General features: G+C 44.6%; 4 protein-coding genes across 5 annotated transcripts in view; 2 read left to right on the top strand and 2 right to left on the bottom strand.

Annotated features, from left to right (window-relative positions):
- LOC310759015 (uncharacterized protein) overlaps positions 1–11442 on the top strand; it is a gene marked incomplete at both ends in the record, with an annotated part of 17112 nt that extends 5670 nt beyond the window's left edge. Inside the window, 5 exons of the mRNA XM_083605775.1 lie at positions 7290–7658; positions 7760–7932; positions 8844–9203; positions 9321–9476; positions 11302–11442. Coding sequence (XP_083461901.1) covers positions 7290–7658; positions 7760–7932; positions 8844–9203; positions 9321–9476; positions 11302–11442 — 1199 coding nt within the window. The remainder of the gene's footprint in view (positions 1–7289; positions 7659–7759; positions 7933–8843; positions 9204–9320; positions 9477–11301) is intronic.
- A 22801-nt stretch (positions 11443–34243) lies between these two features.
- LOC310759210 (uncharacterized protein) lies at positions 34244–36491 on the top strand (the record flags this gene model as incomplete). The annotated part of the gene is made up of 5 exons (XM_083606147.1): positions 34244–34343; positions 34445–34617; positions 35528–35692; positions 35888–36121; positions 36471–36491. Exons 1-5 carry the CDS (start codon positions 34259–34261, stop codon positions 36489–36491), a joined length of 678 nt encoding a protein of 225 aa, XP_083462273.1. The 5' UTR covers positions 34244–34258.
- A 5108-nt stretch (positions 36492–41599) lies between these two features.
- Positions 41600–71418, bottom strand: LIN9 (lin-9 DREAM MuvB core complex component). Of its 2 annotated transcripts, none has more exons than XM_083604524.1 (15): positions 67510–71418; positions 57804–57836; positions 57417–57511; positions 56939–57043; positions 55532–55665; positions 54560–54685; positions 52671–52828; positions 49541–49674; positions 49201–49320; positions 48940–49041; positions 48580–48660; positions 46598–46723; positions 43762–43944; positions 43265–43362; positions 41600–42908 (listed from the first exon to the last, which is right to left on the bottom strand). In XM_083604524.1, the coding sequence occupies exons 1-15, from the start codon at positions 68021–68023 to the stop codon at positions 42803–42805; spliced, it is 2115 nt and encodes a 704-aa protein (XP_083460650.1). In that variant the 5' UTR covers positions 68024–71418; the 3' UTR covers positions 41600–42802. The 2 variants fall into 2 exon arrangements, with proteins under 2 accessions (XP_083460650.1, XP_083460651.1); XM_083604525.1 differs by lacking the exon at positions 67510–71418 and adding an exon at positions 63408–63426.
- Position 71419: 1 nt separating this feature from the next.
- Positions 71420–109800, bottom strand: PARP1 (poly(ADP-ribose) polymerase 1). The gene is made up of 23 exons (XM_083604472.1): positions 109349–109800; positions 100463–100625; positions 99900–100015; positions 98646–98860; positions 94017–94113; positions 92746–92862; positions 89708–89884; positions 88251–88392; positions 87320–87460; positions 85866–86108; positions 85579–85647; positions 85069–85201; positions 83906–84101; positions 82785–82913; positions 82331–82414; positions 81397–81519; positions 80214–80342; positions 79515–79613; positions 77952–78104; positions 75541–75668; positions 75149–75210; positions 73488–73602; positions 71420–71991 (listed from the first exon to the last, which is right to left on the bottom strand). Exons 1-23 carry the CDS (start codon positions 109466–109468, stop codon positions 71910–71912), a joined length of 3033 nt encoding a protein of 1010 aa, XP_083460598.1. The 5' UTR covers positions 109469–109800; the 3' UTR covers positions 71420–71909.
- Between the last annotated feature and the right edge of the window lie 689 nt (positions 109801–110489).

The raw sequence follows: 110489 nt of genomic DNA, 5'->3' as shown, positions 1-110489 counted from the left end.
CCTGATAAGGCTGATTCAAACTTCCCTCCTGGAGCCGGATTGGACCGCTCCTAGGAGCCAATCAAGTTACTGCATTCTAGAATCCTACCTGCCTATTGTTCTGGGATCCAAGCTCATCACATAACACTAGAGCAGGAGAAGTCAATCACTCTCTTTCCATACCAACCCAACAAACAGCTAACTCCTGTCGACTCCAACTTTTGGTCAAAAGCCACAGTGTTCTTGGGGAAAACACGCAGGTTGCATTCCAATAGTAGACCCTTTGCAACTAGTAAAGCTAAATCATCCACCCCCATTCATTTCAATGCGTTTTCCCCAAGAAAGACAGACATCATCGTATCACAGTTTGACTGGGCTGGAGATTAGAGGAATTAGAAGAAACAAAAAGCAGAACAATTCAGCAAACAGAATGTTAACGGCAACTATAGCATTTCCATTGCAGAGCACGGGGAGAAAAAACCAACACTTACTGCGGATCCTCGCGATGTACCGTACTCAGCAACCTAGACGCCCCAGCAGCAGCCTCTCCACAAACCGAGGACCGGTTGAGTCTGCAGCTTTCCTCCCCGGAGGCTATAAAGGGCTGAACCGGATTGGCCCCAATTAGGTCCAGCTGAACCGGGTTAACCCAAATTGGATCCCGGTGTGTCCGGGAGAGGCTCCCTCCCGCAGCAGACAGAAAGGGGACGCCGATAAAGTGGCAGGTGACCCCTGCGAGAGCTCCAAGTACTAGGATTGGGGCTGGGGGCGCTTTAAGTGGATGTTGTGCATACAATTCATGAAAAAGGGCCTTGCCTCCTCCCTGCAGGCTTTGCACCCAGGTGTGTCTTTTGGGCAGCCCAAAGGGGTTTATTGAAGGTGTGTCCCACGGAAGCGCGCCTAGCATCCTAGTCTCCACAGGTGAGCTTCTCAAGCTACCTAAACAGAGAAGCAAAGCCTGTTGAACTTCCTGGAATTAACTGCTGACTAATCAGGCTTAGGGTCGTAGTCGAAAGTGCACCCCCAAGGTTTCTCTATCTCACCCAGGCCATGCCTCTCTCTTCCCCATTACAGTCTGCAAAATGGCACTGGACTACTTGGCAGGGTTGTTGTGAAGGCAGGAAGGTCCATGACTGCAACTTCTTCTACAGGCGTCTTCTATATACCTGTCCAGTTTGGGTCAATTATTTCTGTCATGGGAGCCAACTCCTAAGGGTCAAGAGGTTTTGGCTGCCCAGAAAGAAATATTTGAGGGGGCCGGTCCCACTAAAATTGATAGGCATTGCTATTCAAATAGTGTGTGTGCACCATGTCATGTCATCGATTATGCGGGGCGGGGCTTACCTGGGTCCCCCAATATTTTATTCAAGTTGGCACCACTGATTGCAGTGCTCTATTCAGACTAGTGGGGGAGCACCAGGGATGTCAAACTGAATAAAATATTGGGGGACCCAGGTAAGCCCCGCGCCGCATAATCGATCACATGACACAGTACACGCACCCCATTTGAATGACAATGCCCATCAAACTTGGGGGGGCAGCCCCCTCAAATATTTTATTGTGGAGACCTGCAAGGTAGGGTTGGCTGAAAGAGCAGGAATGGGTGAAGACCAGGCTATGAGGTTCATAATTCTATCCAGTTCTTCTTTATCAAACCACTAAGGCTGCAATATGATACTACCCCACTAATCGCTACCCCACACTGTCTCAGGGGGACTGACTCCGCCCTGAGACAGTGTGGGGTAGCGATTAGCGTGCTGGACTAGGAACTGGGTTCAAATTGCTCCAAGCCGTGAAGCCCTCTGGGTGAACCAGGGCCAGTCACTGCGTCTCAGCCTAACCTACCTTGCAAGGTTGTTGCATGGATAAAATAGGAGGCCATGTACATACAGCACCTTGAAGTCCCGGGAGGAAAAGGAAATAAACTCAGGAGGACATTCTGAGGGTGACAGCATTGTGCTAGGAAAGATGGCTGCTGCCCGTTCATTTACCAAAAACATTTCTATTTTGGAAACGCTTTGTAGCATTTTCCCAGGAGGGTCGGGAGCGATAGAGAGAAATTGGGGTGTGGGGTGTGTGTGCGTGTGTGGGTGTCCTTCGCCCCTCCCTTAAGCAGGGAGTCTCAACGACCCTGTAAGTTCGGGTTGGCTGGAAGAGCAGGAATGGTCCCAGATCAGCCAGTGAAGTTGATGGTTCTTCTCAGTTCCATGTTTTCAAACTACTAAGACGCATGCCTAGCTGGAGCGCCACTGCACTGGGCTGGAAAAGGTGGCTGCCACAGGGTCAATGTCAATAAGCAGTGTGCAGAATTTCCCCCTTTTACCAACGAATTACCCACGGAAATGAGACAGGCGCCTGGGTCCTGCCTTGATGTTTCAGGAATCTTTCCCTGCGATGTGGCCCAGTCATTTATGGAATATTAAAGGCATAGCCAGAGAAAAGGTGTTTGTTACCCAATAAAATCTTTTGATAACTCTTTTTTAAAAAGGAGAAACCCATTCTCTCTAAAATGCAGCTTATAAATGTGTTAACTAATAATAATTTAGAATAGTAACCGCCGTTTCTGTTTCTTTAAACCGGATCACTCTAGAAGTTGCATCCCAATTCTGGATCTCGCTGTGCCTGAAATCCATTTTGTCCCAAATGCCAGACATTTCAGGTTCACACTGCTGTCCTTCTGACATTTTCCTCACTTGGGGACCCAAATTCCCTCACCTGAAAGGAAAGCCTCCCCAAAAGGCTTCATTCATCCCTATTTAAAGCGTCCCCTTTTAACCTCAGGGAAAACGACCCCCAGGAACCAGGAGACAAGCACACGAGTCAAGGTTGCAGCGCCACCCAAGGCGCGCTTACCTGAGAGTAAGTCGCATAGAACTCAAGCGGACTTACTTCGGAGTAACAGTGCTGAGGTTTGCGCCGTCCCTTCGTAGGAAGGGTGGAAGGTTACTCAAGACCGATGCCAGACTATTTTACCCCCTAGGCAAAGTTATCTACTTGCACCCTTCCCCCCCCCAAAAAAATTAGAAATTCAATTCTCAGAAACAGTGGTCTTGCAGAAAAAATGTAAAGCACAAAACTTGAAACTGCTAAATGTATTTTAAATTGCAATAATGAATAATACGACAATCTTTGATCATGATTATATTTGATTTTTCAAATATAAAAGAGCACGTATTAGCGCACGAATAATTTCAAATAATCGAGTGAGTTGTGATGTTAAAAATTAAGTCTCTTAAATCTTTCACTACCAAGCATAGCAAAATCTCTTTGCGTGTTTTCTTTTCCTTTGCAAATGTGGTCAAGGATTCCTTCAAGACAACCAACCACACCCCAAGCCACCCCCAACCTCTCTCACCACCAAGGAAATACAACAAGCAAATAGTAAGAGAACCCACACAAGTTACGCTGACACAAAACCCCACATACAGTAAGCAGAAGAATAGAAGCATAGCCACCCGACCCCTCTTTTTTATTCTCTACTTAACATAACACTGTATGCAACAGTAATGTCTCACAACAAATGAAACTGATATGTAGAAAACACAACTTGAAAAAGAGACAACGCACTATTTTTGCAAACAAATTCTTTAATTTTTAATTTAAAAAAATTCCTTCAAGTTCATGTGCTCAGGCATTTTCCATTAATAGAGTTGCCCAGCCAATCAGCCTCTCTTGTAACATTGCTGAGCGTATGTAAGTTTTTACAAGTTTGAGCTTTGAGTAACTGCGCTCACCACTTGCCAATTGAAAGTGTAAGAAGTACTCCTTGTAGCAGCATAGACTTTCGAAGCCTTCGAGCTATTTATATAAAATAAAAGTAAAACATTGTCAGAAATATATAAGATCTAAGAAAAGCCAATCTATATAAAACTGTGCTCCTCAAAGGTCTGTGTGTTCCCCTTTGAGGGCTCTCGCCCTAGGCGGCTCCCTCTCCGCCATGAATATGAACTTGGCTTGGGCGAGTCTATCCGGAGAGATTTCAGCCAGCTCTACATCAAAGGGGCCAATGAATATTTGGAGCACGTGAGAAGGGGGTTTACTCCTGTTATCTCTTCATTGAGGAAGACTGCACTAATCAAATCAGAATGGCCGGCAACCCGTTGCCAAGCCTCAGTAGCTGATGGCTCATTAGTACTTGAATAACTCCTCACTGAAACACATATCACCTTCCAAATTTGCATGGCTATGGAACTGATGGCGATGGTCTTATCTAGATCCGTGATGGGATAAGGGATGCCAAATGCAATAGATAAGAGCAAATTCTTTTTCTGGGCTAGGTAGAGAACTTCTAAGAGAAACGTGATTCTTCAAAACCATCTTGAACACGCTCGCCTTGCAGTTTCAGCGAGGTCTACTTGGGATATTCTTCCAATTAACTCTGGTTTTAAAACGGCAGTTTGCATTGCAAATGGCTGCAAACCTCCGAACAATATCCACACCCAAACACCCCACCAATGGGAGTTCTCTCCTGGATGACAGGCAGAAATTCAAAAGGGCAGTTCTCTCTCCTACTCCATTCCACTCTTGATTTTTTTAAGTTAATATTTATTAATCAAAAAATTAAAACAAAAAAAAACCTATGCAACCTTCAGCCAATATCGAAGGGAGCTGGGGGAAGAACACACGCTATAGTTCCTGTATATCGGAGGCCGATTAGAATATAGATTATAGACCTCATGTAAATCTCTTTGCGGTAAAAGATGAGACGCTTAAGTTTGTGCAGTAAACGTTTGCTCCAGCATACTAAGGAAACAACCCAATTTATATCCCATTAATAAGCGATTGTTTTGTTTTAAATTAGCAGCAACAGAAACTTATATATTTAAGTTATAATGTTCTGTACGATAAGTTAGGGTTGCCATCTTTCAAAAGGTTGCTGAGCTGCTGCTGCTTCTTTTTTTTTAAAGAAACCCTTTTAGAATAGTGATTTTAAGCTTTTTGAGTTATTTCCGCTGCTTTTTCCATCGCGTTGCCCTACAGCCGATTCCGCAATATTCCCCACCCCCGACGCCATTTTTACACCTGAAAACCAGGACTGAACAAGACAAAGCTTTATTACAACTGATAACTAACGAAACTACCATTCACATTTTTAAAAACCTGCAAGAAATGTGTTATTGGTTAATGAACTTCCCTGGGTGGAAACAAAATAAAAAATAAAAAAATTCCTTCCAGCAGCACCTTAGAGACCAACCAAGATTGTTATTGGTATGATCTTTCGTGTGTATGCACACTTCTTCAGACACGAAAGCTCATACCAATAGGAAACTTAGTTGGTCTCTAAGGTGCTACTGGAAGGAATTTTTTTATTTTTATTTTGTTTCGGCTACAGCAGACCAACACGGCTACCTACCTGTAACTAGTTCCCTGGGTGGGTTAGAAGACTTTCCCCAAACAACATTATGTGGTTTGTGCCATCCTTGAACTTTCACTGGCCTTCTCAATAAACACACCTCAATATGCATTTCGAGGGCATTTTTGGTCCAATGTGGGTTTTTTGTTTCCAAGAGGAAAATGGTAAATTGTACTGTACCTTGTTGAAATTTGGGAATACAGTATAGACGGACTTCTGTAGCAATGCCTTAGAAGGATTACACTGAAGGTCCACTTATATGTACCGCACAATGTTGTTGTGAGGATAAAACGGCAGAAAGAAGAACCATTTTCAGTTCATTTGGGGGGGGGTGGGAATATAATGCAAATGTGGGAGTACTGGCAGAATGTTTGCTTCAAAAGTCATTCTCGCCCTGCCCTGCCTTATTTTACCCTCAGTTGCTGCCTTGGTCTTTACTGGAGCAGGAAAACTTTCAAAACTTTTGAGCTGCTACTGCTGCTCAAACCTTCACCAAAGCAATTAAACTGTGTGTGAATAAAGTACAACAGTAGTTGACCCAACCTGGACAGGTATAAAAAACACCTTCCTGCCCCCGCAACGAAGACCCATCGAGGCCAACAACATCCTCTTCTCACTGGGGCCAGTCAGGGGCCCATAGAGAGCTAGAAACTACGTGCTCTCCACACCGGCGACTCCCAGCAAACTGAGTCAAAGGCACGGCGTCTTTTACACAGAATGTAGACCCCCCCCCTATTTAAACCTTAGCTCAACCTTCCCCCCCTTCCAATCCCTAGGGAAGAGGTGGCGAAGCTGGAGCCCTGAAGATGTGGCTCGTCCCGATGGGAATTCTAGTCCACCCACACCTGGAGAGCCCCCCTCTCTGCATCCCTGCCATGGGCTGCCCCGCCACCCCCTAGAAAGAGTGATCCGGGCTCCTGGGGTTGTTCTCTGCTGCCTACCCCCCTCCCATCTTCCAGGTCGGGATTCCGGGGACGCATCAAGTGAAAGGCTAAGGTGCGGATTCCCCGGTTTTTTTGGGGGGGGGAATAAACAACTCCCCATTCAACAGTTTCTGCTTGGTTTCATGAACCTCGCTTAGCATTCCGTTGCAATCCAGATGGCGCTTTTGTCGGCACAATCGCTAGGCAGCACCTTGTTTGCAGCTACCTCCTGGCAAATAGAAGGGGAAGAAATGGAGGCAGTGAGAGATTTTACTTTCTTGGGCTCCATGATCACTTCAGATGGTGACAGCAGCCACGAAATTAAAAGACGCCTGCTTCTTGGGAGAAAAGCAATGACAAACCTACACAGCATCTTAAAAAGCAGAGACATCACCTTGCCAACAAAGGTCCGTATAGTAAAAGCTATGGTTTTCCCAGTAGTGATGTATGGAAGTGAGAGCTGGACCATAAAGAAGGCTGATTGCCGAAGAATTGATGCTTTTGAATTATGGTGCTGGAGGAGACTCTTGAGAGTCCCATGGACTGCAAGAAGATCAAACCTATCCATTCTGAAGGAAATCAGCCCTGAGTGCTCACTGGAAGGACAGATCCTGAAGCTGAGGCTCCAATACTTTGGCCACATCATGAGAAGAGAAGACTCCTTGGAAAAGACCCTGATGTTGGGAAAGATGGAGGGCACAAGGAGAAGGGACGACAGAGGACGAGATGGTTGGACAGTGTTCTCGAAGCTACCAGCATGAGTTTGACCAAACTGCGGGAGGCAGTGGAAGACAGGAGTGCCTGTGCTCTCGTCCAGGGGGTCACGAAGAGTCGGACACGACTAAACGACTTCTTGACTTTCCTGCTTGGCAGGGGGTTGGACTAGATGGCCCTTGTGGTCTCTTCCAACTCTGATTCTATGATTCTTTGACTAAACAACAACAGCCTAGCTTTTCTGTCCGTGCGATATACAGGGATGTGGGCGCGTGATCCTTGCTATTTATTACATTTCTCTATTGCTATCTTTGATGCAGATCAGGCCAGCTCGACCAACAGCGATTCCAAAACACTGTATACACAAGATACACTCAAAAATAAGGAGAAAAACTTGGAAAAAAAGATCTCCCCGAGGTCCTTAGGGGGGCGGGGCTCTCCTTCCGCTCCAGGGGGCACCTTGGCTCCGCCCCTCTCCCCAGGGAGGAGGACCAATGGCCGAGCTGGGAGATCCCGCCGACCCCCTTTCGGCGGCCTAGAAAAGGACCGCCCGCAAGTCCTGCGCCCACATTTCACCGGCACCACCCGAGGAGAGCGGCAGGAGATGGCTTTCCGCGCCTTTCAGAACGCCCTTCCCATCGCTTCGCAGCAGCCACCTGCTCCTCTTCCTTCCTCTTCCTCCGGCTCCAGTAAGTATCTCACCTTCGAGGCGAAGAGCGGCGTCAGATGGGGGGGGGTGCAGCTTAGGGAAAGCGCAGCCTGCTTACCGCCCCGCTTTTCTCCTCTGCAGAGATCAGGACGACGCGCCGCGGTCTTCGCTCGTCGGACCGGAGGCCGAGGTTTGAGTTTTCAGACTTCCAGCTGGACGTTCTGGAAACCACCTTCAAGGAGCGACCGAAGCCTGGGCACTACAAGAGGATGTTGCTGGCTTGCCTCACTGAGATCCCCGAGGATCGCATCCGGGTGAGTTGCGGGGGGAGAGGTGGTCCGGGAGGGAGGACCCGATTCTGCTGGGAAGAAAGGCGAGAGGGGAGGACGTCGGGTAGGGATCGGGGGCACAGGAGGAGAATCGACCGGGAGCTCCCTTCCAGCTCTGCCTCTTGCAGCTCCTCGAGCCTGGGCGCCTCTCTAGGGACGCCCGTCCCCTGTGCTCGACGGGCAAGGGAAGCTCCCCCGGGGACCTTCCTTGGCCAAGGCCAGCAGGGCTGGGGAGCTTCCAGGGGGGCGCTGCTTCTCCCTCCCAGGGCGGCTGCTCCTCTCCTCCGGCCTCGCCTTCTCACTTCCCTCGTGGCGCTCGCTCTGCTTCCGCGATCGGCCCCCACCCAGGCCTGGTGTCGCCGACGGGGCCTTCTGGGAGCCCCGTGTGTCCTTCCCGCTCCCTCCCGGCTGGGTCTCGGGGGTCGCGTCCTCTTCCGGGCTGGGGACCAGCGTCCTCCTTCGGGGGAATGAATGAGGGCCCCCTCGGCATTTTGTTCGAGGGGAGGGAAACCGCCCAGGAGAAACAAATATGGCGGGAGGGAGGCCTCTTCCTCTCCTCTAAGGACGTGGAGATGAGGCAGGGAAGGCTGCAGGGCCCTTTTCTGTGAGGCCCGAGGAGACCCCCTCACGGAGCCACCTTCGAGGTCTTTAACTCCCTTGGGTGGGGGGCTGATGAATTTCATGGGGAATTGGGCCAGTTTAGGAGGGAACATAGGGGAAAGGATAAAAGGCCCAGGGATATTATTGTGATTGAATTCAGTGTGTGGGACTTGAGACTGGATCCCCCATGATCTGGCCCGTTCTGGTGGGAATCCCGAGTCCAATAACATGAAGAGGTGGGGGTGGGGGTTTCTTGAGAACACCTGTGCTCATGTTCCTCCTCTTATCCCTCACAGCTCTGGTTCCAGAACCGGCGGGCAAAGGCGCGGAGGGCAAATTGTGAAAATTGTCCTCCAGAAGATGTGTCCTCCAGGGCCAGCTTTACACCTGCTGCTCAGGTTCCAAATGTCGGCCTGCCAGTGCCTTCCATTCCTCAAAGCTGCAGCCTGCCACTGCACCAGGTCCAGCTTCCAAGCTTTGGCCTGCAGCCACCACACCAGGTCCAGCCTCCAAGCTTTGGCCTGCAGCCACCGCACCAGGTCCAGCCTCCAAGCTTTGGCCTGCAGCCACCGCACCAGGTCCAGGTTCCAAGCTTTGGCCTGCAGCCACCGCACCAGGTCCAGCCTCCAAGCTTTGGCCTGCAGCCACTTCACCAGGTCCAGCCTCCAAGCTTTGGCCTGCAGCCAGCGCACCAGGTCCAGCCTCCAAGCTTTGGCCTGCAGCCACTTCACCAGGTCCAGCCTCCAAGCTTTGGCCTGCAGCCACATCACCAGGTCCAGCCTCCAAGCTTTGGCCTGCAGCCACCGCACCAGGTCCAGCCTCCAAGCTTTGGCCTGCAGCCACCGCACCAGGTCCAGCCTCCAAGCTTTGGCCTGCAGCCAGCGCACCAGGTCCAGCCTCCAAGCTTTGGCCTGCAGCCACATCACCAGGTCCAGCCTCCAAGCTTTGGCCTGCAGCCACCGCACCAGGTCCAGCCTCCAAGCTTTGGCCTGCAGCCACCGCACCAGGTCCAGCCTCCAAGCTTTGGCCTGCAGCCAGCGCACCAGGTCCAGCCTCCAAGCTTTGGCCTGCAGCCACTTCACCAGGTCCAGCCTCCAAGCTTTGGCCTGCAGCCACCTCACCAGGTCCAAGCATGGAATCAGCACCCCCAAATGTTGGATCAAAATAAATTTTGTCATTTTTAGCCTAACAGAAGACTCTGTAATGTGTTTGTTGCGTGAGAGGGGGAGCAATGTCAGAAGTGGTCAGTGCAGTCAGAAGTCTTGTGGGTGTCCTTGGGGCAGTTATTTGCTCTCCTCTCCACTTTAAACCATGCAGGTGTGGGAATGTTGCGGATAGGAAGGATGTATTGATTAAATATCCTTCCTCTCTCATGCTAGTGAATTATATGGCAGAGCTCATTCCTCTTTACACAACAGGGGGCTAGTTGCAGATTCATTTGAATCTCTTTAGTCAAACAATCCAATCCGTGCATGCTTTAGCTTGTAATTATAGACTATACTACACTGTAGTGCAGCTTCCATCTTTGTATGGGTGGGACCGTGTGCTTCTGGCAGAGAGCCAGCAGACTGCATCAGAAGCGCTGGCATAAATGGAAGAGAGTGGCAAAAGAGAAAGATGGTTGCGTGACTGGCCCCTTTGTAGGGTTTACAAGGTCACATGCAGGGGGAGGATGCTCTAGACCTGGTGGAACAGGAAACTCTACCTTGGCTGGAGTAACATCCCCCTGTCTGTGTCCACTCTAGGGAAACAGAGTCAGGAGGAGGAGGAAGCACCTCATCTTGCAAACGAGGGCAGGTGGAATTTTTAAGAGGAGGCTCAATAATCATCCCAGGGCCTGGGTGTGGGGTCTAAGACACCTTGTTTTTATTTTGCCAACTACATTGTTTTCCTGACCTTCCTTTCAGGGGATCAAAGCGGCATACAAGTGTATAAAATAGAATCCCTGGTGGGGAAAGAGATGGGAATTTATGGCAGAAATGATAGCCTAAGGCAAATAATAGCATGGCCAGACTTGGCCCTCCAGCTGTTTTGGGACTACAACTCCCCTCATCCCTAGCTAACGGGACCAGTGGTCAGGGATGATGGGAACTGTAGTCCCAAAACAGCTGGAGGGCTAAGTTTGGCCATGCCTGGCCTAAGACAACTCAATGAGCCAATAACAAAGATTCTGAAATGTTGCTTTAAAATCTTACTTTTCCTTGCTTGCAGCAGAGAATGTGGCTGGGTTATGTATGTAGCCTGTTCTTCTGATATTGCCAACATTTTATAGAATTATTTCCACATATGGAGTCATTCACCTCATCTCAGTTGATGCTTTCAGATTTCAATATCTGCCTCTGAACACACACATCTCTACAACTGAAGGCTGGATAGTGCAGGTGCTTTTCAAAAGTTAAAAATAAATAAATCTCCATATAGCCCAAACAACAAAAATAGAACTCAAGGAGATAAACACACACGCACACACACACAAACAGAATAGAACCACGGCTGACATGGGATGTCATGGTACAGGTCAGTGTTAGTACAAACCAAATTGTGTCCTCCCAGAAAGTGAGAGCCATTCGGAGAGGGACTTCCGGTGGCGCGCGATCTTGCTGCAAGCGAGGGATTTTTCGCTCCGAGAAATCCCAGCTATTTCGGATGGAAAAGGGGGGCTACAGGGCGCAGTAGCTCCCCAGAAAGCCTCTGGAGGGTGTCCAGGGCATCAGGTTCTCGGCAGTGCCCTAAAACTGCCCGTCCGGCCGTCAGGTAGCCCCTAAAAGGGTGAAGAGTACGGCGGAACGGGACAGCGGGCTATCGGGAAGCCATTGCTACATCCGAATAGCGAAGCCCCGAGCTTGGGAAGAACAGCGCTCCGCTCTCAAAACTAAGAAATCAGGACCCAATTGAAGTAACAATTTTAAAAGGCGAAATTGAGGAAGGCTCCGGATTAATAAGGTTTTTTTTCCCCCCGAGTTCAGCTGTCATCTGGAATCACTTTTGACGCAGCAATCTTTGCGGTGCTGGAAAACGAAAGTAAGTTGCCACCAGTGGCTATTGTTTCCGTTTCCCCCGTAACTTTTAGAACAAAATAAAGAAGTTAAAAGTAACTATATGGGTTTTGGAAGAACGGAAAGAAGTAATTGGATTAATAGGGGAACAGAACGTAAAGGAGGGAGTGTTTAAAGATCTTTGATGGTACGGAGGACAATTAAAGAGTGAAGTTTCCTGCTGCACCACTTTCACTTTTAAAGATAGAAGCCGCAACGAGTGGGCATCTCCCCCCCTGTTCCTTTATTTACTAACTTTCTACCCTTTTTCAAATCGGATACAAATTTGGACATTAAAGTTTAAGCGGAATTTGGATATTTGGATTTACCAACTCCTTTTTTTCTGCTATCCTTTGTTTTTTAAATGTGGATGTAAAGCCCCTAGTGGTTGGACTGAGTTATTACAACTTGTTTTTCTGAGCTCCTTCGCAAGACAGTGGAAAATTTTCCTAAAGTGACCTTGGCTCCCTTCCTGTTCTTTGTTTTCCTCTGCGTGGACTTTTTTCTCTTCAGTTTTTTTTTTTTTTGGACTACAACAGCGGTTATCCACCATTGAGGTATTATTGTCATTTTTTCTCCTCCGTCGGACTGCAACCTCATCTGAACTCACTTTGGCTGGGATGTCTCCTGTGGATTAAAAATTTAATTGAGCTTTTTTGATTTAAATTCGGGAATATAAATATAAAGACAAAAGGAAGATCCCAATTAAGGATTAGCCCAATTGGGGGCAAGAAGACCGCTGCTATTGATGCTAGTAACAGTGGGAACTCTACCCCCCTCAAGCTATTGAGAGACTGAGTACTTGTTTTGGCACTTGTTTGGTTTCCCATTGGTTTTCAAAGTTATTTTTATTGCCAAAAGATTTTTATCATTTCCCGGAGTGTACAAATTTGTTATTGACTTGAAGTGTAATTAGTTAAAGGTTTGGGGAAATGTCACAAAAGAAAGGGGCGGATGGGGGGGTACCAGCAGACAGGAGAGCATCTAAGCAGGAATCGGATTTTAGAGCAGAAATATTGAAAATGTTTGCAGACATCAAACAAAGCCAAAAGAATTTGGAATCAAAATTGGAACAAGTAGATAACAAAATGGAACAGGTAGATAATAAAGTGGGGAAAATGGACAAAAAAATTGATGAGACAGTTAATGAATTGAAAGGACAAATAAAAGAGGTGTCTAAAAGAACACAATCAGTAGAAGAGGGGTTGAAAAAGACAAAAGCAGAGATGAGGGATGTGAAGCGGGAGGAGGAAAAGTTGAAAGTAGAGATGACGGAAATAAATAAATCCCAGGAAGAAATTAAGGATGCAATTGCGATGAATGAATTGAGACAGCGGGAAGTTAACTTGAGGTTGAGATCAGTACCAGAAACACAGAATGAAAATATTAAAGAAAGATTGATAACAGAAATTGCGCAATGGTTGGAGATGCCAGTAGAGGAAATGGGAAAAACAGTACAAAGTGCATTCAGGATGAGGGTAAGAACAACAAAAGCAAAGAAATTTCCTGGAGATTGTTTAATTACGTTCAAAGATCGAGAGATGAGAAATCTGATACTACAAAAGAACAGAGAGAAGAGATTATACATTGACGGAAGTTACATAATCATTTTTAAAGACATACCCATAAGGCTGTTGAAACGAAGAGATCCCTACAAGCCTCTAGTACAGATCCTGAAGAGAAACAAGATCGATTTCAGATGGGAATTTCCAGAAGGAATTTCATTTTTCTACAAAACTAAGAAACGCAGATTGACAAGCCCAGAAGAAATAGGGAAATTCACGAGAAGATATAAGGAACTACAAGTGGAAGAAGAAGAGGAAAAAGGAGCAGGAGGAGGAGCAGGACTCAAAGATGAGTCAGAATCGGCAGAAGAGGAAGAAGATCAAGGAAAGAGATCAGAAGAGGAGGAGGAAGAAGAAGAAGAAGAAGAAGAAGAAGGGGAAAAAGAAGACAGGTTATAACCAATTTAAATTAAATTTATTTAATTCGAACCCAACATGGCCTTAAAAATATGGAGCTGGAATATAAATGGGATGAATGAGAAAAAAAAGGGAATAAAATTGAACAATTTTTAAGAAAGAAAAATTTGGATATCATCTGTCTACAAGAAACACATGTGGCAAAGAGGCACAGGAAAATTTTGATTAACAAAAGATTAGGGAATGAATTTGTATCTTCGGACAAGGAGAAAAAGAGGGGAGTTGTGTTATATATCAAAAATAAAATTGACGCTAAACAAATTTTCAAAGACGAAGAAGGAAGAATCATAGCAGTTCAGATCAAATGGTAAGGCGAAAATCTAATAATTGTCGGGATCTATGCACCTAACGGAAATAAGACTGATTTTTACAAAGCTTTGGAAGAAAAACTATTTGAGTACATGGATCAGAAAATAATAATGGGTGACATGAATGGGGTGGTGTCATTGGAAATGGACAGACTAAGAGAAGGATTAAATAGAGAAGGGAAATTACCAAAGACTTTCTTCTCAATGACTAAGAATTGTAATTTGGTTGATATTTGGAGACTTAGACACCCATTGGAGAAGCAATTCACTTATTATTCAGAACCGAATCAGTCCATGTCAAGAATTGACCAAATATGGGTCTCAAATGAACTGACTCCAAGAATCCAGCAAGTAGAAATACAACCCAAAGTAATTTCAGATCACAATGCAATAAAAGCAGAAATTAAAGGTTTTGAAGAAAGATCTTTCAGATGGAGAATCAATGATTATTTGCTGGACGACCAGAAGATTATAGAAAAGGCACAAAAGAAGTTACTGGAATATTTTATAGACAACACTGACAAAGGCACAAAAATGAACATCGTTTGGGACGCGAGTAAAGCAGTGATGAGAGGATTCTTTATACAACAGAACTCATTGAAGAACAAACACAGAGAAAAAGGGAAAAAGGAAATTTTAAAGCAGATCATGGACAAGGAGCAAAAACTAATCAAAAAACCAAATAACGTGAAAATTAAACAAGAAATAAAGACTCTACAAACCCAATTTGCAATGATGATAAACCAAGAAGTGGAATGGAACATAAAGAGATTACGACAGAAAAACTTCGAGTTCGCTAACAAATCAGGGAAACTACTCGCATGGCAGATCAAAAAGAGAAAAGAACAGAATACGATCAACAAGATTATTGTAAATGGTGAAGAGATTCTCAATCCGAAAGAAATCAGAAAAGGATTTTTGGATTTTTACAGACAACTATATAAAAATAAAGAGAGAAACAACTTGAAGAAAATAGAAAATTTTTTAAAAGATAAAAAGGTGCAGAAGATCCCGACAGAACAAAGAGACCAGCTGAATTCCCCAATAGAAATGGAGGAGATTAAGGAGGTGATTAAAGATTTGAAGAGAGGTAAAGCCCCGGGACCAGATGGATTTACTTCAGGATATTACAAAGAAATGAAGAATGTCTTGTTATCTCCACTGAAAGAAGTTATGAATAATATTTTAAAAGCAAGAGAAATCCCAGAAACATGGAAGGAAGCATACATCACTTTGATTCCGAAACAAGACTCTGATTTGACGCAAGTTAAAAACTATAGGCCTATTTCTTTATTGAACACAGACTACAAAATTTTTGCTAAATTCGATTAGACAAAATAAATTAATTAAAGGAATATCAGTAGGTCGGAACGAATATAAAGTAAAAGCCTTTGCCGACGATCTGGTTATAACGATGGAGGAACCAGGGGAGAGTGTTAAAAAAGTATTGGAGGAGATGGAACAATTTGGGAAAGTGGCCGGTTTCAGATTAAATAAGAAAAAAACTAAAATAATGGTGAAAAACATGGAGAACAAAAAGATAGAATCATTGCAACAACAGACAGAGATAGAGGTGGTAAAGAAAGTAAAATATTTAGGAATTTGGTTGACTCCTAAAAATATTGACCTGTTCCAGAATAACTATGTTCAGATATGGAAAGGAATTAAGAAGGACCTGGAGGTGTGGGGTAGAATGAAACTGTCCTTTTGGGGCAGAATATCTACGATAAAGATGAACGTGCTCCCAAAGATGTTATTTCTATTTCAGACTATCCCAGTTATTAAGGGGGTAGGGATTTTTAGAGATTGGCAAAGAGTGATTTCAAGGTATATCTGGCAGGGCAAGAAGCCAAGAATAAAATATAAATTATTAACAGATGCTAAGGAAAGGGGAGGCTTCGCCCTGCCAGATATGAAATTATATTATGAAGCAGCTTGTCTTTGCTGGTTAAAAGAGTGGATTAAATTAGAAAACACGGAGTTATTGGATTTAGAAGGTTTTGATAACAGATTCGGGTGGCACGCATACTTATGGGCGGACAAGAAGAAAGTCCATAAAGGATTCGGGAACCACATCTTCAGGAGTTCTTTAATAGAAGTATGGGACAGGTACAAAAACCTCCTAGAACCAAGAGTCCCTCACTGGTTATCTCCGTTAGAGGTTATGAGTGTTAAGAAAATTAACATGCGAGGGAAATGGGCGACATATGGAGAATTATTAACTAAAGAAGGAGGAAAATGGAAACTAAAACCATACGAAGAGGTTAAAGATTATGTATATGATTGGTTACATTACTTTCAGGTAAATGAAATGTCTAAAAAAGATATAAGAGAAAGTGGATATGCAGAAAAAGATTCAAAGTTCCAGACAGAGATTATAGCTAATGAATATAAAATTCTGTCTAAAATGTATAAGATATTGTTAGAATGGAATACGAAAGATGAAGAGGTTAAATCAGTAATGATACAGTGGGCCAAAGATTTTGGATATAATATTCAATTTGAAGAATGGGAAAAATTATGGAAGGAAAGTTTAAAGTTTACTGCATGCATGGGGTTGAAGGAGAATGTCATGAAAATGTTTTATAGATGGTATATCACCCCGGTAAAATTGGCAAAAATGTACAAAACATGTAATAAATGCTGGAAATGTAAAGAAAAAGAGGGAACATTCTACCATATGTGGTGGGAATGTAAGAAAGTGAAAAGCTTCTGGGAAGCAATCTATAACGAACTGAAAAAGATGTTAAAATACACCTTTACTAAGAAACCAGAAGCTTTTCTGTTAGGGATTACAGGAAAAGATATAAGAAGAAAAGACTTTAGACTCTTCCAGTATGCAGTTACGGCAGCAAGAATTCTTTTGGCCCAGAAATGGAAACAAGAGGACATACCGACGATTCAAGAATGGAGAATGAAACTGACTGACTATGCGGAACTGGATAAACTGACTGGGAAAATAAGATATGTTCGAAACCAAAAGTTCATCGAAGATTGGGGAAAATTTGTTGATTATCTGAAAAATGTATGTGAGGTGCAAACAACGCTAGTGGGGTTTCAAGAAGCACTGTAAAAACTTTTAAAGAGGTATTGCTGAAAGTAAATAGAAAAAGGAGGGAAGACAAATGGCAATGCTATTAAAGAAATGCGCATTAAAGGGTAAAAATGGATGATTGTCAGGGAAGTTGAAGGAAGTCCAAAATATGAACTTTGTTAAAATTTGGTAAAATTTGGATAAATGATTTGAATATATGGAAAACTAATAAAAATCTATTTAAAAAAAAAGAAAGAAAGTGAGAGCCATTCTGCCTCCCCAGAAGACTGCAAAAATCCTGTGGAAAAGGACTTGAACCATCTGCAGCTTCAGATTACTGTGGCTGGAGATTGGAGGAACAGGGTTGCAAGTGAACATCAACCAATGGTTTAACTGCCCCTGGACTCCCTCAGCCCCTTCACAAAATATGCCGAAAGGAATTCAAACGCAGAGGATGAGCAATTTGGTGGCCCATCTTTGACAGTCTTCTACAGCTGGGTCAGTTGTAGGCAGTACTTTCGGATGATACTGCCAAGTAGTTCAATGTCTTCCATGCCTGTTGGTCCATAATAAGCTCCTTCTTTCTTTAAATGAACAGGAATTTTCTGGAGGAGTGGCTTGACCAATAATGCACATGTGCCTGAAAATAATAAATCACTCATTCTCCACAGTTCCCTAAGAACAGGACTAAAACCAGCTTAGAAAACATACAATATTTACTTTCAGATATTGACTTTATTTATAGTGGCTGTCTTTTTTTCTTTTTCTTTTTGCATTGCCTGCTGCAAGAATCCAGGCTAATGAGCTTTCAAGCCTCACTCAGGATGCTCTTTGAGCCAATCCTACACTACAGGCCTGCTGTGAAGGTAACATGTGCAGGTCAGATCCAGACACCCTATAGATGAATACAAGAATCTTACATAGGCTCACAACAAATGTAATTATTCTTTTTTTAAAATATATTTTTATTAACGATTTCATCGTTTACAAAAATATGTGCATTGTCTCTTTTTTTCAAGTATCTGTCCCCCTTTGCATACCTTTTAATAAAATATTAAGAAATAATTAAGCCGCATAATAAACCAAACCGAGCAGTCAGCAAGATTTCCAGATTCCATCTTGAAATCGTGGGAACATTTCAGTTGCAGAATTCAGAGTTGACGATCAAATCGTTAAATGGACTGGTTGTTTTTTAAAATCACCCCCCTTCCTATCCCTAGAGAAGAGGGGGCGAAGCTGGAGCCCTGAAGATGTGTGGGACTCCATTGCCTCTGACCACTGGTCATGCTGGCTGGTCCCGATGGGAATTCTAGTCCACCCACACCTGGAGAGCCCCCCTCTCTGCATCCCTGCCACGGGCTGCCCCGCCACCCCCTAGAAAGAGTGATCCGGGCTCCTGGGGTTGTTCTCTGCTGCCTACCCCCCACCCACCCATCTTCCAGGTCGGGATTCCGGGGACGCATCAAGTGAAAGGCTAAGGTGCAGATTCCCCGTTTTTTTTGGGGGGGGGAATAAACAACTCCCCATTCAACAGTTTCTGCTCGGTTTCATTAACCTCGGTTTGCACTCCGTTGCAACCCAGACGGCGCTTTTGTCAGCGCAATCGCTAGGCAGGGCCTCGTGCACAGGAGCCAGCCTAGGGGTCTTCGACGCCCCCAAAAAAATATTTGAATAGGCTACGCCCACCACCCAAGTTGATGGGCATTGTCATTCAAACGGGGTGTGCGCACACCACATCATGTGATTATGTAGGGTGGGGCTTACCTCCCCCCCTCCAATATTTTATTCAAGTTGGCACCCTTGTTGAGAGGATTAGGCAGCTAAAATAGAGATACTTAAAGAAGCCCTCCATGTACGGATGCAAGGAGGGTTTCTCAGTTGACGCTTTCAGATTTCAATATCTGCCTCTGAACACACACATCTCTACAACTGAAGAGAAGGCTGGATAGTGCAGGTGTTTCTTAGAAGTTAAAAATAAATAAATCTCCATATAACCCAAACAACAAAAATAGAACTCAAGGAGATACATACACACACACACACACACACACACACACACACACACACAGAATAGAACCACGGCTGATATGGGATGTCATGGTACAGGTCAGTGTTAGTACAAACCAAATTGTGTCCTCCCAGAAAGCGAGAGCCATTCTGCCTCCCCAGAAGACTGCAAAAATCCTGTGGAAAAGGATTTGGACCACCTGCAGCTTCAGATTACTGTGGCTGGAGACTGGAGGAACAGGGTTGCAAGTGAACCTCAACCAATGGTTTAACTGCCCCTGGACTCCCTCAGCCCCTTCACAAAATATGCCAAAAGGAATTCAAATGCGGAGGATGAGCAATTTGGTGGTCCATCTCTCCACAGTCTTCTACAGCTGGGTCAGTTGAAGGCAGTACATTAGGATGATGCAGCCGAGTACTCATTTTACAGCATTTTATCAACCTAGTTCAATGTCTTCCACATCTGCTGGTCCATAATAAGCTCCCTCTTTCTTTAAATGAACAGGAATTTTCTGGAGGAGTGGCTTGACCAATAATGCACATGTGCCTGAAAATAATAAATCACTCATTCTCCACAGTTCCCTAAGAACAGGACTAAAACCAACTTAGAAAACATACAATATTTACTTTCAGATATTGACTTTATTTATAGTGGCTGTCTTTTTTTTCTTCTTCTTTTTGCATTGCCTGCTGCAAGAATCCAGGCTAATGAGCTTTCAAGCCTCACTCAGGATGCTCTTTGAGCCAATCCTACACTACAGGCCTGCTGTGAAGGTAACATGTGCAGGTCAGATCCAGACACCCTATAGATGAATACAAGAATCTTACATAGGCTCACAACAAATGTAATTATTCTTTTTTTAAAATATATTTTTATTAACGATTTCTTTGTTTACAAAAATATGTGCATTGTCTCTTTTTTCAAGTTGTGTGTCCTACAGATCAGTTTCATTTGTTGTGAGACATTAGTGTTGCATATAGTGTTAGGTTAGGAAGAAAAGTGGGGGAAAGAGGGGGAGTGGTGAGTGGGGTGGGGTGGGGTGCCAATGCTTCTATTCTTCTTAGTGTATGTGTGGGATTTGAGTTGGCACGACTTGTGTGGGTTCTCTTACTATTCACTTGTTGTATTTCCTTGGTGAGAGGTTGAGGGTGGCCTAGGCTGTGGTTGGTTGTCTTTGGTTGGCTGTAGTGAGCTTTGGTTTTGTGTGTGTGTGTTTTTGGATCAGGTTACAGATTGATTTGTAAGCTGTTGACGGATTCTTGTCTTGTTTGGCTGTGTACAGTGGTACCTCTGGTTGCAAACGCAACCTGAAGCAACCTGCAGGATGCAACCTGAAGCAAACGTAACAAGAGGTATGACTGTATGTGATAAAGGGGAACCATACAGGGGTGAAGGCATCTTCTTCTATTTGTCCCCGTGTCCGTATAAGTTTATTGGTTAGTTTTACTAATAAGGCTGTTTCCCATACTATTTGATACCATTGGTCAAAGCTTACTCCTGACAGGCTTTTCCTGTGTTTGTCTATGACGCTTCTGATAGTAGGTGGGTTATGGGCTCTTTATGATATGAATGGGCATTATCTTGGACGATGTTTAGTGGGGCCTGTTCCAGGGTGATGTCTAATAATTGCTTAGTTTTTTTGCATATTTATTGTATGATTGGTGTCCAGAATATATGGATTTTGGGACATTCCCACCACATGTGGAGGTGCATCCTCTGCAGCATTTTTGTGAGGTTCCTGGGTGTATTAGCGCTAATTTCCATGGTGTTAGGTACCATTTGAGAGTTTCAAAGTGAGTTCTTTCCTTTTCGCTGATACGGACTTAAAGGGAGGTTTAGCCCACATTCTGGTCCAGTGGGTGGGGTTAATCTCATAGCCTATGTCATCCTCCCTTTTTTATTACATTGAGGGGGTTTGTGGGATTTTGGAGCAGTGTTTTCTATATTGCTGATACCCTCCCTTTGCCATGTTCCTTTGTTGTTAGGAGGTAGTTTTCAAAGGTTGTCAAGGGCCTAGTTGCTACCAATTTTTACTACTACTGGATTGTTTAAGAGAGCAGGTAATTATTCTGTAGAAAATACAACTGGAGAAAAAGAGACAATGCACGTACATTTGTAAACCAAGAAAATCTTTAGTAAAAATTATTAAAAACAACGAATGTTTCAACAGAGAGTGGTTAGCTTGGCAACTACTGTATATCAACGGAACAAGCCTAAACATCAGCACTTGACTTGAAGAAATTGGTGACAAAATCTGCAAAACGATGTGCCTGGAATTGAAATTTAAGAGACTTAAATGTTAACATCACAACCCACAAGATTATGCATAATGATTTGTGTGCTAAAACACTATCTTTCTCAAATACAAATGGAAATCACAAGATTGTTGCATTTTTTAATATTGCAATTTAAAATAAAATTAGTAGCTTAAAGTTTGGTGCTTTCCCTTTTTACTACAAGACACCCATTTTTGAAAACTGAAGTTAGCAATGTTTTATTCATTTAACTCTTTATCTGATTTCAATGCCTGCTAACATCCAATAGATCTCAAGGCGGCATAGAGACAGATACATAGAAGCATCACAATTAAAACCAAAATATACACAAAGTACGCTGAAAGGTGAGAGGAGGAAAAAATGAGCAGAGAAGCCTCACCTTCAGGTGGCCAGGGTGTGTGTGTGTGTGTGTGAGTGATGCAGGCTTCTTGACTGGCTCTGCTGCTTTTTTCGGAGGGGGGATACACACCAATGACTGAGCTGGGAGATCCTTTCCATGCTTATAAAAGGGCCCCTGTACCTTCTGCACCCACATTTCATGCCCACCACTCCTCCTGAGCAGAGAAGCAGGGGATGGATTTCCACACCTTTGAGAATGACCTCCACCTCTCTTCCCAGGAGACACCTGCTCCTCTTCCCCCTTCCTCCTCTCACCTTTGAGGCCAAGAGCAGCTCCAGACTGGGCAGGGGGCAACTTAGGGAAAGCGCAGCCTGCTTAACGCCCCGCTTTTCTCGTCTGCAGAGATCAGGACGACGCGCCGCGGTCTTCGCTCATTGGACCGGAGGCCGAGGTTTGCGTTCTCAGACTTCCAGCTGGACGTTCTGGAAACCACCTTCAAGGTGCGACCAAAGCCTGGTCACTATAAGAGAATGTTGCTGGCCTGCCTCACTGAGATCCCCGAGGATCGCATCCAGGACATCGGGTAGGGACTGGGGCACAGGAGGAGAATCGACCGGGAGCTCCCTTCCAGCGCTGCCTCTTGCAGCCCCTGGAGCCTAGGCGCCTTTCTTGGGACACCCGGCCCCTGTGCTCGATGGGCAAGGGAAACTGCCCTGGGGACCTTCCTTGGCCAAGGCGAGCGGGGCTGGAGAGCTTCCAGGGCGGCTGCTCCTCTCCCCCAGCCTCACCTTCCTACTTCCCTCAAGGGCAAAGAGTGCAACGAAAGCAGAGCATGCCAACGTTGCGCTTCTTGTGGGATATATATACACAGAGCACTCAAGTCCAACATTTCCTGTTTCTTTCCTGATCCATCATGTGTTGCCTTTTGGTGACCATGCTCTTAGCCAGCAGCACATGGCTCATCCTTTACAGAGGATTGAAGCCACAAGGTACAAAGTTTGAAGCTTCTTTTCTCTGCAAATGTAACTGCAACTACAAGGTAAAGCCTGACATTTGAACAATATCAACTGAAAGTAAGTAAACTTTGCCATTACTTTAAAAAAAAAAGACTGTCGTGTCATAATTTTTTAAGAGGAAACTAATGGGGAAATTTACCAGGAACAATCCAATTTGGACAAGCCAGGCTGGATTGCTCAACTTATATGATTCTAACGAATCCATCAACTTGCTTCCAGCAATATGCAAGGGAATGTGCTCTGCTACTAGCGTTTAGTGAGGAAGGATAATATTTAATCAATATATCCTCTCCCACTATCCACAACATTTCCACACATCTGGCCAGTCCTTATGGGAATCCGGAGTCCATTAACATGGGGCGGTGGGAGACTCAAGTCTGCTATCTCTGCTTTCTTGAGAATACCTGTGCTCATGCTCCTCCTCTCATTCCTAACAGCTCTGGTTCTGCAACCAGAATTATGAGAACTGCCCTCCAGAATATGTGTCTTCCAGAGCCGCCTTTGCACCTGCCTCTCACATTCAAAATGTCAGCCTACCATTGCCTCCCCTTCCTCCAAGCTGTGGCCTATCACTTCACCTGCCAAGACATATGCAGCCTCCAAGCTTCAGCCTGCCACCAACTCAACAGTTCATAGCAAGGAGCCTGTCAGCCCCTCAAATCCCAGATCAAAATAAATTTCATTATCTTTAGCCTTCTGGAGGACTAACATTTTTGTTGTGTGGGGGGTAGCAGTGTCAGAACTGGTCCATGCAATTGGGAAAAACCACCCTGGGAGAAGCAGATATGCATGGAGGTGGCAGAGGGAAGTCTGCAGGGCAGCATTTCTGTGCATGCTCCTCCAGAATGAGGAGGGGGAAATTACCTGAAGGGCCCACCTTGCGTGAGGTTTTTTCCTTGCTTGCGTTTGCTTTTGGTTGGGGGGGGGCGGTTTCCACAGGTGAATTTCAGGGCAGATTTTGTTTTTGTTTTGCATGGGGAACGGGGAAGTTTGGGAGGGAACAAAGGGAAAAGGCCAAAAGGCCCAGGGATTTTAACTGCGTCACACTCAGGAGTGTAACTTGGGACTGATTGGGCTGGATTTCCCAGCGCCTGTGAACATTGGTCACCCTGGCTGCTTCTGGTGGGAGCCAGAGCCCAAGAACAGGAGGGGTTTGGGGGCTCAAGTCCGCCAACCTGGTTTCATAAGAGCACTCCTGTGCTCACACTCCTCCTTACATCCCCGACAGCTCTGGTTCTGGACCTGCTGGGCAAAGGCACAAAGGGCGAATAATAAGAATTATTCTCTGGAAGAGGTGTCCACCTCCAGACCCTTATTTACACCCACTGCTCTGCTTCCTATTTTAGTGAGCTAAATTACCCACCCATATCTGCATACCTTGTGCATTTTCCACTTATTTGCCATCTTAATTCAACTGTAAATATTCAACTGGTACTACCAATAGATAAATTATTTCCCCCCCCCCAACTAGGCTCCAGGGGTCTATTGAACTTCACTAGGCAACAGGAGCAAGAAATGGATTCACACATCTTCCCTCCACTTCACAGGGTTCCTCTAGCTCTGACAAGTATCTAGTCCTCAAGACAGGGGGCTGGTCAAGGGAGGGAGGAAAGCCAACACTTCTCTTCTGCAGCTCAAGGGATCCCACAACAAGGGATTCTGCACTGCTGTGGATCAGGGTCATCTGACCTGAGGAAGAGGACAGCCTTCAGCCCCTTCCAGCTGGATGTTTTAGAGATGATCGTCAAGGACGTCCTCAGAGAAGAGCACCACCGAAGCACACTGTCAGCCAGCCTCAACAGCCAGACCCCAAAATTTCTAGTTAAGAATACATTACTCCTGTCTGCCATTCCTTTGACACCAGTGAAGGTAGGAATGCCTGTGTCTATCTTTCCCATGCTGGAAGAGGATGTCCACCTCTGCTTAGAGGAGAGTCCAGCACCTCCTCCATGCACCTCACAGAGTCCCCTCCAGTTCTGCTGGGCCTCAAAGCAGAGAGAGTAAGGCAACCTTGCTAACCCAGCTTGCCCCTGGCAACTCTGGGCAACTGAGAGCCACTATAGCCCATTGGACCAGAGTGACAGGAATCGGAAGTCCAGTGTCTACGTCCCACTTCAGCTGGATGTCCTGGAGGAAGTATTCAAGGAGATTCTGGCTGTCCAAGGGAGAGAAGAGATGGCTGTCCCAGCCAGACCTATTAGGGCTTTTCAGAAGCAGAGTGCCTTCTATAATCACAGGTGGTCCTGGAGAACCTCTTTCAAGGGAGGCTAGTGAGCTGGTGGAGATTCCAGAGGGTGCAGTTCTGGTGAATGGAGGTGCGATTCATTCTCCCGCTGCCTTGGGAGATGCACAAGATCTCAGTCTCCATCCTTTGGGCTTCAATTGAAGGAGTAGAGTTTTTAGAGCAGGAATGAAGCATCTGAAGAGAAGAATTTGTTGCAGAAATAAATTGGTGCTCCTTTAAATGCACATTCCAGGAGAATATGAGGTTCCATGTTCACCTAAAAGAAGCACAAGAGGAAAACAAATTATTAGGGAGGGGAATGAGATATGGCTTCCACTCACCTCAACAATGAAATGCAGGTGCCCTAGAGATGACTAATTAAGCAGTATGCAAAATGTCCAAATAATACTATGTATTGATTATAGATGCCAAAGAAGATGGGAAGTAAAGATTTGTCCATGGTTTCATAGAAGCTAGAAAAAGCTGTGAGATTCTCAATATACCTATTTCTCTGTGAACCTTCTATGTTGTACTAGACCAGCTCAAACTTACAAAAACATGTACTAAGTTGCTGGTGACTGGGAGATCAAACCACAGGTTTCTGTATTGCCTCAAGGTGTTCTGGCACTTTCGTCCACTCCCTCAGCCCTCTTTCATTCCTGGGACTCCTTCCTCCACCAACAGATCCTCAGTCCAGGGTTCATTATGCCAATATAGGGTCTAAATTTTGCCCCCAACCCCCGCCTCTTTCCTCACAGGCGTGAAACCTGGAACGCCAGACCCTCATCCTCCCCTCCTGCTCTCACACTCACTCACTGCCCTCGTTCACAGACCAGATACACACATCCCCACTTTCCCTAAAACACCCCCACGCCCTTCTCACACACTTACAACCGTCTTAATGAACCAGAATACCCCCAATGGATTCCTCACAGTCTCAGAAACAGCTCCCCATTTCTCCCCTCCCCACTCCTCTCATCCCCTTGGCATCGCCTCCTATAATCCTCTCATCCCCTTGGCATCCCCTTGGCCCATGGGGAAAAGTGGGGAATTTAAAGAGTGACGGGCTGTACACTAGATGAAATAAACTTAGTGTAGAGCCATCGGTTTCCTTGTGTTTATTTCAACTCGTAGTAAAAAACAGTCAATCATCCAGTAGGAGTCCGTCGTGCCCCTCCCAAACCCCAGGCTATATATATATTTCATTGACACCATCAGTCACGCCTGATAAGGCTGATTCAAACTTCCCTCCTGGAGCCGGATTGGACCGCTCCTAGGAGCCAATCAAGTTACTGCATTCTAGAATCCTACCTGCCTATTGTTCTGGGATCCAAGCTCATCACATAACACTAGAGCAGGAGAAGTCAATCACTCTCTTTCCATACCAACCCAACAAACAGCTAACTCCTGTCGACTCCAACTTTTGGTCAAAAGCCACAGTGTTCTTGGGGAAAACACGCAGGTTGCATTCCAATAGTAGACCCTTTGCAACTAGTAAAGCTAAATCATCCACCCCCATTCATTTCAATGCGTTTTCCCCAAGAAAGACAGACATCATCGTATCACAGTTTGACTGGGCTGGAGATTAGAGGAATTAGAAGAAACAAAAAGCAGAACAATTCAGCAAACAGAATGTTAACGGCAACTATAGCATTTCCATTGCAGAGCACGGGGAGAAAAAACCAACACTTACTGCGGATCCTCGCGATGTACCGTACTCAGCAACCTAGACGCCCCAGCAGCAGCCTCTCCACAAACCGAGGACCGGTTGAGTCTGCAGCTTTCCTCCCCGGAGGCTATAAAGGGCTGAACCGGATTGGCCCCAATTAGGTCCAGCTGAACCGGGTTAACCCAAATTGGATCCCGGTGTGTCCGGGAGAGGCTCCCTCCCGCAGCAGACAGAAAGGGGACGCCGATAAAGTGGCAGGTGACCCCTGCGAGAGCTCCAAGTACTAGGATTGGGGCTGGGGGCGCTTTAAGTGGATGTTGTGCATACAATTCATGAAAAAGGGCCTTGCCTCCTCCCTGCAGGCTTTGCACCCAGGTGTGTCTTTTGGGCAGCCCAAAGGGGTTTATTGAAGGTGTGTCCCACGGAAGCGCGCCTAGCATCCTAGTCTCCACAGGTGAGCTTCTCAAGCTACCTAAACAGAGAAGCAAAGCCTGTTGAACTTCCTGGAATTAACTGCTGACTAATCAGGCTTAGGGTCGTAGTCGAAAGTGCACCCCCAAGGTTTCTCTATCTCACCCAGGCCATGCCTCTCTCTTCCCCATTACAGTCTGCAAAATGGCACTGGACTACTTGGCAGGGTTGTTGTGAAGGCAGGAAGGTCCATGACTGCAACTTCTTCTACAGGCGTCTTCTATATACCTGTCCAGTTTGGGTCAATTATTTCTGTCATGGGAGCCAACTCCTAAGGGTCAAGAGGTTTTGGCTGCCCAGAAAGAAATATTTGAGGGGGCCGGTCCCACTAAAATTGATAGGCATTGCTATTCAAATAGTGTGTGTGCACCATGTCATGTCATCGATTATGCGGGGCGGGGCTTACCTGGGTCCCCCAATATTTTATTCAAGTTGGCACCACTGATTGCAGTGCTCTATTCAGACTAGTGGGGGAGCACCAGGGATGTCAAACTGAATAAAATATTGGGGGACCCAGGTAAGCCCCGCGCCGCATAATCGATCACATGACACAGTACACGCACCCCATTTGAATGACAATGCCCATCAAACTTGGGGGGGGCAGCCCCCTCAAATATTTTATTGTGGAGACCTGCAAGGTAGGGTTGGCTGAAAGAGCAGGAATGGGTGAAGACCAGGCTATGAGGTTCATAATTCTATCCAGTTCTTCTTTATCAAACCACTAAGGCTGCAATATGATACTTTTTTTAACCTAGGAGTCAGTCCCCCTGAGACAGTGTGGGGTAGCGATTAGCGTGCTGGACTAGGAACTGGGTTCAAATTGCCACCCCCCCCCGCCTCCAAGCCGTGAACCAGGGCCAGTCACTGCGTCTCAGCCTAACCTACCTTGCAAGGTTGTTGCATGGATAAAATAGGAGGCCATGTACATACAGCACCTTGAAGTCCCGGGAGGAAAAGGAAATAAACTCGGGAGGACATTCTGAGGGTGACAGCATTGTGCTAGGAAAGATGGCTGCTGCCCGTTTATTTACCAAAAACATTTCTATTTTGGAAACGCTTTGTCGCATTTTCCCAGGAGGGTCGGGAGCGATAGAGAGAAATTGGGGTGTGGGGTGTGTGCGCGTGTGTGGGTGTCCTTCGCCCTTCCCTTAAGCAGGGAGTCTCAACTACCCTGTAAGTTCGGGTTGGCTGGAAGAGCAGGAATGGTCCCAGATCAGCCAGTGAAGTTGATGGTTCTTCTCAGTTCCATGTTTTCAAACTACTAAGACGCATGCCTAGCAGGAGCGCCACTGCACTGTGCTGGAAAAGGTGGCTGCCACAGGGTCAATGTCAATAAGCAGTGTGCAGAATTTCCCCCTTCTATCAACGAATTACCCACGGAAATGAGACAGGCGCCTGGGTCCTGCCTTGATGTTTCAGGAATCTTTCCCTGCGATGTGGCCCAGTCATTTATGGAATATTAAAGGCATAGCCAGAGAAAAGGTGTTTGTTGAAACAATGTTATCGTATTTAGAGCGTATGCTTTTAACTTGTACGCCCCTTGGATGGCTTCACACTACAAAACAGCTAATAAATTTGTTAAGTAACAATAACTTAAAAAGAAGATTGACTAGTGGGTTGCCACAGGGTTCTGTCTTGGGCCCGGTCTTATTCAACATCTTTATCAACGACTTGGATGATGGACTCAAGGGCATCCTGATCAAATTTGCAGATGACACCAAACTGGGAGGGGTGGCTAACACCCCAGAGGACAGGATCACACTTCAAAACGACCTTGACAGATTAGAGAACTGGGCCAAAACAAACAAGATGAATTTTAACAGGGAGAAATGTAAAGTATTGCACTTGGGCAAAAAAAATGAGAGGCACAAATACAAGATGGGTGACACCTGGCTTGAGAGCACTACATGTGAAAAGGATCTAGGAGTCTTGGTTGACCACAAACTTGACATGAGCCAACAGTGTGACGCGGCAGCTAAAAAAGCCAATGCAATTCTGGGCTGCATCAATAGGAGTATAGCATCTAGATCAAGGGAAGTAATAGTGCCACTGTATTCTGCTCTGGTCAGACCTCACCTGGAGTACTGTGTCCAGTTCTGGGCACCACAGTTCAAGAAGGACACTGACAAACTGGAACGTGTCCAGAGGAGGGCAACCAAAATGGTCAAAGGCCTGGAAACGATGCCTTATGAGGAACGGCTAAGGGAGCTAGGCATGTTTAGCCTGGAGAAGAGGAGGTTAAGGGGTGATATGGTAGCCATGTTCAAATATATAAAAGGATGTCACATAGAGGAGGGAGAAAGGTTGTTTTCTGCTGCTCCAGAGAAGCGGACACGGAACAATGGATCCAAACTACAAGAAAGAAGATTCCACCTAAACATTAGGAAGAACTTCCTGACAGTAAGAGCTGTTCGACAGTGGAATTTGCTGCCAAGGAGTGTGGTGGAGTCTCCTTCTTTGGAGGTCTTTAAGCAGAGGCTTGACAACCATATGTCAGGAGTGCTCTGATGGTGTTTCCTGCGTGGCAGGGGGTTGGACTCGATGGCCCTTGTGGTCTCTTCCAACTCTATGATTCTATGAAAATAAAAACCGCTACCAATTCTCGATCTCACTTTGCTTGAAACCCATTTTCAAAACAGAGACGCAGTGTGTACTTTTGTTACCCAATAAAATCTTTTGATAACTCTTTTTTAAAAAGGAGAAACCCATTCTCTCTAAAATGCCAACATTTAAGGGCATAGCCAAATAAAAGGTTTTAGTGTTTTTACAACTTATGCTTTTTATGTTCCTTTCTCTTTTTATCTTGTTCGCCGCTGCGATGTCTTGATGCTAGGTAGCAGCTTATAAATTTGTTAACTAATAATAATTTAGAATAGTAACCGCCGTCTCTGTTTCTTTAAACCGGATCACTCTAGAAGTTGCACCCCAATCCTGGATCTCGCTGTGCCTGAAATCCATTTTGTCGCAAATGCCAAACATTTCAGGTTCACACTGCTGTCCTTCTGACATTTCCCTCACTTGGGGACCCAAATTCCCTCACCTGAAAGGAAAGCCTCCCCAAAAGGCTTCATTCATCCCTATTTAAAGCGTCGCCTTTTAACCTCAGGGAAAACGACCCCCAGGAACCAGGAGACAAGCACACGAGTCAAGGTTGCAGCGCCACCCAAGGCGCGCTTACCTGAGAGTAAGTCGCATAGAACTCAAGCGGACTTACTTCGGAGTAACAGTGCTGAGGTTTGCGCCGTCCCTTCGTAGGAAGGGTGGAAGGTTACTCAAGGCCGATGCCAGACTATTTTACCCCCTAGGCAAAGTTATCTACTTGCACCCTTCCCCCCCCCCCACAAAAAATTAGAAATTCAATTCTCAGAAACAGTGGTCTTGCAGAAAAAATGTAAAGCACAAAACTTGAAACTGCTAAATGTATTTTAAATTGCAATAATGAATAATACGACAATCTTTGATCATGATTATATTTGATTTTTCAAATATAAAAGAGCATGTATTAGCGCACGAATAATTTCAAATAATCGAGTGAGTTGTGATGTTAAAAATTAAGTCTCTTAAATCTTTCACTACCAAGCATAGCAAACTCTCTTTGCCTGTTTTCTTTTCCTTTGCAAATGTGGTCAAGGATTCCTTCAAGACAACCAACCACACCCCAAGCCACTCCCAACCTCTCTCACCACCAAGGAAATACAACAAGCAAATAGTAAGAGAACCCATACAAGTTACGCTGACACAAAACCCCACACATACAGTAAGCAGAAGAATAGAAGCATAGCCCCCTCCCCCTCTTTTTTATTCTCTACTTAACATAACACTGTATGCAACAGTAATGTCTCACAACAAATGAAACTGATATGTAGAAAACACAACTTGAAAAAGAGACAACGCACTATTTTTGCAAACAATTTTTTTAATTCTTAATTTAAAAAAAATCCTTCAAGTTCATGTGCTCAGGCATTTTCCATTAATAGAGTTGCCCAGCCAATCAGCCTCTTTTGTAACATTGCTGAGCGTATGTAAGTTTTTACAAGTTTGAGCTTTGAGTAACTGCGCTCACCACTTGCCAATTGAAAGTGTAAGAAGTACGCCTTGTGGCAGCATAGACTTTCGAAGCCTTCGAGCTATTTATATAAAATAAAAGTAAAATATTGTCAGAAATTTATAAGATTTAAGAAAAGCCTATCTATATAATACTGTGCTCCTCAAAGGTGTGTGCTCCTTTGAGGTCTTTCGCCCTAGGCGGCTCCCTCTTGGCTATGAATATGAATTTGGCTTGGGCGAGTCTATCCGGAGAGATTTCAGCCAGCTCTACATCAAAGGGGCCAATGAATATTTGGAGCACGTGAGAAGGGGGTTTACTCCTGTTATCTCTTCATTGAAGAAGACTGCACTAATCAAATCAGAATGGCCGGCAACCCGTTGCCAAGCCTCAGTAGCTGATGGCTCATTAGTACTTGAATAACTCCTCATTGAAACACATATCATCTTCCAAATTTGCATGGCTATGGAACTGATGGCGATGGTCTTATCTAGATCCCTGATGGGATAAGGGATGCCAAATGCAATAGATAAGAGCAAATTATTTTTCTGGGCTAGGTAGAGAACTTCTAAGAGAAACGTGATTCTTCAAAACCATCTTGAACACGCTCGCCTTGCAGTTTCAGCGAGGTCTACTTGGGATATTCTTCCAGTTAACTCTGGTTTTAAAACGGCAGTTTGCGTTGCAAATGGCTGCAAACCTCCGAACAATATCCACACCCAAACACCCCACCAATGGGAGTTCTCTCCTGGATGACAGGCAGAAATTCAAAAGGGCAGTTCTCTCTCCTACTCCATTCCACTCTTGATTTTTTTAAGTTAATATTTATTAACCAAAAAATTAAAACAAAAAAACACTATGCAATCTTCATCCAATATCGAGGGGAGCTGGGGGAAGAACACACGCTATAGTTCCTGTATATCGGAGGCCGATTAGAATATAGATTATAGATCCCATGTAAATCTAGTTAAGATAGGTAGCCGTGTTGGTCTGCCATAGTCAGACCATGTAAATCTGTTTGCGGTAAAAGATGAGACGCTTAAGTTTGTGCAGTAAACGTTTGCTCCAGCATACTAAGGAAACAACCCAATTTATATCCCTTTAATAAGCGATTGTTTTGTTTTAAATTAGCAGCAACAGAAACTATATATTTAAGTTATAATATTCTGTACGATAAGTTAGGGTTGCCATCTTTCAAAAGGTTGCTGAGCTGCTGCTGCTTCTTTTTTTTTTTTAAGAAACCCTTTTAGAATAGTGATTTTAAGCTTTTTGAGTTATTTCCGCTGCTTTTTCCATCGCGTTGCCCTACAGCCGATTCGGCAATATTCCCCACCCCCGACGCCATTTTTACACCTGAAAACCAGGACTGAACAAGACAAAGCTTTATTACAACTGATAACTAACGAAACTACCATTCACATTTTAAAAACCTGCAAGAAATGTGTTATTGGTTAATGAACTTCCCTGGGTGGAAACAAAATAAAAAATAAAAAAATTCCTTCCAGCAGCACCTTAGAGACCAACCAAGATTGTTATTGGTATGATCTTTCGTGTGTATGCACACTTCTTCAGACACGAAAGCTCATACCAATAGCAAACTTAGTTGGTCTCTAAGGTGCTACTGGAAGGAATTTTTTTATTTTTATTTTGTTTCGGCTACAGCAGACCAACACGGCTACCTACCTGTAACTAGTTCCCTGGGTGGGTTAGAAGACTTTCCCCAAACAACATTATGTGGTTTGTGCCATCCTTGAACTTTCACTGGCCTTCTCAATAAACACACCTCAATATGCATTTCGAGGGCATTTTATGTCCAATGTGGGTTTTTTGTTTCCAAGAGGAAAATGGTAAATTGTACTGTACCTTGTTGAAATTTGGGAATACAGTATAGACGGACTTCTGTAGCAATGTCTTAGAAGGATTACCCTGAAGGTCCACTTATATGTACCGCACAATGTTGTTGTGAGGATAAAACGGCAGAAAGAAGAACCATTTTCAGTTCATTTGGGGGGGGGGAGTGGGAATATAATGCAAATGTGGGAGTACTGGCAGAATGTTTGCTTCAAAAGTCATTCTCGCCCTGCCCTGCCTTATTTTACCCTCAGTTGCTGCCTTGGTCTTTACTGGAGCAGGAAAAACAACAACATCCTCTTCTCACTGGGGCCAGTCAGGGGCCCATAGAGAGCTAGAAACTACGCGCTCTCCACACCGGCGACTCCCAGCAAACTGAGAGTCAAAGGCACGGCGTCTTTTACACAGAATGTAGACCCCCCCTATTTAAACCTTAGCTCAACCTTCCCCCCCTTCCAATCCCTAGGGAAGAGGTGGCAAAGCTGGAGCCCCGAAGATGTGGCTGGTCCCGATGGGAATTCTAGTCCACCCACACCTGGAGAGCCCCCCTCTCTGCATCCCTGCCACGGGCTGCCCCGCCACCCCCTAGAAAGAGTGATCCGGGCTCCTGGGGTTGTTCTCTGCTGCCTACCCCCCACCCATCTTCCAGGTCGGGATTCCGGGGACGCATCAAGTGAAAGGCTAAGGTGCGGATTCCCCCTTTTTTGGGGGGGGAATAAACAACTCCCCATTCAACAGTTGTCTGTCTGGAAGGACAGATCGTGAAGCTGAGGCTCCAATACTTTGGCCACATCATGAGAAGAGAAGACTTACTGGAAAAGACCCTGATGTTGGGAAAGATGGAGGGCACAAGGAGAAGGGACGACAGAGGACGAGATGGTTGGATGGTGTTCTCGAAGCTACCAGCATGAGTTTGACCAAACTGCGGGAGGCAGTGGAAGACAGAAGTGGGATCACGAAGAGTCGGACATGACTAAACGACTTCTTGACTTTCCTGCTTGGCAGGGGGTTGGACTCGATGGCCCTTGTGGTCTCTTCCAACTCTGATTCTATGATTCTTTGACTAAACAACAACAGCCTAGCTTTTCTGTCCGTGCGATATACAGGGATGTGGGCGCGTGATCCTTGCTATTTGCTACATTTCTCTATTGCTATCTTTGATGCAGATCAGGCCAGCTCGACCAACAGCGATTCCAAAACACTGTATACACAAGATACACTCAAAAATAAGGAGGAAAACTTGGAAAAAAAGATCTCCCCGAGGTCCTTAGGGGGCGGGGGGGCTCTCCTTCCGCTCCAGGGGGCACCTTGGCTCCGCCCCTCTCCCCAGGGAGGAGGACCAATGGCCGAGCTGGGAGATCCCGCCGACCCCCTTTCGGCGGCCTAGAAAAGGACCGCCCGCAAGTCCTGCGCCCACATTTCACCGGCACCACCCGAGGAGAGCGGCAGGAGATGGCTTTCCGCGCCTTTCAGAACGCCCTTCCCATCGCTTCGCAGCAGCCACCTGCTCCTCTTCCTTCCTCTTCCTCCGGCTCCAGTAAGTATCTCACCTTCGAGGCGAAGAGCGGCGTCAGATGGGGGGGGGTGCAGCTTAGGGAAAGCGCAGCCTGCTTACCGCCCCGCTTTTCTCCTCTGCAGAGATCAGGACGACGCGCCGCGGTCTTCGCTCGTCGGACCGGAGGCCGAGGTTTGAGTTTTCAGACTTCCAGCTGGACGTTCTGGAAACCACCTTCAAGGAGCGACCGAAGCCTGGGCACTACAAGAGGATGTTGCTGGCTTGCCTCACTGAGATCCCGGAGGATCGCATCCGGGTGAGTTGCGGGGGGAGAGGTGGTCCGGGAGGGAGGACCCGATTCTGCTGGGAAGAAAGGCGAGAGGGGAGGACGTCGGGTAGGGATCGGGGGCACAGGAGGAGAATCGACCGGGAGCTCCCTTCCAGCTCTGCCTCTTGCAGCTCCTCGAGCCTGGGCGCCTCTCTAGGGACGCCCGTCCCCTGTGCTCGACGGGCAAGGGAAGCTCCCCCGGGGACCTTCCTTGGCCAAGGCCAGCAGGGCTGGGGAGCTTCCAGGGGGGCGCTGCTCCTCCCTCCCAGGGCGGCTGCTCCTCTCCTCCGGCCTCGCCTTCTCACTTCCCTCGTGGCGCTCGCTCTGCTGCCGCGATCGGCCCCCACCCAGGCCTGGTGTCGCCGACGGGGCCTTCTGGGAGCCCCGTGTGTCCTTCCCGCTCCCTCCCGGCTGGGTCTCGGGGGTCGCGTCCTCTTCCGGGCTGGGGACCAGCGTCCTCCTTCGGGGGAATGAATGAGGGCCCCCTCGGCATTTTGTTCGAGGGAGGGAAACCGCCCAGGAGAAACAAATATGGCGGGAGGGAGGCCTCTTCCTCTCCTCTAAGGACGTGGAGATGAGGCAGGGAAGGCTGCAGGGCCCTTTTCTGTGAGGCCCGAGGAGACCCCCTCACGGAGCCACCTACGAGGTCTTGAACTCCCTTGGGTGGGGGGCTGATGAATTTCATGGGGAATTGGGCCAGTTTAGGAGGGAACATAGGGGAAAGGATAAAAGGCCCAGGGATATTATTGTGATTGAATTCAGTGTGTGGGACTTGAGACTGGATCCCCCATGATCTGGCCCGTTCTGGTGGGAATCCCGAGTCCAATAACATGAAGAGGTGGGGGTGGGGGTTTCTTGAGAACACCTGTGTTCATGTTCCTCCTCTTATCCCTCACAGCTCTGGTTCCAGAACCGGCGGGCAAAGGCGCGGAGGGCAAATTGTGAAAATTGTCCTCCAGAAGATGTGTCCTCCAGGGCCGGCTTTACACCTGCTGCTCAGGTTCCAAATGTCGGCCTGCCAGTGCCTTCCATTCCTCAAAGCTGCAGCCTGCCACTGCGCCAGGTCCAGCTTCCAAGCTTTGGCCTGCAGCCACCACACCAGGTCCAGCCTCATAGCTTTGGCCTGCAGCCACCGCACCAGGTCCATCATCCAAGCTTTGGCCTGCAGCCACCGCACCAGGTCCAGCCTCCAAGCTTTGGCCTGCAGCCACTGCGCCAGGTCCAGCCTCCAAGCTTTGGCTTGCAGCCACCGCACCAGGTCCAGCCTCCAAGCTTTGGCCTGCAGCCACTTCACCAGGTCCAGCCTCCAAGCTTTGGCCTGCAGCCACTTCACCAGGTCCAGCCTCCAAGCTTTGGCCTGCAGCCACTTCACCAGGTCCAGCCTCCAAGCTTTGGCCTGCAGCCACCGCACCAGGTCCAGCCTCCAAGCTTTGGCCTGCAGCCAGTTCACCAGGTCCAGCCTCCAAGCTTTGGCCTGCAGCCACATCACCAGGTCCAGCCTCCAAGCTTTGGCCTGCAGCCAGTTCACCAGGTCCAGCCTCCAAGCTTTGGCCTGCAGCCACCGCACCAGGTCCAGCCTCCAAGCTTTGGCCTGCAGCCACCGCACCAGGTCCAGCCTCCAAGCTTTGGCCTGCAGGCACCTCACCAGGTCCAAGCATGGAATCAGCACCCCCAAATGCTGGATCAAAATAAATTTTGTCATTTTTAGCCTAACAGAAGACTCTGTAATGTGTTTGTTGCGTGAGAGGGGGAGCAATGTCAGAAGTGGTCAGTGCAGTCAGAAGTCTTGTGGGTGTCCTTGGGGCAGTTATTTGCTCTCCTCTCCACTTTAAACCATGCAGGTGTGGGAATGTTGCGGATAGGAAGGATGTATTGATTAAATATCCTTCCTCTCTCATGCTAGTGAATTATATGGCAGAGCTCATTCCTCTTTACACAACAGGGGGCTAGTTGCAGATTCATTTGAATCTCATTAGTCAAACAATCCAATCCGTGCATGCTTTAGCTTGTAATTATAGACTATACTACACTGTAGTGCAGCTTCCATCTTTGTATGGGTGGGACCGTGTGCTTCTGGCAGAGAGCCAGCAGACTGCATCAGAAGCGCTGGCATAAATGGAAGAGAGTGGCAAAAGAGAAAGATGGTTGCGTGACTGGCCCCTTTGTAGGGTTTACAAGGTCACATGCAGGGGGAGGATGCTCTAGACCTGGTGGAACAGGAAACTCTACCTTGGCTGGAGTAACATCCCCCTGTCTGTGTCCACTCTAGGGAAACAGAGTCAGGAGGAGGAGGAAGCACCTCATCTTGCAAACGAGGGCAGGTGGAATTTTTAAGAGGAGGCTCAATAATCATCCCAGGGCCTGGGTGTGGGGTCTAAGACACCTTGTTTTTATTTTGCCAACTACATTGTTTTCCTGACCTTCCTTTCAGGGGATCAAAGCGGCATACAAGTGTATAAAATAGAATCCCTGGTGGGGAAAGAGGTGGGAATTTATGGCAGAAATGATAGCCTAAGGCAAATAATAGCATGGCCAAACTTGGCCCTCCAGCTGTTTTGGGACTACAACTCCCCTCATCCCTAGCTAATGGGACCAGTGGTCAGGGATGATGGGAACTGTAGTCCCAAAACAGCTGGAGGGCCAAGTTTGGCCATGCCTGGCCTAAGGCAACTCAATGAGCCAATAACAAAGATTCTGAAATGTTGCTTTAAAATCTTACTTTTCCTTGCTTGCAGCAGAGAATGTGGCTGGGTTATGTATGTAGCCTGTTCTGATATTGGCAACATTTTATAGAATTATTTCCACATATGGAGTCATTCACCACCACCCCTGGTCTAGCTTTTGCCCCTTTTTCAACTCTCCCTTTCCCCCTCTCCATTAAGCCCCTGTATATACTCCTTGTGTGTTCTATGACAAACTGTGGTTTAGGGGTGGGTTCAGGAGAAGCTTGGGGGTTGGGGGAGAGAAACCTCTTGCTCTTCCTTTGCGCTTCCTGCCTAACACACGGGAGAAGTGCTGGCTGTCCAGCGAAAGGTGGTGGTGGCTGCTGCCCTGTGCAGGAACTTGGCCTCCACTCAGCTCCTTCCCACAATGAAGGCATTGGGCAAAGGTTAGGTCTAATATCATCTCAAAGTGCCCACAGACTTCCAGTTCCTCACTGCTGCAGTGGCGGCGGCAGCAGGGAGAGAGGTGGCGGAGATGACCTGTAGCCATTGTATCCCCTGTTGCTGTTTGTACCAATGAATGTGCATCCTTATCTTGCTAAGAAGCCATGCCTGACGCACCACCCAGTGGATCCCTAGGTCCTATTGGACAGGTGAGAGAAGAGCAGTCCAGTCATAGTCTGGTCCAGATAAATAGCCCTGAGAAGGGAACACACAGGCTGCAGCCTTGCCCTCTGCTGAAACTGTTATTCCATAGCTCTCAATGACCATGACAAAGAAACGAAGAAATAAAAATGATCAGGCAGTAAACATTATTAAAGCAAGCCCATTTTATTGACATAAAAATTACTAGCAGAATTTGCACTTTATTAAATTTCTATGCCACCCTTTATTCAAGGATCACAAAGTGGTTTAGAATACAAAAATGTATAAAATAGTAAGAAGCTGGCGTATATTGTTTGTTACTATGCTATGCATTTTTGTGTTTTCTGTTTTGTAAACTGCCCTGTGAGCCCTAGTCAAAGAGCAGTACCGCTCCCAGCTTCTCTGCTCAGTTCCTTCCCTGCCACCAGGCAAGAGGAGTGAGAAATGAATTCACACATCTTCTTAGCCCCCCTGCTCCCCCTTTGGCTACGCCCGTGAATCAAATTATGTATATTTTATGACATTAGTAAATAAATAGCAGACTCTTTCTTCGGGCCCCGTTCTTAAGATGTCCCTTCTCAGGTTCATTCCTAACACCTTGCTTTCCCAATGCTGGAGGAGTGTGGAAGGGGTTAGGCTGGGGCCGAGGTTGTCTGAAGTGGAGGCATGGGGAGGAAGGGAGAGGAGAGCCCCAAAATCGCTTGGCTGTCTATAGATCAGCCTCAAAGCGGCGCACGATAAAACAAAAAGAAGTTCAGTTAAAATCAAAACCCCAAAATCTAATCCAAAGCCAGAAGAGCAGCAAAGTGTTGACAGATCAGGCCGGGCGGTTGCCTCCTGGCTTAAGCCCCCCCCAACCCCCCCCCGGGGGAGCCAGTGACGGAGACGGGACCACGCCCACTTTGGGCGGTCCATAAAAGGGCCCCGCCGTGCCTCCGCGCCATTCATTCATTTCCACCGGCGGGAAACGGATTTGCGCATCTTCCCAGGTTCGAAGAGGGCCGCCCTCTCGCGACTTGGCGGGAGAAGGCGGCCCTCTGGTGGGATGTGCCGACGGACATCGATCTCCTAGGTCAAGGGGTCCCGAAGCCCGACCACCACCGGAGAACGCTGTTGGCGTGCCCCACCGACCCCCGGATCCAGGTGCGTGAGGAAGACTCGGGACGAGGCGAGGATGGAGGAAGACCTGGTTCTGCTGAGAATATAGCCAACTCCTCGGGTCTGAGGTCCCTTCGGCTACATGGGCGTGGCCATGGGGGGTAGGGGGCAGCTGCCCCCCAGCAAGTAAATCCATAAGAATACTTACCTATCTGAGGTTCTGCCCCCCTCAACCTGAAGCCTAACAGAAATCCTGACCACGCCCATGCTCCTCTAACATATTTAAGGGGGGGGACAGAACCGAGTTAGCTGCAACGCAATTGGTCAGTTTTATTTACTTGATTTTGGGGGCAGAGGGGCGGGGTCCCCACTTCCAGGTCTGCCTCTTGCAGTACCTTAAGCCTAGGTGGGTGTCCTGAGAGTGGGATGTCAGTCCCCTGAGCTCAATGGGCAAGTGAATCAGGGGGTGGGGAGGGGGAATCAGTTCCCCTGTCCTGGTTTCATGGCTCACAAGGGTCCTCTTTCCCATTCTCTCAAAAGGTGTGGTTCCAGAACTGCAGAGCAAATCAAGTGGAGGGGAAAGTTTTGGAAGATCCCTCCAGCAGATCCCATCACTGTGGACCCCTGGGCTGATGGCCTCCCTATGATGCAGGGTGCAAGCTGTCTCTTGTTCAAGATCCAGAGGGGTGTTAATGGAGAGCTGGATTGACTTCATGGGCTGTGATACTGCATTTTGAAATTGCCACAAGACTTTGGAAAAAAAATCTGCTGGGCAAAGAAGAGGGGCAAGGCGTGGAGGCCCAATGCCCAGAATTGCCACCCCCCCCTGCCCAATTTCCACCTGCTCCAAAGATTGCAAGCTGCAGTCACTTCACAAGATGGAGCCTGCCACTACTTCATAGGGTTCCAAGCTTTCAGAAGACACTGAGAAGTTTTTGCTGGGTAACAGGATGGCTTAACTTGCCTCCACTGCTGTGAGGGGGTGCATTGCTTGCTTAATAATTTGCTGCTGGGCCTGGTTCAAGTGTTACTTCATAGATCCCTAACCAATTGGGGACCAAGGTACTTTAATAAGGAGTATCTGATTCCTTATGTTTTGCTTCAGTCACTAAGACCCTCTGATGGGGCAAATTTGGTGGACCTAGATGCTTCAGAGGTTTAGCAGGGGTTGGGACTTCAGCGTGGCAGGTCATCCCCCTCAAGGGAGCTTTGGCATGACTTGTCCTTGCTTGCTTTTCAAAAATATTGTAAAAACTACTGTATATTCAGACAGGTCTTTCAAACTTGATGTGTTGGATATTTTTCTTGTAATACTGTGATTTTAGGCTGGTGATATTTTATATGAAAGTGTGGTTTATAAATATTTAAGATAAATAATAAAATAATTCTGTCCAGCTTGTACACTTTAAATTCTTACTACTTCTCTCTCCCTGCCCCCAAGTTATTTAGTCCTTTAGTGTTGTAAAACTGAAAAACAAAGGGGTTGTTCCAGGCTGTCACCCAGTGGCGTAGCGTGGGGGGTGTAGGGGGGGGCGGCCGCACCGGGCGCAACATCTGGGGTTAGGGCAAATCCACAGGTTAGGGGGCGCAAATTACTTGCCTTGCCCCGGGTGCTGACAACCCACGCTACGCCACTGCTGTCACCGTTAAAAGGGGATGCAGAGGCTGGCTGAGGATAATGGGAGTTGTAGTCTAAAACAAGGGCACTGGGTTAGTGAATGCTGATTTAAGCAGATCAAACCAATTCCAGTTAATAGCACCACTGGTGGTGGTTATGTTAGTTTGGTTTGCCTGGAGTTGACTTGGGAGAAAGACACACTGAAGAAATTCTATTGTGAATATGACTCAAGATTGTATACTGAGGTATCTTTGAGAAATACACACAACATAGACCTCTTGACAGCAGCAGTTATAGTAGCAAATGAAGATTAAAAGCACAAATCCTATAAAATCAAAGTGGTTATTTCACAACCAAATAAGGAGTCAGGTCCTAGGATTTCCCCAGGATTGTACAAAAATACAAATTGTTCCTCTTTGTGAGAGGAGCTGAACCTTGGAAAGAAACCACATACACATTGATCTTTTCCTGACCCCATTGTCTATGAAAAAATGAAGAGGTGTTTTACTACTGTTCTATCCACTAACATTGGCTCAGGCAACCCCCACCCCCCCAAATAACAAAATTCAATTTTGTGGTTATTTTATGCCACCAATGGTTTTGTTTCCATAATGAAAATGTTATGTGGTAACTGACTGAAATTGGGGACATTGTACTAGGTCTACTATGTGGTTGCTGCTGGGTTTTGCAATCTAGCAGCATATACATTCTATGAAATAAATATATAAATTGCAGTGAAAAATACACCAGGGAGTCTTTCACCCCCCCTCCCAAATTGGATGAAGTTCAAAGTCCATCTAAACATTCTCCACCACCTGTGCACACACCTTCCAAATCACCAGGCAAAAATGAATTTCTGAAAATATATTAACTAAACGTTTTAAAACTATTTCAGGCCTAATGCTCATGTTTCGCAATTTTAGTAAAACATTACAACTTACATAACTCAATGAGAATAAAAGATTTATGGATTTCTTAAAAGAACAGGTTTTGCTAAATATAGACTCTGCAGTTAAGTTTTGAAGCAGCACAAATACACACACAGAATACAGAAGCATTTTTAAAACTATACAAAATTTTAAATTGAAAATAATTGTTTACATTTTCTTTTTACATTAACATACAAAAGACCTCATTTTATGAGGCATGAAAGAATCAAAACATTGCTACAGCTATCTAAAAATTCAAATCTGGAAACAATTTATTACACTGAAGCTTTACAAGTCTATTCTAAATAAACAACTCAATACACCCTTTTTACAAGACTGATACTTCTGTGTACTCAGATCTTTGCTTTTTATTTTTATTTAGGCAGTTCAGGGGACTGGCTATCCAACTGCATCATGAACTCTGTTAATTGCTTGATAAACAGGTATCTAGTTTAAGTTTGTGCAACAAATCAATGGAAAAATATTACCAGTTATTTGTGTGAAATACCTTAACTAGAACACTTTGCCCATTATGGAGGGGGAAAAGCAAGTCATACCAATTTCTGGGAATTCAGCAGTCCTTTTCTACTCCTTCATTAGATTACTTTTATAAGTTATGATAAATAAAGACATTCAAACGATATTAACTGATTTACAGGGATTCCCAGTATCCACAAGTGTACAATAGCTACCTACCCAATCCCATTCCTTTGCATATCCTGCTACCACTTCGCGAGAACAGGAATACACACTGCTTTTTACCAATCACAGCACTCTTCAGAAACTAAAATCAAAAGGCAGTGAGACACAAGTACTAGGCTTTCAAGAAGAGATTGCTATGCAACCTCTGTGTCACTTCCTTCTTCAAAACAGCTCTCAATAGTTGACAGAATAGTTGCAAATAAATTTAAAAGAAAAGTATTCTTGCTTCACATTATAAGAAAACATGTCTGTATAACTTTCAGTTCAAAAACAACATACCTATGTACTTTTATAACTAAAGGTTAGCTGTTAAACAAGATACTGTATGTGCATAGCAAGTGATGAAGTCTATAGCAATGCTGGTAATTTTATGCTGGTTTCTTCAGAAGCAGTACAATGGATCTCAAAATATCCTCTTTTCCTATTTCTTCTAGCAGTTAGGATATTTGGTGAAGCTTATATAAGAAGGCTTTTTCATAACTACATTCTGTACACTTGGACAAAGGTGAACGTTTCTTTCAGTCTCTGTTGGTGTTATTTGCAGCAAAGGCATGTAGATTTCCCATCTGGCTGAGGCCACTCTGGATGTGTGCAACGTGGATTTCAACGTTATTTTGAAAACAACTAAAGAAAGAAAAAGTTTTCGTTTGTCAGCATCTCTGAAATGTTCAACATACTGAATGTATTACAGTCTTTCAGTATACACCCCCCCTCCTACGTATTCTACTGCCTCTGCCCTCAGTGAGATCTCACCGCCCCCAACATTGGGTGTGTTCAGGACTTTTTTTTTAATCTGTCCTGGCTTTGGGGATATAAATGTTTTTAAACTCTTGCTGCTGTTTTAAATTAATTTTTCTAATTATTGTTATAATGTTGTGTTACAGAAAGCTTGTATTATAAGCTCTGCCCCCCCCATTTTACAAGGCAGACGTATAAATACAAATAAGCACACCAATAAATAAAATACTACAAGATATTACCTGATGTTGGTGGAATCTATGGAATTCTTGATGTCGTTTAATGAATCTGTTAAAGACTTAAACTCAAAGGAGTTTAGATCGCCTCCTTCTGCTAGACACTAGAAGAAAAGAAATTTAAAAAATTAGAGGTTCAGGAGATAATACATGTTACAGCTGTTTACAAAATCCAAAAACTGTGGAAACTGCTCTGCCACTTTGTGCATCCTGCTTGTGTGGGGTGGGAGACTAAAGGAGGTTAGTGGACATTGATGAGGTCCTCAGAGGGTGCATAAACAGTAAGGGAGCACTACAGACTAGGTTCTGAGAAGGAAATGTAATGACAAGCCAAGTCCCTCTCTGAAAATTGCTGGGGTGGTATGTATGGGGGAAGTTAGTTATTAAGGGTAGCAGACTTCCACACTTTTCTGAGGCCACCATTACTGTTTCAGCATCGGGGACAAGGACAGGGGGAGTGAGCATATTACAGTATGCATTTTCATTCTCTCAGTACCATTTACCTTAATCTGCAGTAATATTGCTGTAAGCCTAGCAATCAAATCTGTCAGGTTTTCATTCTGAACACACGGCTGTCCTGTTGTTGATGTATTTGACTGTCTGACAATTTCCTGAGCTTCTTCTTCACATCTCCGTCTCAGATCTGTGGGATGGTCTGCAGGCTGTAGACCCTGATCTGGGGCAAGCTGGGAGATAAAATGAACATAGATCGAATTAGATTTCATCTGCCAAGAGTTCATCCAGGTTCTATATTCTAACATTATCGCTGACTTATATTCTGTTTAAAACTGAGAGGTTATGCTATCTAATGTAACAGTATCTGACTGAACAAGTTTTGCATTTGAACATTTTAAAAACACCACCACTCCATTAGGGACAGTAGCAGAAAATGGTAGTGTATAAAACTAATAGAATAGTGTCGAACGCTTCAGACTGCAGATATGGGATGCAATTTTTAATGACCCCTACACTTTAAAAATCCCTTCAAGCAGAAAACTAGCATAGAGTGGGCTGGAATAAGAGCTCTCTCCCTGATATACTAGCTTTTTATTTGTGGGAAAGCAATTACCGTATTTTTCGCTCTACAAGACGCACCAGACCACAAGACGCACCTAGTTTTTGGAGGAGGAAAACAAGAAAAAAAATATTCTGAATCTCAGAAGCCAGAACAGCAAGAGAGATCACTGTGCGGTGAAAGCAGCAATCCCTCTTGCTGTTCTGGCTTCTGGGATAGCTGCGCAGCCTGCATTCGCTCCATAAGACACACACACATTTCCCCTTACTTTTTAGGAGGGGAAAAGTGAGTCTTATGGAGCAAAAAATGCGGTAAATAGCATCCTTCACCTGCAATTTCAGTTGCTACTGTCCATTCTACCATATCAGAGACTTACTACCTCATTCTCTTGCATGTGTATATCAGTTAAGTATTTCATTCAGTTATGTAGCAAATATGTGAAGAGGCTTCTAAACAGTTGAAGGAATATCAGTCAAGGTGAACTGGAAGAGTCTCTCTCTCTCTCTCTCTCTCTCTCTCTCTCTCTCTCTCTCACTCACACACACACCACACACACACATGCAGAAATGGGAACTGCAAAAAGTAAATGTTGCAGCAAGAAATGTCCTTAGTTTCATATGACCATGCCCTCCTTTTCTATGATTCCGTGTTCTATTCCCCCAATTGACACTCAGTATTCTGTGGTTACTGAACATGCTCAATCCTCATTGGACTGTTTGTGAGTTTTGGTTTTCTCTCTCTCAAGGTTTCTACTAAAGACCTCTGCAAATGTAAGGCTTCCGCTGAGTGCGCCAATACTGCTCTCTTTCTTTGCAGTGGCCTCCTTTTGCTAGAGAAAGTAATGAAATCTTTAGAATCATATACCAACAGATATCCAGGCAGAAGTGATTCAGTTATTACCATATTAATCCCCCCTCCATTCTTTTCTCAAAAAATATTACAGATGGTGGAGAGCATAAGGTCTGTGGTATTTGAAACTCCCATTGTTCTAAGCGCATTTTGCGACAGGGAATTTCATTAGCGTGAGCAGTTTCTGAGCTCTGGGCGCAGTACTGTGCCTAATATTTCAGATTAAAACTGCCAAAGTTGAAGAGACCCTCTTAAGAATATTAGGGGGGTGGGCAGGGGGACGACTAGACCATGTGAAAATTGAACATAATATTTTAGCTGCAGTTCATTCATTTTCAGCTTTGTATTCTTGTTATAAAAGAGCGTGCCTAGACATTCCGTTGTTGCACCCATAACCAAGGTTTAAGGTCCCATTTAGCTCCTAGCTTTCATATCTCAGTTTCTAACACCGTCTACCCCAGGGGTAGTCAACCTTTTTATACCTACCGCCCACTAATGCATCTTTCTTGATGGTAAAATTTCCTTGCCGCCCAGCAGTGCTTGATGGAAGGAGGATTCAGCCTGTGCTGTAGAACCCCCTACCACCCACCTAGAATCCTGAAGCACCCACTAGTGGGTGGTAGGGAACCAGTTGACAACCCCTGGTCTACCCACTGGAGAGTGGCACTGTACGAAACAATGCCTTAATTACTAATATGAAAGAGAACAGTTCCCTATGCCTGCAAGTCATGGCAGCGTAGTGTAGTGGTCAGTGTGGGACTTAGACCTGGGAGACCAGGGTTCAAATCGCTACTCAGCCATGACACCCAGTGGGTTATCTTGGGCCAGACACTATCTCTCAGTTTAACATACCTCACAGGGTTGATGTGACAATAAAATGGAGGAGGGAAGTGTATATGTCACCTTGAGGAACTTGGAGAAAAGAGGAGATATAAATGCAATAACAACACTAGTTACCTAGATATTGATTGCATTATACTAGGTCGGTATTTGTGTAGTGAGAAGGGCACTCTGCTCTTCACTTGGCCTCGAGAGTAGGGCTTATGTTTGGTTCATATTTCTTTAGCTTCCATTCCTTTTTCAGTAGTGATATTGCGTTACTAATATGGTGCCTTAATTATTTAGCCCTGTGCAACGTAACACTAATTTTCAGTAATGAGAGATAAGTTCTGGGGTTTAAGCCTCCCTGTCTTTACTCCTAGTTGCAGATGTTGGCAGAGGACACGGTGAAATGAATTCTGCATGTGCTCAGAGACACGCTTATCCTTTTGTAGTCATGCTGCGGCAGCTTTCCAAGATTCAAAACAGGAGATATTCACAGTCTTCCCCAGAAATGCCAGGAATTGAACCAGGGACACTCTTCATGCAGAACTGAGGCTTTACAACTGAACTATATCAGTTTCTGAGGCTGCTATGGGTTCTTCCAATGGCTATAACCCTCTTTATTTGGGAAAGATAGAATAGCAGCATTTTACCTCATAACAATACTGTTGAACTTTATGTAAAACTTTGTTTAGATCCTTGTTCAGCTGTTCAAGATCTAAGACAATAGTTGCATATCTTCTCTGAAATTCAATGCCAATAGGCATTGAGTAGGATTTCTGTGCAAAGAAAAGAGAAAGAAAAGAATTAAGTGCACAAAGCAATAACTTGTTTATTTCTTGCACAATTAAAGCGAGATTTCAAAACAATTTGGTTTTGAAATAGTTTTGACATGAAGGCTTCTTAAAAATGCTTGCTGCATTACCTAGCCACCTTAAGAAAGTCTGAGAATGTATTTAAATTTCCTACAAAGATTTAATCAACAAACAAACGGAGGGTCCTTTCAAAATCAATTCCTGCAAATAATTCTGAATTTCTGATGTAGATATTTTCTGAACTGTATTACATTTTGCTTATTTTTAAAATTTTTATTACACCCTTCCCCCTATGGAAGTCCAGGGCAGCAACTGTGTGCCTATTTAACTGATGGATGCCCAAGATAGCCTGGTTTGAGTTCAGATTTAGTGCTGCTGAAATCCTACAAACAATTACCTGTCAGTTCTCAGTGGGATTTACTGTACCTTTGAGTATGCATGCATAGGGTTGTGTTGTAAGGTGTTTCAAATGGAGAAAGATTCCTACCAGGACTTGCTACAATTTTTTATTTCAACTGTGACAGCAAATATAAGGTCGCTCTATGTTTGTTGAATGCTCTTCCCCAGGGAGGCTCGCTTGGGACCTTCATGATGTTTTTTTAGGAACCAGATGAAAACATGCCCTCTTTGCTCAGGCCCTTGGCCAATTAAACAATCTATGGCTTTTTAAACTGGGGAAGGGAAAGAGTATTGCTTTTGTTTGTTATTATATTATGTATGTTTTTATCGTAAACCACCCTGTGATCCTCAGATGAAGGATGGTATAGGAATTGAATAAACAATAATAAAAGAGCCACAAAAGAACATCTTAGAAATATATAGTTCTTTCTTTATGTCAATACTTAGAAAAGCTACTACTAAGAACGAATTATTTTCAAGTACTCTCCCACTCTTAACTAGATCTGAGAGTTACCGTATTTTTCGCTCCATACGGCGCACCTGACGATAGGGTGCACCTAGTTTTCAGAGGGGGGAAATCAAGGAAAAAAATATGATCCCACCACCACCCCCCAGCTCTGGGAGCAGCGGACAGGTTGCAGGCAGCCTGTGCGCTTCTCCCAGACTTTCTCCCTGCTTTTGTGGGAGGTGGGGTAATTCCATCTCCCGCAAAAGCCCACAGGAGCCACGCACCCTTTAAGGAGCGCACGGCTCCTGCGGGCTTTTCTACGAGGAGGGAGAAGGGACTGACGCAGCCAGTCAGTCCCTTGTCCCTCCTCGGGGAAAAGTCCCCAAGAGCGGCACGCTCTTTAAAGGGTGTGCGGCTCCTGCGGGCTTTTCTAGGAGGTGGGGGAATTCCCCCACCTCCCGCAGAAGCCGCGCACTCTTTAAAGGGGCTGTGCAGCTTCTACTGGCTTTTCTAGGAGGTGGGGGAATTATACCACCTCCCGCAAAAGCCCGCAGATGCTGCGCGCTCTTTAAAGGGTGTGTGGCTCCTGTGGGCTTTTCTACAAGGTGGGAGAAGGGACTGATGCGGCGAGTCAGTCCCTTCTCCCTCCTGGGGAAAAGCCCGCAAGAGCCGCACGGAGCTTGTGTGCGGCTCTTGGGGGCTTTTCCCGCCTGCCTCCCCCCTGCGTTCGCTCCGTAGGACGCACACACATTTTCCCTTGCTTTTTAGGAGGGAAAAGTGCGTCCTATAGAGCGAAAAATACGGTAAAACCTTCAAACTGAGGCTTGGAGGCTCAGGAGGATGGGGCATGGGGCCTTCAGATCTTCCTTTGTTTGAACTTCTTTAAACAAGAAGCATACACCTTTAAAACTCCTTAAGCCCTGTGTAACCTTTACAAAACAGCTGAAACAAGTATATATATATATATATTTACCAATTTTTCTGCTTCTGTGTTCATCTCCCTTAATTGCTTGATGTGTTCCTTCTTGATCATAAGAATCTTTGATAGTCTGGTCTGCAGAAAACAGAGGAAGCATATCAGAATAAATATAAGGTCAGTGGATTGTAAAATACATTATAAAGTAAAAACTTAGCAAACTATTGTTGTGGATATAAATCAGACGACCAAGATACAAATTAAATGTACAGACAATATAATCTGGCTTTCAAAGATTTATGGAACGTCATTGCAGATGTTTGACAGCCATGTATAAAGTAATTAAACCGATTTTAACTTTTGGAGATGCTCAAAATCAGTACAGATAAAACTGAAAGAAAAGGATTTTACACTCACCACTTGGATAAGGAATTCTACTGGAAAACCACCTAATGTCTCACTATCTGAGCCTGAAAATTTGTTCTTCCAAGAAGACTGTCCTAGTAAAGGATCCCTGTCCTATGCAACAAAGAAAGTTGCCTTAAGCATTTCATTTCATTCATTCTTATGTATTAGTTAACTATAGAATTTATTGAAATGATACTTTAATTTGCTTCAGATGGTTTAAAATGCAGCAAATTACTGAATGAATAAAAAAATTCACTTTAAGATACTTACTGTAATTGGTGACTGGAGGGAAGGTGTGTAATGTAACCGAGGAGGAGTCATAAAGAATCTAGAAGGTCGCTGTTTTTGTCCAAAGGCAGCAATTGGCATGGTTTCATGAGGTTCATTACTCTTTAAGTTAGAAAGAGGAAGAAAAGTTAAGCAGCATTCATTACGATTAAGAGTAACATTTTGAAAAAGAAAATGTATTTTAGATATATTAATAAAGTGGACAAAAATACTATATGCCTTTTATCCTTGAATTGTCTTGTAAAATAAAATTATGACATTCATCTGGGAGAAAAGAATTCACATGCTTGCAGACTTTTTTAAAAAAGTAGATATTACTTACGAGAACTTCATAATCTGGGATTGTATGTGTTCCAAGCCCTGACCTCTCAAAGGTTACTCTGTAAGTAGCATTAAGAGTGTCAACAGCATCTATCTGTCCAGTGAAGAGTCCATCATGAGCACCACGTAACCGTGCTAAAATAAAAAACATCCCCCAGTCTTAATCAGAGCAAAATATTGATGCATGCCACAGAAATCAGGTGTGGCTTCCTCTGCCTTTCTAGCCTGAAGCAGTTGCATCCAGTTTCTAGCTCACATCACTCAACTCTCAACTCTGGTCTTTTGTCCTTCTAATTAACAGATAGTTGAGGGAGAAAGGCCCACCCTGTGGCACAGAGCCATTTCCTTTGTTTCCTTAATGACCCATACTTAACAGACCATTATCAGGCTGACTATTCCAACAACTGAATCTATGCTGGATCCAGGAATTAGGAGGGTGGCTCAGGCATACAGCATCTCATAACACTATCTCCTCCGAAGAACAAGACATCTGCCCCCCAAAGCTATGGGTACAGTAAGGCGATTATTTAATGATAGAATCTACTATTTAATGATGGAATCAAGAGTTCTGCCTCAACAAATTCTGTACCAGGAAAGCAGAATTCTGTGGCTAGTATACCGTATTTTTCGCACCATAGGACGCACTTTTTCCCTCCTAAAAAGCAAGGGAAAATTTGTGTGCGTCCTATGGAGCGAATGCAGGCTTTCGCTGAAGCCTGGAGACCGAGAGGGGTCGGTGAGCACCGACCCCTCTCGCTCTCCAGGCTTCAGGAAGCTATTCGCTAGCCGTGGGAGACCCAGCTCTCCCACGGCTAGCGGAGCGCTGCATTAATCCCGAAGCTTGGGGCGCGCGGAGCTCAGCTCGCCCCAAGCTTCTGGGTGCCGGCAAGGTCTCCGCTAGCTGTCTAGCGGAGACCTTGCCGGTACCCAGAAGCTTGGGGCGCGCTGAGCTCCGCACGCCCCAAGCTTCGGGATTAGCGCAGCGCTCTGCTAGCCGTGGGAGAGCCGCGCGGCTCTCCCACAGCTAGCGGAGACCTTGCCAGCACCCAGAAGCTTGGGGCGCGCTGAGCTCCGCACGCCCCAAGCTTCGGGATTAGCGCAGCGCTCTGCTAGCCGTGGGAGAGCCGCGCGGCTCTCCCACAGCTAGCGGAGACCTTGCCGGCACCCAGAAGCTTGGGGCGCGCTGAGCTCCGCACGCCCCAAGCTTCGGGATTAGCGCAGCGCTCTGCTAGCCATGGGAGAGCCGCGCGGCTCTCCCACAGCTAGCGGAGACCTTGCCAGCACCCAGAAGCTTGGGGCGCGCTGAGCTCCGCACGCCCCAAGCTTCGGGATTAGCGCAGCGCTCTGCTAGCCATGGGAGAGCCGCGCGGCTCTCCCACAGCTAGCGGAGACCTTGCCGGCACCCAGAAGCTTGGGGCGCGCTGAGCTCCGCACGCCCCAAGCTTCGGGATTAGCGCAGCGCTCTGCTAGCCGTGGGAGAGCCGCGCGGCTCTCCCACAGCTAGCGGAGACCTTGCCGGCACCCAGAAGCTTGGGGCGCGCTGAGCTCCGCACGCCCCAAGCTTCGGGATTAGCGAAGCGCTCTGCTAGCCATGGGAGAGCCGCGCGGCTCTCCCACAGCTAGCGGAGACCTTGCCGGCACCCAGAAGCTTGGGGCGCGCTGAGCTCCGCACGCCCCAAGCTTCGGGATTAGCGCAGCGCTCCGCTAGCCGTGTCTAGGCTGCGGATAGTAGCCTGCTTCCCGGAGCGTCGGGCGCCCTGAAAGCAGAGCGCCCGGCGCTTCAGGAACACATCCGCAGCCTAGGCAGCCCTGCGGGAGGTCCCGCAGGGCTGTCTAGGCTGCGGATAGCAGCCTGCTTCCCGGAGCGTCGGGTGCCCTGAAAGCAGAGCGCCCGGCGCTTCGGGAACACATCCGCAGCGTGGGGAGCCTTGCAGGAGTTCCCCACAGGGCTCCCCACGCTGCGGATAGCAGCCTGCCGCCCGGCGGGTGGGGCGCCCTGAAGCAGAGCGCCCCTCGCGCCAGGCATACATCCGCAGCATGGGGAGCCCTGCAGGAGTTCCCCGCAAGGCTCCCCATGCTGCGGATAGCAGCCTGCTGCCTGGCGGGTGGGGCCCGCTGAAGCAGAGCGCCCCGTGCGCCAGGCAGACACCAGCCAGCCCCACAAGCTCGGGGGACAGCAGGGAGGCGCAGCGCCACCATCCCGCTGTTCCTCGACCTGGTTCGGTTTCCCTGACCTGCTTTTGGGGGGGAAATAAAGGGAAATTTTTTTCCCTTTATTTCCCCCCCAAAAAACTAGGTGCGTCCTATGGGACGGAGCGTCCTATGGTGCGAAAAATACGGTAGTATTGCAAATTAAGTTTTAAATTCAAAAAAATTCTTATTTTGCACAATTTAGTCTGATTTTCTAAATGGGAAAGGAAAAGGCAGGTGTAGGACCATGACCCCTGTCCCTATCCCAGAGAATCCTTTCTGGCTTCTAAGATTTCACTAGGCATTGCTTGCCTAATGTAAAAGCCTATCTTCACATAGCTATGAAGGCTAGAAGCCTGCATTTTTCAAAATGGAAGATTAGATTATGAGGAAGCAGAATTATGTGCTTGTGAGGAATCAGAGAATACAAAGCCCTTATTATAAACATGGCAGGAAACAAACAAAACTAAAGCCCCAAATGGTGGGCATTTAAAACAAAGCTGCATTCTTATTGTTCTATAATTCTGGACAAGGCTGGGACAGCCCATTCTAAATGGCTGGTAGAAAGACTAATGGAATCAGTAAGCAGAAAACTCCCAATGATGTAATATCACCACGCTGTGTTAAAGACAATAGTGGCAGACAACAGTCATGGAAGTGACAGGGTGGGTTAAAAGGAATTATGGAAGCCAGCCCTTGATTTAAGTACATGGTCCTGTCAAAGACTAGAGAAGTTTTGCAAGAGTGTGCCGTGTATCTTATGACTACTTGGGTCATTTGAAATGCCAAACCTAGGAAGGTAATCCTGTTTACAGATGGTGCAGTACTAGCAGTGGAGATGTAAAAGCTTCACTCCTTTAAATAACTTCAAATTAAACTACATCTTCAGAATTCAACACCAATTAAAACAGCAGTGTAATTTAGAGATGGGGAAAAGGTACCTGTAACTTTTGTTCCTATAACTAGTGGCAACGGAATTTCTTCTGGAAGATCCTTAAACTGGGATATATCTGCCACCTTCCGCTGTTGCAAAAGTCTAATTTTTTGCCGTTTCTGTTTTAATGCGGACCTTTCCTCTTCAAAGAATGCAGAAGAGCATCTGCAAAACAATTGTAATTTCTTTACTCTGTGTTCATTTATTCAAACATCTTATAGCTTTATCCTTGAAAAGTATGATAGATTGGGTTGCAACCAACAGTCACACAAGAACATCCGCTTCTGCAATGGGAATTTCCTCCCTCAGCCCTCTGGCGCAGATTTCACTGATGGGGGGGGGGGTAAGTTCCAATGTGCAAGTGGAAGTCTTACACTTAACAGGACTTCGTTGGATAAAACTGACTGCTTTTATACACTTTTTACATTGAGGGGGGAAATCAGCACAACAGAAAGCAAGTGGTACACAGACTGGAAAGGTCCCCTGCAGGAGAATTTGACAACTGAAACCTGTATGTGCTGAAAATAATAGTTTATCCCTATGTCTAAACACTGACACACAGAAACGATGGCTGTCGGTAATAAATGCAGTTAGATGCAGTATGTTTATCCTTTCTTTGCAAAACTGAAGCCTGCCAAAACCAACTATGCACTGAAGAGAAAGCAGTAATAGCTAACTGACATCTGTACAGACAGAAGACAGTGGTTATGAGGATGAATGCATACAATTTGGCTATCAACAGCGCAATCTTATGCATGTTTATGTAAGTCCACTGCATTCAATGGGGATTTCTCCCAGATTATGTGTACATAAAACTGCAGTCCAAGGTATCTAGATTTGAATTCCTAAAAAAGTTTCTAACCATTAGAGCTGTAAAGTACTATGATAGTTGTCTTAGAACAACTGCAAGAAGAAAGAAGTGTGCTATAGTCATAAGAAACAGTTATCCCATGGTAATGTGTTTTGTTTTGTTTTTTTGCCTTGCCTTGCCCATGGCTAAAATTCTTTCTGAATGCCATATATGTCAAACAGACTCTGTTCCTTTGTTGCTGCTTTCTTCCTCAAGTCAGCAGGAGCTATTTGATTTGTGGGGCTATCCTTAAACAGTTTATCAACCCCAGGCTCAGCAGAATAATAACAACAATAACAACAACAACTACAACAACAACAACAACACCACATCCTAAAGAAGCTAGGGAAAATGGTCTGTACTGGTTGTCTGTTATTTATGCTTTCTTATAAAGCTTTACTGGTCTTCATTCAGTCCATTACTCATCCTGATACCTGAATCAGATGAACATAAGAGACAGAACCTATTCCGAAAATCAGAATTACCTTACTCAGTGGTTTCAGGTAGATGTTTAAAAATGGAGAGCAAGACAGAACCCTACACAACCCCATAACATAAATGTCAAGAAACCAATAAGTAGTTTTCCAGTGGTATCTTCTGGAATCAAGCTTCTAGGTATGAATGGAAACACTCTGCTCCCATTTCTCAGCCCTATGCATAAGGATGTCATGGTCCACGGCACTGAAAGCTGCCAAGGTACTTAACATGGTTGTGCTCTCCCAGTCCAGTATGGGGAGGGGTGGGGCACTTTGAGAATAGGATGCTGGACTAGAGGGGCCAGCGGCCTGGTCCAGTAGGCTCTTCTTATGTCCTTATATATGCTAAGTTGTACTCCTCAAATGCTTTGCATTCATCATCAGGCTGAAACTTGGCTACATACTCAATTACGATTATGCAACATATCCTACATTCTTAAAATTACCCATTAAGCACCAACTTTTTAAAATGAATCATCCAGGAAACCCTTTAACAAAAACCACCACCACCAACTCCCCACAAAAACTCTACAGCTAAAGAGCCTTCAGTCTTTCAAGCTAATGTTTTACCTTCGTGGCTTCCCCATTAACCGTCTGATCTTTCCCCATTCAACTCTTGTTAATTTTCTGGTTTTCAGATTGGGAAAAGATTCTTTCAGGCAAACGCAGAAATCATTATCACCTTCAAAGAGTGGCCTATTAAAAACAATTGGTATTCTGTCATTATATTTTCAAGTACATTCAGAAAATGTATTATGACATGCCAACACAATTTTACCTCCATATACCTAAGACTAGAGAATTTTGCTTCCTAAATGTTTAAATTATAGTCATTTGTCAACTTGGGCTTAATATCAATTTCTTCATTTTACAGGGAAAATGTTATAACTGAAATGTTATAACATGTTATAACTGAAAATTAAAATGTTATAACTGAAAAATATTTTGAAGCTAATGCAGTCAATTTAGAAATGAACAAGATATTTTTACAAAAAAAATACACTTTCCTATTTATTAAAACTCTGCCTTGCATAATATAGTTTACAGAACCATGAAAGTCATTATTACTCTTATGACTCCAGCAACTGTACTATTCAGAAATTAAAGTAATAAGCTTTGTAACATTAGAAATATTGCTATAAGTTGTCACCAATATATGGCAGGCAAAAATGATGATAAGAACCAGGCCAAGGTATATCTTAGCAAGAATATAGCAATTATTTTCTTATCTCTTTAAAAAACTTGCTATTGCAAAACATTTTGCAGAGAAACTGATGAGCAATATTTAATTCTTGTAACTGTATTAAAATCTGACAAAACCATTTTTGCCCCATTTTGCTTTAAAAAAACAACCACAAGTTTCACTGCACAGCTATGAAGCAGCCATATGAAAATACAAATAGCTTAATTCCAGTATATTGCTTTACAATGCTATCTCATACATGCCTACACAGAAGAAAGCACCTTTGAGGTAAATGGTACTTGCTTCCATGTCTGCATAGGATTGTAATCTAAAACTAACAAATGAAAAGTCATACATACTTATCTATATTTGAGTAGAACCACTCGTAAATGCACCATTTGTGTGCTTTAGGAAGTTTGAGTAAGTTACGTAGCCGCAAACCGATCTTCTGTGATGCCTTTTTATCTGGTGTTGGCATTGTTGCAGTAAACTTCTAGATAATAATAAAAACAACAACAACCAGAGGTTACTAATGGAAATACTAAAAGAACAGAACCACAGAATTATAGAGTGGGAAGTGACCCTGAGGATCATCTAGTCCAGCCCCTTGTAATGCAGGAATCTCAAGTAGATCATACATGACAGATGGCCACCCAACCTCTGCTTAAAAGCCTCCAAGAAACTTGGACAAGTGTTAAGGGGCAGTGCTGTGCACTTAAAACCTCCAAGGAAGGAAAGTCCACTCGAAAACTGCTCTTAACTGTCAGAAAGTTCTGCCTGATGTTTAGTTGGGATCACCTTTCTTGTAACTTGAATCTATTGGTTCAAGTCCTAGCTGAACCGTTTGTCTTAGTTTTTAGTTGCTGCTTTGTTAATAGTGATTTATAGATTGTAATTGTTTTACTGATTATTTGTTAATTATTTCATATGCTTTATGCCGTACTTGTGATGTTCTGTTAAGCTCTACTATGTTATTCTTATTTATTGTCTGTAAGCCACTTTGGGATTCATCTGAATGAAAAGCAGCATAGAAATGCAACCAATCCACGTTGCAAACTTGAGTTCATTCTGAGCTTTGGCCCACCTGACCTTCTCCTTGCAACTGTTGGCTACTCGTGAATACTCTTTTCTTCGTGATTTCTCATTTCTTCCATTTTTTACATGCCCTTCATAAATCTCAGTTCATCTGTAAGCTCCTTATGCAGCCACAATGGTTTCTTTAAGTGCAGCCCACTTATCTTTCTGGTTGGAATTATCTGCCTTTGTCCCTTCAATCTTTCACCTTTAAGAAACTCCCATCCAACTTGGACTCCCTTCTCTTTGAGTATTTCTGACCACAGAATCTCACCCAGTAGTTCCTTAAGTTTTTTTGAAATCAGGCTTCTTAAAGTTCAGAGTGGATGTTCAACTACACTCAGTTTTCATTGCCTGTGTATAATGAAACCCAACAGGACATAATCAGTTCCTCCCAGGCTTCTGGGTACTTTCACTTTTTCGATCAGTTCCTCCCTGTTGGTGAGGACCAGGTCCAATGGAGATGACCCCCTTGTTGCTTCTTCTGCTTGTCAGTGAGGCAATGGAGGAATTTGTTGCACCTTACATTCTTGGTAGAGTTTGAGTTCTAGCAGATATTGCAGTAGTTGAAGTATCCCATGACTACTATATTTCTCCTTTTTGAATGTGTTTGGATTTTTGCAATAAAGTGGAAACTGAGAAGGTTTAGTTTACCTATCAATGAATGCAACAAACTTTACAGATTAACATACCTGGGGAACCATTGCAACTCTCTGGTTTCTTTTGGGTGATCGTGTATTCATTTGCCTTTCCTCTTCCTCACAAAAGGACCGACTTCGTTTTGAACTTCTGAAGGGCTGGAGCAAAAAGAAAAATCTGACTCAATCAACTGAGAAGTTTCACAACGCGCTTTCCTGCAATACAGCAAACCCATGATAAACAAGCAGAAGATGCTTCCTTTAATATAATCTTTCTTGATCTATGTAGCACAGTTACAGACTTTTGTGGCCTCTAGTTTCCCTCACCTTTCTTATTTTACTTAGCTGAAAGCAAATTTACCTAAACAGCTGGCTTCCTTTTGTACAACTGTTACAGTACTCATGTAATGTCATATTTTATACTGCTACTCTGCGCTTACGAAACCAGGAAAAATGTTTATTCTTAAAAAATTTAATGGCCAAAGGAAAGAAAACTAGAAGACTACTAATATAGGTCAATGTTGCTCCTTACCATTTCTACAGCAGCTCCTGCATTCTTGCCTTTCCAAATGGGTGTTTTCTGCAAGGAACTGAATTTTTCATTCCATGTATTTGATAAACTTCCCTCTGTATTAAGTTATAAATCATAAATATTATTATTCCTATGTAAAATATAATGTTCTCTAAAAATCCTCTACTGTACAAATGAAAACTTAAAAGTTTACCATTCTTAACATTAAAGATATAACCACATTGTAAAAAGCCTGTTTAATTTTTTAAAATGATGTTATCTTTCTATTTTGAAAATGCAGCCGACTTCCCACTTAAGAATGAAGTGCTCTTTAGATATTCATTCACACCATGACTGAACTTTTACTTCCACAAGTACAACAAATTGAAAATAAATGGTATGTCCTACCTTTCAAACTAACCAGAGCTTTTGCTGATGAACCTGAAATAAGTAAAAAAATCCAATAAGGGAACAGTATTTCCTGACAGTGGATTCACAGTTCTTTCAACATTTATAGCTAATTTATTTTTCTTTTTTAATAGGGAAATGCTTTACAAATGTAAACAAGCTTCAGCCTGTTCAGCTATTATGGCTTCCAACCAAGGAAGTATTAATTCAGGGAATATGTACTTCTGGGAAGATCAGGATTCTCTGTGAAAACATCCTCAGCATGCTCACAAAGCATTCATCAGAGAAGTGTAGCTATGACAGCTAAGTCAAATTCAAAGTATAAAGTATAAATACCAGTTGTGTCCAACTGATATCCCTCCACTGAGGAAGGCTTTTTGATCCAGCAGAACCTACCATCAACAGAATAAGTATTAATGTGATCTTTGCTAATTCCCCCTGCAGATTCCACACCATCTCCCATACTGTACTGAAGGATCCATAGCAGATATTGAGCAGGTATGGAGTTGAAGGGGGTTGGCATTTGTCTGTCTTGGGAGACAATGGAGTGTGTGTGCCTTTGGGGGTGAAGTCAAACTGTTGGAAGGTTGCAGTGCCTGCTGTGGCTGTAGAGACTGATGCAGGATAGACATGTTTTGTTGCAGCTGGGGCAGATGAAGGCATTGGATGTGCTGCTGCAGATGCACCATGGCATTTCTTCTCTCTGTGCTCCTTGCAGCAGTCATTTGTCCTCTGGTCAGTGCTGTGGACACACAACCTGACTGGTTGTCTCCAGGTACTGTGGCTGTCTGCAAGGGATTCCCACATGGTGGGGTTAATGTTGCCAGTCTTCATGTCACATTTGCAGACATCTTTGTAAATGCCAACGGGCCTAGGTTGAAGGGAAAATCTCTGAAAATCACTCCAATTCCTCGTCTACTAATTTAAGTCCTCACTGGATCAAAGAGTTTTCTTTTGGTGGAGGAACACCAACTAGATACAGCCCAGAAGCACATTAACGCCAGGGTTATTTCACACATATAATGTCAAATTATTGTATGATGGTAAAGGAACAAGGACTGTGCTCCGTTGCCCTGGTCCCTTTGCTAATCCCCTAATTACTAACTTCCTGATATTCAGCAAACCATATTTTGTGGTTTCATCCAAGGAGCATGAATACAATCTCTTCAACTATAAAGTCAAAGTAAGTCAAAAAATGAAAACACGCAACATAGCAGTAATACACTGTTCATGCAGCTAAGTTGGTAGATGTGCTAAACTGGTAACTCTTTGTTCCATTATTTCACTTCTACAATTTCAATACGTAAGCATCAACACCAGCTATCAGCAGTAAAAATGGCCTAATAAACTATTTGCATTAGGGACCTGAAACGGTTCAAACCTTGTTTACTTTAGATTGAAATAATGAGTTTATTTATGCAGTGCGAACATTTTTTCATGGTAGAGAAGCGTATACAAAAGGAAAGTGCATTAGTATCTCCTTAACCTCCAATGTACATTCCAATTCTGTCATCATTAATCCCTCTCACCTGCTTTCTATGATATGAATTAAGACATGATCTTTATACTCACTTCTAGCTGAGTAACAAATTTCACATTGTGCTGATGAATAACTTGTAAGGGGAAATATTAGTGAAGATGTAAGGTCTTATCTTTACTAATATTTCCCCTAAAATTCATATGTTCATATGTACAGCATAGGAAGGACAACAAACAGATGAGAACTGGCAAAGCAATGTTATTCATTCTTTGATTATCACCTCAATCTCTGTTATACCTTCAGCATGTAAGAAAACTGTAAAATAATATACATTCTTTTAACGTGTTTTAATTATATATGTGACAAGGTGGTAGGCCAGGAAAACAAACACACAGCAGGGAAAAAGCTTAATAAAATTGTTACAAGTATAATATTTGTAGCAGATTTGAAAGTAAGGAGCATTAGCTGTTCAGATGTTTCGCACAGAAAAGCAAGATTTGCAGATACTATTTTATAACACCACCAAAATTGTTGAGCTTTTTGGGGGAAACCTCCCCCCCAAATAGTGGTTTTAAGCTTTGGGAGCTGCTTCCGCTGCTTTTTCCATTGCGTTGCCATACATTCGAGATTTCTCTGACATTTTGCCAATTCGGCAAAATTCGCCCGAGGCCATTTTTACACATGAAAACCAAGACGTGTCAGGAATTTTCCTGACATATGGCAAGCCTATTTACTGTGGTGAATAAAACATATTCTAAACTTAATGGGTGATAACCAATGTTAGTCTTACTTACAAGTTGGTCATTGAATGGATTTAAGTCCATTGCTTTTGATAAGTCTACTATGAGTATGACTTAGCTCAGGCATGGCCAAACTTTGCCCTCCAGCTGTTTTGGGACTACAACTCCTATCATCCCCAGCTAACAGGACCAGTGGTCAGGGATGATGGGAATTGTAGTCCCAAAACAGCTGGAGGGCAAAGTTTGGCCATGCCTGAGGATATCACCAAATGTAAAACAAAAACACGAAGTGTTACAGTCATTCTGAACTGTAGTTATGAACTATAGTTATGACAGAATCAGTCAAGGTTATTCCTTCCTAAAAGAAGGCCCTGGCAGTATATAAACATTATGTATTAGGAGACGTATGTATGAAAATGTCGTGTAAAGCAGTGATAACAATGGAGACATTCCTCACTGTCTCCTTAACTACAGTAGACATGTGAGTTGCCAGAAGAAAATGCTTTAAAAGCTTTACATCACCACAGCAGTTCTCCAAATACACACAAAAACAGAACATGGCAATATTTCTAGCAGGTAAGAACCTATTTTGATGGATAACATCATTGATTTGCTTGACTTTATGGACAAGAAGCAAGCGATACATTTACAGGATAGTAAAAGATGCACACCAGCTTTTAGGGGGGAAAATGCTATGTTGCCAAAGCGGCTGTAATTTACAAAATAAAAGCATTCATACAAACTCTCCAACAGTCCAGTGCTATGGTTGCTTGTGCAAAGCTAAAGAATAGGACCAGGTGTGTGGGACGCCAGTCCACAGAAAATTTGCAAACAGTTGTGATAAATTAGTAAACCCCAAACCTATCAGACTCTACTATAATGTAGCAGTTCAAGACAGTGTGCTCCAGTGGGACAGAAATACAGTCTTAGGTGTCCCATGAGTCAAATCTGAGTAGAAAAGATAGGCACCAGAAGCAAAAATGGCAAATATTATTAGTAGTAGTTATTACATTTATATACTGCCCTTCATCCAAGGATCACAGAACAGTTCACAACACAAAAATGCAAAATGAGAACACATAATACATAAAAACTCTAAATAACCTCCCTACCCATAGACACATTTAAAAGGCCATTAAATGTTTAATCATGCAATGGCCTGGTTATAGAGAAATGTTTTCACCTGGCACCTAAACTTATGTAAAGAAGGCACCAGGCAAGCCTCTCTGGGGAGTGAATTCCACAAATGCGAAACCACTGCAGAAAAGGCTTGTTCTTATGCTGCTATCTTCTGGTCCTTTCATGGAGAGGGCACATGGAGAAGGGCTCAGATGATGATCACAGGGTCTGGGTCGGTTCAAATGAGGAGAGGCGATCCTTGAGGTATTGTAGTCTTAAGCCATTTAAGGCTTTACAAGTCAAAACCAGCCCTTTGACATGGCCCCGGAAGCCAACTGGTAGCCAGTGCAGTTGGGCCAAGATTGGTGTAGTATGTTCAAACCGTCCTGCTTTGGTGAGCAACTTGGCCACCAAATTCTACATCAGCTGAAGTTTCCAAACCATTTTCGGAGGCAGCCCCATGTAGAATGCATTGCAGTAATCTAATTTACAGATTACCAGAGAATAGAAGACAGAAGTTAGGCTATCTTTGTCCAGATTAGGGGCACAGCTGGGCCACAGGACAAAGCTAATGGAAGGCACCCTGGGCCTTCAAGGCCACTTGAGCCTCAAGTGACAGCAAAGGATCTGGGATTACCCCCAAGCTACGTTCCTACTCTTTCAGAGAGAGTGTAACCCCATTAGGAGCAGGCAATCTCCTATCCATCCAGTCTAGGGAACTACCCACTAACAGTGCTTCAGTCTTATCTGGATTGAGTTTCACTTTGTTGGCTCTCATCCAGTCCATTACTGAGGAAATACAATAGTCCATCGCATCTACTGCCATACCTGCAGATGTAAAGGAGTAGAGCTGTGTGCAATCCGCTTATTGCTGACAATGCACTCCAAAACTCCAGATTCTCCCACTTATCGGCTTCAAGTAGATGTTAAACAGGATAGGGGATAAAATTGAATCCCGAGGAACCCCACATTGAAGGTTCCACAGGGCAGAAGAACCCTCCCCAAGCATCACCCTCTGGAAATGGCCATCCAAGTATGACCGGAACCAGTGCAAAGCATGCTATGCACCCCCAACTCTTACAGTTGTTCCAGATGGATACTATTGTTTATGGTATCAAAAGCCATTGAGAGGTCGAGGAGAATTAACAAGGACATATTTCCCCTGTTTCTCTCCCAAGAAAGGTCACCATACAGGGCGACCAAATAAGTTTCTGTGCCAAAACCAGGCCTAAACCCATATTGAAATGGATCAAGAAAATCAGTTTCCTCCAAGAGCATCTGGATCTGTGACTACCTCCTAAAGAACCTTGCCCAAGAAGGGGAGATTGGCAACTGGCCAGTAATTACTTAGATTTTTCTGAATCCAGGGAGGGCTTCTTAAGGAGTGGTCTTACCAATGGCTTCTTTCAAGCAGGCTGGGACCACCCCATCACAGTACCCTCTCTGCTAGTTTTTATTAGTCAAGAGGGGCAAGAGCTCAAGCGGCTTCCTTGACCGATCCATATATCTTGTCCACATCCTCAAGCCTTACCAACTGAAAATCATCCAACACAACAGGACTAGACAGTGCTTTGGACACCCCTTGAGAGTCATTACTATAACAGCCGGGTCAAGATCCCTGTGGATGCAAGCGATGATGACACAAAGCAAAATCTTACTGACAACATTGATTTTCCCTCTGTCCCTGTGCAATGTTGTACAGTAACGATAAAAGATCGGTTTTACTCTCACAGATTAGCCACAGGTCCCAAGACTCAGATGTTATAATGCAATACAACATCACACACCTGTATTTTCAAAGAACACAAACAGAAGAGAAAGAGAGCGAGTGAGCAGTAAGCTAGAAGCATGCTGAGCAGATAGCCCCCACACCAGTCTAGCACAGACCCAGATGAAACCAGTTAGGAAGGCAGTAACAATTAGTATGCAATACTGCAAGAACTGTACTAGAACAGCAGCCATTATTGAATCACACTACCAGATTATGATCTTAGGCTACTTTCTTGATGGTAAGTTAAGTTCCATTACACTTGAACGGGACTTATTTGCAAATAAATGTTTTTAAGAGTCAAGGTATGAAAGTGGTTGAGAAATGTTTATCTAACTACAAAAGCCTACCTATCACTTTGTGAAGCTGGTGGAGAGTGGGATGTGGAAATTTAATAGAAAGCTGTTACACCACAAATGATTGAATAAGAAGACGATCTCAGCACCCTACTCCTCCCAAGTGAGCCAATTAAGTTTAGTTTATGTAGCTTAATTTACCTATTTTGCTTCATTTTTTTGGCCTGGGCTAATGGGAATTGACATTGCGGGAGGCAGTGGAAGACAGAAGTGCCTGGCGTGCTCTGGTCCATGGGGTCATGAAGAGTCGGACACGACTAAACAACTAAACAACAACAATGAGAATTGACAGCTTTGTTCAGATGTTGATGCAGAACATCCCAACAGATGCACCTTTTGTAGAGGAAGGAACTTCTGGCTTGAATGATTATGAGTAGCACTTAGCAGTTATTATTTATGTGAATGCAGTCATCACACAAACTACTTATCAGCATGGCTGCACCAACACTACTTCCTCCAGGCGGCTGTGTCCTTCAGAATGCTCTTTGGGGGATATCTGGACTAGACCCATGTGTCCTTATGAAAAAAAAAATCAGTTTGCAGAGCAGAAACCTGCATTTTTTAAAAACAAAAGATAAAGCTTTATGTTGTTCAATTCCATACTGACAAAAGATTTGTGAAATAGGTTGACAAGCAACAGTTATTTAGATAACTGTGTTATCTTCTACTTTTTCACACCAAGGACCAACGTTAACCCAAACATGCATTTGGAAACCCAGTTCTTAATTTCCCCCATATATTTGAATGGTGGTAGTGCTGCTGTTGTGACCTAACTTAAATCAAGCTACAACCTGGTAGTGGGTCCTGGCCTACCAGTTGAAGGCCAATGATCTAAATACATGTTCATACCTTAGTAATGACACGACGTTCGGAAGGTGGTTGCATGTGCTAATGAAGATGTATCTTGAGTTTTCTGATTATTATGCTTGGAGTGGGGAGGAAATTTCTTCTATGTCAGAGTAGACAACAAGCTGTAATTGCCTTCCTCTAACATCTGGCTTGGGTGAATTTCTCAAGATATTTGGTACCGTATTTTTTGCCCCATAGGACGCACTGCCCCATAGGATGCACCTAGTTTTTTTTTTGGGGGGGGGAAATAAAGAAAAAAAAAATTATTTCCCCCCCAGGCACGGGGCTGGCACGGGGGAAGCCTGAGCTTCCCCCGACCCCAGCCCCCAGAACAGCCTGCTATCCACAAGCCTAGGGAGCCGTGCCGGTCTCCCCAGGTTTGCGGAGAGCTGCGCAAAGCCCAGGAGCGCTCTTCAGCGCGCCCCAGGCTTCGGAGTGCAGGCAGCTCTGCACGGCCCTCGGGAAAATGAAGGGGAAATGTGTGTGTGTCCTATGGGGCGAATACAGGCTTTCGCTGAAGTTTGGAGAGCGAGAGGGGTCAGTGCGCACCGACCCCTCTCACTCTCCAGGCTTCACGAAGCCCTGTGCAACCCTCTGGAGCCCGGCGCGAAGCCGCGCCAGGCTCCACAGGGTTGCGCAGAGCTGCCTGCACTCCTGGGCGGCGCACAGCTCTGTGCAACCTTTGGGAGCCCGGCGCGGCTTCGCGCCGGGCTCCAGAGGGTTGCACAGCGCTTCGTGAAGCCTGGAGAGCGAGAGGGGTAGGTGCGCACTGACCCCTCTCACTCTCCAAGCTTCAGCGAAAGCCTGTATTCGCCCCATAGGATGCACACACATTTCCCCTTCATTTTTGAAGGGGAAAAAGTGCGTCCTATAGGGTGAAGAATACGGTATATAGATGCACTGTGCAATTCCTTAGCGAGTGGTCATCTCTGACATGATGTTGATGCCTTCTGCTTGATGCACATGTTTATACTTGGGATCATGCAAGTTAATATGTAGATAGATTAGTGCTAGTGCAAATGATAGGTACCTGATTCAGTATTAAACATACAAACAAATGCCTTGCATGTTTGCATTAAAGAATTCTCATACAGGTCATTTTCATATATGCATCTCCCAGTACAAAATGCTTGTATATAAACATTGTGCATTCCCACTCATTAGTCTCATCCTATGAAAAGGAGTAAGTTTAAATGATAGCCTCAAATCATATCAGACTAGAAAATACCTTTCAAAATGACCCTTACACCTTGTCATGTGGAACCAATGGACCTACTGAGAATGACTTACATTTGATATCACCTAATACATTGAGTATGTTTTACCAATCATAGTAAACAGTAACCAAAATAACCCAACTTCCTTACTTTCAAATGTACAAATATAACTCAAAATAATTTTATTAATATTGTACAGTTTTCCCACATACTAATGATTTAGTTCTTTGTTTAATCTACTGTATAGCACATTAGACAAATACAATTCAATATTATAGCCTATATTCACAACAAACTTCAAAGTCATTGATAGTTTGTCCATAAATGCAATTTTATATAATTCACTGTTTTTCTTTAAGCTTCAACTTTTGCACCACCACACAGTTGTGAACTTGAGTGTATAGTATGTACAGTATATCGCCTTGCATTATTTCCCGCACATTTGAACAGATCTTTGGCCACCACCTGCGTAACTACTAAATGAGTCCATATGCAGTAAGATTTCATGTTTTGTATTCATTTTCTTGTTTTCATATACAAATTTTCAGTGTATGTATACATGCAAACCTGCATCAATTTCCACCAAATCAACACAGAATACTATATGGAGGTCACCCAAGTGTTCCTGTTCCTTAGAAAGAAGTTTACAGTGACATCCACAGTATGTAACACCTCCTGTTAATACTCTGGTTGATTACTTTTTTACATAAACATAATAAAAGGTCAAGTGAATCTTGACCGGTCTCAGGGTGAATTTCTGTGGCAATTCCCAATCCTTCATATAATAAATGCATCAGAGGATATGCATTATTTTTATGTTGATAATATGAGCCACCAGTCTTCTATATCCAGTGCTTACTCACTCTTTTTTTATTTGCTTATATTGGCACACCACCCTATAGTAGAACTCTTGGAGCAGTTTACCTGTGAAGTTTTGAGCTGAGAAACATTGTGCCTTCCATCTGCCAGATTCAACGAAAATGCTTCCTCATGAAGATATATACTTATTTTTGCTTCCCTGGACAACCTGAATGCCCCCTCCTCCACATACATGGAACTTCTCAATATACCATGCCACAATTTTCCATGGTGCAACATACATAGCAAGCCAACTCTAGGAAGCATATTCAACCCTGCCAAGTGACCAGCCAAAAAATCAGTGTTTTTCTAAAAAAAATGTTAGGGGTACTCTCATTTCCCTACTCATATTGAAATACTGCCCCTCAATGCGGCCAAACTTAGATTCACAAAATGTTTAGGGCTATGCGTACCCCCCAGAAAAAAGTACTGCACAAAACAATGCGCTACCACTACCTTGGTTCCAAATTCAGAGGTTGCTTAATTACTAGTTGACATACACAAGAGAGACAACAATATGGACCTCTCCTTTGTCACTTTCACTATCCTGCTGCTATGGACAAGAGGAGAGTGAAAAACAATGCTTTAATTATCCTGGTTAAGAAACTATCTTCCTAAGCAGCAGGACGTTCCGCAGTGGAAAAGGGTGAGCACCTAAACCACCCCCAAAGCATCGAAGGTTAGTGTCATGTCAAACCCCCGGGGCAGGATGCCCATGGCAGGTCAGAGACCTCCCCAACTGCGCTGTGGTGGTTGCTGTACCCTTTATTTCCACTGCCTCTCCCGGAGAGGTGCAATGTCAGTGGCAGCCACCTGCCCTGCACGCAACACTTCGCTGCCCGGCCTAGGGAAGCTTCCACGCCTCCCTTTCCACCCCGGGCACTGCCCCGGCCTGCACCAAGACTGGGGGTGCAGGGTGCGGCTCACCCCCGACAGGAGAAGTGGAGGTTATATAACAGCGGCTTCCGGCCCTGCTCTGGTGGCCTCTCCCCGCCACCGCCTCCCGAAGAGGGCAGCTCCGGGGTGCGGGCGGAGGGGAGGCCACTGGAGAGCTGCACTAGGCCGGGCACTGAGGGAGGAGGAGACTGTGGCTCCGGCCCCGCACAGCTCCCACAACAACAGCAGCAGCAGCAGCAGCAAAAGCAGCAGCAGTAGCGAGCGCCGCCGGCGGCGGCAGCCGGAGCAACCTGGGCGGCTCAGGGCCGGGAAAAGGGAGCAGGCGGAGGGTCCCGTCCCCGGGACCGCCCTTTGAGGAGCGGCGGCGGAGGAAGGGGCCGAGCGGCGGGACGGAGCGAGGGGCGCCGCGGGTCGCTACTCACTCTCGTCAGGCAGCTGATCCAACTCCGCCATCTTGAAGGAGCCGCGCCGCTTTTTCAAAGGCTGCCTGTCGCGGTGCATTGTGGGGGAGGAGACGGAGTCCTCCAGCCCGCCTGGCTGGCGGAACCGGGGCGGCAGGGGCGCGCCAAGCCGCTCAAGCAGCCCGCCCGGGCCACCGCCGAGGTGCCCGCGAAGGCAGGCGCGGCCGGGAGCGCGCTCCGCTTGGCTGCAGCGCGGCTGTCGGCTCTCTTTCGTAGCGGCTTGAGAGAACTCCCAGCGCCGGGACTGGGAAGAGCGCTGGCTTCCCTGCCGTCCCCCCCCGGGTGCAAGGGCTCCCCCTCTGACACGCGTCTTGCCGTCGTGGGCATGGTTGGGGCTGATGACGCGCAGAGCATCTCGTGCTCTGCTCTCAGGGGACAGTTGGGTGTCGTGGTGCGGGGCGTAAAAGAAACCCCCGCTCCCCTCCCCAAGCAACTTTATAGGTACTCGTCGAGGTGGTACTTTTTGTTGTTGCATTTTGGGTTTTTTGTACAGTCCTGCACAGTCTTAATTTCTGGGTACCTCATTCTAAGGAGGCTGCGGGGTTTTGTTTTCCAAAGATGGTGAGGGACTTGGAGACCACGTCTGACGAGACCGGGTATATATTTAGCTTGGAGAAGAGAGACCGTTAAGAGACGGCATGATACCCATCTTCGGGTATGTTGAAAGGCTGCCCCACAGGTGTTGGAGCACACCCTGTTTCCCCACAGCGCAAGACTTTGAACCGGTGGGTTCAAATGACAAGAAAGGAGGTTATGAATAATCCGAAGGAAGAACTTCCCGACTGTAGGAGCGATTCAGTTCAGGCTTCTCCATTGCCCCTCCAACATGGTTTTTTCCACTCCCAGAAAGAAAGAAAGACATGATAACGACAACTGCCTAGGGTAGATCTTTCTGCAATGCGTGCTGCCATTGAATGCTAGTAACATTTCTTCAGGACTTCTCCGGGGAGTCACAGGGCAGCTTCCGTTGCCAGACTCAAACTCCCATCATCCTTGGCCGTTGGACTTGCTGGCTGGGGCTGATGGGAGTTGGAGTCCAATAGCACAAGGTCCCTATCGCTCAACTAGGGCGACCATAGATTTGCAGTCTTTGTGGAATATGGGAGGGGCTGTGTAGTAAGTAACCATAGTTGAGATGTGACCAGATTTGAGCACTTTACGTTTATAAAATATGATAATTCTATTCCTTATAAAATGGATGTAATTTGTCCTTACTATGAAATTTAGTATGCAGAATCTCCTTGGGGAAACATACAAGCTGTCTGCATTTTTGAGAAATCTGATAAAGAATGCCTCAATTACAGCATTAAAAAAAAGGTATTTCTCTCCCCTCATATAGGGAGCGAGGGAGAGTTACATCAATGATTTCTGGTATTCAATTGAATGCTGGGGGTCTTGCCTATGGTGGTCTTCAAGTGGAAGCTAGAAATTGGAGCTGTAACTAAGGACGGAACAACAAAATTCTGCCTTTAATGTTGCTGTCACAGCAGTGGGGATTTTTTCATTTGATTTCCTTGAAATTTGAAATACCTCTGCACCTCTATGTAAATATCTCATGCAAATTCTGTTAGGCTACAGAGACACAGGCTAAAAGCTGCACTCAGCTGTTAAGCTCACTTTGGTGACCTTGGATCAGTCATCTGTCTAACCTACCTCACAGGGTTGTTGTGGAAATAGGTGTTACCACTCTCATTCTATTTCCATTATTTAATAATAAAAATAAAGCTGAAAGAGGGGTGAATTGAATGGCTGTGGCAAGTGTGTAAGCCTTTCCCGCTGTATCATTTCCCCTAAATTACCCCTCCTCCCCCCAGAGCTCACCTGTGACATGTAGATTTTCCTGCCTAGCCAATAGTGGCAATTGGGATGCTCATGTTGGTGTAATTTAAAAATGTGTGAAATTGCAGTAGCTGCTTAGTCTGTGTCTTTAGTTACCGGTACCCTTCCCCCATGTCCAATGTTCAGGGTTAGGACGTCAGTTGTGGTGGGCCTCTTGAAACAGCCCAAGGCCACAGGCCTCAGCCATGACTTATCAACACTCCACCAAGGCTGCATGCAGCAACCTGGTAGTGAATGGTGAAAGTGGTGGATCTCTCTCTGAACTTGGATCTCTTCAGTTTAACCTCTAAGGGCAGGTTACGGTACTTGGTAGCATAGTTTACGATGCACCAGCATCTTCTAACTTTATGTATATAGTGTGTTTGGATTGTATTGTGTCTTGAGGCAACAAAACACTTTGCACTGAATTGTGTGGGCAATGAGTTTTCTTCACCGTCAATTCTGGAAAGGCTGACAACTGGAGAAGACTCTGAAGCTTTGATGGACAACTACTCTGCTGGTCATACTGATATAGGTGTGGTATCCAAATGCTATCACCATTTGCCATCACATCAGAAATAGCCTACTAGAATGCATTCATGCCTTACACTGTACACAGACTTATCACTTGTTGAAAGTTGGCTTATTTGCAGATAGTGGTGGCTTTTCCAGTGTTTAATAATGAGAACCTAAAGCACAGGCAAGGATAAGATCACAGCTGTTCAATGTCCTCTGGCTCTCTGCTTCCGTTCTGTTGTGAAGATAAATCCAATAGTTGACCCATGTTGAGTAAAGAGGAAGATTATACAGGGTGATTCATAATGAAGTATATAGTTTCAACGCACTTTTAAAAAAAGAATGTAATGTATCTTATGTTACCTGTAACAGAATTGTAGGGGAATGTTTAATTTTTTTTTTTAGAAACAGGTACATTTTCTGCTTGGAGGTTTTCCCCTGAATCGCGATAAAAAATGCAGTTGTACAACAGTTACAGATTCCGTTCTGCTCAATTCAAGAACACACCTTCTCCACTGCAGACACAGCCATTTTGCCTGACTAGTCATGTGACACATGCACTATTGCCTATGTCACTTCCCTCAGTAGTGGAACACAAACTTTATTACTATATCTACTTCACGGTTCGCAGTTGTGGTCCATGTCGTCGCCTGTTAACTGTTTTACAGCATCTGGAAACTATACTTCAATATGAATCACCCTGCATAACGTGGGACAATAAGCCAGCGGACACAGGAACTTATCCTAATGAAAAATTTGTTCCTATGTGCACACTTTACAAGACTGCATTGGAAGAAGGGCTGGGCAAGATGAGCAATCTGCTACTCAAGTGAGGCTATTGGTCCACGGACCAGTCACTGGCTAATATGCTGAATTTGCAGGCTTATATGTTTTGGTGTCCTCCTTAGCCCTAGGAATCAAACATCTTGGAATCCAAAGACTGAACTACCATTCAGGACCGATCTAGGGTAGAAAGTCTCCCATGTATGCAATGGGTGGATATGGCAAGGCTCTGCATGAGTAGAAAGCTGCTATGGCTACTTGGTCAAATGGTTGCTCTGTGGAGGTTCTGGTTTCATGACAGCTTGGCCAAGGAGAGGAGGTGTCTTTCTGGCTGTCTGGTAAGTGAATGGTGGAAGGGGTATTGGGAGTACAGTACTGGAGTTGGGTGATGTCAATGGGTTACTTAGCTGTTGATATACATCAATTGGAAGCCACACAAAACAGCCACTTTTGCTGAAGACAAGATCACCGGGGCCTCATCAGTGCCTGGACTGACCACCTGGGAATGCCATGCAATATTAACTTCAATTCTGTTAGAAGAAAGCTGGGGGGCGGGGAGAGAATACAACTGATCAACTATTATTACTGTCATGGACTGGAGTGGCAGGCAGCATAATCACATTGGCTTTCACTTCTACAGCTGCTGTTGTGCTACTGACTGCTGCTGGTTAAGGATAGAATCGTGGCTAATTTACAGAGGCGTTAGCCCTGGTCAATCACAGGATTGCACGAAAAGTAACTGAAGCTTTAAATATTTAGTATGAAATTAGTTTTTATTTTTACTTCAAAATAAACACGTTTAACATTTATTCATAATCGAAACTAAGGAAGGTATTTTGTAAAAAAAACAAAACAAAAAAGATTTATAAACAATTCTAAGCTCCTCCTCCCTGCCTCACTTACAAAAGACAAAAATCAAAGCTGTGTTTGTGTGGCTATTTTGTTTTTGGTCTGTCGGTTAAAAGTCACAGAATGGCCTTCATACTAGAATTGGCCAAAAAGAAGGAGCTGGGGAGGAGAGAGAAAAAAACCCAAACATTTCTCATAGTACAGTACTCAGTTTCATGTGTTTTTGCACATGTACGGGGGGGGGGGGGGAGTCTTACTAAGCTGACTGACTAAACTTAGATTCAGCAAAGCCCTGCAACTTATTTCTTGCATCTCAGCAATGGGAGTAAACACTTCGATATTTCAAAAGGGTTTTGCGTTATTAAATCCTTTAACATGTCTTCCAAAATACTTGTTCACCAGAGGGATGTCTTATAGTTGAACTTCAGTTTTAGCAGGTACTTCAGATTAACCTGAGCAGTATCGTAGACAATATATCTGAAGGAAGCAATGAGTTAAGACTTTTTCTTTAAAAAATGTCTTTTGAAGGACATCAATGCAGGGTGGATGCTGAAATGTTTGCAGCGCCAGTGGGGAAAACCATTCTTACTTACCTTTGTTACTGGTTTCTTCCATGCAGCCACATTCTGGGGCGTGCGCACACACCCACACCCACACACACCCACCAACCAACCAACCAACCAACCAACCAACCACTGTTTGGATTCTTCTAAAATTTCGTAAAGGAGCCCCTGATAGGTGGCTTCTGTCCCTCCCCTTGGATACAAAGTTTTTTCATGTATGTAATTTGTCATATTGATAAGAGCACACAAAGTGGCACACGCTTAAGAATACAAAATATACAGTAAAAAAACCTTTCAACTGAAAATTAAAATAATTAGAAACCTCATTGCAGATTGCAACGACTCCCCAAAGTCTGGCAATACAGATGAGTTTTACCAGAAAAAACTTACGTGGAAACTGTAGGAGAGAAAAGGTCTAGTTGTAGGAGGGAAAAGGTCTAGTCAGCCTCCATAAAGGGGCACCATAGCCAAGGATGTTTCATTCCAGGTTGACATAAAACTGAAGGATGGAGATCAGAGAAGCATCACTCCTAAATATTTTTATGGTTTGGGTTGGGGCAGGGAGAGAAGTGTTCCCTTAAATAAGCTGGGCCAGGACATTTCCACCAGTAAAGATAAAAACAATCTAAAATGGGCCTGAATACAAACTAGCAGATATCATAGCTGCAGGAGCACTGATACTTTATGGTCCTTATTACCCAATTCCCAACTAAAATAAAGGATTCAAACCCCAGAGAGCCGTGGCTCCTCAGTGTAGACAATAGTAAATTAGAGGAACCAACTGTTGTCGGCCTACAACAGTTTTCTTTGGATCCTAAACGATGCTGGCTTTTTAACAAGGTAGCTTTTGAACTGTCACCAGGAGGAGCTCTATGTAGAGCCAATACTTGTCCATCAAGTGAAGGCTGAAGGAACAAGGCCCTTATCTCTTCCGGGAAGAGAACACCAATACATCAGTGTGCAATTGATCAAACGCCCCACTCCTGCACCCAGTAGCCCCTGACAAGCTTGGAGGGCAATCAAAGCACACCCACTGAGAACAGTTTTTAAAAAAATCTTAAGTACTAGTGGAAGGAGAGGGTGCTCCTCACTCCCGGTTTGCTTCACGACTCCTGTGGAAATCAAGGGGTTTGGGTGCCACGCTTTCCAAACTGCAGAATAAAGTTACTCACATTCAGTCTCATACTGATGTTAGGAGGTCAGTATCCCTTTCTGATGGTGGCATTCAATTGTCCGGAAGCAGCCATCAGCAGGCAGGCCAGCTCTGCTCTATGGCCGTGATTATCCCCTATCAGGGATGCTGTAGGAATGGATTTCCTGCACTGGCAGGGGGGCTAAACTAGACTCACTTTCTGGTGCCTTCCAACTCTATGATTCCACGATCCTAGAAAAATACTGTTCAAAGGATACTCGTTATACAGAAGACAGGTATTGCTAACTCCTGATGGTATTCCATTGCCTAAAGGAACTTCTACGCCATTGAGAGAGGTAGTGGCTGTGGGATCTGGTGCTGTTTTGCCCAAGCCTATATAGGAGGAAAAGCAAACAAAATTGCAGCTGACAGATGCAAATATGCATTAAGCGACTTTGAACTTACCTGAATCGTGACAAATTTTCACTCGTTTCTTTGGTGTCAAGAAATCTACCGTGGATTCTGGCGTATTAGGCGACTGGGTGTATTAGATGACCTCCCAAATTGGCAGCTGCAATTTGGAGGTTCGTCTTATAAGCCCAGTTGCCCAATACGCTGGGCAGCTCTGCGCCGGGAGAAAGCCGCCCGGCACGGAGTGGAGTCCGTCGCCCCTGCGGCTGCTTCGGAGCCACCACAGCAGCAGCGGGGGGGAGGATACCCGGCGTATAAGATGACCCCCGACTTTTTAAACCTCTTTTCTGGGGTTAAAAAGTCGTCTTATACGCCGGAATTTACAGTATTTAATATAGTACTTTGCTCAGGTGAGACTGGGAAAAGAACTACCTGTTAGATCCAGACTAAGGATGCAATCCTAATCCTGGTTACCTGGAAGTAAGTCACATTCAACTGAATATGGCTTACTTCTGAGAAGACATGGCTAGGATTGTGCTGCAAATGTTTCTGTTATTGTGAGTTTTATGCGTTTTTACTGTGGCATTCTTTATAGTTTCATTCCATTGTGATTTTGGATTGTTGCAAAGCAGCCCTGACTGCTTCATGAGCATAGCAAGGTGGGATAGGAACTTTATGTACAAGTTCCCACATAGTTCCCGCTGAAATCAATGGGACAGGTCACTTGTCCTATTGATTTGAAGTCTGGATCCAATCCTATGTTACTGCTCACAAAGATTTACAACAGGATATTATTAGATATCCAGCCAATCCAGTTCTACTAGATAGCCACTAGATCCAAGCTTTTTGTGAAATGGGTTTCTATTTGCATATACCAGAGATGGGGGATCTTCTGCATCTCAAGGCCACATTCCCTCATAAGAACTACCGTATTTTTCGCTCTATAAGACGCACCAGACCACAAGGCGCACCTAGTTTTTGGAGGAGGAAAACAAGAAAAAAAATATTCTGAATCTCAGAAGCCAGAACAGCAAGAGGGATCACTGCGCAGTGAAAGCAGCAATCCCTCTTGCTGTTCTGGCTTCTGGGATAGCTGCGCAGCCTGCATTCGCTCCATAAGACGCACACACATTTCCCCTTACTTTTTAGGAGGGAAAAAGTGAGTCTTATAGAGCAAAAAATACGGTACTTAGCGAGCTCTGTGACAGAGCAAGGGATTTCAACCCAGATCTGTCATATCCAGCTTTGAGGATGTATGTAGTGCATCATGTTGGCATTGATGTATTAGAATTTCCAATCTTATAATTTGCTATTCAGCTAAAATTGTCAGTAAATATATTTTTGGGTTTTTAAAACATATTATATTGACCTAAAATAACTACAGAAGTCACCAAACAGTTTACAGATCTTTTCCCAACACGTTTGAAGGAATTTAGTCAAAAGCCCAGGGCCAGCCTTGGCTACTATGGCAAGTTTGCTTGCAGTCTTTGAGTCCCCATTTGTAGCAGCATTTCCAACGGGGTTTTACCTTTGACACTATGTTTTCCTTTCGGCAGCTTGGTTATGTGGGATGCATTCTTCAGCTCATACCTAGCAAACAGAGAGGAGGAGGACTTAGAGCAGTACATCAAATACATTTGAAGAAAAAGCCTTTCCTTTTCAGTTTGTAACAGTGGTTCGCAGATTCAGCTGATGCACGATCTCACCACTTCAGAATGCAACCCTTTAATAAGACTTACCATGATTTAAAGCCTGCCATTTGATGAACACAGCACAAGCATTTATAGTTTGCAAATAATCAACTTGGTGAAAGGGTTTTTAAAAATCAGTCAAGTTCCAAATTTGGATTTAAGATACTTTGAAGTTAGGAGTTGCATCATCGTACATGGTGCAAAAGTACTCTAAACACACTCGACTTACATATTTCCAAGGGCAACTTCTCCCAGCAAGATTAAGCCAATCGGGTCAGTCTGAGAGGTGTGACAATAGTTGGCACTCTTGGACACCATATCAGCAAAGTAGATACCTTTCCCAAACATGTAGCCAGTCTAGAAGGAAAAGAACGGCAGAAATTTAACAGCCAGAAATCAACTCATCAGAGAAGTCTAGTGAGAAAACAGAGGAATTGAGGACAGACTGCAACTTCCTGTTTTGTGAAACCTAGTTAAAAATATATGGATATTATACCTGAAGGAGTGTCTCCACCCCCATCGTTCTGCCCGGACACTGAGGTCCAGCGCCGAGGTCTTTCTGGCGGTTCCCTCACTGCGAGAAGCAAAGTTACAGAGAACCAGGCAGAGGGCCTTCTTGGTAGTGATGCCTGCCCTGTGGAACGCCCTCCCCCCAGATGTCAAAGAAACAAGCAACTATCTGATGTTTAGAAAACATCTAAAGGCAGCCCTGTTTAATGTCTGATGTTTTAATGTATTTTTAATCTTTTATTGGATGCAGCCCAGAGTGGCTGGGGAATAAATAATATATTATTATTATTATTATTATTATTATTATTATTATTATTATTAGACATGTGAAAGCTCTACCAGGAATGGACCTGGCTTCAGCTCTGTGGACATGTAGCTCGTTCCTGGGCATCTGACAAGATTTCCCACACTGGAAGGCAGGAAATGATTTTCTTCCAGATCATCTTTGACAGCAGTTTTACCATTTTGTTTTGTTTCCTTTTGCATTCACCTGTGTGGCATTCCAACCCCACTTGCTTGATTTAGTCATTTGGGTCTCTGGTCCATGGTCTGGACTGCAAAGGGTAGCCTTTTGGTCTCTTGCAGTCCTACAATTAGGTAAACTGAGCAGAACCACTTTCTCCAACTTGGTACCCTCCAGATGCCTTGAACCACAACACCTTCTCTTCCCTGACTACTGGCTATAGTGGTTGGGACTGAGGCAGTTGTAGTCTAAAACAGTTGGAGGGTACCAGATTGGGGCAGGCTGGAGTAGAACTGTATTGCAGGTTACAATGGTGATGGGTCTCAGATCACCATTCCCAAAGGGCTGGATTTATGGGGTGAGAATGAGAACCTCATTTTAAAGGCCTTCCTCTACAATGGATGCTTTAGTGGAGATTCTTGCATTGAAGGAGTTGGAATAGATGACCCTTGGAATCCCTTCCAAATCTGCAATTCTATGATTCAATTCTGATGTATAGGGAGCTGTCTTTATATTATTCCTACTATGCTTGACACTTATTAGTTTTGCTTAAATGTTATTAGTATGTCTGCTTGACTCCCTTAGATACTTGCACTTTTTAAAGCAGCCTGCTATCTGGGATGTATTTGCTGCATTTCTTGCTTTTTTGTGCTTTTCTCATGGGCTGCTTTTATGCTCAATTGTCTACTCTGCCTTGGGTGCTTTAAGTTGAACGAAAGGATAACAACATTTTGAAAAGCTAGATATTATCATTGGCTGTAAAAGCTTTAGCTACTTTGGACCTTGAAAGGAAGGGCAGAAATGGTTTTGAAATAAAATAAAGCATACATCTTGCCAGAATTCTGAATGTAGGGGAAAAGGCAGGCTTACACAAAATTACTTGGGCAGTTTGACTAGTATGCCTCATTCTCTCTCCACTTTAGCAGACAGAGACATGCTACGTACGTAGACATATGCAGAAACATTCATATCCTGAGCTGTATTAGAGGAATACTTTCTTGAGCAATTATCTTAATGGAATGTTTCTGAAGGTTGTTTTGGCTAGCCTGAGCCACATTAATATGGTTTCCAATGGTACATCTCCAGACAAGTAGTAGATTAGATGTTTAGTCGTTCCCCCTACGTCTGATGTTCCAGTTACCAGGGCCATTGCTTACGCAGACTAAGCAGCACCAGCCGCCGTGCAAGGAGGAGTTATTGGCAGGCTTGGGGGAAACGCCAAAGTTTGCAGAAGTTCAGAATCAAAGGAAAAATATATTCAGAACCTTTAGGATGGGGAGAGGCAATGTGGTGCCCCACAGATGTTGCTGGTCTACAATTCCATGACCATGGGCCATGCTGACTGGGGCAGGTGGGTATTGCAGTTCAGCAGCATCTAGATGACATCATACTGGCTACCCCCAGTGCGGACCGCACGTGCTTAGTAGCTGACGGAATACTGACTGATTGTTGGGGAGAAAAAAGCCTTGACAATAGGTGGGAGTGGAAATCTGGGAGTATCCACTGGAGGAAGGCATTGAACAGGAACGCCCCACATGGCAACATTTTGTTGCAGGTCACACTTTCTTCTTTCTATTGTACATGGAAACCAAAATAGTTTTTTTGGGAGAGGGATTAAAAGCTCTGTTTCTACACGCAATACACTAGCAAACTAGCCTTGTACATACCACAGGAGCTTCAGGAGGAGCTATTCGGAGACCCTGCGACAAGATGCCAGCGTAGTTGGTTGTGCGAGAACCGTGCCAGAGCAACTGACGGTTGTGCAACTCCTGGAACGGCCTATAACGCTGAGCTTCTCCTTCCCGCTCAATCTTGAAAATCTTCGGAAGGGGTGGAGAGGTGTGGAGAAGAGGGAACGAACCATACATCAAGATATGTGATCACTGAAAAACCATTTCACAAGCTGCCTTATACTAAAGACCATTGGTCCACCTAGCTCAGTAATGTCTATGCTGATTGGCAGAAGCTTTTTCAGACAATGGTCTCTCCCAGCCCTACATGCAGATGCCAGGGATTGGACTTGGAACCTTGTGCATGCAAGGCTGATGTTTACCATTACAGCTACAGCTTTTCCTTGCTGCTGTGGGTTACAGTTCATGGCTAGTGAGTTTAACCATGAGCCTGATTTGGATGATACACTCAGCCAAGCCTTGAAAGGCAGCAGAAAGGACTAAGGGGGAAAACCGGCTGCCAAATTCCTGTCCAGATGCCCACATGCCCAGCTTATCACGTCATGCAGAACAGGCCACAAACCCAGCACACACATGGGCCTAGCCAGCACAAGTTATACACAAAATGTTAAATTCAGAATTCTCTGGGAAAATTAAATCTTCCAGATTGCTTGAGATATGGAAATGCTTAAGGCCACGTTTTGTTTCAGCCATCTAAGAATTAAGGTGGCTTTGAAGGTTTGAATTTCCATACTTTAGACTTGGGTTTGGGGGGAGGGGAAAAAAAAAACACTTGGCCAAAAATGAACGAGACAGTTGCATGGGCTGGGTTTTCATCTGACCTGGGCCTGGGGAATCCCAGACAGGTTATTGACCAAGAAAGAAGAATATGAAAAGAGAAGACTCAGTCCCATGGCCTATCCCATCCCCAATCCTTAACCTGCAAAAACAAAACAAAATAAAACCCACAACTGTCCTGTCTGGATTTTCTAGGTCAGCATTCTTCTCCTACAGCCACCACCCAGATGCCTATGTGAAGCCCACAAGCAAGACATGAGACCTCCTCTTGCACCCAGCAACTGGCATTCCAACTGGTATTTATTTCCCACCCTTCACCCAAAGGTCCCAGGGCATATACACATATAGTGAGCAACTCACAGAGCTTCACTCACAGAAGAAGAGTTTGGATTTGATATCCCGCTTTATCACTACCCGAAGGAGTCTCAAAGCGGCTAACATTCTCCTTTCCCTTCCTTCCTCACAACAAACACTCTGTGAGGTGAGTGAGGCTGAGAGACTGGCCCAAGGTCGCCCAGCAGCTGCATGTGGAGGAGCGGAGACATGAAACCTGTTCCCCAGATTACGAGTCTACCGCTCTTAACCACTACACCACACTGGCTCTCAGAAGAGCTTGTGTTCCTTTACTATAGGTTTTTGCATATGGAATACTATTCTACACAAAGGTTAGTTCAGAACCGGTCATTTTACTTGTTTTATTGTGTGTTAAAATGACCAATTCTGAATTTAAACAATTATTTTCGATCCCCAGTCAGAACCTACCTCCATGACTTTCAAGTCATACGCGTTGTGGGTGCTTGCATGGGTATTCTTAACATACTGCTTTAGGATCTTTGCTTCTTCCGAGTCTTTATCTACTACCTTTGAAGGAAAATAATGGGGGGAAATACTGAAAACCTGAAGCGAAAAGAATGCTAAGAACATATTAGGCCATTAAAAGTATTGCACAATTTAAATGATTTCATGTTCCTATTGAGCCGGGAGGTTTGGCCTTATTTTGAAAGGGGACAATGACAAGAAAAAATACTGGTTCAGCACCCATGGGTTAGGACATTTTCTCAGAGGTATCCTGTGGTTGATCCTGAAAGCCCAGCTGAGTGGCACCCAGGGAGTGGGAAAGACTAGACTGCAGACAAGACCACTTTTCCTAAGGCAGGAAATCCGGCTTTGATGCTCTTCCGGCTCTTCTTCATAAACCTAACTCCTTTTAAATATGGGTTTAGAAAGACACAGCCAAGGCACAGATGGAAGGCCTTTGAAGCATATTTACCCTGGGAGTAAGTTGAACCCAGGTTGAAATTGTGTCCCTTGTCTGGTATCTCCAAGCAAATAACAAAATGTACTTTGTAGTATAGCCATCCAAACCTGACTGTGAACACTGGGTGGGTGTCCTCAGCTTGTGTTGAAAAACAACCCTTCTGAGATATACAACAGCCTTGTTTCTGTGCCATGATATCTTACCTTGATATCTGTTTTGAGCTTTTCATAGTTCACATCTATTGGATCTTTATCTCCATCCTGACCCCCACTTCTGAGTAGGCTGTAGGCGACCTCGATGTCAAGCAGATTGTCCAACATCTCCACCTTGGACTTGATAAAACAAGAAGATGTGGTTATTCTTGGCAGCAAACACATTTCATGGCCTAAGGACTTAGCCCCAATAGATTGTGTGGGGATCTACATGTCACATTGCTGCTAAGGAAGTCAGATACAAGGTCAGCAGCAACTTCTTGTCCCAGATTTAAGCCTGTCAACGTGGTTCCTGCCCTTCCACTCATTTCCCCCCACCAAACAATCCACGAGGTTGATTAAGCTGAGGGATGGTGATAGGTCACCCACTAAGTTTTAAGGCAGAGCAAGGATATGAACCCAAATCTCTCTGGTTCAATTCCGACACCCTGCTCTCTCTGAGAACAATTCAAAATGTTGGTGCTGACCTTTAAAGCTGTAAACGGCCTAGGTCCAGTATACCTGAAGGAGCGTCTCCACCCCCATCACTCAGCCTGGACACTGAGGTCCAGCTTCGAGGGCCTTCTGGTGGTTCCCTCACTGTGAGAAGTGAGGTTACAGGGAACCAGGCAGAGGGCCTTCTTGGTAGTGGCGCCCGCCCTGTGGAAAGCCCTCCCATCAGATGTCAAGGAAATAAACAACTATCTGACTTTTAGAAGTCATCTGAAGGCAGCCCTGTTTAGGGAAGCTTTTAATGTTTGATGTTTTACTGTGTTTTTAATATTCTGTTGGGAGCCACCCAGAGTGGCTGGAGAAACCCAGCCAGATGGGCTGGGTATAAATAATAAATTATTATTATTGTGCTATGCGGATCTCTCTTTTGCCCTCTGCTCAGTGGGCCTCTGGTTAAGCGGCAGTTCACTCTCACCTGATGTCTGAACTCATCACATTCAGAGAGAATCCCCCGCTCCTCTTCCATTGCTCCATCCATTTTGTCTCCCCCTTTGTCTATTCATGCCCCCTAATATGCACCTACCTTCTGGGCTTCCCTCCACCCCACCTGAAATCAACTGCAGGGTGCAGACTGTCCATCTGCTCTAGGAGTTGGTACACAATTTATTTTATTTATGTGCTTTTAAGGGCCAGCTGTCAAAACTAAATGCTGCCGTTTGCGCCAGAGGTTCCCCATCAATACCTTAATGTAATCTAGATTATTTAAAAGAGGAGGCTTCTTCATCCCAAAGTCATGGGGGATCAGAGTGTAGAAGCGGTTGGAAAGATCCAATATCTGTGAATCGGTGCCACCATCAGAAACTGCCTACATAAAAAGGAAAAGCAACAAAATAAAAATAATAATAAAAATCAGCAAATATGTGTACCTGAGTTACTTCACTTACAAAAACCTAGGCTTAGCGCAGGTCACACATTTATAACTTTAGCAAGAACAAGTTTTTTGGAAAACCAACACTTCCGTAAAAGCAGCTCTCCCATTTATTTTCAATTCAATTCAGTCTTGTTCACAAATCCATCACATAGAGAATCAAGTTAATAGGGTCAGACAGGCCCTAAAAGACAGTTACATTTATTTGAATCTATCTTACATTTATTTTAAAACAGCAAGCGTGAACTCTTAAAATGCTTGCTTAGGACTTGAAGATTTTCCTTTGTAATATGCTGAACAATTAAGCAGGAGCGAAGTACAGACTTGGGCTCAATCCCAATTCCCATTTCTGGTCACTTTCTTGGGTGTGCAGTGAAGAACTCTTCCGAGAGTAATATTAGGCCAAACTAGCTGACAGTGCAGCCCCACCAAATTTAACAAAAGGGCTTATAAAAGCTGTCAGTCTAGCAAGACTATGGAATTTCAAGCCATACACTTCAAAGGCTTCAGCTGAGAAATAATCACATAATCAAATCACACCCTTCCGGTACAGCCATTCTGATGAACAAAAAAACAAGAGAAAGAGAATAGAGCAACCCTTTCACTATATAACAAAGACTCTTCATCTTGCCTTTATGAAAAGGGAGGTTTAGGGGAAAATAGAAGTGCTATTTGTGGGAGGGGAGAAGCGCTAAGAATTCAAGAGTTCCCTCAACCATTCCAAAGGTGCCTTTTATTTCATCCTCACCTGATGCACCTCATTAAGGATGGAATATGCACTCTGAATTTGTCTCTTGCTCAGCTTCCCCAAAGGCATCTTCTGGAGGTCAATCTGGCAATGAGATAAATGGAAGGAATTAACGTGAGACTTGTTGTTATGTGAAAACGTTCAGAGATTGCTTATTGAAAAGCTCAATGTCTTGAAGTAGAATGTTCCACGAAGAGAACAGAAAAACTTTTTGTTTTGTTTTTTACGAGTTATCTGTTTAAAGGTCTGTTTAAGAGCTTCGCACTCTGAAGATGCTGTAAGTGCTGTATCACCTGTTTCATGTGGGGGACTTTCTCATTACTGAGTGCCGCCACCACTGACTACTGAACCCCATGGGAAAACGGCTGGTGTTAAGAAAGCACTGCTGCCATTGTATCACACAGTGAAGAAAAGGGAGAGCGACAAAGGGATTAGGCCAAGGATGCTTAGTAACCTCAAATTCCACCATGGCTTTCTTCATGCTTTCCACATCAAATATCATCTTGATAAGGTCCTGGACTGCCTTAGGAAGCTTGGATTTGGTTCCTGCACTCACGGTCAGCTTCTTCACTGCTTCTTCATCCTAAGGGGGGGGGGGGAGACCACCAATATCTGTTTACACGTGCAGAGATTCTGAAGCAAGAATGGATGCTGATTAAATACTCCAAGTTGAAGATGTTCATGCAGTTTCCTAGTGATCTTATAGCTCAGGCATTTCCACCCCCCCTCTCCAGCATTTAAAGCAAAATCTTAACACAGTGTTTTGAATCAACTGGGTCAATAGATTTTTTTTTCTGTAAAAGAAGTAAGATTGATTTCCAGTTGCGTCCAATTCGTTTCCCAAAATTCAGGGATTCCTTTTTAAAAAACACCATGAATTTTATTAATCTAGATTTCCAAGATAGCCTACAAAAGAGAACCATAAAACAAATATAAAATCACATCAGAAACAAAAGCAGTTATTGTAGCAACAGTAAAAATACAAAAAGCAGTAGATATAAAATCAGTTAAAATCCTGGGCAATCTCCCCCCCCACCCCAAAATGCTTGGGAAAATCGAGTCCAGAGCTAGTACATTTGCATATTATTATTATTATTATTATTATTATTATTATTATTATTTCTTGTCTGTTTGTATATAGCAAAATCATTGATATTTGCTGGTATCATATATTTTAAAGCTATATTTCTATAGCATGGGATTAACAATAGGTCAACAACAGTGAACGTTGCAAGCCCTTATGGTTGCCAAGGTATTTCTACTTCCAACCTGGCAGGATAAATACATTACAAAGCTGTCTGAGGACCTCACTGCCCTTGCAACATCTGAAGCTGTTTTTTTCTTTTTTTAAAAAATGAATTTATTTTTAAATAAATTTTGTGTGGGTACCTATTTCAACAGCTGTGGGTCTTGTATCAACTCAAATGTTTAATTTTAGATGGAAGTTCACACACACACATTTGTGTTAAAAACCTGCTGTTTGGACTTCTCCCAAATAATCATAAGTATTTCCTGCTTGCATGATCTCTGATACAGTTGTGGTTTTCTTTTTTTAAACAGGGTCACCCAAGTTACCTGCCCATAGTCTATTTCCAGAGGATAGAATTTTTTGGGATATTTAGTGAAATTCTTAGAATGCCACGAGTTGCCCGTCTTTTCTTCATACAGATTCAGGAAGTGCTCAATGGCTTCTTCTTTCGATGGCATCTGCTCTAGCTTGTTGCTTCCAATGACTGTGCCAACACGGCCCCAAGAGCGGAATACCCAGTATCTAAATTCAAAGGGAAAGGGGAGAAATTGGCAGGTGGAATCAAGCTCGCTGGTTTTCTCCATATATTGCTGGACCACGACTCCCATCATCTCTTAACATCCTGGCTGGGGCAGAGATATTTCCAGCATAAGAATTTCTTCAGAACTCAAACAGCACACTTTGAACTGTACACAGCTTTTGATCGAGTGTAGCAACAAAGGCAGATGCTGAACAAAGGAAGGGACAATCTAATCTTGATTGATAGGTTTGTTTGATGTCACTCAAAACAGATAAGATTGTCTACAAAGGGGTTTGAAGGTAAGGAAACTAAACAGTTTTTTCTGGGCAGAAAATAAAGCCTGACATTTCCATCAAAGTCAAAAGTAACAAATTAAAAAAGGACAGTGACCATTTCCCCTTGCTGCTGGGATTTAAGGTTTAGTTGATTCAGGTTTCTGGCTCTCCATTTTGTTTTACGGTTTTTTTAACCTGTTCTTGCGAGCTGCCTTGCTCCTTCCAGCCCAACTGACGAGGGCCTGAAAGGTAGGATAGGAACACTTTAATCAATCAATTCACAACAGCAGCAATAGGGGGTACTCCTGACTTTGCTGTGCCAGTTTAAAACCAACAGTAAGACAAAAACCTTTTTATTAAACTTCAAACATAAATGGCACAGACTGTAAGTCTTGTGTTTGCATTCAAGTCCATGAGAGTCTATGCCATAAAATAACTCTGATACATCTTCAAAGGAGACACAGACAGGACTAAGGGTGCTGTCCTATGCAAGTATCAGCAGAGAGAGCCACCTAGTTCAATAGGATCTACTCCAAGGTAAGTGTATAGAGAACTTAAGAACCCCCCTGCCGGATCAGACCAAAGGTCTATCTTTTGTGCAAGTCTCACAAAAAATCGATTCAAACAGAGGAGCCAAGCAGGAGAAAAATTTGCAGCACACTTTCTATTTGGGAAGGGAGGAAGAAAAGAAAACCTGATTTCTCGGTCATCTTCCAACAGCTGAAGCTTGTAATACGAATTCGTTCCTTTAGTAATATCTACCAGCCCAAGAGTGGCACTGAAGATTTTGCCACCTTTTTCAAAGACGTGGGCAGAATCTTCCAAGCCTGTAAAAAAAGGCAGTCAACCATGGACAGGGGGAAACGCATTTGACCCTTATCCAAAATATTGTTTTAACTTGAACACATAGCACAGAGATGCTGAAATACATCCCCCCTCCCTTTCCCTGAAGCACACACAGAGACATTTCAAAGGGGCTTCTCAACACGTGGAATTTATTTACTTATGGTTTACCACAACCTGTCCCCAATCCATAAAAGGACAGAGTGGCTGCACCCTTTTAGAAGTTGTGAAGAGGGAATTTCAGCTTACTACGCAAACTGCACTTGCTGAAATTCCCTCTTCTGGACAACTATTCAAGGTGCAAAAGTGTAGGAGTCCTGTCACCTTCTGGCAACCCTTAAGTGGATGTAGAAATGGTCACCTGAATCGGGATCCACAGCAGCTCCTCCTTTAACTGTCAGCTTCATCTTCTTTTCCAATTTGCTTGTTCCTGGATCAGGAGAGGGAGAGATGCAGTGTTAAGCTGTATTTTATAGTGTTGTAAATTCCAACTCCACAATTCTGTGATTCTAAGCCTTCCCTCCACTAATCACCTCCTTAATTTCAGGAGTGAACCCCAAAACTCGCTGCTAGGATGAGGTCTACCCTGAATGTAACAAATGCCAAGAACAATAGTAAAAAAAATTGGGAGTCCCATGGGTTTTTCACCTTGCTCTTCCTTGACCTTCCCGGTACTTTTCGTGTTCGACTGTCCGCTGGATTTTCCTCCCACGGGAACTGCTTTGTGCTCCTGCTTAACTTCAGCACCCCAGGGAGAAAGAGCATGAAGCGAAAGCAGCTCCTGAAAACCCTTGCTGGAGGACTGCACATCCTGGAGAAATTCCTCAGAGACAACGCGCACCTGGGCCTCCTTCACTTCTTCCATTTTCTTGTTCATTTTCTCAACCTCCTCTGGAAAAGGGAAGCAGAGCACGCTGTGTCATTGTTCTTGCGATTTTCTTGCACATGCAAGTTATTTTAACTTACAAGCTCGGCTCTGCCCTTGCCGGTCCTGGAAGGAGCCTTTAAAAAAGTCCCATATGCTCAGAGACTTTGCACCTGTTCATTGGGGGTGATAGGAAGCTCAGAGCACTTGTTCTTTAGATGTCCCTTTTATGAAGAGGCACGTAGTAAGACCATTGAGCCCCTACTGGTGAGGCTTGCTGATCTCCCGGAAAAGCAAAAATTCGACCTTTTCCTGTTAGGCAAAGATCAGAAGATGACCCAGATGGTCGCCAGATTCTGTGTACAGATCTGTAGGCACAGACCATCTCCCGACTCAAACTAGTTTGTTAAGAAAATCCCCAAACTTGGTTCCATGGGTAAATCTGGGTCAGCTCTCTGCGGTAGTTTATCTTAAAAGTTTTAAGTGTCTATACGCTTATCGCATTTATAAATTTTAAATTTATTGTTGTACATTGTTTTAATTGTTTGGTTTCCTTCTGGGACTGTACCCCAAGTGTGTTTTATAAGCTGGTCTCTGACCGTAATAAATTATATCCAACTTAACTTACGAACCACTTCCCACGAAACATCCCGAAACAATTACCAACAAAGACATTGATAGCACACAACCACAAAACATATAAAAGCCAATTTCAAACCCAACGCAGATACTGACCAGCATAAGATTCTCTGCTCAAGAGGCTTGTTGAAAAAGGGTGCACATCACTAGGCACCAAAAAGACAGTAAGAGGTGCTCATCTGATATGTAATAAGAGGGCGTTTCAAAGGGTAGTGCAGGCACCAAACCAGAAGTTTTCAACCTGATATATCACCAGCTAAACGCTGTGATATACTGATATATCATGATGTCTGAAATAAGGATGGAGCTATATAGAGGCATTGACTGGCTTCACGGTTTTTCCCACATTGTGATTTTTGCACACAATGCACCACACATATCGTGATTTGCGATATATTTCCAGGTCAAAAATGATGAAACCGATATCACAATAGGGGCTTCAAATTGGCTTCAGACAATATATCGATCTATCGCCCACTCCTAGACTGCACTGTACTTCTTCTTTTCATATTAACTAGTTACCTCATCTAACTTCACCCTTTTCTCCTACTGGGAATCTTCCTGTTTCTTAACGCCACCCATTAAGAGCATTACTCACTTTGTGAGCTGATGCACAGGTCAGCTTTGTTCACAGTAGCCGTCACCTTTCCCCCAAGTTCCTCAATGACAGACTTGATTTCATCCTTGTTCTTTGACAGTTTTCCAACGATCAAAATCTTCATGCTACTTAACGGTTTATCTGGCGGTTCAAAGGTAAACACAGACTGTGTGATGTACAGAAGAAACACAGGAGATACAAAAAACTCTGAACGTATTGAGAAAAAAATATCCATCGAGGTTACCCAAATTTTAAGAAAATGTGTATGAATTGCTTAATTTATAGTTTATTATACCACATAAGTTACATGAAGGTCAAGACTTTGCCTGGCATTGCCTACAAGCCTTAAAACTTGTATTTGCATCATGCAGGCTAGCCTCTCTCTCTCCCCCCATCCTAAAGCCTTCTATATGTTTTGGATTACAACTCCCATCATCCTTTACCATTGGCTGTGATCGCTATGGCTGATGGAAGTTGTAGTCTAGCATGCGATGGGCACCAGGGTTGGGGAAGAGTGTTTTAAGTTGTTAGTTCAGAGCTTCCCAAACTGTGTGTCACAACATGTTAAAAGAGAGTTGGCTGCAGTATGTAGGTGTGTCATATGAACACTCCCTGCGCTCCTCCTGGGGCTCGAGAAAGGGCTTAGTTTAACCTCCAGTTTGCTGGAAGAACTGAATTACTGTGTCGTGAAATGATGCATGTCTCAAAAGTGGGTCACCAACAGGAAAAGTTTGGAAAACTCTGTGTTAGTTTATATTAGGGGGCTTATTATGCTCCCATTAGCCAGTAGGTGGCAGCAAGAGGACAGAAAAAGGCCATTTCTGCCCTGTGCTTTCCTCACCCCTTTCAGCCTATTCTGCAAACATTTTGGAAAGTTTTCTTCATCAAATCAGTTTCTCTTTAGTATGAACAACGCCTGCAGGTCATTTACCTGCTGGTGCAGCTGAGTTCTCTGTAATATGGGTAGAAACTGCTGGAGGAAGTGCTGAGTTTTCAGAGGCAGCCTCTGGAGGGAATGCTCTATCCTGCTTCTTAAATTTGAATTTCTTTAGATAAGCAATTTCACGGAACTCCTGCGTTTTGGGTAAGAAAAGTTAACACACATGAGAAAATCCCACAGGCTACTACAATGATCAAAATCAACTTAATTCAGAGAATAATATTTCTTATTGTGAAGATTCCTCTGCACTACTAGAGAGAGGTCTGCTTCTCTCCAAAAATGTAATTCACATTGGAGCCACACACAATTTCTTTCAAGGGGTTTGGGAGCTGCATGGTCAGGGGAAAAACAATGCTGTCCAGGGTTGTAAAGACTGCGGAGAGAATAAGTGGGTGCACTCTTCCCACCTTGGATCAAATCTATGCCTCCAGGTGCCATAAGAAAGCTGCAGAGATAGCGCAGGATAGTGCGCACCCCGGAAATGATCTCTTTCAGCTTCTGCCTTCTGGAGGAAGGTACAGGGTTATAAAGACTAGGACTAGCCACCTGAGAAACAGTTTCTATTCAAATGCGATTTTGGTTTTAAACGCAGTGTAAGGAGTCTCTATGGGAGTATATTGTATTTTAAAATGGGGTATCAGAGTTTTTAGGGGGCTAACCAGGTTGGGATACCTGGGATAGCAAGCTTGTTTGGTTTCTGAATGTCTTATGTAGATTTTTCAATTTCATTGTTCTGAATGGGAGAATGACAATAAAGATTATCGTATCGTAAATACATTTTGCTTATAATTCCCCTCTGCATTCCGAACTCAGTGGAGGGGTGGGGGAGGTTTTGCTGGGAATCTAGGCTGCACCCCTGTTACCCATCCCAGACAGGGCTCTAACCATTTCTGCTTAATAAAACCAAAAATTCCTGCGTTTGTGATGGCAGCAAAGCCCAGCAGGCTGATTTACTGCAAGCTTGCTCTTTCTTACAATAAAGCACTGGAACTGATCGTGCCAGAGTTTTGGACGCCCTCCTTTGGCATCCCTGAGTCAAACCACTCGAGTACACAGGCTCCCCTTGGGACCTGCGGTTCAGAACAGGAATCGCTTAGATGCATTTGACCAACCCTGGGCCGATCAAAGCAAGCCTGGCTCTGCCAACTGTGGAAAAAATACTCTTGGAGATGGAGAGAGGAAGGGATGGATAAACGAGAGAAGTATCTGCCTCCTCCTTTCTCTCCTATCCACCAAGGCTATTGCTGAAGATGGGAGCAAGGCAGCTGTGCGTGGGACGAAGCCAGTCCAATTTCTCCAGGTCCAGCCCAAACCTATTTTCACCAGAAAGATGGGGAGGGGGGCAGGAGAAGGGATGACAGTACTGGGCAGCACAGGGAGACTGTGTTTGTGTGTGTAGCTATTAAATAAATTAAAATTTGCAGTTAAAAACATGATGCAGTGCCTACCTTTGGGATTACCCAGTCTTTCCTTTTGGGAGTCTGCGTCTTGGCAACACACTTGGTCCAACCGGTGATGTAGCGTGTACAGTAGTAAGCGTCGCCCTTGAACACAAACTGCCCTTTGCACTCCTCGCAGGGCAGCAAAGCCCCAAAGGCCATCCCATCTGCAACACAGTCCAAGATCTAAAAAAGCCATGAAAAGACAAGAAAAAGAAAGAAAGAAAAGAGGAAGTATTTATTGCACCATACTACTCACAAACCACCAACTCAGGACCTCACTCTGCAGCAAGATGGCCTGCAGCTATACAGTGGTACCTCGGGTTAAGTACTTAAATTCGTTCTGGAGGTCCGTTCTTAACCTGAAACTGTTCTTAACCTGAAGCACCACTTTAGCTAATGGGGCCTCCTGCTGCTGCCACGCCGCCAGAGCACGATTTCTGTTCTCATCCTGAAGCAAAGTTCTTAACCTGAAGCACTATTTCTGGGTTAGTGGAGTCTGTAACCTGAAGCATATGTAACCTGAGGTACCACTGTACATCTTTCCAAGTTTGGGGCTCATGGGGTAGAAGACGTCAATGCTATTCAGGATTGTACAGTACTTTGCTTTCCTGAAAGGAAGTTGCTGGGTCCGAAAGACAACAGTTTGGGAAGGCGATCTGCTGCAGGTCAAAAACCTGAACGCTTTCATTGGCGCTGAGGATGGGAACCCGGGGCTCTTCCAACGCTGTTAAGACTCCAACTCCTATCAGTACCAGTCAGCATGGCCAGGAGTTGGGTAGGATGGGAGGTGCAGTTTAGTAATATCTGGAGGGCCAAACGTTCCTCATTCCCAATCTAGAACCGCACACAGCCTCTCAGTGGGCATGTTGGGAGAAGCATGGAAACCACACCTACAATTTAGTAGGGAAGAAATCAAGCGCTGCCGATGCAGATACTGTGGAGGAGGGAGCCCCCCTACATGGCTCTTAGCATCTCTCTTAGAATAGTTTTATGACAGCAAGTTGTGTTTTTAATATTGTGTTTTATTAGTGTAATCCACCCTGGGACTTTAGGGTGAAGGACAGGTAATCAATAAATAGTAATGATAATAATAATAATTGTGGAATGCTCTCCTCAGGGAGGCTCATCCAGTCCCTTCATTACATATCTTTAGGCGCTCGGCTAATACATTTCTCTATAACCAGAGCTTTGGCTGAGTAAACTTTCTTTGGCTTTTAAAATGTTTGTGGGAGGTGGGTTATTGGGTGTTTTTTATTATCACCATGTATTTTGTGTTCTCATTTTGTGTTTCTATGAACCTCCCAGGGTGGATAATAAAAAGCAATGATTTTTTATTTTTTTTAAAATCGGATTTTAAAGAAAAATCTTTCTAAAGATACTTTTCTATTTATGTCACATTATAGTCCAAAGGCTATTTATTAGGAAATAAGGATTTGTTTTAAGTTTTTCATGTGTGCTAAAACTCAGTCTAAGAAAATTTATTATTCCAAAAACGAAACTTTCCTCTGGTTGTAAATATTAACATTATACCAGCAAGAATGAGTCTTTCCTTTAAAAAGGATTTAAATCAAGTCTTACTGATTAGTGATTTAAATCGATTTGATTTAAATCAAATCCACCCTGGAACTGCCCTGTGATCTCTGAATGAAAGGCAGTATGCAACAATAATAAATGATGATGATGATGATGATGATGATGATAATGAACAAGCATAATGATAATCTGGCGTATGCTATTTGCTCTTTTTGAAACTATTTGCTATTTTGAAACTGACAACAGGACAGGCACCTCAGAGGGCAGGAGACTGAACCAGCGGCTGGAAATTGTAATGAAGCAGTTTTTGGCTAAACATTAAAAGAAAATTCCTAACGAGCTGTTCAGCGGTAGAACAGACAGCCTCAGGAGGTGGTGGGCTCTCCTTTGCTGGAAATATTTAAGCAGAGGCTGGACAGTCATGTCAGGGACAGCGTGGCTGGATCCTACATGGCAGGCCTTGGACTAAGCTGTGGGCTAGAAGAGGTGACCTCCTAGCTCCCTTCCAGCTCTACAAATGTTTCCAGCCATCCGGAGAACGCGCAGTCACAAGAGCATTTTGACCCATTTCCAATTTGTCCACCCTCAGAAGAAGAATCAAGTACAGTGGAACCTCAACTTACGTACGGCTCTACTTACGTACGATTCCAGTTATAACCTTCAGTAGGTGTTTTGACTTATGAACTCTCCTCTAGATATGAACAGAGGCCTTGCCAGCAGCCTGGAGCTTGCCCGGCCGGTTACGGGGCAGCGCTGGGGCCTCTGCCGCCAGGGAGAAGGCCCCCATCCCACCCCCAAAGCTGTGGAAGAGGTGCCGCCTACAAGAGGGCGCACTGCAGCCCCACCGAGAAACTAACCTGAGAAAGTCCAGAGAAGAACCTGGCCTGGCAAGAAAAAAAGTGACCCTGGCCGAAGTGAATCAGCTCTTTACTGACCCTTGCCCCACTCCCAGCTTGTAGCCAGGTAAGCCCACCCACCCTCAGTGCACGTAAGAAAAAAGATGTAATTTTTTTTCATCTACAATACTGTCTTATTTATTTTATAGTAGACTACATTGCTTATTGCCTTCATTTTATGGATCTATGGTCTCGTTAGACAGTAAAATCCGTGTTAAATTGCTGTTTTAGGGGGTGTTTTTCATCATCTAGGACGGATCAATTCACTTTTCCATTACTTTCTATGGAAAAGTGTGCCTCTGCTTACGTACGTTTCTAGTTATGACTGGACCGCCGGAATGGATTATGGTTGTAAGCAGAGGTTCCACTGTACTGAATATCTCCTCTCTCAATTTTCTCTTGTGAACCGCCCCGAGATCTTCAGGTGAAGGGTAACAAAATTAACACTTCCCTACATGCGGACGCAAACCACATTCTTCTTGAAGGTATTAAGAGTAGGGCTTTCCTTCCATAAACATTTCACTTTGTCAACATTTACCTAAATGTAATTAACGTGCAAGGAGTGTTAATACAGAGCAAGTCAAAATGTCATCTACAGGAGAGAATCCAACTCACAGCGGATTCCCCAGAAGGAATGTCCTGCTTGTTGGCTTTCAGGAGCTCTTTCAGGTCGTTGGTGGAACAAGCTTTCTTCAACTCGTCTTTGATGTTCCAAATCAATTCCGTCTGTTCCTGTAGAAGAAAACAGCACAGGTAAAAAAAGATTTATTTCTTAATGGAACTATTAAAGTGTAGTACAGTGGTACCTCGGGTTACAAACGCTTCAGGTTACAAACACTTTGGGTTACAAACTCTGCTAACCCTGGAAGTAGTACCTCGGGTTGAGAACTTTGCCCCAGGATGAGAATGGAAATCGTGCGCTGGCAGTGTGGCGGCAGCGGGAGGCCCCATTAGCGAAAGCGCGCCTCAGGTTAAGAACAGTTTCAGGTTAAGAACGGACCTCCGGAACAAATTAAGTTCGTAACCCGAGGTACCACTGCACATGCAAGACACATGGCAAGGAACATTGCAGGGGGAAAAGGGGGTGCCCCATGTTGGGAGTGTAACAGCAGAGATCATTCAGTTTGCATCCTAACGGTTAATTCTGTTGTTAGCAAGTCAGCTAACAAAGGAGTGGAGGTTAGGGCTGGGCGATATCAGCTTTTCAACACTGCGGTATATCGCCAGCCAAACATTGCGGTCTGGCGATATACCACGATGTTAAAAAAAACAAGCTGCATTGGCCTCAGCTTGCGAGGCGCCAGATGAAATTGCCGCAGCTCTCACCGTGGGAGCTGAGGCGGTTTCACCCCAGTGCCTAGGGGACTGGGACAAGGCAGTTTCTTTGTACAGCTCATCTGGGGGCAGGAGGACTCCCCAGCAGAGCCATCCCCAGTGCTCCCCCCGCTTGTGTGGGAGCCAGCGCCCGGCTGGGGGATCCTCAGCTGAGCAGTTTAAAGAGGCAGAGGGAGGAACAAGATTTATCGGTGTCTCACCGATGCAGCTTTTTCCTCCTTCTGTGCAGTATGAGGCCAGAGTGGGATGGTGGTTTCACTCAGTGATATATCTCTGGTGAAACCACCACCGCTCCTGAGTCTACTAGTTTGTTTATGATGTGCAGACAATGTTTGTTTTTGGCTTACTGACTGTGATCTGCTTGGAGCAAATCTTGCATATATGCTTGGATTCCAAACCGCTTTGGGCTAGAGGCAATGCAGAAAGGACAATCTCTGCTTTTATTCCATACGTCTGCACTGCTTTTGAATTCCCCCACAGAAGGTAGTTTAAGAGTGTTTAGTCAGTGAGAAGCAAACTAAGAAACAAAGAGAAGTCACTGAGAAACGCACCTTCAGCAACTTCTCCTGTTTAGACTGTTTTTCTTTCTCCTTTTTTGGTTTCTTTTTTGTGACTACGTTGGCATCCACCTCATCTCCTTTTCTCTTCCTGGAGGAGAAAGAAAACTCAGGTCAGTAGTTACTCAAAAGTTAGCCCATCAGTTCCATTTACTAGTTCTTGGGCAGGATCAGTTTATGATGCAGTGGCATTGCAATGGGGGGGCGGAACGCCCTGGGTTCCATGTCTGACAAGTCACCCTGCGGGGGCTCACAACAGCGCAAGCAGCCATTGCACTGCCGCGGCCGCATGTGGAGGATCCTCCGTTCACAGCTGCAGCCGCGAGCAGAGGATCCCAGCGCCAAACCGCTAAGTACAGCGCATGTGCCGTGTAGCACGCATGTGCTGTACGTAGCAACACTGCACATGCGCTGTATAGTGGTTTGCAGCTGGCGCCGCTCCAGCACCGTACGAGCGGTGCTGGGATCCTCTGCTAATGGCTGGAGCAATGACGGAGGGACAATGACGGAGGGTCTGTACGGCGACAAACTGCTATACAGCGCATGTGCGGCACATGCGCCCTACGTAGCGATGCCCGCCCCGGGTGTCACGACGTCTTCCTTCGCCCCTGTTATGATGGACTGTATATTTGGCATAAGCTTTCCCCTTCCTTTCTTTGCAGCTTTTACATATATCTGTGAGATCCGTTTCAAGTATCCCCATCATCAAAATGCAAATCATGAAACTGAAAAGTGCCCAGAAATGGTTTAACACTTTGAGATACATTGAGCTAAATGGAAAATTGGTTAAATGTTGTTAACTGAAAACACCACACAAGATCACAGAAACATAGAACTGTAGAGAATTTCCTTTTCTCTTTGTTCCTGTGCTGGGGGGCCCTCCCTTTCCTACTACGAGCTTAGAGATTGGTCAAGTGCTTGGGACTTCTGTCTCCAGTCCCAGATTTGCAGTCCTAGAACACCTTGCAACCAGCTTTCTGAACAAAGAAAGTCCATCTTACCTACCGCTTCCCTTAAAGCATTAACTATCCTTAGCTATCTTGATGCTCTACAGCAGGAATGGGGAAACTGCAGCATTCCAGATGCTGTTGGACTCCCTCTCCCTTCAGGCCCAGCCAAGGCAGTCAATTTGCAGGGATGATGGGAGTTATAGTCTAACCACATCTGGAGAGTCTTAATACCAATGGCACTAAGACTGCAGCCTCTTTCCCACTGCTGAAATCAAAGCATTTCCCTTGATCATTTTCACCACACTTGCCAAATGGGCAAAAGGTCTCCTCGCCCTACCTGGAGACAATGGGAATGAACAGGGGACCTTCTGCATGCAAAGCAGATGCCCTATGACTCGACCTTTGACCCCTTCCCCTAGGAATGAAAAGGAAGCGACTGAACTGTGCCACAATGCCTTGTTTGGTCTTTGGGTGCAAAGGTCTGCCTATTGAATGAGAAAGCTTCTTGAAAGTCTAGCCATTTTTGAAGACCTGGATATGTCTCTGCCGCATGTACAGAAACCAAGAATCTAAGTGACTTCAAACTAGCAACGCGATGACAAATGAAGCTGCTTTTAGCACTGACACCAAGCTATTTTCCACTGTGATTCTAGCACCATTCTGTGCTTCTGTAGTAACCTGGCAAGCAAATGCAAATATTTCATTATGGAAGCGATGCAGGAGCATTAATGAAAAGTTACCTCCTTTGAAAATGGAAGCAAAAGGGACTTCCGGGTTGGCGCCATCGCCGAATGGCGGACTCCCTCCGAGCTCCGGAGGGAGCCGGCTCGGCAGGGGCTGGGTTTTACCGCACCGGCGATGCGGGGACCCTTAGAAACCACGGCCACGGGGGCCGTGGACTTGGAGACTCGGCTAGCACCGCTAGCGCCCTCCCGACTCGTGAAGGAGCCTTTTTAAAGGCTACGGATCGGGTGCCGGGGAGAAGCGTGGTGCTTTGAGTCCTCTGCCATCCCTGCCGAGCGAAGCCGCATGCCATCCGGCGGAGAGCGCTGACTTCTTCCATTGAGAATTTGGACTTTTAACAACAACCCGTGAGTAAATTGGAAATCGGGTTTAAAAGAAGAAAAATTTTTGGGATTTGAGACGAGCGGGGGGGGATCTAAAAAGGAAGTCAGTCCCCCTCCCTATTGTAGACATTTTAAAACAAGGATTGGGAAGCCAAGGCCCAAAAAGAACGGTATCTTTGCTAAATTAAGAATTCCATGATGGGAAAGTACAAGAATTGTGCTGGAGGAAGAATTGAAGGAGAAGGAAAATGCACCCCCCTCCCTGGGAACCGGGGCGATTGAGGAGTGAGCCTGGTGAAAAGAGCCGGTGATTTTGACAGCTGTCAAAGTAGCTGTCAAAGTCGGAATATTAAAGAGGATTTTATTACAAGGACCTTGCTGGTCAAATTTGTTACAACTTGATATAATTTGTTAAGACTTGAATACAAAATGGCGAAAATACGGAGAACAATCGGATTTTTGGAAACAAAGTTACAACAACCCCCCTAGAGGAGTTTCGGGACATTACAAAGATGGGCGTAAGCCGGGAAAAATACAACACTCCGGAATTTCACAGAACTGGTTATCTCCTGGGAAAGCTGCAAAACGGAAACTGAATCTTGTCTACAGGGTGTTTAGACTAAAAGGAGACAACAGAATACCTTACTGAAGAAGGAAGGGACTGAACGCAAGTTTTTGTTCCTGAATAACAACAACCCATGTAGAGTTACTAAACTTCTGAATAAGAAAGTTTTAGCAGCGGAACAAGAGGAAGCTGGACTATAACCTTGAAAGAACAATGGGGGGAATTTTATAATTTGACATTTTTAAAGATTTAGGAATTAATTTTTAAAGAAAGTAATCCTAGAAATGGGAAATAATTCTGCAAGGAGTTGGGGGAAAAATGGGATTGATGGACTTAAGATTTCCAGGCTGGAAACATAGATTGGAGGATAAGGGAAATTAAACCGGGGAAGGGGAGGGAGAATTAGAATCCAAAGGCTTGCAACTATTTTCTGAATTGGTTTTCTTTTTTCTAATATATTTTTTATTTTTTTATACTTTTATTCTGTGTGCTTTTACTTTAATGGGAAAAAAGGGGGACATTGTGGAAAGAAAAGGGGGTGGGCTATGGGGAGAGATCTTTTGCTTTTTTTTTATCAAGGGTGTTGCATAAGGTTTGTATAAATTTAAATTTGAACAATGGGGTATATAAATTGTGCTTTAAATCAGAAATAGAACTTGTGGAAACAACAACATGAAAGGGGAATACAGTAGGGGTGGGGGAAGGGGGGAGTCCCAGAAAGTGGATGTTTGAAAATAAGGTTCTGAATGTATCTTCATAATTTCTTTTCTTCTCTTTCTGTATTTTGGAAACTTCAATAAATATTATTTAAAAAAAAAAAAAAAAAAAAAAAAAAAAAGAAAATGGAAGCAAAAGCCCCCCACCCCGGAACATTTGCATAGTCAAAGCCTCCATGATTAGGCTCAGTTGCCAGAGCAAATCGTTTATCCAGCTTCAGTTTCCTATGCTGCTCTGGGTGTGAGACAAAGCAGCAGCCTCAAAATAGACATGGGAAAAAAGCATGCAGATCTGATCCCTTGGTTGCAAGCAATAGCTGACGAGTGTAAACATGGCATAGAAGCGACTTTCCTAAGAGGGGCTGGGTGCTTTGTCTGGCTCACAATACCATCCAAGTGTTGAAGTAAGGCTTGTATATATATTTCATGAGCCGCAGAGGCCTGAACAGCCTCAGAAAGAAGTTGGGTATTTAGCATTTGCCCACACTTCCACTTATCCCGTGCCTAGAAAGCAGGGATGTGAGTGGTTTTCTGCTTGCCCCATGCTTTCTAGGCATGAGTCCGAGAGGTCTTCTGTTTGCCCCACAGCTTTCCCTGGAAAACCCAACCCAACACTATGCACTCAATCAGAGCAAATGAGAAAAAACCCCAGTTGACATTTTGCTCCGCCTCCGTGGCAAAGATTGCGCTTCCCCAGGGGAAACAGAGGGACGAAAGGAAATCGGGATTAGCCCCAACTGCTATGTTTCTCAAACTTGGATCCTCAGCAGGACAAAAACTCCCATCAACACTAGCCAGCAGTACCAGTGGTCAGGGATGATGGGATTTGAAGTCCAACAGTGCTGGGGACCCAAGTTTGAGAAACACTAGTCCCACACTTTGCGAGTCTGTCTTACGTTTGCAGGCACTCCCACTGTACCAAAGGAGACCCTGTTAAGGGCTTCACACAAGCAACCATTGCAGCTTAGTCAAGACACCTTACTCCCTGTGCCATTGGGGCAGAACAATGGGCAGCCTGTTATCTGTGTCTATGAAGTGCCACCTTGCCGATGAGCAGCCCAGCAGGACCAGGTAACTCCATGAACCAAGAAGGTCAAATGACAGGACTTCAGTCTGAGCAACTTGTCTCGCAAGGAAGGTTAAGACTAGCCAAGCCCCCTGCCTGAGCTGTCTCTTGGCAGCTCTCTGAAGACCCTCCGTCCGGGGAGTGGAAAACTGAAGAAAGACCTTTTAAAGTTTCTGGCATTACTATGCTTGACTCACAATTGTCTGAGCTACTGCTGCGTCAACAGAAACCCTGCCTTCTTTTGGCATCCTCAACATACCCTTCATTCTTGACTGCAGGCAGCTGCTTTTTCAGAGTCTCTTTATCTTCAGCATTCAGGAGCCCAAAGCCTAACAGCTGAGAGGCACTAAAAGAGGCAAGAAACCCCAGATCTGCTCTGCGGCTGACAAAACAGGCTGGGTGGTACCAGTTGTCTATCATCCCCAACTGGGGCTTTTCGGGATGCACCATTTTCTTTGAAATCCTGATTTGACCCTGCAGGAGAGAGTGGGAGAAGGAGGGCAGATTAAATAAATGAGTGAGACCATACAACTGTCTGTGTTACTGGCTTCGAACTATGGCTTGCTGTGAACAAGCAAGCATGCTGGAACCCCCTTCATTCCTCCCCCAGTCCTGATACTGCCACACTGGGGACTCAGCTATACAGCTGCAAATAAAATATTTTAAGGGTGCTGTAAAGTGCAATATACAAATGTGACACTAGATGGCGAGAGTGAGCTATGGCAAATTCAATGTATTTTCTTCTTCAAAACTTTTTTTAAAAATGCAGTTTCACAGCGTTTTTTATTTGTGTGTAGATTCCATCTAGTGCTAGTTTGTCTTGCTCAAAACAAACCATGAGCTGCAAAACTGGCCAGGATGTTCCTTCCCGGCACCAGCATGCTTGCACGTTCACAGTAAGCCATAGTTTGGCTTACCATTATGTGCAAAAAGGCCAGAGAATTTTTATAAACGAATTCACACTATAGTGGCTAAGTCAGCTCTTATACCAAACACGTGAGCTCCACAAGATTGTAAAAGGTTGCATGAGATATTGAAAGAAGGTTGAGGAAAAATATGCATATTAAAAGACAATAATGAAGCATATTGGAGAGAGAAATCTCATTAATTTCCCCCCTATTAATTAAATTAATCAGTGCCTCTAATTCGTACAGAAAGGTCCACAACTACAGATTATGCTCTGAAAGGAGACAATTTTTGCCAATTCCCCCTTTAGCCCCCAGCCACATTATTCTAGAGAATTTCTCAACCCTCCACAGTACAGGAAGATTGGAACCTGCTCTATTTAGAGTGGGATCATTAGTCCATCCAGCTCAGGCTGGCAGCAGCTCTTCATGGTTTCAGACTTGGGACATTCCCAGCTCTACTTGGAGACGCCGGGACTGAACTTGGGACCTTCTGCAAGCAAAGCAGATGCTCAGAGACCGAGCTACGGCCCTTCCCGAAAAGGATTTATACATTACGAGTGCTATAACTCATATTACAGAGACACAGAACTGCACACCTATTTTACCTTTTCTATCTTCTGATCACAGCCTTTGCAGGTACTTCTGTTGGACTTTGCATATTCTGCGGCAAAATCGTTTAAACTTTTATCACTTTTGCCACCTCCCTCTTGGTCACCTTTGCCTGGAAAACAAACAATATATATTTATATATAAACATTATATTTATTAGATAAATGTCCAGCATTTCCCTGCACGGACCTCTGGGTAGTGAACATGGGTTAAATCTAACCCTGAAGATACCATTCGGTATCTACACCTGAAAAAAGAAAGAGGCCTAACTGCAGCTAGTCAATCCCCATTTGCACGGGGATAAAGAAGATTCCAGGTGGTGACAGCAAAAACCATTTCCTCCAGTCCTCAAGCTGAAAACTTGCAAATGTCCATGGCAACTACATGGGAGGCTGATTCTTATTTACAGCCGGTTTCCTTGCATCCAAGACACCTTCCACGCATCTGGGGCAGCAACTAGCCCACAAGCCTGGGAACCCAAATCACTCAAAGCTGCTGGATATCTAGGCTCATACCGAAAGCAGCTATCTCTTTCGAAAGCCACTAAACATTTGCCTACCTGTTCCGGCGCCGCCACTTTCTATGGACTTCTTGATTTTCTCCTGATCTTCCCAACGCAGTTCTGAGAAGCCGACCACGTCGGTGTGGGACACCAGTCGAGCCCGCTTCCAGAAACAGGAGAAGTGGTGCCAGTGGGGTACTTTGCCATCAAACATGGGGGACTAAGAAGAAAAGAAGAAAAGAAGAAGAAAAGGAGAGGAAGAAACTCAAATATGAACATGGCTACTCCATTTGGTGTGTGTGTGTGTGTGTGTGTGTGTGGAGGAACTCAATGTAATTTTGGCCCAGCTTATAATATATTTTATAACCTCACCCCCTTCCAGAGCATCACCCCTCCACCCTTCATCATTTTACCAAAGCACTGCAGAGGCTGTTTAGTTACTATCCTGGCCACATTCAGGCCACAGCTACACCTTAAAGCAGTATTATGCCACTTTAAACAGCCATGGCTTGCCCCCAAAGAACCCTGGGAACTGTAGTCTGTTAAGGGTGCTAAAAGTTGTTAGGAGACCCCCATTCCACTCACAGAACTACATTTCCCAGAGTTCCCTAGGAAGAGGGACTGATTGTTAAACCACTCCAGGAATTCTTAATTTAAGCTCATTTTTAGCCTTATTGGAGCGAGTCCCCTTCTACGCTACTTAAGAGGCTATAGTAATTAGGTGGCATAAAAATGGTCAAAATAAATATTGAATTAAATTAAACATTCTCCACAATTCAATCTTACTTTTAGGTCTGGGAACAGGTAGATAAAAGGTGGCAGGAAGAGGTTAATGCATTTCAGGGTATTCAAAAAATGGCATAGGCTTGGGAGATGGGTGCAGACATGTTGAAGCTCTCAGGTATCAAGAACACAGATTAGAGCAGAGTAACTGGAGTCAGAAATATGCCGTGCATGACCAGAATTAAGTTCAAAACCAAAAGAAGAAGAAGCCGGAAGCCCTATGAAATACCCTGTCTGCTACTAACGCCCTTGAAATGCTTCACACAGGAATGTAATCTCATTTAGCTGATAAATGACTCCAGACAGCAGATGCTAGGGTTTTTTCATGAAGCGCCTGAAGTATTGTGAACGGCAGAGCAGAACGTAGCGCGACCTCCCATCATTATTACCAAGTAATCCTAAACGCTCTAAAAGCTGAAACGTGAGCAGCGGCCTCTTCAGAACGTTAAATGTCCTCAGGTAAAGGCTCACAAAGGAGGCAGCACCTCTCGTGCTTCAAGGCCCTACTCCAATGCAACAAGGTTGAGGTGAAACTGACACCCCACTCAATACCATTCTGATGCAAACTCACTCAGGGCCCCAGAAATTGTAATAGGTGGTTGGGGAGACCCACCTGTCAGTCACCAAACATCACAGGACAACCTCAAAGACGAGCAGTCAGTCCCAAACTGCTGAACGGTATTTTCTGAAAGCAGAACCTCCCAAGAGGCTCACAGCCCCCCCCCCCCAGTTTCCCAATGGGGAACTCCCTAGTGTAGCCGATCCCAGTGGGGTTCACTGTCAGAGAGACCCACTTGCAAAGGAACAAATCAGAGATACACACGAAGCTCCCAATTATAGTATGTTTGCTTCAGGTTGCGCGTTTTCAGGTTGTGTCCTGTGGCGACCCAGGAGTACTGGAAAGGGTTACTTCCGGGTTTCGCCACTCGTGCATGTGCAGACGCGCAAAATGATGTCATGAGCATGCGCAGAAGCGGCGAATCACGACCCGTGCACGTGCAGACACGGGTTGCGTTCTGCTCATGTTGCGAACGGGGCTCCGGAACGGATCCCGTTCACAACCAGAGGTACCACTGTATTCCTTTGTGACCACGTCCTTACTTACGAAGCCAGGTGTGCGCAGTTTGGGGAAATCACCTCATGGGTCCATAATTTATAATGCATGTGATTTTTATTGTACATTTTTCTAATTTGAATGTGTATCAGCGACATTTTGGAGCTCAGATATCTCTATAAGCTAATAGCCAAATGGCACCTTAAGGCTAGGTTGTGGTCGCCACAATGGGATGTCTGGGCACCTTTTTCCCGCAATGAAAATTACGATTATTATTATTATTAATTTCTATACCGCTTTATATTTCAAAGAAAAAAATCTCAAAGCAGTTTATAACACATTAAAACATCAAATAAAACAATACGGAAGAAAACCAACTAAGATGTACCGGGCTTCTCTAAGTTACTTTTCGCTTTCCCAATACTTATTTAACTACTTAATTTACATAGCTGCCCCACAGCAGAAGTACTCTAGGAAGCCAGTGTGGTGTGGTGGCGAAGAGTGTGGGACTAGAACCTGAGAAATCAGGATTCAAATCCCCACTCAGACATGAAACTCACTGGGTGACCCTGGGCCAGGCCCTTAACCTACTTCACAGGGTCATTAACTGAGGAGGGGGATAAACCAGGTACTCCTTGGAGGAAAAGGTGGGATATAAATGCAATAAATAAGCTCTTCTGCTTACTTGCTTAAGAAAACTGGAGGGGCCAGCCAGATGGAGATATCTGTTGCCAACCTCGCATCCAGAGATCTCCACATGGTTGCAATTGGACCCACACCAGTTGCAAAATGTGCCTGGCACCTGGGGAGTTTCAAACACTGTTTTGGAGTATCGGTTACACAGGAACATAGGAAGCTTCCTCAGAAGTCAGACCATTGATCTGACTAGAGCTCAACACTGTATGGCAGGGCACATTCCTAAACCTACCTGGAGATGCCTTCTAAATGCACTGAGCTATAGTTCTTCTTCTTCATATGAATAAATGAATAACATAGGATTATAAGAAGGTCTTATACCAAGGCAGACACTTGGTCCATTTAACTTGGTCCATTTACACTGACTGGCAGCAGTTCCTCAGGATTTCAGGATTCTTGGGAGATGCCAGGAATTGAAACTTAGACCTTCATTATTCAAAGCAGATGCTCTACCAATGAACAATGGCAAATTGAACACTAAGAGTTTTCCCCAACATTTGTCATATTCAGAGCAGACCACCTGAAATTAATAGACATGACTGACTTAGATCCATTAATTTCAACAGGTCTACTCTCTGAGTAAAAGTTTTACTACCTAGTTCTGTGTAATTCTCTTTTCTCCTGAAAAGGTGAAATTGGTTACCAATGCCTTCCTCACACCAGTGTTCCCAGGAAGCTACCAGTTCTGACTGTTTCATTTCCTACATGACAACTGCAACACAGAAAAAGGAGGAAATGCTGCTGTGCAAACAAATGAGGATGGCTGCTCAATGTTATCAGGAAATACCCTCCAACTCTTATAGTGGATGTTTTCCTGACCTAAGCTATTACTCACTAATGGCTAATGATCTTGGCAAAGAAAATGCTGTCCATCTCTCACAAAAGCAACAAAGCCCTTGCTGATAATACCAGAAGTCTCTTAAAAGGGAGGGGTGGGGAATGTGCAACCAAGTCATTTAATACAACGGTTGTAAAATACTGTATTTTTCGCTCTACAGGACGCACCCGAGCAAAGGACGCACCTAGTTTTTAGAGGAGGAAAACAAGTAAAAAATATTTTGAATCAAATCAGTGTCGGGGCTGAAGGGGGAAGCCTGGAGTTTCCCCATAAAGCCCCGGCATCCCCAAGCTAGAACAGCGAGATGCTGTGCAGCACTCCGTCTCTCTGTTCTGGGTTCGAGGACAGCCTTTCAAGCCTCCGCAGGGCAGCGGGGTGCCTTCACCCCGCTGCCCTGCGGAGGCTTTGTGCAGCTCACCCCGAAGCCTTTGGAGCGCAGCGCGAGGTCCTGCTGTGCTCCAAAGGCTTCGGGTTCCTTTCGCTGAAGCCAGGAGAGTCTTGCTCCCTCCGCGCTTTGGAGGCTTTGCATTGCTTTCGCTGAAGCCAAGGAGCCTGCATTCGCTCCATAGGACGCAAAAACATTTCCCCTTCATTTTTGGAGGGGAAAAAGTGCGTCCTATAGAGTGAAAAAATACGGTACGTCTAGAAATATTGTAAAATTAATGAGTGTTAGAAAAATGTTGGAATGAAGTTATATGGCTTTAGTAGAAATGTTATAAGGAATTAAGTACAAATAGATTATTGGAGTATTAAAGGGAAAATAAGGTTAAAATATGTTAAGATACTTATAATTATTACAAAAAATATGTTAAGGTAATTATATGACAGAAAATAGAGGAAGATGGAAAGGAATTGCTGAAACAATTAATAGAAGTGGAATACAAAAAGGGAGGTGTGAGGAGGTCGCTGAAACAAGTGAATGTAAGATATGATATGGAAACGGTATAATGTGTGTTTTAAATTGCTTTTGCTTTGTTTTGTTTAGTTTATTGTGTTAATGTTGTGTTGTGTATTGTTTATATATTGTATTGTATTGTTTTTCTTCTTTTTCTTCCCCTTTCTTTCCTTTTTTGTAATGTTTAAAAGCAATAAATATTATTTTTTTAAAAAATACGGTACTTCTAATTACAAGATACTGCAGTTATAGGGTTGCAAGACTGCAGCCTAGAAAGAACTGGGGGGGGGGAGGAATCCAAAATTATCTCATGAACTGAGATCCAACATATGTTCTCACTGGAGGAAGATGGAGGATGCAGGTTTTGCCAGTGCCCCTTCCTGCTGCTGCCCCAGGGTCACCTCCCACATTATTCTAGAGCATGGGTAGGCAAACTAAGGCCCGGGGGCCGAATCCGGCCCAATTGCCTTCTAAATCCGGCCCACGGACAGTCCAGGAACCAGCGTGTTTTTACATGAGTAGAATGCATCCTTTTATTTAAAATGCATTTCTGGGTTATTTGTGGGGCATAGGAATTCGTTGATATATATATATATAGACACACACACACAAAATATAGTCCAGCCCCCCACAAGGTCTGAGGGACAGTGGACCTGCTCATGGGAATTTTGGATTCAACCCTGTATCTTCAGCTACACTGATTTTTCTGCTGTGGAAACCCAGACCTGCCTTGCAACCTCTGCACAGGATTCTGGGTCATATTCTAGGCCTTAGAATCCAAGGCAAATCTATTCAGATCATGGTAATATAAAAGGTACAGCAGATGAAAAAGTATTCCTCTCCCTAACTTTTCCTCCTCCTCTTCTTCTTATTTTGAAGGAGCTGAAAGGGACCTTCTGCAAATCCTTTGAAAAAGCTCTCACTCAGCCTCAGTAATCTCTTAACAAGAAACAAAGCTGTGCACTTTGCACTATATTAGCTGCAAAAGGCCATCTTATTTAAACAACTGAATGTTTTTCCACTGGCTGCCTACTTGCTTCCCAGTACTGTACAACTGAAGTTGCTGCTTTTGATGTTTAATTCCTAATGGACTTGCACCTTGTGCCCCGCACAGAACACATACTTTGGTATAATTCACCCCACTCCTTAATATCACATACCAGTCCAGGAGTTCCTACTTCCTTCCTTTCCAGTCCCTGACTTAATGTTATGTTCAAACCATGTTTTATGACTTGTCTTGCTCCATGCAAACCACAATACGAAGCTATGTTTTCTTCTTGGCTTCTGATGGTTTGCAATGCTGTGTGAGTGCAGCCTCTTTGTCTATCGTCTTACTGGAGGTGCTGCTGCACAACTTTTCCATGGCAGCAAGTTCCAAACAAAAGCAAGGAACTTGATTTGTGAGAACAAAATCCATTTAATACAAAAGTCCTGCTGACTAGGGGATCAGTTACTCACAATAGGGATCCAAAGTATCTGTGATGGGGTTACACTTCCCCCTAAAGGGCCAAGTTCTTGGTTTGCGGTGATCCTTAAACCTGGTGTTGGACACGCAGGTGAGCTCCATGGTCGAGTGGGGATTCAACCATTGTCTCTCAGGTTCTAGTCAAACACTCTAACTACTGCACATCAGGCCATTTTTTTAAAGAAGGCAGTTTAAGAACCATACTCTGTTAACTAGCATGAGTTCTGTAACATTCCCCCAACCACTGATGTAGTCAATGTAAAAGGGAAAAATGTAAAATGAGCTAGGGATTTCTGGGAGACAGTGAGCAGTTGCTAAGCATCTTTTCCTCACTAGAGGAGGAGCAGAACCCATCAAAATAACATTGGGATTACAAAACTTAGAATAACTTGTTGGGCCCAAGCGCTTCTGCAGAGTAATTATTCGAGGAATTAATAAACAAGAATTATTTTTATATTTTGAATACTATAAAAGTCTTTCAGGATTACCCAGCATATGCTAATTGAATTTCTATCATTTTCCAGATGTTTATACAGTGCTTTGTATGTTGACAGAGGTCTTTGAACCGTTCAAGAGAAATGTTTTCCATGTCTGATTTATGAATAATTGTAGCCACTAAATTCATAGTGGAAGACAATCTTTGAAGATTGTCTTTCGAGTGGAGTAAGCACTCTGAAACCAAGAGACCTCTATTTGGATGCTTTTCCAGTTGGGAAAGGCTTGTGAGCAGACCTGTCTTTTGCTAGAGAAAGTTCACTTATTTGCTGTTTATCTATGCCTGCCTGTTCACTTGAATTATTTGGTTTACTAGGCATTATCTTAACAGACTTGTTTCCAAGACAGTTATTCCTGCATGACCTAAATCTTTTGTTACCCACAGCAGCATGTGAGAAATCTATTTTTAGCTACAACTTTGTCTTTTAACAGAAGTCTGAGTCATTGCCACTCAGGTATGCCTTCACACCTTTCTTACTGCATAATCTCAGCTGTCAAATTGGCTTGATCAGGATTTGAAACACGATTTAACATGATGATAACCCAGAGCCTCCTTGGGCCAAAAAGCCATGTCCTCTTAAAACTGCAAGCTCAGCCTATAATTCCAGAGCAGAGGGGAAGCTCCTGTCATGTACCCAGACTAGAAAGCTCATGTTTGCAATCAGACATTAAAACACAGATTCCCAATTTGGCTGTAACAGAAAACTGATTCAAGAAACCTCAGAAGTACTGAACTGCGGCATATCAGAGTAGGGAAAGGGAAACGGAAAGAGCGGGCACAAAGCTGGTGAATAATTCTCAGGCTTCATACACTGAAGCATGCTTAAGTAATTGTAATATTAGTGCTATACCATTACAATGTGATGTGTTCACACATTACATTCAGTGAGTATGCAACCTGTGAATACACCAGGTTTATCTGTGTACACAGTAGTTGCTGTACAAATCAACAAGTGTACATGTTCACAGAAATACTTGTGCATTGGTGGAGACAGTTTGTACTTGCATTCAATGCAGATTGTCTATGGGCTACTCATATTACGACTGTTTTTATCACCTTGTAATACTTACCAATGGTTGTGTTTTAAAGTCAGTGTAGCCTACCTTATTGCGTTATAATGTTAAGGTGCTGGGGCATATTTCTTGGAGAACTAACAACAAACTTAGTAAGTGATGCTGCAATTCTATAGACCAGTGGCTCCCAATTAGCTAAGTACTGCAGAGTACTACAGACCCCCTGTTTTTCAAAAGCCAAGCCATGGACTTTTGAAAATGTTGACAAATCTATGGTAGTTATTGTTACGTGAAGGGTGCTGCAGACCCCTGGGAGTAAGTCTCAGGAACTCAATTGCTCTTTCTGGTGAATAGGCATGCACAGGATTGAAATGCAAATTATTTAGAAGTAGTGTTGCCAATTCGCAGCACATAAATTCTACAAGTTTTCTCATCATATATATTTTACCACTGCTGTTACAACATTTCAGAAGTTAAAACTAAGCTGGTGTATTATCAATATATGCCTATTCATGATATTTTGTTATGTGTTATTGATTGATTTCTATGGAAGTAAACTGGCCATCAATAAGGGAGAAAGGGGTTGCTAGTATTAAACATTACACACAGAACCTCTGCCAAAATTCTAAACTTACTGCCCTGGGCTCCTTTGGAAGGAAGGTCATGACACAAATTTAATAAATACTTGCAAAACGAGAGAAATGGTACCCCCCACAGATATCTGATGAAAGCAACAACAAAGTATTGCCCAAGACAAGGCAAACTCTGCATAAAAAGCACAATTAAGTTTCCAGTTCTCATGCTTCTGGAGTACAGCTTGAAAACGTGTGACTGCATTATGTGACTGGGGGACTGGGACCTGATCTAATGTGTACCCTGAACCTAAACCAAATCCCACAGAGTTTAAAGGAAGTTACTTTCTCCCTATTAAACCCACAGTATTTGTATAGCACATTGCCCATTTACCTGGGAGTAACAAGGTGCTTACTTCTCTCAGAAGCATGCCCCAAAGCCTGCATTGCAAGTCAACTCTCCTGATCGCCGCCAACCCAAGCGAGATCTTCAAGAGTGGCAACCAAGTTCTGATTTTGCACTTGGCGATCGGCTAGCTACAAAATCTGACACCGGCCACTCTGGGGCAGCTTTCCTCGCCGTGACCAAACCAACCCCTTTAGCCATCCGGAGGTGGCCGAGGGAGGAGCACGCGGATGACCAAGCCATGGCGCAATCCTACGGCGCGTGTTACTTTATTTTTATACAGCTGCCTTCAGGTAAACGTGGCCCAGGGCGGTTCACCACGTTTTATCCAGGCGCCGCTCTACTCCCCTGAGTTGCTCGGAGCTTACTCTCGAGTAAGTGTGCTTAGGATTGCAGCCTAAACCTAGACCTGCACGCTGAGCTGCTCTGAGGCAGCGGGAGGAGGAGGAGAACGACGGGGAAAGCCCCTTCGCCCTGCAAAGAGCGAGGCCGTGCAAGTGGGCGGCTTCTCCTCCGAAACCCGCATGCGGCACATGGCCGGCTTGATCGGACCCCGGAAGGCTGCTGCTCCATCTGGCTGCTGCCAGAAACAAAGGGCGGCGGCGGCGGCGGCGGCGGCCCCAGAGCAACCCTGGAGGCGCACCTACAAAGGCACCTGCGCCTCTGCAAGCAACGTGGCGCGGCGGGGCTGCCCGGAGCCCGCGGCGGCTGGTCGGGCGAAGTACCTGCACCATGATGGCCAGGCGGAGCGAGTCCTTGGCGATGTTGTCGCCGCATTTCTTGCAAGAAGCCCGGCCGCTCTTGGCGTACTCGGCCCGGTACATCTTCTCTGCAGGCTCCGCCATAGCTGCACCAGCAAGCCCGACCGAAATCAGCTCGGGCTGAGGAGGAGGAGGCGGAGGAGAGGAGGAGGCAGCAGCAGCAGCAGCGGCGCCAAAAAACCAGCCGGATGGCTTCTTACACAGCCAGGCTCCCGCCCCTCGGAGCCGAGCGCAGAGCGATCGAGCCGCGCCCCGTCCAAGCCTTCTTCCTTTCGGCGATCGATTAGCCGCGCCGCGCCCAGGAGTCCTAGGTCTCGAGAGCGACCCCCACAAACTCTCCAGGGAGGATGACGAGGAATCGTCGCGCTCGGCTGGCGGAGCCGCGAGGGAAAGGGCCGGGGGTCACGTGGTCGGCGAGGGCGTTCTATGGAGTTGCCCTCGGCGTTTAAGGGCGTTCTCCCTTCTCCCTCGCTCTGCCTCCTCTGGGTGGCGGCACGTGCTTGCTCCTTTTTCGGTAGGCAATCCTTTGAGTAGCTGTGCCGTGACTGAAAAGCCCTTCCGGATGGAATGCTGCTAAAGTCAGGCTGTTGTCCTACGCGCGCATGTTCCTGGGAGTAAGAACCCATTGGGGTCTACTTCTGAGTAAATAGGGTTTCAGGTCACTTTCAGGTTGTGTAGAGCAGAGGGCAGGCAAGCTTTTTGGGATGTGCGTGTTTGTGTGGTATGATCCAGTGTTTTGCTGTTACCTAGAAATCTTCCACGGTCAGTCCGGGAAGTAACTTTGTTAAGAGCAACGTTTCTTCCCCTGCAGATTATTCTAGATTCCCCAAGCTTCCCCTGAAAATCAATTTCCTCAGGACATTCACATGTTATAATGGTTTACCGCAAAAATATCCTCGTGCATGAGTGAATGGTATTTCTGCTTAGCTAGGAGTTAGCATTATTTTTGTTATGTTTAATTGAATTTTTTTTTACAAAACATCTCTTTTTTATATTTTTTATTTTCACAATAAACATTACATTAAAAAAGAACTAAAAAGACATAAAATAAAACGATTAAAACAGCTATGTACACTCTTAATATTAAATCCATATTTTGGGATTT

This window comes from Podarcis filfolensis (genome assembly GCF_964270895.1).
Source record: "Podarcis filfolensis genome assembly, chromosome: 3".
In the NCBI taxonomy this organism is placed as follows: Eukaryota; Metazoa; Chordata; class Lepidosauria; order Squamata; family Lacertidae; genus Podarcis; species Podarcis filfolensis.
The sequence above is the reverse complement of the archived record's forward strand: the minus strand, read 5'-3'. Positions and strand labels throughout refer to the sequence as shown.

Coding starts and splice junctions, on each gene's coding strand:
- LIN9 (XM_083604524.1), bottom strand. CDS start 68,023: ATGCAACAACAAAAAGTACCACCTCGACGAGTACCTATAAAGTTGCTT. Junction 57,044..57,416: donor CAGGAGCTGCTGTAGAAATG/GTAAGGAGCAAC, acceptor TTTTTGCTCCAG/CCCTTCAGAAGTTCAAAACG. Junction 43,945..46,597: donor TTCAACAGTATTGTTATGAG/GTAAAATGCTGC, acceptor TTTATCTCCCAG/CTTGCCCCAGATCAGGGTCT.
- PARP1 (XM_083604472.1), bottom strand. CDS start 109,468: ATGGCGGAGCCTGCAGAGAAGATGTACCGGGCCGAGTACGCCAAGAGC. Junction 86,109..87,319: donor CCTGTGCATCAGCTCACAAA/GTGAGTAATGCT, acceptor TCCCTTTTCCAG/AGGAGGTTGAGAAAATGAAC. Junction 73,603..75,148: donor AGGAAAACATAGTGTCAAAG/GTAAAACCCCGT, acceptor CCTCCTATATAG/GCTTGGGCAAAACAGCACCA.